General features: G+C 42.0%; 13 protein-coding genes across 17 annotated transcripts in view; 8 read left to right on the top strand and 5 right to left on the bottom strand.

Moving 5' to 3' along the window:
- Positions 1 to 19,693: 19,693 nt before the first annotated feature.
- On the bottom strand, positions 19,694 to 36,238 carry trmt44 (tRNA methyltransferase 44 homolog). Its single transcript, XM_085759979.1, has 11 exons — positions 35,699 to 36,238; positions 35,059 to 35,179; positions 34,123 to 34,342; positions 33,620 to 33,688; positions 33,072 to 33,179; positions 31,917 to 31,988; positions 29,705 to 29,811; positions 29,143 to 29,326; positions 27,121 to 27,463; positions 21,610 to 21,726; positions 19,694 to 20,012 (listed from the first exon to the last, which is right to left on the bottom strand). The coding sequence occupies exons 1-11, from the start codon at positions 36,039 to 36,041 to the stop codon at positions 19,780 to 19,782; spliced, it is 1,917 nt and encodes a 638-aa protein (XP_085616105.1). The 5' UTR covers positions 36,042 to 36,238; the 3' UTR covers positions 19,694 to 19,779.
- Positions 36,239 to 38,859: 2,621 nt separating this feature from the next.
- tnk1 (tyrosine kinase, non-receptor, 1) lies at positions 38,860 to 51,367 on the top strand. 2 transcript variants are annotated; one of them, XM_085759977.1, is made up of 14 exons: positions 38,860 to 39,201; positions 41,650 to 41,828; positions 42,640 to 42,710; positions 42,815 to 43,000; positions 43,948 to 44,100; positions 44,755 to 45,032; positions 45,144 to 45,270; positions 45,450 to 45,596; positions 45,711 to 45,805; positions 46,493 to 46,831; positions 47,142 to 47,206; positions 48,567 to 49,063; positions 49,178 to 49,273; positions 50,786 to 51,367. In XM_085759977.1, exons 2-14 carry the CDS (start codon positions 41,666 to 41,668, stop codon positions 50,960 to 50,962), a joined length of 2,394 nt encoding a protein of 797 aa, XP_085616103.1. In that variant the 5' UTR covers positions 38,860 to 39,201; positions 41,650 to 41,665; the 3' UTR covers positions 50,963 to 51,367. The 2 variants fall into 2 exon arrangements, with proteins under 2 accessions (XP_085616103.1, XP_085616102.1); XM_085759976.1 differs by having other exon boundaries at positions 39,064 to 39,194.
- Positions 51,368 to 52,429: 1,062 nt separating this feature from the next.
- Positions 52,430 to 64,231, bottom strand: LOC146969310 (phospholipid scramblase 2-like). The gene is made up of 8 exons (XM_085759978.1): positions 64,077 to 64,231; positions 63,430 to 63,507; positions 59,732 to 60,012; positions 58,451 to 58,493; positions 58,090 to 58,310; positions 56,273 to 56,434; positions 54,015 to 54,176; positions 52,430 to 53,910 (listed from the first exon to the last, which is right to left on the bottom strand). The coding sequence occupies exons 2-8, from the start codon at positions 63,440 to 63,442 to the stop codon at positions 53,851 to 53,853; spliced, it is 942 nt and encodes a 313-aa protein (XP_085616104.1). The 5' UTR covers positions 63,443 to 63,507; positions 64,077 to 64,231; the 3' UTR covers positions 52,430 to 53,850.
- A 5,512-nt stretch (positions 64,232 to 69,743) lies between these two features.
- Positions 69,744 to 72,393, top strand: LOC146969309 (uncharacterized). Of its 2 annotated transcripts, none has more exons than XM_085806261.1 (5): positions 69,744 to 69,896; positions 69,983 to 70,081; positions 70,197 to 70,405; positions 71,217 to 71,280; positions 71,644 to 72,393. In XM_085806261.1, exons 2-5 carry the CDS (start codon positions 69,983 to 69,985, stop codon positions 71,644 to 71,646), a joined length of 375 nt encoding a protein of 124 aa, XP_085662387.1. In that variant the 5' UTR covers positions 69,744 to 69,896; the 3' UTR covers positions 71,647 to 72,393. The 2 variants fall into 2 exon arrangements, with proteins under 2 accessions (XP_085662387.1, XP_085662386.1); XM_085806260.1 differs by having other exon boundaries at positions 69,749 to 69,896; positions 71,681 to 72,393.
- phf23b (PHD finger protein 23b) lies at positions 71,985 to 76,750 on the bottom strand. Its single transcript, XM_085806258.1, has 5 exons — positions 76,208 to 76,750; positions 74,908 to 74,939; positions 74,696 to 74,788; positions 73,964 to 74,585; positions 71,985 to 73,785 (listed from the first exon to the last, which is right to left on the bottom strand). Exons 1-5 carry the CDS (start codon positions 76,233 to 76,235, stop codon positions 73,592 to 73,594), a joined length of 969 nt encoding a protein of 322 aa, XP_085662384.1. The 5' UTR covers positions 76,236 to 76,750; the 3' UTR covers positions 71,985 to 73,591.
- Positions 76,751 to 76,978: 228 nt separating this feature from the next.
- elp5 (elongator acetyltransferase complex subunit 5) lies at positions 76,979 to 79,325 on the top strand. The gene is made up of 8 exons (XM_085806259.1): positions 76,979 to 77,293; positions 77,385 to 77,445; positions 77,538 to 77,618; positions 77,950 to 78,161; positions 78,296 to 78,471; positions 78,553 to 78,645; positions 78,734 to 78,834; positions 78,963 to 79,325. The coding sequence occupies exons 1-8, from the start codon at positions 77,239 to 77,241 to the stop codon at positions 79,069 to 79,071; spliced, it is 888 nt and encodes a 295-aa protein (XP_085662385.1). The 5' UTR covers positions 76,979 to 77,238; the 3' UTR covers positions 79,072 to 79,325.
- A 1,435-nt stretch (positions 79,326 to 80,760) lies between these two features.
- Positions 80,761 to 90,981, top strand: LOC146969306 (CTD nuclear envelope phosphatase 1A). The gene is made up of 8 exons (XM_085806182.1): positions 80,761 to 81,563; positions 84,535 to 84,601; positions 87,003 to 87,121; positions 87,215 to 87,286; positions 87,569 to 87,685; positions 87,902 to 88,013; positions 88,738 to 88,822; positions 89,684 to 90,981. Exons 1-8 carry the CDS (start codon positions 81,459 to 81,461, stop codon positions 89,742 to 89,744), a joined length of 738 nt encoding a protein of 245 aa, XP_085662308.1. The 5' UTR covers positions 80,761 to 81,458; the 3' UTR covers positions 89,745 to 90,981.
- A 2,925-nt stretch (positions 90,982 to 93,906) lies between these two features.
- On the top strand, positions 93,907 to 96,940 carry gabarapb (GABA(A) receptor-associated protein b). Its single transcript, XM_085760052.1, has 4 exons — positions 93,907 to 94,113; positions 95,463 to 95,541; positions 95,628 to 95,746; positions 95,915 to 96,940. Exons 1-4 carry the CDS (start codon positions 94,024 to 94,026, stop codon positions 95,993 to 95,995), a joined length of 369 nt encoding a protein of 122 aa, XP_085616178.1. The 5' UTR covers positions 93,907 to 94,023; the 3' UTR covers positions 95,996 to 96,940.
- A 799-nt stretch (positions 96,941 to 97,739) lies between these two features.
- Positions 97,740 to 102,481, top strand: gps2 (G protein pathway suppressor 2). Its single transcript, XM_085759453.1, has 11 exons — positions 97,740 to 97,884; positions 98,292 to 98,409; positions 98,789 to 98,898; positions 99,015 to 99,127; positions 99,222 to 99,301; positions 99,397 to 99,476; positions 99,589 to 99,760; positions 99,968 to 100,051; positions 100,844 to 100,920; positions 101,162 to 101,257; positions 101,574 to 102,481. Exons 2-11 carry the CDS (start codon positions 98,316 to 98,318, stop codon positions 101,664 to 101,666), a joined length of 999 nt encoding a protein of 332 aa, XP_085615579.1. The 5' UTR covers positions 97,740 to 97,884; positions 98,292 to 98,315; the 3' UTR covers positions 101,667 to 102,481.
- An 823-nt stretch (positions 102,482 to 103,304) lies between these two features.
- On the bottom strand, positions 103,305 to 112,437 carry LOC146969303 (eukaryotic translation initiation factor 5A-1). Of its 3 annotated transcripts, XM_085759455.1 has the most exons (6): positions 112,017 to 112,437; positions 108,099 to 108,271; positions 107,524 to 107,628; positions 106,038 to 106,169; positions 104,588 to 104,660; positions 103,305 to 103,488 (listed from the first exon to the last, which is right to left on the bottom strand). In XM_085759455.1, the coding sequence occupies exons 2-5, from the start codon at positions 108,264 to 108,266 to the stop codon at positions 104,598 to 104,600; spliced, it is 468 nt and encodes a 155-aa protein (XP_085615581.1). In that variant the 5' UTR covers positions 108,267 to 108,271; positions 112,017 to 112,437; the 3' UTR covers positions 103,305 to 103,488; positions 104,588 to 104,597. The 3 variants fall into 3 exon arrangements, with proteins under 3 accessions (XP_085615581.1, XP_085615582.1, XP_085615580.1); XM_085759456.1 differs by lacking the exon at positions 103,305 to 103,488 and having other exon boundaries at positions 103,660 to 104,660; positions 108,099 to 108,268; XM_085759454.1 differs by lacking the exon at positions 103,305 to 103,488 and having other exon boundaries at positions 103,660 to 104,660; positions 112,017 to 112,436.
- A 2,892-nt stretch (positions 112,438 to 115,329) lies between these two features.
- On the top strand, positions 115,330 to 120,750 carry LOC146969302 (Y-box-binding protein 2-A-like). Its single transcript, XM_085759452.1, has 10 exons — positions 115,330 to 115,477; positions 116,532 to 116,595; positions 116,707 to 116,740; positions 116,817 to 116,906; positions 116,996 to 117,232; positions 118,539 to 118,627; positions 118,722 to 118,956; positions 119,432 to 119,563; positions 119,675 to 119,753; positions 120,117 to 120,750. The coding sequence occupies exons 1-9, from the start codon at positions 115,399 to 115,401 to the stop codon at positions 119,711 to 119,713; spliced, it is 999 nt and encodes a 332-aa protein (XP_085615578.1). The 5' UTR covers positions 115,330 to 115,398; the 3' UTR covers positions 119,714 to 119,753; positions 120,117 to 120,750.
- LOC146969301 (solute carrier family 2, facilitated glucose transporter member 4-like) lies at positions 119,967 to 132,028 on the bottom strand. Its single transcript, XM_085759447.1, has 11 exons — positions 131,761 to 132,028; positions 129,718 to 129,813; positions 127,056 to 127,216; positions 125,158 to 125,282; positions 124,899 to 125,014; positions 124,605 to 124,767; positions 124,149 to 124,336; positions 123,492 to 123,596; positions 122,924 to 123,025; positions 122,626 to 122,829; positions 119,967 to 122,519 (listed from the first exon to the last, which is right to left on the bottom strand). Exons 1-11 carry the CDS (start codon positions 131,791 to 131,793, stop codon positions 122,295 to 122,297), a joined length of 1,518 nt encoding a protein of 505 aa, XP_085615573.1. The 5' UTR covers positions 131,794 to 132,028; the 3' UTR covers positions 119,967 to 122,294.
- Positions 132,029 to 136,599: 4,571 nt separating this feature from the next.
- tp53 (tumor protein p53) overlaps positions 136,600 to 138,590 on the top strand; it is a 5,752-nt gene continuing 3,761 nt past the window's right edge. The window contains exons 1-4 of the mRNA XM_085759448.1: positions 136,600 to 136,744; positions 137,810 to 137,927; positions 138,018 to 138,099; positions 138,247 to 138,429. Coding sequence (XP_085615574.1) covers positions 137,842 to 137,927; positions 138,018 to 138,099; positions 138,247 to 138,429 — 351 coding nt within the window. The 5' untranslated portion in view covers positions 136,600 to 136,744; positions 137,810 to 137,841. The remainder of the gene's footprint in view (positions 136,745 to 137,809; positions 137,928 to 138,017; positions 138,100 to 138,246; positions 138,430 to 138,590) is intronic.

Here is a 138,590-nt window from a genome sequence, read left to right as displayed (position 1 = left end):
GCGAAGCGTTTTCACACTACATTTATGAGCCTCCGCGCGCACCGTAAAATTCTTTTGACCGGCGCAAGACGGACTCATGTTTTCATTCATCAATAATTAAAGTCAGAGGTTCAAAGAGGTTCACATACCGTCGTAGTTCCGACCATAAACGGCGATTCAGCTACGTTATTCTCATGACTCGTTGCGAAACTGAAAGTAAAGAAACGCTGGTCGGCTCGACCAGCATCTCCGCCACCACTAATAGTAACAAAATAACGATAGAGACAGAATGATATATTTATCGAAAATGGGCCCATTAACAAGTGTGGGTAGCGGAGATTCATCCACATTAACGTGAGACTTTTTTATAACCGATTAGAAACTCCTCGTTGTCCCTTTAAACCTTGTACTCTGTGGAATCTGTGATGAATTCTTCAACTACTTTCTATTGAACTTAACTGATTAATTAATTGTGGAAAATACTCAACAGATTAATCACCAGTGAAGTTATCATTATAGTTTCAGCCCCTATGATATAATTATTGATGGCAAAACAGGCTCATTCAGCTCCGATTGTTATGTCTGATACATGTGGGTTTTGCCAAAACCAAATTAAACCATGCGCCGTGTTCAGTGCACAAACAGAGCAACACAAAGAGTGTCATGTTTTTGCAAGGAGAGCAAGACTGGAGCAGAGCACAGCGAGAGTAAAATGGATCTTTGTGGGCACCTCACGACCTCAGCCCTATAACAAAGACCGTTCTGAAAGCTTTCAGCTTCTCTTTCTAACCACTGGTCTTATGTAACAGCATCTGACCTTCATACAAACCAACATCCCCATCACCTTTAGGCAGCGAGAGAAGTGCCTCAGATGTTCATGGGGGGGTCAGGGGGGAAGTGTGATCTCAGAACAGATGTGAAATCCCCCCGTGGCCCCTCCAGGTACCCGGAGTGTGACTCGGAGCTTGTACCTGCGCAGCACCCTTTAAGACTCGCTGCCTCTGCACAGTCCCAGGAGCTCCGATAGTGCCTGAGTCCAGGAAGGAGCTGCAGACGACCTCGGGGTCGCGGTGCGTTAGGTAACGCTGCGGTTGGTATGTCTCATCTCAGAGCAACAGAATACAGTCGTGGGTAACACGATGTGTTTGGACAGCTTCATGCAGAGCACAGATCCTTACTCCACTTCATCATTTGCTTCTCAGCTGCTTTAAAGATTCATGGATTTGACTTGTTGCTTTTCCTGTTTCATCATATTAAAATCCGATCTCTTTACATGTTTTTAAAAAGATGATCATCAAAATCAAAACATTTAAATAATCTATCAGGCTCTTAATAAATGAATCTGTTCCTCTAAATTGAATTTGATGTATTAATGTAATTACAAGGAAAATTATACTTGAGTGCAATAATCAAACCACTCAATTGATAACATTTTACAAAAACAAAGATGCTCTAAGAAAAATGTGGATTTAATGAAGGTCAAATTAATTTAAATATTATTTAATGAATAGATAGAAACATTGATTGAAATAGCACCAGCTTTGTCCTTTCATTCTTGACAGTACAGTTTCCCACAAGTCCTTGAACACATCATTAATAAGGCTTATTTTGCAGTGATTTTCCTGGACGCAGGAATATATCACAATGTCAGGTAACAAATTTTACTGAGTCGATAATAGGAACTGGATCATACATTTCAAAAAGGTTTCTGAGACTAAAACATGCAAAAGCATCAGCATAATGCTCACTCCTGTACTTTGTCAGCCTGTCTCTCTGCTCAGTTGCCTCCAGGGGTGCATTTAAATAGACATTTATATTTCTTGACCTTTGACCTTTTTGTTTTCACACTCTACGTAGTCGTAGCAAAGCAGTGAAAAGCACTCCAAAGACAACTATGTCTGATCACAAACTATATCTAGATCCTCACATGATATCCTCTTCTTTTAAACACTACAATATTTCTCCGTGTTTCAAAAGACACTTTTATCACTTGCATTGTGTCTATATTTGCTGTGATCTCATTCGTACTACTGCTGTTATGATTATAGATCTGTGTATTCGGTGATGGGGTGGTTCTTTCACATTCGTCCATAAGACACTTAACTTCACTCAGGTGGTGTGAGCGAGTGCTCGTTTGAGACCGTGTTCATTTCACAGTGGCCACAGGTCAGCTGCCACCGAGTCAGCATCAGGATGGAGATACGAATAGGGTTAGAAACAAGGTCAGAAGACATTAACCTTTAAAGGCCGCTATGCTCCACTCATACTCCAGTGATCCATCATGTACGGATCAATATTTGATCTTAAGGTTAGTGATTCTGATGAGGAAAAAAGAAAATAACAGTTTCCGTGTGTCGTAGGAAGGAGCCCACATGGAGTGACGTACGATGCCTCACAGATAGGTGTCATAACATGAGCTGACAGACATTTCCTCCGTGCTGTATATGAGCGACAGTTTGGGCTTTTATTTTGATTCTATTACCAATGTATTTCAGCCTCGCCAGTGCTGGGAAGTGGCCAGCGAGGATAAAGAGACGTGTGTGTGTGTGTGTGTGTGTGTGGGCCCTCTTGTGAATGACAGCTTTGGATTCCACTTCCAGGGTTAGTAGTGCTGTGACAGATGGGCCCCCTCCACACGTCTCAGTGTCTGACAACATACCTGAAGAACCACACAGAAACACATCTGAGCTCAAACATCTGCCATGCCTGTGTTTATGGACTGTGAAGCCAGCTGACGCGTGTGTGTGGTATGTATGTTGCACATTTAGAAAAGACTGAGAAATGTGAAAACCTGTTGATCCCATTTAATATAAAAGGTGATAAAAAAAATTATACAGTGTTTTTATAAATCATTAAAATCCATTCTAATATAAAATTATGGTAACACTTTATTTGACGCCTATCTCTATAACGCATTATAACCAGACTTATAATGAGTTATAATGCAGTTATAGCACTGTATAACTATAGTTATAAACACTCATAAATGATCATAATGCTTTATATCAATAATCATAACACACTATAAAACATTTTATCGTGACTTATAAGGTCAGGTATACGTTATAATTGTTAGTAACTAGCTGACACTGCCCACATCGATAATGCATTATAGATATAGTTATAATGTGTTATAACTGGGTTATAAACATGTATAACTATAGTTATAAACACTCATCAATGATCATAAGACTTTATAACAATAAGCATAACACATCATAGAGCATTTTATAATGGCTTATAAGGTCAAGTATTATAATAGAGTTATAATGCTCTATAATGTGTTATGCTTATATATATATCATACATTATGATCATTTATGAGTGTTTATAACTATAGTTATACAGTGTTATAACTGCATTATAACTCATTTTAAGTATGGTTGCGTTATAGAGATAGGCGTCAACTAAAGTGTTACCAAAGTGTTACCAATTTTGCATATTGATTAACTCTAAATCATCTCATTGTGATAACATCATGTTAGTTATGATCATATATTATTATGAGTGATGTAATGCATTAAAGTCCATGGGGGATCATTGACTCACATAGTATTTATAACATCAAAATGTATACATACACTGACAAATGGGCAATATTAGCTCATTAGGATACATACTGTTTATGAACTATATAAATCATAGTGTATTTTTAACTCCAGCCACTTAGCACTGATGCATGCAGTATTTCTTTGTCTGTGTTGTTCTTGGCTCGTGGCCTGATGTGACTGACTGATGTTGGTTCAATCACAGCCTCTCTCTGCTCAGGCTTAAACTCCTGTCCTTAAGTTCACATAAATATACCTCCTGGGAGATTTTAAAGCAAGAAAAAACAGAAAGTAACTCTCAACAAAAGCCGTTTTAGCACCTGTATTACATTGTGTTTTCCCAGACATCTGATATGATATGTTATTGAAAGTTGAGGCTCAGCGCTGCTGGTTGGCAAACAAAAGGAGCATGAAATAGCTTTCATGAGTACTGTGCAGCTGCCACAGGTAAAGCAGGAAGACTTGCGATGAGTCATGTTCCCATAGCAACATCTCAGCCGGAGAAGTTATCGCACCATCTCTGGCAGCACATGCTCTCGATGTGGATGTAAATATCATTTACACGGGGGTTGTTATTGTCTTCCGAGGAGATTATGGAGCCTCTGTTATCAGCTGCTTTTTTCAAAATTACACATTAAAAGAAGTGCCTGAAAATTGCTCCGTATCTATGCAACAAGGTTGGGCATTTCAGCAGCTTTCAACAGGTTGAAACGGCTGGTCATGACACACGCGCGCAATCACTAAGTGGCAGTGAAATTTCTCATGGTCCTTCCTTTCCTCATCTCTCTCATAAGCGTTTTTTTTTTTTATCGAATCTGAGCCAACAGAGTGGTTTGGTCCTCTGCAGGTGTCCAAAGCTCTGTCAAACCCTTTGCTTTGTTCACAATGAGCCCTCTTTTATCTGGAGACCTAAGGGAGTGGATGGAGAGATAGCAGGGGTGAGGAGGAAGAGGCATAAATAGATTGCTTTGACCCAGTGTGGACAGGCCACATAAAGCCACATTTGAAAGGACTCCTTTAGTGTTTTATTAATGACCCAGTGGGCTATACCCTGCCTATTTATTGATTTCTTCATCAATCCTTTCATACAGTCAAAGACTTCTTTATGAAGCTTTGAAATATATTACACAGACTTCCTGGATGGATGCCTTTGCAAAAAAAAGCCACGGGGGGAAGAATAGTGCTGGAGTCCAGCATTGTATCAAACTGCTGACTACAGTGTTTGATTTGGATTTAAAGAGCATTCCTTTGTTCTGGACCACAGGGTCACAAACACGATTGTTATTGCAAAGCGTCCGTGAGTGAGCTCCAACTCAGAGCGTCCGGCGAGCAAAAAAGACTGTCTATCTTGGCAGAGGTTGCTCCTGCAGAGAGTAAGAGCAGGAGCAGACTGTAACCTGAGTCTGAGTGGAACAGATTGACAGTGCGCCACTAAGCACATTGAGCAGACACACTGCATTCATTATCATTAGGCGACAGGAGCGCTTTGAAGCCAGCCGGGGCTCCAGTGGGCAGACAGAGCAGGCCAGCAGGCACGTGATGGAGCATTATAGCTTCTGCTGCAAACTATGAAAAGAGCCTCATAAAACGTGCAGGCAGGCCCACTGATGAAGGAAACACTACTTAACAAGTCTTTTAGAGAGTCGGGGGGGGCTGTAATGAACGGCTCTGCCTTTCAGAGATGATGTTGTGCAGACAGTTCAACTGCTTTGAGATGGATGTCCTGTACCACTAAATATTTAAGGCTCTGGTGGCTGCGAACAATGTCGCAGTACAATACAAGAGTAAAGTACAGTATTTTTATGAGTATAGTGAGTTGTGATTTAAAAAAAAGAAGAAAAAAAAGGCGGCGCAGTATTGTGAAATAGGATAATTTAAAGGGATACTTCAACATTTTGGCAAAGTGGCCCATTGCCATAATCCCTATAGCAGAAGGTTCGTTACCTTTATTTGTGGGTGCAAGCTATTTTTAGAACGGTCGAGCCGAACTGTTGAACTATCCCTTTAAAGTAAGTTGTGTAAACATGGCAGAAATGATAAACAACCATTTTTTCTATTTGGTTGTTTTTTATTTCTGATAAGCTGTGGCTTTCAACGGCATTTCACGGTCTTCATCATCAGTGGTCTCGATAATAGTTACGTTTTTATAATCAAATAATAATCAATAATGACATATGCCACTTGTCTTATTTTTTATAACAGTAACAGATTAATTAAATTCTGGTTGCTACTTTTTGAAATCTGAAAAATAAATGGTTCAAATAAAAGTATAAATAATTTTAATAATCCATTTTAAGGGCTTTAATCTTGACACACACATACAGTACATGGCCTGCGACCTCAAGGAGCCCTTCACAGTGTACAAAATGTACTATAGTGGTTTACAATACAGCTTTGTAAATGATCCATCACTCTGTCCAATAATGAGCCCGTCACTGTCATCCATAACAAAAACCCCACAGTTTAATGACACAATTACACTGCACCATTACACCATTGCACTGTGACACAGATGGATTTCATGGTGTGCGTTCTACTAAATGGATAAATGTTCATTGTTATTCCTTTGCTGCTGTTGGATGAAAACTGCATGTCTCCAAACCAAACAGGCACATTTTGGAGCTAAGACGCCGGCCAAGGTTTCATGGAAAATCTCAGAGAGTACAATGGGTTTTAAAGTTATTGCTCTGAAAACTCACTCAGCACGTAAAAGACAAATAAATCAGAGTCGGATAAATAAAGTGGTGGATGGGAACTGAAGAAGAGTGTGAAAAATAAAATAAAAACAATGCGTTTGGGAGAGATTAATCACCTGTTGTTTTAGCTATAACAATTTTAGCATGTCCAAGTAAAGCCTACTGTTTCCATCTTACTTTTTTCCCTTAACATGATTATAATATCATTGACTGACTGTGCCTACTCTTTTGTTGCAGTGTAACCTATTTTTCTTTATTCTGATGTCTTGTGCAAACTGCTAACTGTTAGCCTTGTTAGTTTTGATTGCTCTGTAGGCATGTGAGCATTAGAAAAGACCTTTCTTAGTTCAGCATCAAACTTTAGTCTCCATGTCATGTGATTCTTGTCTCTGTCACATATTTTCTTCTAGGCTACTGAAATTAGCATTGTATCAAGAAAGTATCTCTTTGCTAACCAGCTAAGCTCAGCCAGTCTAGTCGCTTTCTGATAGTGACTCACAAAAAGCACTAGGCCCTATGCCTCTACAGCTGAGAAAACTAACAAATAGTCCCTTTAATACATTATTGTACGACATTATTATAAGGATTCTCATTTCAAAACAAGCTAGCTTTATTATTAAGTCAGTCAGAGACAATGTTTTAAAGCCAACAAAGCTAATGTCAGCTTAATTAACTTGCTATACTTGACAAAATCCTGTAAGGATAAAAATTTCAGTGGACAAAATCAATGGTTGCTGGACGAAATTGATTGACTGCACCCGTCTGCAGCCAGGCAAGAACCCACTGCTTTGAAAATAGTTGAAAATGTTGTGTTGTGGTAAATCTGCTGCTGTTATTGTTTTACGATTAACCTACCAGGCACACTAATGGGGCCAACGCTCAGTGAAAGGTCATTTGAGACCAAGATTATTGTCCAATAATTCCTGTCCATCAGCTTTCAAACAAGGTATAACAACAATAATACTTATACGAGAGGTTTACAGTTTGTTTAAACGAACAGCTACAGCGTTGCGGGACGCTGTTTTGGCATTTTACACTCAATCCACTGCCAGTGAATATGTTATGAGCTCTATAATTTGACCAGCTGTCTCCATGTGCCCCAGCCCTCAGCCATAGTAAATACAAACAGTCTGAGCCTCGACTCACTTCTCTCTTTTGCTCTACTTAGTTTCTTCCCTCTCCCTGCACACGTAAATAAATACAGATTGAAAGCTAAATCCCCAGTGGTAGCAGTTTGTCCCGTCTGTGCATCTCACAGTACCTCTGCTCTTACTCATCCTCATCTAACCTTTCCGACCCATCAGCCTTAAGGACAAGACCCCCCCACACCCAGAACAGGCTGTATCCAAAAACATCTGCTTCATACAAGCTTCAAGGCATCTTTCAGACTTGGATGCTCTTGAAGGTGTGGACTGCTGTGTAGTGACTCATGCTAAATACGTTGCATGAGTCACGAAGGGCCGAGCAAGACAGCAATTGCTGTAAACTCTGCACTGGGTCAGAGACCCGGACCCTTACGCTCTCTGGGCACCCTTCATTAGATATTTATAAGGATCTAAAGGCTGCGTCGCCGTGGTATCTGAGAGCAGTATGTGTGCACAGGAGGGACCAGACAGTGGAAACAAGAAGACTAGAGAAGTCACTGGCCCGCTCTGCAAAGGAAGAGTAGGCTACCCCCCCCCCCCCCCTTCTCTAAAAGCTGCTGTCACAGTGCCAGTGAGTGAGCTTCACGGCTCAGTTGCCAAAACTGTATTTGTACTCGGCAGCTCCCAAGTGTGTGTGTGTGTGTGTACATGTCTGTAATCTCTCCTCGCTCTGCGACCGCTCCCACCGGCACCATCTATAAGAGTGTGTGTTCAGTCAACAAGGAGGTGCCGGTCATTCTGGGGAGGTAAAATTATTATATATTGATGTAATAATAATAATAATTAGGATTATTATTGTATTATATCATTTCTTACTATAAATCAGTCAAATTAAATTAACAAGGCAGAAGCATTAGAGAGTTTCCTCTCTTCATGCATCTGAAAACAAACGCACAACACAACACAACACAACAATGTTTTTTTGAGTACGGTTTGTAATGAGGAGAAGTTGGAAAATTTCACACGTTTACTGCCTTGTTGCCACAGCAACCAGGGCCCACCCTCATCTACAGTATGTACAAGATGTTTTGTTTGCTTTAGCATGTGATGTTTGTTTGGTTTGGTGGTTGCCATGTTTGTTGTTGTTGATTCAAGTAAAGTCTATATGCATTCTGTGTTAAAACACCTTTATAATGTACAGTAGGTACTTTTCTTCTCATCTTCTTCAGCAGTGAGGAACAGAGACTGCTCAGAAAACTCATTATAAAACAGCACTGAAAGTTAAGAGATCAATCGAGCCAGTAATTTAACTTTCAATACTTTTGAGATTAAGCTTTTCAGATGAAATTGTAAACGGTGAATATAAAAAACTGGCACGTTTAATTACATGGCATCAAATGCTTGAAGAGATTTCAAGTATCACTTTACTTTTTGACTGTGTCTTACTTCAATAAAGTTCAGCTAAGTGAAACAATGATACAGCCATAGCTTTGGTTTATTTTGTAAATTACATGTTTTGTTTGAAATTATTTTTATGTTATTTGGTAAGGATTGAAATAAATCCTATTATTCTGACACCACAGACCAAAACTCTGGGATCATGTTTGACCACGATATCTACATTTTAATTGCTTTACAGAACAATTTCCTATTCCTGTTTGGGGTTATAGAAGAAGTCAGCGGTGGCCTCTGTTGCTTTTATGCAGAGCGAATCTTTTTCTTTTTCTTTTTTTTTTAACATGTGGGGGTTCACTGAGTTCAGCAGCATGTGTGGCATTAGCACGCAGACGAGAAAATCATCTGCCGGCGCTTCAAACAAAGAGGTGACAGATTACGGCCCGGCCCTCGGACCTTTTCACGAAGGGGTTCATTAATAAATCAGATACATTTCATACAAATCAGTATGATATAAGTGATTAAGTGATTAAGCAGCCAATTAATCATCGTGTAGGCAACTCACCGGCTACAGATTTCTGCAGCCCCGGCCATGACAGGATTGATGCAGCCACACTTGGCAGATGTCATTACTTTTTTAGCATGGTCCATGCAGTATTAACAAGTGTTACATAACCCTAATCAGAGAAGTAAAGTGAGGCTTTGAGAAACCTCCACACCAGCAAGCAATTTCTCGTTAATCTTTAATTAAGCATAAGGTGCAGCGTTGATTCATCCTTTCTCAACGAGTTCTATTTTCAGCCGGCGTCGCCCACTCTTCCCCTCTCTGGGGAGGCAGAGGGAGCCTTTAAAAGCAGAGAGGAGGCTACCAAACATTCCTGTCAAAGTGCGATTAGATTGAGGAAAAGCCATTTTAAAAGCGGATGCTTGTTTTGATTCTGAATATGGATGCTGGTTGCACTGATAAAAAAAAAAAAAGACGTTGTGTGCTATATGAGGCTTTTTTTTTTTTGGTGCCTGATACCATGTTAAGATTTAGAGGATCTCTCTGAAGATGAGGCAGGTGGATGTTCAATAGAGCCGGTACGCTTGAATCAAAAACATGAAGCCATGCATTATCCGTGTATTATGGTACTTGATGATTTTAATGCTTGGATGTGCACTAAGAAAAAAATGTTTTAAACACTTGACTACATTCCTACATTTCTAACCTAAATGCAACAGCTGGAAACAATATCATGGCATCAACAATCTGCCTGTAAAAGTGTTTTTTCTCAGGTGTTATATCAGTTAAACGAAGCAAAATGCTCATGTAGCCACCAGGAGGGTATAAGCTACATGTCATGTATATAAAATGTATGTATGTATATAAAATTACCATTCAGAGGATATTTCCACATTTGAAAAAAAATACACTTTCTTGCCAAATACTTATGCAAATGAGAGAACTGGAGCCCCTGGAGCCTGAATAACACTACAACAAACAGCTCCCTTCAAATGTCAAAAAAAATACACCTACCTACACCTTTCAAAGTTGACGGCTAATGCATTAATTATATCTTTTGTTTCCACATTTTATAAAAAGAAATGTTGAAATATCAGCTTTAGTTCTATAAGCAGTGAAGTAACTCAATGAATAGTGACTTTGTTTATATGCACCACATATTCTGAGTAAAGTCCATGTTCTGGTTAAGGCAACAATCCAAATGAGGTGTTATATTGTATGTGCAGCAGCTACAGAAATATTACTGTTCACAAGTTAATCAGTAGATTCTGAATAACACTAGTTTTGATGCCTGATATCATGACATTGGCGCGTTCTTTGGGCAATGTTTCCACCCATCCTAACTATTTTTCTCAAAACATAAAGCACAGCTAACGTTTCTTCCTTTCCTAAAAAAATATACCTCTTATTTAAAGAAGCCATGTTTCTATTAGTTTAGTCACGATGTTGGAAACTGATGAAAAATGCTGCAAAAATCCCAGATAATATTCAGGTGTATAAATGTCTCCATAATGAGACTAAGATCAGAGTACTCCATGTCTTACTTGTAATATGATCTTATTCAGGTGAATATCGGAGGATTGTTGTGCATTTCATCCTCTTCTACAGACCGGATTTTCAGGTGTGATAATTTCATATCACACATGTTCTCCGTGGGCCGGCTTTCATTAGGCAAACAGCACAGCAGCAGTCATGTCTGTGTTTTGACATGCTCTGCCCTCTCCCCTGTGCAGCCACATGTATCTGCTGAACTGTTTAACTTTTTCCTCATTGGCTGCCAGCAGCGCTCCGGCTGACCTCCAAACAAACACACACACACACACACAGCTGATACACAGCACTGTATTTGTGAGTGTTTAACAAAAGGTAAACACAAAAATCTTCATGCACAGCTTAGATCTGTCTGTTACGCACTAATCCAGTGATCCAACAGCAGGCCTCCTCTCTGGCTGATATCAGACCAGGATAAGTGTGGCTGTCAAAGCACAGTGGTCCAACAGCCTCAGCTGCTTTCTATGTCATCTGGGTCACCTCAGCCCGTCGCCCATGGTAACAACACCCCCTCCCAAGTCTGCCTCTATGGAAACCCCCTGATTTCACTTCGCATGAGAGCTGCCGAGCTGCTCGGATGTTGGTCTGACACGTTTGTTTTTTTTTTCTTTTACTCACATTAGCAACTTTGTGAAGACCGGTCGTCAACCCACTTCACATAATGACCGGCTAAAGGTGCAATCTCACCCTCAACAGCAAAAAGAGTTGAGTTTTATGTAGCGTTGCATCATGTTTGCTGGAAAAATAAACCGAAACTGGGTGTAATTTTGTCCCATGAGGACGACAGAGTGAGTGTAAGCTGCTAATGGCAGCCAAAAAACATCCAGAGTCTTCAATGAAATGTGATTCATCGCTGCAGATTAGTGAAGGTGCAAGATGCTGATGAATTGGCTCAGCCTGTTCACGCAGCAGTTTTTTTTTTTTTTTTAAATTATTATTATTAGGCTTGTTTTTCTTTAAGGATATTTGGTGATTTTTTTTAAAGTTTGATGCATGGTCCAATAGTGCAAATGTAGTGATGCAGAGATCACAATCTCAACAGCTCTAACTTTTAATGATTTCCAGTTCTGTTTATTTTTCGGACAATTTGCACAGTGGGGGTTAAGATACTGTTCATGTTCGGCCGTTGACCCCGATCGTGCACAGTTTTGAAATCACAACAAGTCTTATTACTTTCTCATTATCCTGATTAGATTTGAGTTGTTTAGAGAAAGTGTAAATCTGTGATTTTGTTTGTGATAAAAAATCTGGGAAAAGCAGAATCTGTAAGTGTTTGAATGATGATACAATCTGAGTGAGATCAACATTGTGAAGCTTCATCGCTCATTAATTAGCTCTCATGTTGTTGATGTGACAGTGAAATTATATCATCAGGGAGCCCACCACCCTAACACACTGTCCCCAGCTTGTGTGTTGTTGTGTATACAGTATCACTTTCCTGGGTCATAAAGTCTTTGTTTGGTTTACAGACCTTTGGAAACACAAATCATGAGTTTTTAACATAGGAGCAATTTGCTGTGACTAAATGTGAATGAGAAAGTGTATTGTATAAATCACTAAGAGGAAAAACAGAGTTCATACTGAAAAAGCTTTTTGCACATTAGTCATGTAAACACGTAACCTCATCACTCAGCATTTTGATGCTCCGCAGACACCGCTACAGCTGCCGAGATATAAACAGAGTGTAATTTGAATAAAGCCTGAAAAAAGAAAATCTATATTCTGATCTGATTAGCAGACGAGAGGAGGAGGAAGAGGAGGAGGAGGGGGATGAAGAGGAGGAGGAGGGAGGGAGGGAGGGGGGGCCGGGAGAGAGGGAATTCACTCTCTGTGAGGCATCGCATTTTGTGCAGAACACAGTATTAGATTAACATCTCATCAAATATTAATTCAGTGGATTAGCTCCCACGAGGTGATTTCAACAAGTTAAAAAAAACAAAAAACAATATACATATTGATGCTGATCAATCTGAGAGTAAATGTGGTGGTTCGTGATTTGTTTTTCAGGAAAAACTAATCTTTAAATCAAGGTTTAATCTGTGAAATAAATAAGTAAATATGGAGATTTGTGCATAGAATAAGCTATATTCTAATTTTAACTCTATGTAAATATGCGTGAGTTGGGTAGATGCCATGGCACGGCCCGTATGTGTGTTGTGTATTTCCAGCTTCAACGCTTGGAAGCGATTCCACTGGTGACGGCACGACACTAAACTTTTTGAATTTCAAATCAAGTATGTGTTGAAGGGTGAAATGTCAAATGGAAACATTTTCAAACCTCTCTCTGTCTTTCTGTCTCTCAGCTGACACAACGCCAAACTGTGGGAGCACCAGGCCTGACAGCTGGAGAGGCCGTCTCCCTTATCTCTGAGTGTCAAGAGGTCGGCTGGATGAGGAAGGTGGGGACAGCAGGGGGTTTTGGAGGAGGTACAGTGGGCTGAAGAGGGGTCTCCTATACAAGTACAATATGACATTCTGTTAAAGACTTGGACTTTATCTGTTATCTGCTGTGAACATCCGTCGGTCAGCTCTGAGAAATCAATCGAGTGCCAGGATGAGAGTATCATCCTCGACTTATCAAAGCTCAAGTGAGAGAGGATTTGAGATGTGATGTGGGCTTTTCTCTTTCTTTAAGTAAGTTCACGAACAAACTTAGAAAAAGTTCTTTCGATCCATCTTCATGCTTATTTAATATGTTATTTTTCAATCGAGTTCAAAATAGTTGGTTACAGCCGGTTAAACCAAATCACAGTTAGCAACAGTGAAGCATTTTCCTTTGGAGCTGGTGGAGACCAAACCGACATTGATTAGAGTGAATAAAAATGAATATTGGACGTTCATCAGTCAAAGTAATGCCAATGTTTAACTGTGTCACCTACGTGTAACTAACACGTTCACTGACGCGGCTTTAGATGGTGATGATATATAAAAGTTGTTTTACTGCCCTCTGGTGATCCATGAAATAAATCAACCCTGGCGGTCACACAAATCAAGAGAAACATCTCAGATCAGACCATAAAGACATGATTTAGGGGATTTCTAATATACTTTATTGCTATAAAGCCCAAATGAATGATTGTATTTAAGGTAAACACAACAGCGTCCAGGAAAATCTAATCAAAGAGTTGTGGGAGTATTTCTCCTCACCATTTCATCACATTAGTACACATGATGACATCAACACAACAAATCACCCAGTGACTCACTGCTATCTTGTTAATTTATAATAGTAGGTCAGCGTCATCCAGGATGAGTAAGCTCTTCTCCTTTGAGGTGACTTAGTCACACGAGCCATTCAGCGTTTATGGGGTGCAGCTGAATACTAACGAAGCAGATCTTCAAATAATATCAGATGATGGTACAGACATCAGGCTGAAGATGTCTGGTTTTAGGGACAATTTTAAGAAGCCATTTCCAAGAACAGTAGCTCATATATAATTAATTAGCCAACTAGGCACGGAAGTCAAGGTTTGGAGAGCAATTATTGAGCAGAGGCAAACATATTTATCTTCACCATAGAAGCTTTCACTTGTAAGACTAAAAGTGAAACATACTGTTATGAAATATTTCATTAATAATCCAAACAACAGGGTTATTTCTCCATACAGGCAGGACCGTGCTGCTCCTGTTTCCCAATCTGCTACAGAAACTTTTCTGTGTGGATCAAACAGCTTTAGCCTCATGTTTCTTGGTATAAATGTCATGTATGTAGGTGTGTATGGGTATGAAGTGTGTATTAACACTACTATGTTGATCTTGTTTTTTAAACACATCAACTGGAACTGGAATAAAAAGTGAACAGGAGCCAGTTTTAAACAGTTTTAAGCTAATTTATTAAGCTAAAGTCAGCTTAGCTAACCGGCTAAAGCGAATCAAATCTGCTAGCAATAAGCAGCTGTAAATGAAAAGCCAGCTTTGATAATTTTTTATCATTATCGTAATGTTTTTTTATTTCTTTTTTAACTTTATCTTTATGTTATTGTCTATATCTTCTTCCATTTTATCTTCTACATTTGACTACTTATAACTATATCTTTATTCCAGTGCTTTTATTTTAATTAGTATATAGCCTACTTTTTGCTCTCTTTATAATATGCATGTGTTATTTCTACTGGTGTGCATTAGTATCTAAAAAGTAAGTCCATTTTAGTTTTTTCTTCAATCACTTGCATTTTGACTTGGATGAAAGGTGTTATATTAATAAGCTTGATAAACGTTGTCTAACTGATGTGATAGTAGCCTAGTCTTTGAGTAGTGTTACCAAGAATAAAATGAATAGTATCTCACAATCTTGCAGTCCATATATCCATACATAGATAAATACACAAAGATATTGACACACAGCGCTGCCACACCCAACTCCAGAAAACTAACAAACAAACAAAGCCGAAGAGGAAGAAAAAGGTTTTCTAAGGCAGCAACAGTCAAACAAAAGAATTCATTGCAGTGACAGCTGTCAGCGTCGGAGTCCTACACGGCTCGTTTTTCTGAGAGACTTCTGTACATCCAAAATAATGTCTCAGAGACACTGCGTTACACTGAGCCCCATGGTGCCACAATGAATAAGGCATGAGGGAAACACAGGGAAAGTTGTTGGCTTAGACAAACACATGCAGCCACTTCTCCCTGACCTAGATTTCAGGCGTGGAGAGTAATTTTGTCCGTCTGCTAATGTGTTCCCCTCTGTCCATTCTTCTCTGTTCACCAACTCTAATTCTTTCCTGTGAGCTGAATGAGGCAGACATGTCCAATATAAGGATGGATACATCCAAAAAATATACTTATAGGCTATAATCTCTTCAATTACTGCATAGAGAGCATTAACATAAAGCAGCAGCCAAAATGAAGTAGCCACTGTTCAGTATCAGACGTTGTGTAGGACAGATCCTCTAAAGGAAACACTTTGTTTACATATTTCGCATGATTCACATATTTTTCCGCTGGAGCAGCAGCAGCAGGATCCTGTTATCTGGAAGCCAATTAAACTGAACACACAGGAGCTCCTGCTGAGGTCCTCCACATCCACACTCATCTGTGTTACGGCTTCATAATCGTGTCGGCTTGTGACCTTACACTCTATATGCTAAACTCACTTCACTACACTTTTAACACAGAGTGACGTTCACTTCTCTGATTTATTCTCAAGGTCTTTACTATTGATTTGTTTATTTGTTGATCTGTGAGGATCCCCATAGAGCACCACTAGTCGGAGTCCACATTTTAAAATAGACAAGTCAACAAAAACTTACATTAAATCTTTACAAAAGGTATGACTCATCATCCTAAATCAAAGAATATAAGATACTCCAGTGCAGCTCAAGAAAAGAACAAGAAAAACCTACATAAGCCTACATAAAACCCTAGTATGCATGTGTGTATGTGTGTATGTGTGTATGCGTGTGTATGTGCGCATATAGTATTATCTTACAGGTATGAAAGTCCAAGATGTTTGATTAATTGCTTTTTAAATATTGATTTCTATTATTGGCAGTGGAAAAAAGAAAAAAGCTCACGCACATCCAAAATGTAGCCAGGTGCTGAGTCCAGGAAGGTAAAACGACAAACTGTAGGCCTATTCTCCCAAAATGTTCAATAATTTAATAGAGGATTACATAATAAAAGGACAAGGACAATGTTTTGAGCGTTTAGCTCTTTGTCAGTGGTGAAGAATCCCATGCTCTCATAGATCTGTATTCTATTGTAGGCTTAAAAAAGTTGGTGTTTAGTTTAGGAAGTATAAACCAGCCTTGTATTGCCTGTCTGGTGACATAATTATGAATCATAATTGTGATTTAGCTGATTGTCTTGGTATGATGGAGTTTTGGGCTGTAAAAAGGTAAAGGCCTGTTTTCTTGTAAGATTATGTTATACCTTAAGTTATGTTTATAGTTGGAGTGGACTATGAGTTGGGGCTGTTGTGCTGAATGAGTTCAGGTTCTTATAATTTTGTGATGAAATATAACATTAATAATGTATATTTAGACACAGTGAAAGGATGCAGTTCTTACACAGGTCAATAATGAGGTACTGTATCTCATTATAGTGATTTGCTACTCCATTACGAGGAGGACCGTCTTTGTTCCTGTAGAGATGGAGATGAGCTGTGAGAGTCTCCAGTGATGTGTTTATGTGAGGACCGAGGGCAGGGAGAGTGAGAGAGAGACTCACTCAGAGTGGGTGGGGCGGGTGGGAGGGTGGGTGCGGGCAGCCGTAATTGTTCTCGTTCTGGATCTTCTCCTTCTCGTCTCCGGGGGCAGCCGTGCGAGACGAGGACATAAACACAGTCATCACTATGGCTTATTGTACAGCGGTCAGAAATGGCCGGGGTCCAAAGGTCAAGCCAGGAGCTGTCTGCGAGTGTGTGTGAGCTGAGGGTGGGGGGATGGGTGGGTGGGCAGGTGAAACGCCTCCGCTCGGCCACGTCACACTCCTCGGCAGTTAAATGTAGGGCAGCAGGTCGATTGGACCGGATGATCCTTGCAGACCCCTGAGCAGCGGGAGTATTTTCATAAATTGATTCCTTCCAGGAAGCTGAATGACATGGGGGAGGGGTTTTTTAGAGTTGGAGGGGGTAGGAGGGGTGTGAGGAGAGTGGGAGAGAGATGATTTAAACAGGTCATTAAAACCCACACATAGCTGTGCACATTATGACTGAGTGCTGGCTGTCACAACACGACCACACTGGCACTGATTGGCTCTCAGCTCCTCTGTAGTTTACGTCCATCATAGCTGAAGCCGTTAACGTCTGAACGGCCTTTCATCACTGCTGAATTGTCTTCTACTGTAGCTCTCACACACACACACAAAAAAAAACCCTCTTTGGTGCCGTTTCCTTCCTCCTTTGCTGGACCTGTGGTCAGGTGGAGTAAATACATGTTCACCTTCATCAATATTCAATCACAGCCATTGAGCTCCGGGGGATGTGGGGTCATCCAGTCTGCCAACACCTAACGAACCTGAGGATGTCCCTTTCAGCTGCTGTATGGATTTTTACGCTGCAGTGTACAAGACATTCAGACGTCCTCTGGCTCTTGTTCATTTGGTTTTGTGTTGTTGAAATGGATGCAGTTTGGTTTTTAAGCGTCATTCCGTATAAAATTACAAAAAGCACTGTAAAACTTTTCTCCCTTCCAGTGAGTTCACTGTTAAATGTAATGCCAGAAGCATACAAATACTCATTAACCAAATATTTGAGTCACGTTTACTTTCTCAGTTGCAAAAATACTAATACGATACGACACAAATTACTTTATTAATCCCCAAAGGTAATTTTTTTTTGTCTGGCGGTTCATCTACCATTTGCAGAAGATTTAAAAAGCCTGATGGTTGAAGGTACAATAATGACGGCACAAACAATAGAAAGAAATTTCTAAATGGAAACAAGAAGTCACAATTAGATTCTGATTTAATTGACACAGCAAGTCAAGGTATTAGTCAGGATTTAGATTATACAAATCAAAATTATAAGATATCTATACACAACCATACATATAAATGTGCTACAAATTCAAAAATACAACTGAATTTGTTTGAAAAAGTCAAGGTCATATTTTTGATGTGACTAATATTTTTATTTTTTTTTTGTCCTTATATTTCATCTTTATTCCATTTGCTTGGCAAAACTTAGCTTTTTTTTTTTAGATAATGGGTGATCAGACGCGTCAGTGCTGCTTCCTTTGTGGCTTAAATGTCAGAACAAAGATGTTCAATCTTTTTTTTTTTTTTTTCAAGTATATTTTTTTAATTTGATAGCACAGTGAGATGGACAGGAAAGGGGGAGGCAGAGAGAGGGGGAATGACATGCAGGAAATGTCTGCCCGATGCGGGACTCGAACCGGGGACGCCTGCGTTGAGGACTGTAGCCTCCACATGGGGCGGCCGCCTTAACCACTGCGCCACGCACCGCCCCAGATGTTCCATTATTTAACGTCATAAAACTGCACATATGAGCTGAACATGACGCTGCAAACCAAATGTCATTTGTCACATGTGACTGCAGTATTGAATGGGCTTAAACTGTCTGTCCTCATGCATTATTGCATCAATAGTCTGATTGTTGTCTGTCACATAAACAAACCAACCCCCCAGGAGTCTGGTCTCGTCGCCCCGCTGCAGTCCCTGGGTGGGCCTGACTGTCTTTGACATTTGAGCCGCGGGGTGACGGCCAGCTGCGTTAGAGAGCCACGGCAGCCAGCGCCCGCCCAGAGGGGACGCCACGCCGCTCAACCCCTCAACTCCTGCCAACAAATAATTCATACCACTAACATTTACTTTGTTCAAACGCTGTCCGGTCCTCATCCGACGCCCCGTCTGCGAACCTCAAAGTACCTGACTGAGGTGCAGTAAATGTCTGAGCAAAGTGCAGCGGTAAATACTATAAATACACAAAAGCTTTTAAAGTATTGGTGCAGTTGAGGTAAAAGTTGGAAAAATACTTGGCAGACTCTTCACCAAGAAGAAAAACGACTTCAAAAATGATTTATTTTATGATCTTTAAATAAATACAAAGATGTTGCTTTAAATCTCTCTGAAAAGACAGTTAGTGTGGAAATCTGAACTTTACAAAAGCCCAGTTCTTAGAAAAGTTAATAGAAAAGGCAGAGAGATCCTTTGAAATTAAATTCCGGCAGATAACCCAGAGGTGGCAGCGAGCTCCGACAGTGAAACCTTCACGCTGCACCAGGAAGCCTCACAGTCTGGTCCCACACAGAACAGAGAGAGAGAGAGAGAGAGAGGACACTGTGAAATTTCAAGACCTCAATTCCCAGAAATGATGTAACGTCGCATCAATAAAACTCACTCAGCTTGGACCGAAACCTTCCCTCTCGCTTCATGGCAGCAGGAGTGGCCGTGGGGAGTTTTCCCAGCAGGGTCATCATCGTCGACTGATGGACGGAGCGTTTATTGTTGATTACAGATCTAGTTAGGCCCCGGTTTTTAACTCAGACGCTCATTTATCATAAGGAGCGGTTTAAAACGAAATGGATAATAAATTAAGAGTTTGCGGAGGAATGATGGAATCAAAAAGCATCGTTTTTTATCTTCTTCAGAGGTCTGGTTGAGGGTCGGAGGTCATCAGGTCCGTGGGCGAAGGCGCAGTGCTCGTCCTGCAGGGGGCAGGCCTGAGGGTGGTGGCTGTGGAACCAACAGGGACGAGTCTTCAGGGCGCCGGGGGCAACAGGCTTCCTCTTGGCGTCCGCCCTGGACGACTTCCTGTCCCTCCAGTCTCTGATGTGGACCCTCCCTCCTTCCACTGAAACACAGGCAGCGACAAGAAGTTCCTTCAGAATAAAGGGTTGCCCCTTACTAAAACTTTAAAAATAAAATAAATGTGTTCCTACTGAGCAGTGAGTGGTGGGAGAGGTATTCCAGGCATCTGGAGTTGTAGAAGTAAACAACCTGTTTGTTTTGTGCATAATAATAACAAGACAACAGACGACTGACAGTCATATGTTCCTCCAGCGTGGAGGGAGACACTAGTACTATTGTCATTAGTATTAGTATTAGTGGGATTAGTAGTAAGAGTAGTTTTTTAGTAGTGATAGTAGAATTAAGAGTAGAGGTAGTAGTAGAGGATTTAGAATTTGTTTTATTGGTAGTAGTATTAGGATTAGTATTAGTAGTGATACAGTAGTAGTGGACTTAGTATTAGTATTATTGGTGGAAAGTATTCATTAGTTTGTATAACTAGTAGAATAAGTATTAGTATAAGTGGTAGTATAAGTATTAGTATTAATAGTAGTAGTAGTAGTAGTAGTTGTGGTAGTAGTGGACTTAGTATTAGTGTTATTGGTGGAAGTATTAGTAGTAGTATCAGTAGTAGTGGTGGAAAGTATTCATGAGTATAAGTATTAGTATTAGTATAAGTATAAGTATTAGTAGTATTAGTAGTATTAGTAGTAGTATTGATGTCCAGTGGTTTCATGCTTCATCTTGCAGCAGTGATGTACAGCTGTTCTCTGGAGCACCGTGACATCACTGCTGACAGGTCAGGTGTTTCCAGATGTTTCCAGATGTTTACAGGTGTTTACAGGTGCAGTGCTGTGAAAATGCTTTTTAAGAACTTCTAGTTCATTTACTGGATGTTGTGTGCCAGCTGTTTTCTCTGTGATGAGTCTTTTCAAACAGCGATTTCAAAGCTGAAATGCTGAGGAGTTTCAATCTGTTTCACTTTCAGCTGCTGGAGCTTTTGTCTGATTCTGGTGCCGACTTCTCCTCCATGGCAACAGCAACAGAGGCGCGTGGATCATTCACAACAAGACGCTGATCAAAAACTGAAGGGCGTCATAAAAACCTATTGTACTATCATGTTAATACCTGGTTTTTATAATCCCTCTAACGCAGCCGTGGGTTCGACCTTTTGCTACTTTGTCTCTCACTATAAAGGCAAAAAAACAAAAACAAAGTCCCACTTTCTACAACACTTGGTCCAATCAAAGAAAGGAAAAAACATCTTCTTACAAAAGGAGAGACTGAAGTTGCCCTAAAACTAATTGTCTTGGTTTTCCACCGTACACTGGCTGTTTCTCATCTGCTCTCTAGTGTCTACTTCACTCCCGGTGATTTCACGGCGTCAGTGGAAATAAATGAGGGATAATTCCTTCAATGTACTTCTTGAATAAACTAGATTTCCTAAGACGCTCATTCTTGACCTTGGAAATAGAAGCCGTCTCCATGACAACTGAGCTGATGACGATCATGAGATGTGAGGAGGGGGAAAAAGCCGGTAAGTGACCTTGAGTTTAGTTATTTTTGGTTTGGGTTTCTTTTGTAATTAAGCATTTTTAGTGAATTTTAACGACTCTTGGAAAAACCCAGCGTGTGTGTGTGCGTGTGTGAGCAGTCGGTACCTCTGAAGACTTGATGGTTGTTCTTAAGCAGCGTCTGGAGGCCTCCACACTCCTTCTTGAGGCGCTGCAGGGTCTCCTGCTCCAACAGGCCGGCCACCTCGCTCACAGAGAGGCTGCCTGAAGACGAGGGAGGGAGGAGGAGGGAGAGGATGAAAGATAAGCGTGACAAAAGAGCAGAAGGAGGTCTATCGACGTTACCTTCATCAATATATTACCACACTGCTTCAGGCATGCACGGAAATAATTTTTATCCATCATTACGCACTAAAAAAAGAAGCGTCCGATACAGCTGATTGGCTCGGGTCGATGTCAGCGGTTGTTTAGAGAGAGAGAGAGGCAGAGTGACTTCCTTCATGGTGATCATTGCTATATACAGAACATTTGCAGGGGTAAAAAACACAAAAAAAAACACCTCAGTCCCTGTCTGTCAGTGTTAGTCAGGGCTGTGAAGTGTGCTCAATTAAAGCTGCTCCAACAAGCTGTCAGAGCGACCAGCATGCATTTCACCGCTGCATCTCCCACCGGCCGCTCGAGAGCATGAGTCACTGTCGTCACTCCCCCACTGGGACAGCAATTTCACATACCAAAGAGCAAAAAAAAAGAAGAAAAAAAAAAGGAGAAAGGTGGGGGTGATATTATTGAAATACACAAAATCCTAAGCTCCCATAAGCTGATACATGACGTACCCCTTCTGTTCGCAGCACCCCGCCTTTGGACGCAGTTTCAAGCCAAGTTTTTTTTTTGTATATTTCTAGCTCTGCCCTTTTCCCCCCCCGAGAGAATTCAATCAGGGCTGACCTTTGGTTTGTACAAATGACAATCTTCCCCCTCTTTTCTATGACATATTGGAGAGGGACGCTCTCCAGGATTTCTAATGCTCCCTCCTTTGTGCCGTTCCATAGCAATTTGACCCAAATCCGCAGACATCTTAATGCGATCTTCATTGTACTTTTGCGCCAAATCTCTGGCGGCACTCCGCGCAAACCCCTGTCGGCTTAGAGATGAGAGGATATGAGAGAATTTCACGTGTTGTCCGTGCCTCTGATCCCAGATCAGATGGTGCAGAGGTATAAAATCCTTTATTTTTAGGGTTTAGTTCACTCAAACTGAATTACATCTGCTGTTTCTTTTGTTTGTTTTGTTTTTTGAAGTCTGTTTTTCCTGCCACAGAATTTCATCCAAAAAAAAAAAAAGACACAACATATTGTCCACTCTGAATATGTCCCAAATTTAGCCGGACAAATTGCTGAGGTAATCCCTAAAATATGCGACACACTCCCACATTCGCAGACGCTCAGCGAGCCAAACACAGTCCTGTGCTGCAGGGTGTGAAACTGGGCAGACTGCCGTCCCACAGCACAGAGACGCCAGGGAGCTCCAGGCTTTAATATAATATCAATACACCGTTTAAAGCTGCCCTTTACTGCTTACAATGTTAATGGGGATTAATGGGAGGAGGGCAGTATTGACAGAGCAGACTCTGTTTGGACTGAGACCAGGCGTAGACGATTATTAATGGCCCGGCATGGCGTGCAGTTTGACTTGTTTAGGGTTGAATGTGCCTGTGCAGAAGATGGCCAGCGCCTGATTGCTTGTTGTGGAGGACCGTTTCTGCTGCTTAAGCCAATTCAGAATCAGGCTGAGTGGGGAAAAAATAGCTCTGAAAATTGCTGAGTGATGAATAAAACATACGAAAGGATCATTTTCATCAGCCGCCAAGAGCACGAGTCTGACACAGGACATCGCTCATGTTTCCACTTTGTTATCTGCTCAAACCTGGAAATGCTTAAAAGTAGAAAAGAAAACAAAGTATTATCATCTTTACATAAGCTGAAGTCAAAAACATCCCAACAGCTGACCTTTCGCAAAACTTTTTTTTAAGTCTTGTAAAATACCAGAGTATTTCCTCCTTGGGACTCTAGACTCTATGAAAATGAAAACAACCTGTGAAGGGAACAGTGGGCGGCTGGTTTGGTTAAACCTCTCACACCACACAGCCATAAAAAGGTTGGGAATCGGTCCTCCTGACATTAATAATAAGTTTCTCAATGTGGATATTTGATAAAAGAATCAATATCGCTGGGTTTTGTATTGTATCAACTTGGACTCAAAGATGTTGTAATGGACATTTTTCACTATTTTTGGAAGGGTTAGAGTTTCCTCACAATCACAGCACCTCTCTGTGTTGGGGAAATGATACTACTCTGAAATTACATCTGAGAGTCTATGGAAGTGCAACATTGTTTAAAAGGCTATTTTAGTAAAGATATGTGCAATATCACTCGTCCATATACACTTGTGTTGAATCTTGTCGACCCTTTTTCTTCACTGTAGATTTATGTTATGTTGTGGTATGTTGTACATGTTAAAAACACAGAGAAAGAAAAGTGTTATTCAGGCCCAGTGAGATAAGAAACTAAAAAGAAAACAATAAATAACATAAGAAGCAATATTACAAACTAAAAGCCAATATAATAAATGTTATGTTATGCTATGCTATGCTATGCTATGTTGTTATGTTATGTTATGTTATGTTATGCTATGCTATGTTATGTTATGTTGTTATGTTATGCTATGTTTATGTTGTTATGTTATGTTATGTTATGTTATGCTATGCTATGTTATGTTATGCTATGTTGTTATGTTATGTTATGCTATGTTGTTATGCTATGTTTATGTTGTTATGTTTGTTATGCTATGCTATGCTATGCTATGTTATGTTATGTTATGTTATGTTATGTTATGTTATGTTATGTTATGTTATGCTATGCTATGCTATGCTATGCTATGCTATGCTATGCTATGCTATGTTATGTTATGTTATGTTATGTTATGTTATGTTATGCTATGCTATGCTATGCTATGCTATGTTATGTTATGTTGTCTTATGATGTCTTGTCTTGTCCAGAATTGTGGGTACATCTGTAGACTTTGTGTTTACTGTGATTCCAGTATAAGTCAGGGTGTAATCTGATGTACAGTAGAAGTGAGGGGTGGTGCAGGTGTGGACGATGATGATGATGATAATGATAATGATAATGATGATGATGATGATGATGATGATGATGGTGGGAGAGACTCTGGGAAGCACAGCCCACCAATGGGTTTTCTGAAGGCCTTGTATAACAGGAGGCACCCACCCTTTAATAACAGGATCACACCCACTCCCTCCTTTATACCGTGTGTCTCCACCACAGTGAGATCACAGCAGAACAGAGTAAAGAACATTGACATCAGACGCTCTGTGAATTTTAAACCTCGTCGTACCGACTGCCGACAAAACAGGACGTCTAAGACACTTCGCCGATTTCCGAGAGAGGACGTCATGCGTGTTGCAGCTACTTTCGCTCTCAGCGCGATTACATAACTGCAGCGGCCCCAGTCAGCAGTACAGCACGCATGAATTAGTAACCTGACTCACTGCTACAGTCACAAGATTCACACGTTCACACATTAACTACTGAAAACACCCAGTGAGCTATACAACACACACACATCATGCAGCAGCAGGCCTGGTGTTGTTTCTAATTTAAGGTTTTATGGCGTCATTTGTTAAAATATAAACACATTTATTTTCATGCACGATATGACAGACTGATCCATGCATGGTGTAAAATAGAAAGTGTTATATCTATCTATATATAGCTTATATACGATAATAGGATTTCAACAGATCCTGAACCTCTACTGTGAGAGTTACTGTGAGTTTTATTAATTTCTTATTTCCACTAAGAAATGTCCCTATCCAACAATTTATATTTATCTAAATATAATTTAAAAAGGGAAAATCCATAGGGTGACAACTTGTGTCTTGTGTTTTTGTGTTTCAGAGATGAATATTTGGAGCTATATAACCCAAATTCTCCTTGAAAATAATTTGGATATTGTAAATTGAAAGAATATATTATCAATCATCATCATCACACTGTTTGAGGACACACTAAAAATGGAGAGAAAGTGAATCTCAAAGGGATTTATTCAATATACCGTAGGCTGGCTTAGCCTGAACTTACCCTTTGTTCTAACACAGCAGATAACTGGTAGGAATACCTCAATACAAATGCATTGCATACTCATGCATAAATCATAGATAGTGGTGCATTATTCATCCAGTCATCTCTATACAGAGTTACACTCTCCCTGTATTCGTGCTGCCTCATATTTTCTATCGCTAATTTCAGCCCTGACATCCTGACAAGGAATTTTCTGTTTTAATCACAGTGGTGCTCATCTCCTTATCTTATTCATATGGTGTGGGTCTGTGTGTGGCAGCGAGGGTGCACTGGCACCGACAAAGGTGATGCGTCAGTGGTGAAACAGTGTGTGTGTGTGTGTGTGTGTGTGTGATGCGACGTGTGGTGCAGGAAGTGGCTGGCGGAGGGTGAGATACAGAGTTCAAAGTGGCGTCACTCAGGGTCTCAAAGGCCCCACGGACTGATGAAGAGAGGGGACAGGATGGTGCTGGGAGAGGGGGGGGTGGGGGTCAGATAGGGTGATGGAGGAGGGGGGGTCAGCCTTCAGAAGTTGCCAAAACAAAGCAGCTTGAGATACATTTGAAGGTACTGGTGGGAAATATGAGAGGAAGGCTAGTTCATGTGTGTTGTTTTGGAGTTGTTCGGGTGAATCTTTAGTTAAAGTTAAAGACGAAGTTCAACATTTTGAAGAATTTGTTTATTCACTTGAGAGACTGAAGATAAATTCTTCTCAAGGCTACACGTGGCTGCAACTTGGTTAACTTAGCTTAGCATTTAAACAAGAAAGAGGGAAACCAGTTAAACTTGTAAAATCTGTGCGTCAGTACTTCTAGAGCTCACTGTTAAACATGTTGTAACTGGTCGGGCTAATGGTTTCCCTCTTGTTTCCAGTCCAATGTAATTGTATTCATCTTCAAAGCCTGAAAGCAAATTAACCCATTTTCCCAGATGTTACCAGTTAAACTATTTCTTTAAGACCTGGATTTAACCTGTAGATGCTACAGAAAGGAGCTAAAGATTAAGCAAAGAGCTACATCAAGCTAGTTAGCAAGTTGCTAGCCTATTTACTTATTGACTTTTATGACTTGTATTTATAAAATATATATACCCACTCCTAATGTAAATGTACAAGACAGCTAATGAACATATTTTACTGGTAGATGTTGTGTTGGCATTCTTTAGCTTTTAGCATTTTAAGTCAATAATTGTAGGCAAAAACAACTTTAATTGGCCTAAAATAAAAAGGCTGTTAAGTTGTTTGTTAGCCATTTTGAAAACTTTATTTTTTCAGTTTCCCTAATATCAGCCCCTGTAGGGCAGCGCGACAGCCCTGCAACAAATATTACCGGGTAATGAATTCAGAAACCCCCAAAGTGCACAATTAAAAGACTGGATGAGCAGACAAGCTGTATTACTCTGAATTTAATCTGAACCCACTCATCACTCCAGCAGCATCAGCAGCTCGTGTCCAGGGAGACTTTTGTGATCTGTTTGTTTATCTCTGACGCTTGGTGGCTGTTGTCGTGTTGTGGTTTACCTCCTCGGTTCCAGTCCTCGCCGCCGTCGCCCGCAGTCATTCCCAGAAGAGCCTCAGCAACCTGCCGGACGACACCGTCCACAAAGTCCCGGGGGAGCGCGGCGCAGTTTCGGACCACTTCGACCCTGTCTCGTGGCTGGAACCCGGCTCCCCAGCCGCTCCCGGGGGTCCTGTCGCCGTCTGGGTTTCCATGGCAACAGTGTCCGTGATCGCCAACGTCTGGCCGTTGAATTGTCACCCCTGGTGTGGCCGGTTGTCGACTCAGGATGTAATGAGCTCTCCGTCGCTCTGCCTCGGCCTCATCACGGAGCAGGTAGCTCCTGGACTTTCCCACCAAACACACCTGCAGAGAGAGAAGGTGGTTGTCAGGACGACCACCGTGGGCACCAAGGCCTCAAACTGTAAAGCCAGAAAATTGAAATCACAACACATTCACTCTCTGTATATTCTAAAAGATGTATGGCCTTTTAAAAAGTAATAATACAACAATAATTTTGGATTTTTAGGGAAAGAGTAACTCACCAAGAAATTTAGATTGTGGGAAAAACATCTAAATAATTTCATGTAATGATAGATAGATAGATAGATAGATAGATAGATAGATAGATAGATAGATAGATAGATAGATAGATAGATAGATAGATAGATAGATAGATAGATAGATAGATAGATAGATAGATAGATAGATAGATAGATAGATAGATAGATAGATAGGTTTGTCCCAACATGCATTTATGTTGATACTGATCGTGACTGATCTACATCTACATTAAAACCACAACAAATAGCTGTTTGTTAATTTGGCGTCTCCTTGTGTATCACAGCTATTAGTGGCTACCAGCTATGAAACACATGTCCCTTTGGAGACAGCAGAGTCTTGATTTATTTCCTGCCATCTATACTAAATGAGGCTCAGGTGGGGAAAAGGCAGCAGCACAGCTGTGTCTGTTTGAAGAACAGGAAGACATTTTATGATAATTTTGCTGAGATATCTAATAACTTGAAAGGCTCTTTTAATGTAAGATAAAAATAATTCCTGGCAGCTCCACTTTGTTGGAAAGTACCACTGGTAAAAAGACTAAAAGTAATCATAGATGAAGTGAGATGACATCCAACAAGAGTTAAAGAATCAAGCCTGCGACTTCACAGGTACGAGCTACCTGTGAATTAACCTTTCAAAGAAACCAGGCGTTGAGTTTAATCGCCATGTTAAGTATACGTTAGTCTTTATAATGGCTCTTATCAAAGCCTGAAAAAATTACTAAACTTCTCGTCAGTTTTATCTCAGTTCCAGCTTCAGTCTTCAAAGTTCACAACTGAGACAACAGAGATTTACATCATCAATTAATCATTTCAGCTGAATGGTTTGTACCTGTGTTCTTATTAATCATATTGTAGGTGTAATTTGATTTTTAGCTGCTTTCTGATTGGTTAAATTGCAGCTCTCATCTGATTGGTTGATATTAAGCTTCAATCTGATACTGATACAAGTAGTGTTTTTAAGGTCAAAGGTCAGGGTCAAGGTCACAGTGACCTCATATAGAAAAGTTTTGACCTTGTAAAACAAAATATCTCAGGAACTTGATACAAATGTTCACTTGGATTCAAAGATGTTTAGATTTTAGTAGTTAAAAGTTTCAGCTATAACTCAAGAAATCAAAATGTCACATAAATGCCACATATATTTCACATGCTTCTGGATATTTGGCAGATCAATACATTAGGTAATTATTATTTGCCGCCCTGGTAGCAAACTGAGGGTGTGAAGTTTGAATGATGAGGGCGTACTCCAGGAAGTGTAGATGTGACAGAGGTGCATTGTGGGAACTGTAGGATCCACAGCTCAGACTAAAAGTCAGGATATGTTGAGCTCTGCTGCTTTGGAAGTATTTGGTAACGGTATGTAAAAAAGATTAAAAGAAAAAAAGAATAAAAAGATTGAATTTTTTTTTTTTATATTTAAAAAAAAAACATCAAACACAAGAGTTATGTAGGTCAGCAGCTCTGACGGTGTCGTCCTACCCGCTTGGTGGACGGTATTCTCAGGCAGTCCTCCTCTGTGTCGAAGCCACTGACTTGGCTGACCTCACTGATGAAATCAATGTATTCTTTATACTGAGACTTCTTGCACTGACGTCTCTGGTATTTTCCATAGAAGTCGAAGAAGCAGCAGGGGAGGACGAAGTAGCGGCAGGAGTATGCTGACCTGTAACACGAGAGTGAAAGACATTCTCAGACAGTGATGATTATCAGTCTGTCGTGGCGAACGCACCGCGAGAGCCGCTCGTGCGCAATTTAAGTGTTTTCCCAACTGTGTTCATGCTCCTGCAACAGGAAGCAACAATTCTCTGCCACAGATTATCATCAGTGGTCACAATGAATAGAGGGAAAAGCAGATTTTCTCAGTTGAGGCTCAACATCGCCCCCAGATGGTCGACTTCATAAACACATGCACGGATGCAAACACACATAACACGCTCGCACATCCACACATCCTCCCTCTCTGCCCATAATGTTATTCCAAACTGGAGAGATCAGCTGGCACTTGAGCTGCTGAGTGAGATTGTGTCTGCTGATGACTCGCCTGGCTGCGATGACGGGGATCCACGGTGTGAGCTCGTCCGAGTGGTTCCCAATCAGCCAGTCCGCGCCCGGGAATAAGAAGCTCTCACTGGGAGTAATTGCCTTTTCCTGAAATAGCAAAAAGAGCAGGAGAGCGCCTCAGAGCAGGGAAGATCTGCGCCGGCATGATTTGATTCTGAATCATTTAACGGAAATTGTCTAAAAGGAAAAAGAAAAAAAACTTCTTATCTTCTCAAACTTTTAATACATCTCACACACACACACACACAGCTGTGGATGTGAGATTCATAAATACTTGGATTCATTTCAACAGACACTACACATCATCCTGCTTTTACAAATGATGCAAGTTAAAGAGCGCCGAGGCCTGTGGCGTCCAGAGAGCTGCTTCCAAATGAAGCTTTAAAAACTAAGTGTGTCACTTCTGGCGGGTCCGGAGAGATTGGTCAGCCACGACCGCTCTGCTAAAAAAACCTGTCAATAATAGATGACCTGAGATGGAGGCAGTCAGCAGCTTGTTGTCAAACGGGCGACTGAGGCCACGCAGCAGCAGAGAGGAAAGGGGGGAGGGGGGGGGGGTCTGAACTCAACATTAGATATTAGCACACAAATAATGGGATTCTCAAAACACACTGTCGGTCCATGTGTGACCGATGTTGTTCTGGCCCGCCCTGAGTGGGTTTCGAACCCGGGTCTCCCGCACCGTGGGCAACGATGCTAACCGTTTCGCCAAGAGGTCAATGACCACTTGGCAAGTGGATTATAGGGATGGGCGATAATTTACCGTTTGCGATATACCGTCAAAAAATTTCCCCATGATAAGAATTTGTCATATCGTGGTAATAACGATAAATTCCAGTTGATGACGTTTTTTTTTGTTTTTTTTACTTTATTGTATTCAGATTTACTCCCGTTTGATGACGTTGTGTGCAACCACGCACTCGCAGCCCAGCTCACGTGACGGACCTACGTGCAGACCGACCTCTTGGCTCACGTGAAGAACAATAACAAACATTGTGGAAGGCATTTGAATAAATGTTGAATCTGTTCTCACATTTCAAACTTGTTTGATTTGAGTCATTACAGTTTTGCAGTAGGCCCTACAGGTGGATTGATATTTTTTATCGTCACTTTTAATGTTACCGGGATAAATGGCAGAAATTATCGTGATACATTTTTTAGTCCATATCGCCCATCCCTAGTGGATTAGCACATATTTTTATGGGTGAGTGAGTTTAAGTACCGCTAACTGCCACGCACCGTCACTTCTCCTCACTGGTACCTCCTGACTGTGGCTACACCCGCAGACCTCCGTTACACATGTAGCTCAAAACATCACTGCTTTATTACCGTTTGCTTTTTTTTTGCCTTGAGCTTCTACTAGAGCTGCAACTGACGATTACTTATATTTCTGATTAACCCCCTGAATATTTGTCCATTGATCAGTTCATTAGTGAAAAAGTTAAAATCCCAAAATCCCATAAAGCTAAATTTCAAAATGCTTGTCAGGGTTCCAGACTGGCCCTACATGGGAGCATTTTGCCCCTAAAATTCAAGGCAGTGCAAGTAAATTTTTCATCTACTTGTGCATGTACAACAAGTAGATTTGACGTTTTTTTTTTTTAACACTGGTGAAACATTGAAGGGGGCGACTCAAATAATGCGTTATAACAGGTGGCAGGCCAATGTGTGTGAGGATCATAAATGAAAAGGAAACGTGAATATTTGCTTTGCAAGGCTTTTAAATGACCTATGTTGAATGTTTTTGGACGTGTTTGTTGTTTTGGTATGCATGTTTGCTACTTTGCTGTGAAACAAATTGCCCCTAGGGGATAATAAAGACTCTTGAACCTTGAAGTCGATTTAAAGTGTGCACCCCTTAGGTTTGACCTTTGAAACATGAGCTGAAGAAAACAACCTCATCTCAAAGTCCCTTTAATAGCTGGACTGGAGCTTTTGATCATATGAGAGGGGTCTTCATCAGCAGATGGAGGTTCCTCAGTTGTCATGGAAACGTTTGAGACTATCTGTCTAACGCTAAGAGACGAATCAATAGTTCAATCTGTTTAAGAGCACAAAATGTATAAAAAGAAACCCAATTAATCACAGTATAAAGCAGCGAGTGGGCCCTGACGCCTCCGTCACATCGTATGGATTCTCCCGTTTCATGTGAAAAGATAATGACTCTAATTAAAATCTTCTCTCTCTCTCACCTCCAGCACAGTCTGGGGGCCGTACATGTCCCAGATCTTCCTCCTGCGAACGTCCAGACCTTTACCGGGGTGCTGCAACACACAAGACGACACCACAGTCAGTCGGAGCAGCGGGTAATCTCCCTCTGCCACGTTCACGCTCTGTCCATCAGCCTGCTGTGTGTCATTTCAATTACACCTGACCTAGTTTGTAACTGGACCTTAATAAGAAAGGAGTGTGGATTTAATGAACCCCCCCAACCCCCCTCATCTGAGCTTCAACCAGTGCTCTGTGTCATTAAGCTTAGAGAAGGACCTCTGGTATCTCGGGGTTTAACTTCATACATTTGGATTTGAGCACATTTAGCAATTATTTATCATCAGCAGTGATTTAATCCTACACTTGCAGCCTTGTTTACCTGGGCTAGAGCAGATCCAACAGGTGGATCCTCCATGATCCGTCCCAAGATTCATTCACACTGAGCTCAAATAAACAGATAATGTTAAAACTATTGAAATAGAAAAGGGCTTAAAAATCTCATAATGTTTTGGTACTGAAGCCACACGCTGACACACTAATCAGAATCAGCCGACATGACAGGCAACAGGTGGGGTACAGCCTGGATGAAGTCTATAACAACACCGATTTAGAGACAAGCCACGCTCATATTCTCTCATTCACCTGTTTTTCTCTTTTTTTCTTGTATTTTATTCTTGTATTTTTCTTTTCTTTTTCTTTTTTTTAATTATTTTCTCCACATAAGTAAATACCAGGGTGGGGTCACTCCATAAGCCCTCTTCAGGTTTACATCCTCACCCCATATTCCCTTTTTATATACTATATATATATGTGCAAATAAATAAATAAAACTTCTACAGGCAGTTTAGAGTCACCAATCAACCTGGTGAGGAAGCCAGAAAACCTGGAGAGAACAAACACACGTTCTTTCTGTGTGGCCACGGTGCCGCCCAGAATCAGAATCATAACACTTTTTAATCCCTAGGGGGGAATAAGGTTGTGTTACAGCTGAATAGAGATAAGAATAAACATAAATATATAAATATAAAAAAGAAAATGTGTCCTAATGCTATTATCTATCAAAGAAAAAAAAAGAATATGTAAATAAATGTAAGAATAAGGATGAACTGATCGTGTCCATCCACTCTGTGACTCACCCCTTCATTGGTCAGGATGTGAACCAGGAGGCCGTTTCCACAGCCGAGGTCCACGAAGGACTGTCGGTCAGCGAGGCCTCTGTCTGCTCGCTCCTCAGCCCACAGCACCTTCACAGCAGAGACAGAGCATCACCACCAGGGCTCTCCATCACTTTTATTAAAATCCAATTTACAGCAGCCGAGTGTGTGTGTGTGTGTGTGTGTGTGTGTGTGTATGTGACACCTGCTGCTGCTGCCTGACACCTTCACACCTGCAGCCGTCATGTCACACTGATTGATCTACTGGGTCAAAGCCGTTTTTCACACTCAAATTGATTGACCCACCTCTGGCTGCTCCGCCCGGCGACAACGTGTGTCACCAACACACAAACACATCTGGACACATTTTTGCTCATTTACAGTGAAGTGCAAAAAGACGTATGAGCCACCAGGGCTGTGAAGTGAAGGAGCTCTTTTTTTTTCTTTTCTTTTTTTTTTTTTACACTCACATATCAATCTTCAGGACCCACAACAAGCCAATAAATCACTGAAACCCAGTTTGAACCCACCAGGAGATATGTCGCTATGGCAACATCCTCATAGACGAACTTCTCAGGATCCGTCACTTCAGGCCAAACCTGCAGAAAGACACACAGAAACATCAACATCCAGTTCACACACACTGACACATAGGGATGGGAACCTTTCACATTTAAATCGATATGGTACCGATACAACGGTACCTGTTTTTCGGTACTTTTTGTGTGTATGTGTGGTAATTAAAGTTATTTTGTCTATAAAAAAAAATAGTCAAAACTCTGAATTTTTAATATGTATTTCCTTAGCCTTTAAGAGTATTTTATGTTTTAAGTATGGGAAATTATTTTCAAATAATCAAATAGTCATTCAATGAAAAAAAAATGGAATAGTTCATATCTCTCTGTATCCACTCTCACTGATGCGACGTGATGGTGCGTTCAGGTACCGAAATGTGGTACCGTTTGACTTCACATGAATCGATATGATCCCTACTGACACACACACAGTCAATCCTCCTCCTCCTCTTCCTCACCTTCACCATGGCCCTGTACTTCTCCTTCAGCTGCTGGTACATGAGGCCGTACTTCTCCACCGGCAGCAGAGACAAGGTGCTCTTGAACTCGCTGCTCTTGCACTCAGTCGCCCAGCGCACCAGCTTGGGCAGCAGGTCTGAGGTCAGCCAGGGCAGCCTCGGGTACGCCACGCCGTCGGAGACCCAGGCGTCCGGGGTCAAGGCGTGCAGCTCCAAGGACCTGAGGGTGAAATGTTGTTTACTTCTTCAACAGTGTGCTCAGGTTTCAGTGCTTAAAACTAATTATTATAGAGCGTATGTGAGGAAGGAAAGAAATATCTGTTTGATGTGTTTTCTTAAAAACTGAGCAGGATATAAGATCAATACATTTTATCTATTAATAATCTCTCAGCCTTAGTTCAATTGATGACATGAGGCACTTTAATACAAAATGTCACATATGGAAGGATTCAGTAGTTGTATTATTATCATGTTTTTGTGAATACCACTACTTATAATTACATATCTGATTGGCTTTAATCTTGTTTAAATTAATTTAGACTGTTAGATTAACATTTTCCACGGACAGTGATCACAAACAATGATTGTTCTGCACTTTGCACTTTATTCTTATTGCACATATTCTCTGCCTTTGATGTTTCATCTATTTTAATCTAACCTATTATCTATCAATAATATATTCTATGTTTTTCTATCAATTTATCTTCTTATTAGCACGGTCCAAAGGAGTTGGGCCAGTTTTACATTTCACTGCAACAATACAACAATGTGTGTGTGTGAGAAATAAAATTATTGAATGCACTGATTTCCTTCAGTGTTTTATAAAGCAAACTAATAAATTTAATGAATGATGAATATTCAGATAGAAAGAAATGATGATGTCAGTATGTGTGTGTTTTGTTGTGATGCGTTCAGTGACCCAGTAAAGAGTCTCACCATTCCTCACAGTCCTCCTGACTGCAGAGCTGAATCTGATAGATGTTGGTCTTCTTCAGAGACACCTGTCCTCCTGCGTCCTCCTCCACAGGCAGGAAGGACACCCGTTGTCTGGCAAAGTCTGCACAAGACAAAGTGTGTGCGTGTTATTACAGGAGCACAGGGGACACACACTGCAAAAACTCAAAATCTTACCAAGAATATATGTCTTATTTCTAGTCAAAATGTTATTTCTAGTCAAAACAAATCTCATTATACCTAAAAAGAGGCTCATCACATTAAAAAGTAGCTTGTTTTTGACACTTTTTACTTCTTTCAAGCATATTTTCACTTGAAATAATCTGATAGTGGGGCAAGTTTTTCATTCCTATTACAAGCACAAAAAACTTGCTTTCACTGGCAGATTTTTTACTCATTTCATGTGAAAATTTGTTTGAAACAAGTGAAAATTATCTAAAAAACAAGCTGATTTGGGTCATGAGTGTTATTTTAAGTGGAAAGAGATCAGTTTTGACCAGGAATGAGACATTTTGACAAGAAATAAGACAGATATTCTTGGAAAGATTTTGAATTTTTGCAATGCACACACTCTTTCATCCATCCATCCATCCATCCATCCATCCATGAGTCCAGCTCCTACCTCTCAGCACCACCTCTTTGTGAACGCTTGTCCCGTAACTGTTCACTTTGGGGATGAAGGTCCGGACGGTGCAGCACCAGGGTTTGTCCCCGGCGTCGTGTGTCTGTGCAGGGGACAGGAAGGACAGCAGGTCGGGACAGAGTCCGGAGACTGAGTCCGGTGGTTCCTGCAGCAGCAGCCGCAGGTCCTCAGCGTCCACCTCGGTCCTCTGCGCCTCCTTCACCCCGCAGAGCCGCTTGTTGACCACGTGAGGTTTCTGCACCCACACGTCCACGGCGGACCAGAAGCCGTCGGGCAGAGTCTGACACCCTGCTGGGAACTTCACATCAGACAGCTTTGGCATCCTCGAGCTTCACACACGACTCGGAGCCATGTGTTTACAAGCAGAGACCAGAGACAGAGCGGACTTCCGGTTTACTTTGTACGTCGAAGTTATTATTTATGATATATTTTTAAAAAAACAGGCTTGAAAAAAAACTACTTCCAGAATCACATCTCAACATTAAAAACTGATTATTTATAGGTTTTATATTAAAATTTATTTTAAAGAAGAAGAAAAAAACATGTTGACGCAGAGTGATGACGAACCTACGGTCATGCCGTGACGTTACAGCGACGGTAGAGGGCGCTGTGTCACTGGTGTCCTATTATCAATATAGCCTTCTATGTGAAAACTTGAACATTTTTTTGTAAACTTGTCAATTCCCCCTGGCGTATGTGCTTTATAGATTGCATATTATTCTGAAAAACTAAAATGTGAAACAAAGTTTTGAATAATACAAAAAAAAGACACTGATGTCCATAGACTGTATGGTATCATCATGGATGGAAAGTTCCTATAATAATTTTAAAAAACAGATAATTTACCAACTTATCATGACTGTTGTTTGTTTGCTTGATGCTTATTGGTTTTTAAATAATTCATTTGTTTTTATAAATGTCTGTGGTTATAATTATTTATTGTGTTCATTAGGATTATGATTAACAAAATAATATAATAGCCTAGTAATAAAACAATAAAAACAACAACAAAACAACACCCAGTTAACAACAAACACAAAAAAAACTATTCACAATAATTTTGAACATTAATAATCATAAAAACAGCCTACTGTATCATATCATGGGATGTTGTTTTCAAGGTAGAGTTTGAATAGCTACTACTAGTATGATTTTAGCTCTGCATGATTTTCCCTCCTCTCCTAGTAACATGTGATTGTGTGCACTTGTTCTTCCACTTCTGTCATCTTTTCAGTCATTTGACAGGAAGTGCCATAAGATAATGACAGGATCATCTGCAGCCCACCCCTGAGGCAGCTCTGTTACGTGTGTGAGAATAATGCTCAGTCTCACTGAGGCCTCCGCTCTGGTCACACGGTTATTTTGCTTTTTTCCCTGCAGTGATTCATATCCCGTGTATATAGCTTCACCTCCAGTCGGCCCTGTCTCTGAGATGCTCGAAACAAGACAGAGCTTCCCACACTGAAAGCTGACACTCAGAAATTTCAGCCTCAGTATCTGCAGACGTGGGATTGAAGTGTAAACATCCACCCCACTTGTCAGCCCTGGAGACTCATCTGCTCATCAGATCCGGGAAGTGTCAGTTTGAATACCTATCTGATGATATGGAGGTCATGAACGTCAATAGGTTTCAAATTGACACTTAAATGTGTCATGTGTGCATCATTTGTTTTGTGGAAACTTCCATAAAATTGACAGTACGAACTGAAACTAAAAGAGTAAACACGAGCCAGGTGTTTATGCTGTCTTTTATAACTTTGTTCAAAGTGCATGAAAGAGGTGAAAACAGATCTCCACGGCCGCTCCTGTTTGCAGGGTCTGCCTGAACTCTATTGTGTGTGTTGAGTAAATCAGGCAGGGAGGGAGGGAGAAGGAGGAGCAACCAGGGGGGGAGATACTGTACCAGGAAGTGCAAAGTGCACCCAGGGCCTGTGCTGTAACTACTGTGTGGCTTGGTTTGCATTCAAATGAACAGCAAGGTAAGGGGTGGGCAGGCGGGGGGAATCCTGTTCGACTAGTTCTGCAGCAAGGAGGCATGAAGGAGAGGAAGACAGAGACAGAAAACTATGACTTGACTCACAGCGCCTGGAAAGTTTCGTCTGAGGTCAAACGTAGGAGTTAATCACGGTCAATGAAGGAATATCATTGTATTATTTATAGAAAGACATAATAAACACTGACTAATGGGTAGTTTCATTGTGTTGCAACGTGTTTATGTCTGAAAACATCATCATATTACAGTAAGGAGTCGAAAGATAGTGACCTCATTATTGCTTTATTAAGCAGTTAGCAGTTTATTAGGTACACCCAGTCAAGGAAAAATGTATTATTATTATTATTTATTATTTTATTTTAATGGTGTTCATTTAACTTTATTATTATGATGGCTGTTGTTTTACTCTGAGCTGTTTCTAAAATGTATCTGGGATTTATTTTTTCTAATATTTACTACAGTTTATTGTCAATAATTAAAAATAAAATAAAATGTGAGGGCAAATGAATTTGTCAGCTCCATAAACTGCAGCCCTCACAAACATAAAATTGAATTAAAACAAATTTTTTGAATTTTGTGTATTTTGACTACATATTGACGGATATATTTTGAATTGTGTCTATGTTATGCCGGATTTTGTTAATAAAAATTGAGATGAAAAAAAAAAAAAGAAAAATAGGCAGGCTATGATTCTAAGTTTTTATTAAACCGTATGTTCAACAGTCCGTTAGTAAACATGTGAATAATCAATGCCTACATAAATGTCAATGCATTTCCTCTAGTAGCCTATAAGGAAACAACCCAAGGACAAGTGTGTGGAAAAAAGTCATACAGAAGGAGGATTTTCCACAACTTGGCAACCCAGGAGTTGATCGTAATGGATTATAGCCGAAGTGATTTGTAGAGAATAAAACAATTGTGTATTGATCACTGTATATGTAACGTGAGTATGAATAATTACAAAAGCGCAATGTTAATGAGTGTTGACTACACTTAATCCAGTTGGACCACATTACGACGGTAGTTGATGTTACTACCTGTGCAGGTAAAGTCATGTTGTCTGGAGGTGATGAAAGCTCAGGTGAGTCGAGTCAGGTAGAGGTGTGGTCACTTCACCCAGCAGAGAGAGAGAGAGAGAGAGAGAGAGAGAGAGAGAGAGAGAGAGAGAGGCGAAACACCCAGGTAGATCACAAGTGCACTTGTTGTGTACCTGTTGTGTGTCACAGCGACGTGAGAAGACACAAATAAAACACCTCTGCAGCTCCAGCGAGCGACAGCCCGGACTGTGGATTATTGTTGAGCAGAAGCCGAGGATCCAGAGATCAGCTGTGATTGATCTGTTGTTGTGTGTGGGGGAACCGGAGCCCTCCGTCGGGTTTTCTAAACCAACCGACCAACCAACCAACCACCATGGATCACCGGTGTCGGGGCGTCAGTGGTTAACAAACAGCTGCCAAACCACCGGAGGACCGAGTTATTCAGGTAAACGGTGGGTTCCTCGGTTTGGACTGAACCACTCATGTAGAGAGCTTTATGACACAACCAGGTTTCAGATCTGTGTATGAGTACAATTATTCAAGTGCATGTCCTCCATCATAGTTGTAGGTACTTAGCCTATATATCCTATTAACCTAAATCTAGGCTACTACTTTATTGTTTTAAACAACATCTCAAATAACTTGAATTTCTCCCTCTGGGATAAAATACACTACACATTCTGTCTATTTATCCTAAAGGAAAACACTGTTGTTGTGCCTTTACATGGCAGCCATGTTGGTTACTGCTCTGACCCAAGGTTCATATACAAAAACTGTGATCATAAAACACAGATAATGGTTCATTATTTTACATTTAACAAGCTTCTTGTAGCTTCACCTCCACAACATGTAAACACAACAATCCATCAGTAATAGTCAGACAATAATGTTATTATAACTCTAAGAGGGGACATATATACTCCTACTTCACATAGAAATTGAGATTAAATTTTTTTTTTGACACAGTAGCACTGTTAGTTTTTACCAAAATAAAAGCCCTTACTACCTGCTGCTCTTTGCCGCTGGAGCTTTATATAGTGGACACTTGCACAGCATCCTGTGCAGATGCGTGAGAGTCGCACCTTTCACTCCTATGATAACAAGAGAAAACAGCATTTCTCTGCAAATGAAGCATGGCCAGGGATCAACAACAACAACAACGACAGTGTTTCAGCTGTAGCAGCGTGGATTCGTCTTAATTTACTCCTCAGACAGAGGAAACAGGCGTCTCCAGCAGTGTAAACAGCAGCTCTGCAACAGCAGCGCAGCTTCACTTGGGTAAACAGAGCTGCAGGCCAGTTTCAAGTTCCACACATACAGATGTGTGCGATAAAAAAAAAGCCGTGTGAGTTTAATCAGCCACTGTTCAATCACATTAAGCTATTATCTAAATAGTTGGAAACTTGGTCACACATGCCTGTGCACTGAGAGGAGTTGTTTCAGTAGCTGAGCAGGTTAAAGATTCATCAGTGTGTACACAGAGAGAGCTCTTTGTGTTTGTAGCGTGTTTTTCTTTTTTGCTTTTGAACGCAGCCCAGTGCAGGATCGGCCTCCTGCTCTCTCACGTTAGAGGCTAATTCATTGGGGAGTTGTCCCTGGAAATTAATGCAAGTCCAAACTGGCACCGTAGTATACACATGTCTGGTTCTGTTGTAATGGCGTTGATAACTGATCACAATGTAGTTGGGCTAGTTGTTCAGTTGGGATGTTAATTTTTTTCCAGGGGTTGCTGACATGGGAATGTTGAAGGCCTTCCCTGACTCACCTGCTGGGCTGGGTGAGCTGATAAGATGGAGATTTATGGCGGCACAGGCCTCCAGTAAAATAAAGTGCAGAGGCTTGAGATTATAATCCATTAAAAAAAAAGAAAAGAAAAGATGAATTCTGTGCATTTTCAGGTTTTCAGAAGGCAGTTACTCATAGTGAATCATCCTCATCGTTGCACTAATCACCCAGGGCAGGGCGATTGCTCAGGTCACAGCATTAAGGATGTGAAAGAAAAACAAATTGGAAGGAAGATGGTATCCAAAATAGTGTAATGAGTTTATATTGAGTCATGTCATGAACGGTGTGTGAACAGGATCCAGTCCGACTGGTGGTGGTGCCCCTGAAACCAAAAGGAAGCTAACGTGTCAGGATCGTCACATTAGAGGCTGAAAATGAGTCACAACTCTTTTCACTGTGCTCACACTGGACCTGCATGTTTCTTGTTTAGAGGAAAAAACATCTTTTAATTTGTGTTTTCACCTCCTGCGTCACCTGTGTCTCCTCATCCACCTGTTCCCTCTTCTTCTTCCACTGTCTGGCAACGTCTTCCCTCTCGGCCTTTTGGTCTCATTTGGGTAATTAGCTGTCTGTTTGGTAGTGGAAGTTTATGTAAATCACAAATTCCACTTTGCTGTGTTTAAGTTGCTCAATTGTTCCTCTTTGTGTCTGTATAACATTGATATACTGTAGAAAATGGGCTCTGTGATGCAGCTGCCAGGGTGAGATACATAGACACAGAGAGGCCTCCTCATAGGATACCAACAAACAACTTGTTAAAAGCTGGCACACGGCTACACGCTGAACAACAGCCCCCCTCCTCCTTCTCCTCCTCTTCATTCACTGTGGGCTATTTGTTTGGTCTCCATGGTAATTTAACAAGGCCCAAGTGGGAGCAAAGCTGCAGTTTAACAGGCTCTTTAATGAGATGTGGAAGACTGTTTGGTATGTGCATCTCTGGAGTTTTTGTCTTAGATCTCCAGACTGGAACGTGTGGCTATATTCTGAGTTTCCTGCTTTTATTGTGAAATCCTAATGGGAAAAAGAGATTTGATACAAGCATCGCATTTATAGAAAACAAAAAAGGGTCTGCTGCGCACGTCTTGTAAACTTTGATCCCCTCCTCTGCATTAAAGGCAGGTCGGCCAGGTCATGCTGATGGACCAGGACACTCAGTGGCTGTACCAACTCCTGGCCGAGGTCCAGTTGGAGAAGTTCTACGTCCGCGTCAGGGATGGCCTCAACATCACCCGCATCGAGCACTTCGCTTACGTCAAGGAGGCCGACCTGGAGCAGATAGGAATCAGCAAACCCGGTGAGCCTGATCTGATCGCCTCCTTTGATCATCCACGCCGGGTGAAAATCAATACGTACAGTATCTGTCAGAGACGATTTCCTCTTAATAATGGATTGTTTGTTACATCACAAGACACAGAGGAGCTCAAACTGGTTCTGGCATAAAGGGTTTTGTCCTCTGTTTAAACCCAGTGGCGTGCTGGTCTATTGAATTCACCCAATCAACACTTAGATTTACACTGTTGATGGATCCATTTGCATGAAGTCATGTTTGATCATCACAGTTTCCTTAATGCAGTGGTTCCCAACCTATTTTGGCTTGTGACCCCATTTTGACATCACAAATTTCTGGTGATCTTGCGTCCGTCATTCAAGATGTGCCAGCTCAGATATTTTTATATGCTGCATTTGCATTTTGAACTCGATTTATGTTCAAGACAGTGTATAAACAGCCGTTTAAGATAATGTGTGGTGTTTTAATCACAATTTTAAAATAATAATAATTGGTTAAAAAAAAAAATTTATCAGTAATTTTTTTTAATCAATTACTAGACATTTCAGGCGACCCCATTTGAATTTCAGGCGACCCCACGTGGGGTCCCGACCCCAAGGTTGAAAAACACTGCCTTAATGGGTTTCATTACATCAGATAGATTCCCTTAAATCATCACAGTGATGTCATTACACTTAAAATATTAAATGTAATGCACAGAATTAGTTAAATTGATAATTATATTGTAGTTATTTTACTACAGTTAATAAGATAATAAAGTTTGAGATGAAACTGTGAGAAGTCATGTTGAGGATAAACTTTTTTCTTTTTTTTTCAGCACAACGAAGATTATGGGATGCTCTGAAACGCCACAAAGCAGCTTCGCGCTCCCGTCCATGGATCCCTAAGGTCTGTCACGTCAACAGTGTCGTAGAGTTCATGTGGATGGTGTGTGTGTGAACCACATCTGATCAGGCTTGGCCGTTTTTTACTGACTTATTGACGCCCTACAGGTGCTTAGTGGTCGTGGTCCAGATGGAGTGGAGCAGTGCAGCGGCCCGGCTCAGAGCCAGGACGGGGGCAGCCGGACTCTCCCCTGTCTGATCCAGGACAGTGAGCTGGTCCTGGCTGAGAAACTGGGCTCCGGGTCCTTCGGGGTGGTGAAGAGGGCAGAGTGGCACACACCCACCGGGAGAGTGGTAAGGGACAGTTTTATAAAACCAGCAAGATTGTAAAATGAAATAGATGGTGACTCTATTGTCAGTCGCTTCAGGTACAAATCAAATACATTTATCAATAGGGGCAAATTGGTAACTGGTTTTATTTCTCTTGACTGAACATTATGTTATTTTAAGCTCTTCATGAGAAGGTTGTTATAAAGAGCAGCAATAATTAAGGCTCACTGCGATTATTTTATGAATTTCCATCATGATTTTAGTGGGAACAGGAATTTTTATATGTGATTTTCAATTATTTTTTGCTGGAGTCACAAGTGTTTTTCGCCACATCTGGTGAATACTATTTGTAGGCCAGGGCACATCTGTAGCACCACAATACCGTCACCAATCTGGTGAACAGAAGAGTCAGATATTTCCCCTGAGAAGGTGGTGGCGACCAAAATCAGAGCTAAAAGGAGAAGAAATATTGGACTTGAGTTCATCAGGTGGACACTGGTCAATGTTTTAATAGGGATTATTTGTGGTGAATATTGTATAAAGTTTATGTTAGCTAGCTAAGTGAGATAAGTTTCCTCCATCTGATGCTTTGCCTTCTAGGATAATTAAAAAAAAAAAAAAGCCAAGTCACAACAGCTGTAGACTCATCGGAGGGGTTTGTTCAGTAAGATTCAATATTTTGGGGCAATTTCTTTAGACAGAAATTACAGGAAATACAGTAACAGAGACAGAGATATGCAACTGGGACAATACAAGTTTATGAACATGATTACAAAACACACATGCTCGATTTTTACAAAATGCAAATTTACATACAGAGTCCCTAAAAATATTACATTCAGAATGCACTACTACATAAAGGAAACACATGAATACTGAGTAAAATGATCACAGAGATGTTGTGGCTGAAGTCGCTGTTTTGTTTTTTGTTTGACTCTGAGCCTCTGTGTTTGTCTCTTATCTCCCGTCAGCTGCCTGTAGCGGTGAAGTCTCTGAGGAGCAGCATGTCGAGGCAGACGGACACGCTGACCGACTTCCTCCAGGAGGTGACCATCATGCAGTCGTTGGATCACCCCAACATCATACGACTCTACGGTGTGGTGCTCACACAGCCGCTCAAGATGGTGAGATGGTTTGAACTGATAGATGTGACGAGTGAATCTGTTAAAGGGATAGTTCAACATTTTGGCAAACTGGCCCATTGCCATAATCCCTATAGTTTTAGGAGCAGGTTCGATACTTTTAATTGTCGGTGCAAGCTATTTTTAGAACGGCGGAGCAGAGCCGTGAGCTGCTCAGAGCTACGCTACGGAGGCTAATGGGATTTCTTGGTTTCCCTCATCAAACTCATCAAATACACAATCAAAACTCCAAAACGCTCTGGTGGACAAGTTGTGACCTGCACATTCACCATGCTGTGAGATAATGCTATCGGTCTTGTAACATTCCGTTTTTATCTCATAGCGTGGTGAATGTGCAGGTCACAACTTGTCCACCAGAGCATTTTGGAATTAGAGTTGTTGGATTGTGTATTTGATGAGTTTGATGAGGGAAACCAAGAAATCCCATGAGTCTCCGTAGCGTAGCTCTGAGCAGCTCACGGCTCTGCTCCGCTGTTCTAAAAATAGCTTACACCAACAATTAAAGGAACGACCCTGCTCCTAAGACTAAAGGGATTATGGCAATGGGCCAATTTGCCAAAATGTTGAACTATCCCTTTAAAGCCAAGATGAATTCAGGAGCTGGAGTTCACGCTGGCCTGTTTCTCTCTGCTCCAGGTGACAGAGCTGGCCCCCTTGGGTTCACTATACGACACCCTGCGCTCGCGTCAGTACGAGTACCCGCTGGTCCGCCTCTGGCTCTTCGCCACCCAGATCGTGGCGGGGATGGAGTACCTGGAGACCAGGAGGTACATCCACAGGGACCTGGCCGCCAGGAACGTGCTGCTGGCCTCCAGGGAGACGGTGAAGATCGGCGACTTCGGCCTGATGAGAGGCCTGACCCAGGAGGTCGACCACTACGTCATGTCGGCGCACAGACGCATCCCGTTCGCTTGGTGAGTGAGAGACTCTTGGGAGAGATTCAAAGTTGAACGAGGAAATGATTATTACATTTTTTTTTTATCTTTCGCTCACCTTCTGGTCTTTCTGCATTTCTTTTCTTCCAGGTGCGCTCCGGAGAGCCTCCGTGTCGGCTCCTTCTCCCACGCCTCGGACGTGTGGATGTTCGGCGTCACCCTGTGGGAGATGTTCACCTACTGCGAGGAGCCCTGGTTCGGTCTGTCGGGTCGACAGGTACGCACTCGTTGTCAACTCCGTCAGAGCTGTCAGAGTTTTGTACCCGTGCCAGTCAGTCGGCGCATTTGTCTTCGTTTGTTTGGAATGCGTCCACACCCTAAACACTTTCTTTTGACGCACTCTGTGACTCAGTGATTAAAGTATTCCTGACATTCACTCTCTTGCCGCCGTTGCAGATCTTGTGGCGCGTGGAGCGGGAGGGCGAGCGTCTGGAGAAACCTCCGGATTGCCCTCAAGAGCTGTACGGCGTCATGAGGAAGTGCTGGGCCTGCAACGCCGGCGACAGACCCAGCTTCGCCCAGCTCAGCACCATGGTGGCTGAGGTATGAACATTTAAAAGTTTTTTATTTATGTCACAACCTGTGGCCTGAATTAAAAACGCCTCTCAGTTTGTCTTTGTGTTTTCCTTCCTCATTTTCCCTTTCTCCCTTTAACAGGCGAAACCAATGGAGGTGCAAGCGACAAGGGACTTTTCTGAACCGAGGAAACTCACACTGGTGACCAACGACCTTGTGACAGTCATAGACCACGGGTGGGTGAAGGGAAAAAGAGGGTGGGGCCAAGAGCGTAAAAGAGAAGAACTTTGACCGGCACAATGGGCTTTTGTTGGGATGAAACAGGGTTTTTAAATCCTCTTGTTCACTAAAGTGCATTCCAGCCGTGAGCTCATGGAGTCCTTGAACGCACTTTGCCTTGTTTTTGCTTGCACAAGTAGCTCTGAAGTGGACTTCACAGTGTTTTCAGTGGTTTGTTGCACATGAACAAGTGGACTCCAAAAAACAAACAAACATGTAAAACCAATAAAAAACTGTAACTCTCTTATTTTGCAGGCCGTTAATTACGTGATAATGACAAGAAATTACAAGACATTGCATCATAATGTCTAGAAAAGGCCTGGAAATAACAGCCAATTTCATAGTAATGTCGAGAAACAGCCAAGAAATAACGATTGTTTGCTTATATAGCCCAGAAATAACAGTCAATTGCAAGGGGGGTTAGGAAAATTCTGGCCTTTCCCAAAAAAAAGCATGAAAAGCATGTGTAATCTTTTGCCTTTATGAAAAACATGACACTGCTATGAAATTGACCATTATTTCTTGGCTATTTCTTGACATTATCACGTAATTAGCGGCCTGTAAATTAAAGAGTTACCAAAACTTTCAATATTTTGATCTTAATTGGGTTTCTAATTAAATGTTTTGTCTCTTTCTCTGTTCAGTCTGGAGCTGAGTGAGTGGAGAGGTCAGAATCACAGGACGCTGGCGGTCGGTTGGTTTCCCGCGAGCCTCACGGCGCCGATGCCCCCCCCTGGGGTAGCTGTTCCTCCCGCACCCTCCGGGAAAATGCCCCCCCCTGGGGTAGCTGCTCCTCCTGCACCCTCCGGGAAAATGCCCCCTCCTGGGGTAGCTGCTCTTCCCGCACCCTCCGGGAACCCCGGGGGCAACCCAGCCTCCAGCTCTGGCCTCATCTCAGCCCCTCTGAAGGGCAGTTTGCAGCACACCGGGCACGGAGACATCAAGCCTGACCGCTGCTGGGGGACGCCAGAAAACCTGGACGAGTCAGTGACAGTTTAACGTTGGCTTTTATTCTGAAGGGCAGCTTAGTGGCCAGAATGATCTTTTTTATAGTTTACTCAGTGTGATAAAACAGTCAGATTGTGTTTGGCTCATTTTTTTATTCACATAAAAACAAGTGATGACTTAAATCAACTGCAGCAGTTAAAGAATAAGATCTTATAAACAGCTGCCTCAGGTCACTGAGTCTGAGTTTTTTATTGCAGAATAACTTGGATGCAGCACTGAACTGCTCACCTGTTGTCACACAAAACAGCTGTCAAACTAATGTGTTTACTTTTCTGACCTGTGCAGCAGCGGCAGCTGGAGGCCGAGTCCTGCCAGAGAGAAGGAGGGATCCAACTTGCAGAAAATGGCAGGTATGAGCTAAAAATACACCTGTTAGACAAACTGTCAGTGTATGTCAAATGTCATGGCTTAACCCAGCATCACCTGGGTGGTGTTGGGTGTTATAATCATGCACTTTACACAACTTAAACATTGTCTGGTCTGATCTAAATGGACAGTTAAAGCCTCAGTCTGTTTTCCATCACATCCTCATTGCCTACTATTAACCTTTACCCTTAATGTGGATCCCCATTAGCTCCTGTGATCCACTCAATAAATAAACCCCATTGTCCTCCATGAAAACATTAGTAAATCATTTAAATTTCACACTAAAAAATCAACTCTTTTGTTTTGAACTTTCTTTTTATTGAGGGCAGTGTAGTACAGACAGAGATATGGAAACAGTATGATTTGATTTTTTGCTTTATCAATAGGTACACAGACTTATAAATACAAGTAAAAGTAGGATAGATAAATAAATAATAACAAATAAAATTCATTGTGTTTCATCCCTTCAAATCAGGCAGTTTTGAATATTATTACCGCCAGGGAGGGTTTTTTAGTTAGTCGATGAGACTTGATTCCAGGTGGATTAGAAACGGCCTTTGAAACCCTCGAGTGTGTGTTTGATCTTTTCTAGACTTAAATGGAGAATAAGGCTCTAGAGACTTCCACTGTAGAAAAATACTACTTTTACTTTTTGATTTTAGACCACAGGGAAAAATTATGAATGACTTTCAGTGGCTACTATTCTCTGTACCCCCTCTGCTCATGTTTACACTGTCACTGTGCCAGTGTGTTTCAGTGTTATTGATTCATATATTCATGAATTCTGTTTTTAAATATTCTGCTGTTTATTATATTTTTTATGTTATCTAATTATTTTTGTCCAGTCTGCCCCCTACTGGTGTTTGTAGGCATCATAACACTGCTACCTGTCTATATTATATTATACACTCCAAAAACTCAAAATCTTACGAAGAATATTGGTCTTATTTCTAGTCAAAACAAATCTCATTATACTTAAAAGACACAGACCACATAAAATGTAGCTTGTTTTTAGACTCTTTCAAGCATATGTTCACTTGAAATAAGTAGAAAAATCTGATAGTGGAGCAAGTTTTTCTTTCTTATTACAAGCACAAAAAACTTGCTTTCACTGGCAGATTTTTCTACTTATTTCAAGTGACAATATGTTTGAAACAAGTGAAAATTATCTAAAAACAAGTTCATTTTTAGGTGATGAGTCTTATTTTAAGTGGAAATAGATTCGTTTTGACTAGAAATTAGACATTTTGACAAGAAATAAGACAAATATTCTTGGAAAGATTTGAGTTTTTGCAGTGTAGACTGGTTATATTTAACTCTGACTGATGCTCCCTGTGTCTTCAGGTATGTCTCGGAGTCTGGAGTCGGTGTTGAGTGAACAGCGGCCTCGAGCCCACACGGTGGGAGTGGTCAGAGTGGACCAGCACGGCAAACTCATGCCCCCCGTCATGGCGGCTCAAAGCGTGGTGATGCAGCAGGACCCCCGGCGCTTCAGCGAGGCCAGCATCGTGCCCCCTCCTCGCCCGCCGCCCCCCAACCTGAAACGCTTGAACGTCCGGTCCCAGAGGAGACCCCCAGGAAACCAAGGCCCAGTCGCCCTCTGGCCCGCACAGGTGGTCCCGCCCCCTCCGACGCAGCCACAACCTCAACAACCTCAACCTCAGCCCCAGCACCTGCCTCCGCCGGGCGTCGGAGGCTCCAACCTGACCAAGATGGCCCCCATGGCGCGCTCCACCCCGATGCTGGATGACCACACAGACGGCAGAGAGAGGTATCGGGAGAGGGACAGGAGAGAGAAGTTGCCTCACGTGCAGAACACAAGAGACGGTCTGGTCGCGCAGGTGAGAAGAAGAAGTTCTCCTCCTGTTTTAGAAGCACAGAAGTTTTTTTCCTTTTTGGTTCAAGGGATTCAAATACATGTATAAGTTTTTATCTCTCTGCTCTGCTGTGGTCAGGTGATGGAGGCAGTACACGGAGTGACCACTGACGAGGTTCGTATCGCACTTCAGCGCAGCGACTGGAACCCGGTGCGAGCCGAGCAACAACTCAAGGTCAGAACATGAGATAATGTCGATACCACTGTATGAAATATAACATAAACATAGATCCATCTGCATCCAGGGCCGTTGCTAGGAATTCTGGGGCCCCTGAAAGAATACTAAAATGGGCCCCTACCCCCCAGGGGCGGACTGGCCATCTGGATGTTCTGGAGAATACCAGAACGGCCGGTGCGGCAGGACAGCCGCCGGCCGCTGCGCAGCCGTCACAGTTTTTTTTTTCTCTTGCTTATCATCTACTGTTGTTCCATGTCCAGACCAATAGGTGGCAACAACGCGCCTGCAGGCACATAGATGTGCAAGCTCACTTGTCACTTAGCCGTTGACAGTGAGTAGTGAGTGTAATGTGTAGCTCACCTGGTAGAGCACCTACCCTTAAGTTCAAAACTCTTGCTGATGTGTTGGATTGAATGCCTCCATAACCCTCTGAGTTTGGATAATGCATTTTCTTTACCCATCATTATGATCACTCTGTCAAAGTTAACGCGTTAACGCAAAATGCTTTTAACGCTTTTACCGCTTCGACTAGCAATTGTTTTTGTTTGTTTTTTTCCCCATTTCGCCTGTTCATTCAGCCTGGGGAGGGAGATGAGAGGGGGAGGGGGGGTGGGGTGGCGCAGTCTTACAATGTTACAGAAAACCTGCATGTTTTTTCTCCTCATGTTCCTAAAGAGCCTGTTTTTCACCAAACAGGGCTGCTCTCCCTCTGTCAGCTGATTTTTAAATACCATGAATGGAAAGCATAAGAAACATCCAGATCTGGATGTTTCTTATGGTTTCCATTCATATTGCTGTTATTTCAAGCTATATATATATATATATAGCCTATATATATATATAATGTGTGTCCTCTCTCTGTCAAAAATGCCAGGGCCTATTTTCTGTCCCAGTCCGCCACTGCTACCCCCTGACTTTTCCACTTTTTTTTCTTAGACTACGTATGTATTATCATTTTTTATTTAGCCTACTTTATTTTGATGCTAATGCAGCATTACTATGAGTATTAGTCAGGGTCTTATGCAGAATAAATCAGTCATACAAAGATTAGACTTCTGGGTTTTTTTGTGGGCCCCACTGGGCACTGGGCCCCTAGAATTATCATCACCTTTCTCCCCTATACAACGGCCCTGTGTGCATCTGCTGCTAATACACAGCAATGTATGATAGACAGTATGCTATTGTTGTCATATATTTTTCAAAATAAAGCCAAATTTAGAAATAGGAGTACAGGTTGGTCAGGTTGTAATTTTCTGATGCATCTCCTGCAAAAACTTCTTACAAAAACAGACACCTTACGCTACAGGCCACACCCACCTAGTGATGTCACATCATGTGTTTTCCAGGTGTTTCATATTTGAATGTTGATGCAAAACACCTATTTTCAGAAAGCAAATACTCATCAGTTGCCTGACCTCAAGTTTTGTTTATTCATCATCATTGAGTATCGATAGCCGCCTCTGAGCCCTGTCCTCTCTGTCTCTGTCCTCTCGTCTCTGTCCCGTTCAGCTGGAGCAGCTGTACTCGCTCAGCCTCTGCTCCAAAGACGACTGCGTCAGGATCCTGTCCAGGTACCAGTGGAACCTGCAGCTGGCCAGTCGCTACCTCCTGCGATGGTCCCAGGACAACAGGCCCGGCCCGGCAGAGAGGGAGCGGCCTGCGATCAGCGCAGAGAGACGAGTGTGAAGCGCCCACCCTCCCCTCTCTGGCTGATTTGACCTTTCATTAATATGCGGATGGATGAGTTTTACAGCAACATCCAGTTTTACAGTGACAATCCTTTGGACCCTTTGGAGATTGACGGTACAGCAGAGAAACACCACGTAGATATGGACACAGGCGTGGGATGGGATGTCGGTCCAGTGGAGATTACAACAGAACAATGAAGTTGGATGATTGTACAAAGCAAGACGTTCTGTTTCTGACAACTATTTTTTATTAGTTTTGGTTTTTTTTGTATTTTTTCAATGAGACATTTTCCTGCACAGTCCAAATGTCATTTGCAAATAGTTTTTCTATCTTAATGAATTTCAATACAGTTTTAGAAATTGTTGTTTTGTTTAATAAAATTGATCATCTGGTCTGATCTGATTTTACACATCAAAGTATCAAACATTGGCCAAGTCTTGAAGACAGATTGTGTTCATGTTTTGGCATATAGAGGCATGTAGATATATAAATACAGTGTTATTTTAATATTTTCTTAATGAAGGATGATTAAAACAACCTCATATGCTTCCATTGAAATAACTTAACCATCTTTTTTAGTATTCCCTGGACTCAGCATTGGACATGTGCAGACATGCTCCTTAGTCCAGTGCTTGTATTTCTCACTTGCCTCCAGGAGGTGGAGCAGTCAGGCCCTCGCTGTGTCTCCTGTTGTTGTATTTAAAGTAGGGCATGGGTATAATCTTTCTGTTAACATGAATGCGAACAGATAAGACTGTAAGGAAGCACAGACTGACACCAATAAAGTGTGTTGAAAAAGGTTGCCAGAGAGTTTTAGTGGAACAGGTCTCATGCGCCAGAAAATTAGAGACTAGATTTCCCTCACAAGTCATTTTTTCCAAGCACAACCAGATGTGGGCTTTCCCCAGAATTTCCTGGACAACGCAGCGGAGCAACACAACACTGACGAAGGTTTGATATGACATTCGTTTTATTTTTCAGACTACAAGGTATATGTTGTTTTTTTTCTGTAAAAAAAATTATTTAACAAACACAAGACACCGGAAGTTGTATGAAAATGATATAAAATGGTTTTGATAGAAACACAAGAAACAGATGTGCTGCCAGCTTTAAAAAGTTAGTAATTAAATGTATTTTACGTCCTATGGCCTCTTTCTTTTTTCTTTATGAGAGGTCAGACTGCACACATGCAGAGAGAATAACACATTCAGTTACAGGCAGCGTCAACAGAGAGTGGATATGAGAGCACTAGTGGCAACGAAGCCTCATTGGAGGCACACCCATGTTGTTTCCCAAGCATGATAAAAAAAAAGATATTCAAGAAGCTGCATCAAACAGCTACGTACATCTGCAAACATGGACCTGCAAAATGAGCTAAAAACGGTTCAGGACTTCACATTCACATGCCCCGGACACGCCACCGGTTTGGTTTTCCAGAGCAGATCAACACTCACTGACCTCAACTTTTCCTTTTTTTTGTTTTGTTTTTAATTTCCACTGTTTCCTCAAAATGTCATTCAACTTAACCCTTAACCCACATTGTCTCTCTCTCTCTCTCTCCTTCCTGTCTTAACACTGGCTCTGGTCCAACACAGTGGTGTCTGGAGAAACTGGAGGGCGAGGTTGGACCATGGCATCAGTCCCCATGGCTACAACTAAAAACACAAGAGAGGTTTTACCCTGCAGACCTTACTACAGATTTGTTAGCATATGTACAAAAGGGTTGAAGACACACAGGGTGCTTCTGGGGAGAGAAAGGCAGTACAGAGGTAGAGAAAGAGCACTTTGGTACATACTGTTAGCACCTATGATTAACAGGCTTCAATAACTCTCCCATTAATTATCACAATAGCTGGTTAAATGTGGCTAATAATTAGGTTTCCTAGTGTTTTTTATATCCTTATTTTAGTTTGAATTACATGTGTTCCTATATTATGTTAATGAGAACATTAAAACTACAGTATGTGGTTGAACAGAGCTTTAAGCTAAATGTGTTAACATCCTAAAATGCTCACAGGAACAATGCTAATATGCTGTATGTTAACCAGGTGTAATATTTAAAACGTTAACCCTGTTTATTTAGCTTGCTTACATGCTAACATATCGCTTCACAAGAAGATACAGCTGAGGATAATGAGGTTTGTAATAAGGTTTGCATGCATTTGGTCACAAACGCAGGAAGAGAGCAAATTAAACTAAGGATGGTGCTAAATAAAAAGTGAAAGGATGAATGAATTCATTAGGAGTGGTGGTTTTAAAGGGAACAGGACTGGATGGCACAACATTTCATAGACGGGGAGGGAAACCAACAGACACACACGGCTGGCCGCTAGCTTGGCTATATGTACAGCACTACGCGTCAGCAGTCTTACACTTATATATATACACTTCATATACCATATTAATAATTGTTAAAATACAACATTGATATGAAATGTTAATGCCAGTGTAGTATAAAGCATATTCAAACAAGTGATATGGTGAAGTCCATCCATTCATTTCTGTGTAGGCACTGAAACAGACTAGTAGATTGAGGGTGTAAGGTTGATTTTCTTTGGCAGAGGTCAACTTTCAGCCGGGAGTGCACATTTTAAAATAGACGACATGTCTACGGATTGGATGGAGTGTGAAGAGACCTGGCAACATGGCTGCCACTGTCAGGCACTGAGTTTAGATGTTTGTTTGTTTTAAAACTCCTTGACAGTCGTCTGGTTTCAAGAGTTCATTAGTGCAATATTGTTTTGGGGGCATATATAAAATGATCCTGGATTTGGCACCATATTGGCTGATTTCTGGTGATGGAGGGATTGTTTAAAGAAAAAAGAAAAGAAATGGAAAGTTCTTGCTCTCATGCTGTTGTTTTCCCATCGTTTTTTTTTTTCCTGTTATGAAAACACAGTGCTGCGCTGGTTGGCCTCCCCGACCTTCTCGAAGAACATGAAATCCTGTAATATGAGGACAAACAAGGAAAAGGGTCGTCATTCAACAGGGTCCCACACATTAAAATCAGCTATTTTAATTACTTCTTATTATAAGATGAAGAACTCACAATGAGGAAGCAGGCTCCCATGAGCACAGCTTTCATCTTCACGTCCATGTCCAACGGGAACTGGATGCCAAAGTTGTCCGTATCAGTGAAGACCTCTTTCAGGAGGCCGCTCCACTGCTTGCTGATGCGACCGATGGACTGACCACCATCTTTCCCCTTCAGCTGCGGGGAGAAAACCAGTGCATGTTGTTGATACACTTGTCATGTCAAGTTAGCACAACATTGGTTTTCTACAGGAAAAAGCTGGAGACCCAGAATGAAGCGTTCCCAAAATATGCCAAACTTAGATTCATTTGGAAGTTGGATCTTTCATTTATAGAGTTTGATATTGTAATACAATATAGTGAGGCGATAAGACTGAGAGTGACCCCCCTCCCATACCAATAGGATAATGAAGCTACAGATAGCAGGCAACTAGCTCAGCATTAAGATTAGATACCTGGCTCTGTGTTAAGGTCATGAATTCCACCTAAACACACCCATAAAGTTAACCTCCTAACATGTCGAGTCATGTTTATGTAATCCGGTGGCGGTACACTGAGGCTGTCAGACAACTAGAGAATTAACCCTCCACATGAGCTCTCCACAAACTGTTGTTCTTACACTTTTCATTTTGCATAGATTAAAGGGATAGTTCAACATTTTGGCAAATTGGCCCATGGCCATAATCCCTATAGTTTTAAGAGTAGGTTCGTTACCTTTATTTGTCGGTGCAAGCTTTTTTTAGAACGGCGGAGCAGAGCTGCTCAGAGCTACGCTACGGAGGCTCATGGGATTTCTTGGTTTTCCTCATCAAACTCATCAAATACACAATCCAACAACTCCAAAACGCTCTCGTGCACAAGTTATGACCTGCACATTCACCACGCTATGAGATAATAACGGAACAAGACAGAGTTGTTTTAGAGGTAAATTCATGCAAAACAGCTGATGCGCATTCCCGTCGGGAGCAGTTTTCCGGCAAGCAGTCTCTGCATTTACCTCTAAAACAACTCTGTCTTGTAACGTTCCGTTATTATCTCATAGCGTGGTGAATGTGTGTAGCCGATGTCATATCTGGCCCTCTGCGTTGTGTTTCTCACGGCCTGCCCTAGGTGGGGTTTGATCCCACGACCTCCCGCACTGGAAGCGACGATGCTAACCTCTTCGCCAAGAGGTTGACAACCACTTGGCGGGTTGGTTAGCACGTCTTTTATGGGTGGAGTGAGTGCACATCCGTTACATGTGCAGGTCACAACTTGTCCACCAGAGCATTTTGGAGTTGTTGGATTGTGTATTTGATGAGTTTGATGGGGGAAACCAAGAAATCCCATTAGCCTCCGTAGCGTAGCTCTGAGCAGCTCGCGACTCTGCTCCGCCGTTCTAAAAATAGCTTGCACCGACAATTAAAGGTAACGAACCTACTCCTAAAACCATAGGGATTATGGCAATGGACCAATTTACCAAAATGTTGAACTATCCCTTTAATTTTAACCATGAAACAGATACAACAACCCATAAAAACATACACAAAGCAAAATACACATATCACATGTCTCAACCACGTGGATATATCAAGCTCTTACCTTACAATCAGATAAAATAAATTAACTAGAAACAGAAATGAGCTCTTAGCTCATCGCTGTTACACAGAAAGGGGAAGCCATGATCTGTGTCATGGTATTTCTTGGTTTCCCTCATCAAAAACACAATCCAACAACTCCAAAACGCTCTCGTGGACAAGTTGTGACCTGCACATTCACCACGCTATGAGATAATAGCAGAACGTTACAAGACGGAGTCGTTCTCGAGGCAAATTCATGCAAAACCGCTGATGCACGTTCCCGTCGGGCACAGTTTTTTGACAAGCAGTCTCTGCATTTGCCGTTCTAAAAATAGCTTGCACTGACAAATAAGGATAAAGAACTTACTGCTATGACTATAGGGATTATGGCAATGGGCCAATTTGACAAAATGTTGAATTATCCCTTTAAGCAAAGAGGATGTGAGGTGTTAATTTATGAGCTAATGAGATACTGCAGACATGCACTCCACAAATGTAACACTGGTGTTTCAATCTGATGCAAGTTAAGTGTACCTTCCTGAATATCAAATCATTCCCTTGTGCCGGTTAAGATAATGCGTCCAATAATTGCTTCCATTCATGGTGAAAGAGCTGCAGTTTTTAGTGGATAATCTTTGTAACAGGACATTCTGAGACCAAAACCACGTGGCGGTTACCAAACCAAAGCTCAATTTCAAGCTGTCCCGGCTCCCACCTCAAAGTTGACGTCGCCACAGCAGTTGCAGGCGAAGCAGGGACCTTCCAGCTTCATCACCGTTTCCTTGTTCGCTCCCTGGATGGAAAAGCGCGGCACGAAAGGATGCCAGTCCTGTTTGATGTAGCCTACGGTGGTGCCGGGCGGTGCCTGGACCTCCATCTGTGGGTCACACAAACACACGGTTAGATAAACAAGCTGACAGGACGCAAAATTAGAAAGCGATTCCACACAGTTTTGAAAATCTGGCCTTCCTCTTGACCATGACAGTTCTAAATAAAACATCACAGGGCGACACGCGTGACAGCAAGAATGATAACTGGCACCACATAACAAAAGTAATACATATCACATGGCTCCTGTCTGGTCGGCAAACAGAGCGCCGCAGTATGTCTGAATAGGAGCTTGGATCCCGGCCAATGGGAACGCTACATGGCCGGCCGGTCGATGCCAATGATGTGATTAGAGAGGGAGAGAGCGAGGTCTCAGAGGTGCACGAATGGAGGGAGTCAAGGAGATAGTTTGAACAAAGGGCCATTCATCGCCATAACAAACCCCCGGCCTGAGCAGACTGGTGCACAAAGACAGTGATAGGCCATTCAGCAACTGACAGCAACACAAGGAAAAACAGGAGAGACAGACGACTCCAAACCTGAGCCGGTGAGAGCCGTGAGGCTGGACTGGTTTTAATACTAAGAGCCAATATTTCTCATTTCTAATAGTCTAAACGAAAGTGGGGTAATTCAACATACAAGACCTAATAATATCACTTCCTTTTAGTGGTACCTAGTGAAAACCAACCAATTAACTAGGTCATTGTTTCTGGTAACATGATACAGAGGTAGTATTTGTAAGTACAATCAATTAACTGTAGTATTTTATGACGATTAAACAAATGTAGAACATCGCCAAACATATCACCTCCATCAAGTATATTATGCAAAAAGTTCAAACCGATTTGCATCAAACTTGATGGATGGGCGAGACACAGGCAGCCCAGGATTTTTTTTATTTTTTTAACTCCTAACCCTTATTTTCACCTTTTTTTCTAACCTATTTAATCATTTCCGTCCATTTTGAGGGAGATAATACTAAGGATTAAGATAAAATGTAAAGAAATAATATGGATCTTGATGTAAAAAATGTTTTAAATGGTGCAGTTCCAGGAAATAACCCAGATGTGGCGATAGAAAATGCTGAACTCCCTTTCCACAGAGTTATTAGCCGTATTAGTAACAGTGCATATGACATCAGCAGCTTCTAATAATGCTTACATGAGCGCTGCCATCAATATGAAACTAATACAGTTACACAGCAGCAACAGGCGTTGCAACACTGCAACGAGAACTGTGTGAACCATTGAATACAAAGGCTGTTAACACCCGTATATTGTTGCAAAAGACAGTCAACTTCCATCTTAGACCACAAGACATGTTGAGTTGTTTGTTTGACCTTAGTGGAGTTCAGAGCTATTACTACTTCTTTAATCTGCTTTTATTGAGTTTTTACTATCAACTTTTTTCATATAAGCTGAATTTCCTTTTACAATCAAAGCTAAACTTTGAATGCACCACTTCAACAAGTTGAATGGTTTGTTCTCCTCAGACAATCGATTTGGTTAAATATTAACATCAATAATGCTAATATTTACCTTGACACACATTAAGCAAATGTTACAGCTCTGATATGAGTGAGTAATCTGAATCGACTGTTGAACTGTTCACATACAGTGCAGTAAATCAATGTGAAATGAGTCTTAACAGCTTAGTCTAACCCCTAACGCAGTGACACACCCACACCCACGGAAGCCGACCCACCTCTTGCAGGCAACAGGGACACCAGCAGGACACACAGCGGAAAGGCCGTACGAGTCGGATGACCTCTCTGTCCATGTTGTCCTTGATCTTCATGTCGAAGCTGCGCAGCGAGCCGCAGCAGTTCCTGGTGCAGCAGTCGTTCTTCTCTTTGGCTTTGTAGATCTTTTGGCCCAGGCTGTTCTTTATCTCGTACTGGTTGTTGGTCTCGAACCCGATGAACGCTGGAGAGACAAGAGGGCAAAGGTCGGAAACGGTGCAACAGGACAGAGCTCATTTCATCGATATGAGCCGGTGGGTGCATCACCTGTTTATCACTGAGTGGCAACAGTAAATGTGACAGTGTGAATATTTCTGGCCTCACCTTCTAGGAGCTCCACTTTCTGGTGAATCAGGATCTGGTCGATCTGAAACACACACACACAGCGGGAGGCAAAATGAAGAGGGGCAATGGAAAATAACATCATGTTGGAGCAGGGCCGTTGCTAGGAATTCTGGGGCCCCTTAAAGAATACTAACTTTTCCAGTTTTTTTATCTTAGACTACGTATGTATTATCATTTTTTATTTAGCCTACTTTGTTTTGATGCTAATGCAGCATTACTATGAGTATTAGTCAGGGTCTTATGCAGAATAAATCAGTCATACAAAGATTAGACTACTGGGGTTTTTTGTGGGCCCTACTGGATGCTGGGCCCCTAGAATTATCATCACCTTTCTCTCCTATACAACGGCCCTGTGTTAGAGGAAATTCACTGTTCCTCTAAAAACAAGAGAAAAGCTGCAAACATGTAGGGAAAGCCCCCTCGCCTGCGATGCAAAGTATCTGAATTTTCATAACAAAAACTAAATAACCCGACGATGTAGTTTCTGTGAAAAGTCAACAAATGAAAGTTGAGAGACCTGTTTACTACAGAGTTTCCTTTTATGCCTTTTATGCCTCTCTTTACTTTCTGCTGTAAGTTGACCCTTTCGATATTTGCACAGAGCTGAACACACCGACTGTGCACATCACTCCAGGTTATTTTACTGTACAACAGCTCACAACATGTTACACCACCTGAAGACAGTTGTACTTCGTAATGAATTTGACTTTATCTGTGCTGAAGTGCATTAAACACATTATGTAACCCAATTAAATAAAACATAGTTATAAATGCAATAAATTGAGAAAAAACTCACTGTCTGTCCTTTTTTATTTATTAAAATCTCTGCTACACCTCAAGAGTGCCTCGGGAGCTCTTTTTTGACTGCACCACCATCCTTCCACAGACAGTCAGTTTTTTCTCAATTTATTTCTATTATTTTCCCTTGAAGAGCACCTTGAGCCACTCCACATTTTTTTTTTTTACTCTTTTTTCACTCACCCTCCCCTCTATTTTTTCTACAGTTATAAATGCACTTTTACAATCTCACTTCAAACAAACAAAGTTTCATGTGACACTGAGTCAATTGTGCTTTTGGCTTTTACACACCACTCCCTCTACTGTGGCTGAATCTCTGTCAAAGACCGATGGTTTGGCTCATTATCACTGAGATGAATGGTCAGAAACAGAGTGGGGCTCAGATAATCCGCCTTTAGCGTGACATCACTCATCTTGAGGCGTTTCTCAAACAAAGCTTGTTTTTATTTCCGCGGCCCGTACCTGTGTGAGGTACTCCAGCCCTGGCGGCACCCCGACAGCAACGCCGGCTGGAGCCCCGACCGGAGCCGGGGAGATCCCCCCCGGTGGGCCGCCGTACTCGGGCCCCGGCGCCGGGCCTGGCTGATACATGACCGGCGGAGGCTGGCTGTGGTCGTAGCCCATGTTGAAGCCCGCTGGAGGAGCGTTGGGGTCTCCATAGCCACCTTGGGGGACGGGATAAGGGGCCACAGATTGACCGCCGTACTGAGGCATGGGGTAGGGAGCCTTGTTGTCTGGGTAACCTAGGAAACAAAGAGTTAGTCAGTACAAACATCCTCAACAGGTGAATTCAGTCAACTTTTATCCAACACTGTTTGAATTATTTGAAAAAGTCTTTGTCTACTATTTGAGTCTCAAACTCAATGCACAACATCTTAAAGGGATAGTTCAACATTTTGGCAAATTGGCCCATTGTCATAATCCCTATAATTTTAGCAGTAGGTTTGTTACCTTTAATTGTCAGTGCAAGCTATTTTTAGAACGGTGGAGCTGCTCAGAGCTACGCTACGGAGGCTCATGGGATTTCTTGGTTTCCCTCATCAAACTCATCAAATACACAATCCAACAACTCCAAAATGCTCTGGTGGACAAGTTGTGACCTGCACATTCACCACACTATGAGATAATAACGGAACAAGACAGAGTTGTTTTAGAGGTAAATTCATGCAAAACAGCTGATGCGCGTTTTGATGAGGGAAACAAAGAAATCCCATTAGCCTCCATAGCGTAGCTCTGAGCAGCTCGCGGCTCTGCTCCGCCGTTCTAAAAATAGCTTGCACCGACAATTAAAGGTAACGAACCTACTCCTAAAACCATAGGGATTATGGCAATGGACCAATTTACCAAAATGTTGAACTATCCCTTTAATTTTAACCATGAAACAGATACAACAACCCATAAAAACATACACAAAGCAAAATACACATATCACATGTCTCAACCATGTGGATATATCAAGCTCTTACCTTACAATCAGATAAAATAAATTAACTAGAAACAGAAATGAGCTCTCAGCTCATCGCTGTTACACAGAAAGGGGAAGCCATGATCTGTGCATGTTCCCATGATCTGCTCTGACTGTGCTCGTGATACATGTGTGTTTACTGTGGATGATCTGTATTTTGTCCCCGCTGGGACAGTAAAGCCAATTAGCTGCTTATCAGCAGAGCTGCAGTGGAGGCTGAACACACAGAGGAGAAGCAAGTAAACAGCTAATACTGGAAATACTGGACTGTGCCACTGAAGTAACTCTGCTACAGGGTCTCGGTGGGGGGCGGAGCCAATCTCAGCTAACACATGAGGCTACACTAAGGACACAACACCGGTCTACCACAAGCTCACACACTCAACACCTATGCACACACATCAGAGTTGCCAATTAAGTTAATGCCAGTGGGGGGGGGGGGGGGGCACTGGCACAGGGAGAACATGCAGACTCCACCCAGACACTGTTATCTGTGTGAGACAAACTACAGCAGCCATTAAAGTTTTTAAGTGACAGTTTACAGCAGAGCTACTGATTAGGATTAATTAAAGACTTCAGTTTCAGTGGAAGCACCGTCTCATTAAAAAAATAAACTGATAAACATCCTTGAAAAAAGGCCACATTCTATCCAGATAATAAATAAATATATTATGAGAAAACACTCAAGTAACCACTGAGTGTTCACATTATACTGGTAATGTAGAAAAGATCTCAGATGTCAGGCTCCAGGAAGTGGCTGTGATGGAGAGGTGCATGTATGACGACGTCTGGGTTTAACGAGGAGGAATGCTGAATGTCATGTGGTCACTCGCTAACGGATGATGCAGAGTCACCACCACACATTTCTCTTAAAGAGGGCGTTGAGGACGTTTCCTGGAGTTTCATACCAACGATCAGTCCTCTCTCTCTCTCTCTCTCTCTCTCTCTCTCTCCTGCATACAGCTGGTTTCCTGGCTTTCCTATCATTCAATACTTCCCCGCTTTTAGCTGAGTGCAACAAAACACCTACAATTCTTTTGTTTCACAAAAACCTTATCCAGAGACAAGGAAGCTCAATATTTCATTTTCAAAAACAAACACATTTCATTGCCGTTTGCAGAGACATAACTACTGCAGAATGATCCTATATAAGGACACTTGTCACAAATCTAATCCTGCTTTATAATTAATGTTGTACAGAAACAATTGGTTGATTGACAGGTAAATAAGGGACAGAAAACAATACATTATTTGTCAATCAAATTCAAATATTCTCTGGTCTAGCCTTTCAAATGTGAACATATGATTGTAAATCTAATATTGAAGGGGTTTATGAACTAAAATCAAACAATTTCAAGATATTAATCGGTCTCGGAGAAATTCATTCTACACATCAGCTCATCAAACCAACAGGCAACAGGCAATTTCACTTTTTACACAGATTACTTCACTTTTCACCACAGCTTTATCTCAACAACCTGTAACTCCATTATCATATCACTGGTTCCCAATAAAACTGTACTTTTGTCTTTAAAGCGCGTGATGTGACCCTGTAACAACCTCATGTGTCGATTTGGTAACTGTGCTGATAATAAGATCCAGATCAGTGGAGCATGCTGGGATCAGATCTCTCACAGCTGAGTCATCTTTTTATACGTGCAGCTGTACGCCTGTGGTTGTCTTTAGGGTGGATGTAGGTTCTTTCTGTGGGTGGTGGTGCTCATGTCATGGCTGGCGTCCTTCCATTTAACATCACTTGTTGCACATGTATACCAGTAAGTTCACCGTGTCCTTTATTCCTACAGTGTATTAGTGCTGAGTCACACCTTACAGAACTGGTTTTGGATCAGTTTGGCAGGACAGTCCAACAACAGGACAAAACACATCACATGACACGTTAAAGGTCATTCAACTACCGGTATTTCATAGCGAAGAGAGGCTTCCTGATTTAAATTCAGAGCAGGCCTTCAGTTTCAAGGCCGAGTTAATGTAGTAAAGTCGCAGAGATTATGGTTCGAAAGCAGCCAAACCCAGCTGCCACTTCTGCTTTTCATATGCGTTTAAAAAGGAAAAAAAAAAAAGGAGCAACACCAGTTTGCAGCTTGTCGTTGCTCCACCTCTTCACTGCATTCCTTTCTCTGACTTGTCAGGAAACAGAACAGAAACACAGACATCAACTCGCGTGTTTGCAGGCAGACCACCGTCATGTGCAAACACTGTCGTGCGCACAAACACAACGACACCTTTCACCCCCTAAACCTGTTCCTTTCCATGCCGAGAGAGGAGGGAGGAGAAGGAGGAGGAGGTCAGCGTGAGCTTGATCAGAGTCAGAGACAGGGTTTTTTTGGAGCAAAATATTCCAGTAATTCCTTTCATTTCACCACCTCAGGGAGGATAAAATTTCAGGCCAGTGCAGGAATGTGGGGGCAGGACAAGGAGGTCATTCATTTACACAGTGACGTTAAGTGGACAATTTGTGATAGGAAAATCTGATGGGAAGTTTAGATGCAAGAGCCTGATCTTTTTTTTTTTTTTTTTTTTTTTTTACAAAAGCTGGAAGAGCTCAGTTTTAGATCTGACATATGAAACCACAGCTGCTAATTATTGTCACTTTTCTGTGTAAATAATAATAATAACAAAAAAAAAAGCATGAGTTTTTCAAAGCTTCTCAGTTGTGGAAAGGTTCGGTACTTACCGGGAGCTGACATGGTGAGGAGCTGGCCCGGAGTCTCTGAGTAAAACACAAACACACTTCCTGGTCCACTCCCAGGGTCTCCATGGGAAACAGGAGGAATAAAAGGGGAGAGGGTGGGGGAGAGGGTGGGAGGGAGGAGGAGGAGGAGGCAGAAAGTGGCATTAACAAAGAGTCAAAGAGCAACAAACGCTTAACCTCATTCAGTCACACAATCATAGCTGACTGATCTCTGTCACCCTATAAACATGTAATGTTTGACCGGCTCTGAACAACGAGAGAAGACTAAATATGGCTGTGGGAACAACATGTCTCTGCAGGGGTGGGATGTGTGTAGCCTATGTGTGTGTGTGTGGAGTTGGTCATTAATTTTTCCACTGGCTCCCCCCACCCTCAGTGCCTCCTTGTGCTGGTCTCCACATTTACTTTCACTATACAGTTAGTAGAGAACTCTTGATTTCCGGCTTGGACCATATAAATGTATCCAAATCCACCTATAAAATAATCATATGTGGAACATTTAGACCCAGACTATAGCCCCCCCCCCGTCCAGCTTTATCTCCGCCACTGCGTCTGCTCAAACCCTGATAAAACACACACGCTCCTCTGATCGTCTGAGAAACAGTGTGAAAGTGTGTCAGAGATCTCACCTCCTCAGAAGCTGCTGTCCTCTCTGTCCCGACCAGAAAGTGAAAGTATTAAAAGAAAAAAGAAAAACCCACAGTGGAAGGAAACTGAGACCACACGAGAGCCAAGGAGACGCTTTTCACTCGTCGTCCTCCCTTAACCTGTTCCTCCCCTCTCTTTCTGTGCTGTTGCTGCTGCTGCCACTCCTCCCTCCCATCAGTTTCACTCTCTCCACCCCCTCTCCTCTCCACGCGCCACGCTCCTGTGACCGTGACCACATCTGAACATCAGGACAATATCACCGTGTATCTGACGGACACAGGGAAATATTTTTGTTAAGGTTCATTGTTGCATGATGACAGCAGCTGCACACAGGAGGACTGACGATATGTAAATTATCATCGGTGCATGTGTCAGATTAGCACAAGTCTGATAAATCCAATATTCAAAAGAACCACTAGAGGGCGCCAGTATCTCAGTAACAGACACATTATATTATATTATATTATATTATATTATATTATATTATATTATATTATATTATAAGGTCGGTGATCAATATTTACATAATAAATAATAGACACTTAATAATAGACAAGCAATGAGTAAAAGTAGCTTGGAATCACATTATGGTGATTGGTGATGGTCATTTTTTTGTTCAATAAAAGTAAAACTCAATATTAGAATGTCTCTCTTAAAAAAAAAAAAAGAAAAAAGAAAAAGAATAAGAAAAAAAGAAGTGAGTTGGTGATGAGTCTTTTGTGATCAAATCAAATAAATCTTTATTTATAAAGCACTTTTCATACAAATTTGCAGCACAAAGTGCTATGACCTATGGCTGAGCATGGAGGAACCAGGTGAGGAGACACTATCACCCCAGGAGTTGGTCCCAGCCCATGGCCACCAGGACGCTGCCATGGAGTCCATCCAGGCAGTTAGACTGAGGCCATTAGGTCAGGGTGCAGACCCCCCACCCAACCCAGCTGAAGCAACCCAGGAGGCAGTGCCAGTGTAGCCAGGGCCAATCACAGCCCCCAGTGCAGAAGGCCCCCACTGAGGAGATCTAAGAATGGCATTAAAACATTATTATTATGGCATTAGGACCTAAGTAAAAGACTTACATAATGATAAAACATAAGTAGTCGAAGAAATGTTAGTTAAAACCTCGAACATATTCTCCACATTGATTAAATCTTCCTATTCCAGTTTGATATCAATATCAAACTGGAATGTCTTTATAACTCAGCATGTGACTTTGTCTGATAATGAAATTGCATGTCATAAAAAAAAGAGTAGATTTTTTTTACACACACACACACACACACACACACACACACACACACACACACACACACACACACACACACACACACACACACTCCATTGTATTTTCTGTATACCAGTAACTTTGAACATCTCATTCACTGAGCACCAGTGGTAACGCAACTCTGTATGCTAGAAAAGCAATAAATCAACATGTTATATTATGTTATGCTGATAGATTACTGATTAGACTCAATATCAGTTATGTTGACATATAAACAGGGTTCCTATTTGAAATTCCATACTTTCAAATAAAATATTCAAATAATTTGTGGCATTTGAGTATTTAGATGTTTATCATGTAAATAAATTATGCAATTAATTGTTTGTTTTCATTATTCTGAATTTGTGTGACATTATGTAACCAAATATTTTCCAGGAGATTGTAGCTATAGGTACAATAGCGCATATAAAATAATTAACCCAAATAACTTCAGATAAGACCAAACCCAGATAAGTATTAAGATAAATATATTTCCATACAATAGTTTCAATTTTCCTTACTTTTCCAGACCTGGAAATGTGTAAAGTCCATGCTCCATTCCATACTCCATCAATTCCACACTTTCCATACTTGCGTAGGAACCCTGTATAAAGAGTCAAACATATTTTTATATATAAAATATGCTTCATATGTCACTACTACTATGATCTGCTAGTAAGAAAAAATCTGATGCTGTAAATGTTACAAATAAAAAACAATCCAAGAGACTCATGGTTGAGACATTATGTTTTTAAATCTACTGACCATAAAGCAGGCAGCTGGGTCTGAGTTTCACAGGATCTCAGATTAAAACTGAGGTGTGCACGGAGGAATATTACATATCTGGCTGATAATGAGGAGATCATCACCAGAACAACATTACCCCTGTTATATGAAACACAACAGTCACCATTAATGTCATTAGTGACAACTGGTTTTCCTGTGATAACAAAAAAAAAGTCAAAAGTCTACTACTGCTTTTTATCAACACTGACAATGTTCCCCTTTGTTCTAACAAAAGTGCAAATGGATCACTTCAATCTGACAAATATTTTCCTTGTTTATTGTTTATGTGTATTTTTTCCTGTTAATGTTTTCTGAGTGTGTTTGCAGGGAGCAGCTCTTCTGAGTCCAGGCTATATTTGGCACCTGATACTTATAGGGGACTGGACTGGGGCGGGGTATGGGGGAAGTCACTCAGCACACACACACACACACACACACACATGCACGACACATTACCCAAAACAAACATTCACCTTAATTATAAGGCTAGTTACCATCATGTTTGCAAATGCATGTTTAATCTTTTTTTGTAATAATGAGGCTTTAAAGTGTATTGCAAATAAAATGTATTATTAATTTAAAACTTCTTTTAAGTGTCCTGTTTTTTAACCTGCTAATATTATAATAACGTAATCCAATCTTGTACTCTTTTATGGGAAATTTACCACATATTTCCGTGCAACTTCACTTTTAGTAAAAAAAACAACAACTTCACTTTTCAAAAAATAAAGATTTATATGGTTGAAATACCTGTTTACTGTTGCCCATAAAGTTTGAAAAATTTTGTTTTCAGGCACATTTCTCTTTTTATTCCTATATTATAAAGGTTAATTGTGGTTTAATTTTTACAGTGATTTGTTTGGGAGAGCTTGATCAATAAGGTTTTGAGAAGATATGCACTTTATCTGTCAAGAATAAATCACATTCACAATCATTTCATTAAAGGAGGTAAAAAAAAAAAGAAGTGTAGGCTATTCCAACTTTATTCGACATGGAATTCGACATGTGTAGCCTATGTGAATATGAAAAACTTGATACATTTGATTCTGTAATTATTTAATGGTGGTGAAAAAAAGTGTGGTCAAGTGCAGAAGGAGAAACACTTTGATCAATAGCCTACAGTTTGCTTTTGAGACAGAGATAGCAGTTGGTTAGCTTTACTTAGCACAAAGAAAACAAGTGTATTTAGCCAAAACAATTGTCCAGCACTTAATCTCACATAAACTCACAACTGTGTTCTTTGGGATTAAACAAACTATGAAAATGTTAATTGATGAGCTTTAGAGGTGGGCGTTGTCAGTAACCTTTGTAGAGAGCTAAGATAGCTGTGTTGCTTTAAGATAGCTGGTGAATGGCTGTGGCAAGCTGCATGTCATTTTTGATATAATAATTATATAATTTTCTCATTTAACTTGCAAAAGAAAGAAAAAAAGGCTTATTTCCTATTGTACATATATTTTTTAATGTATCACTATATTTTTAATGACACCTGAAAATGTGATATCAGTACGCTTTAAAGTAGCTATACAGTGCCATTGAATTGACTTGCTGATGCTGATAATAACCCTAAACAAAAGCCCAAACCATAAACTAACCTGAACTAAACTAACTGATTTTGTCCAGTTTACGTCTTCAGGAGGACATTAGGTCCTGTATTGCCATAAGGGACAGAGCCACACACCCAGGCCGAGGCCCCTAATGATGCCTGTCCCTGATAAAGGAGGTAATCAGCGCAGCCTATCTGGCCTCTGCCCCTGCTGACATGCTGCCAGCCTTGCCTCGGTTTATTTATACATGCCTGATCTATCAGCGCTGGCTCTATGTTTGGTAGGCCTCAGTGTCCCAAAATAGAAATAATTAGGACAGGGCGGGAAAAGAGGAAAAGTGAAAACGTGTCTGAACGAGCATATGCTGAGTGGACCACCCCCAGCCCCCGGCCCCATCCTCTGCCACAATCTCTCCATCCATCCCTGCTACGCTGTCTCCTCTCTGTTTTGTTTTCTGAGGGGTGGAGAGAGTTGTGTGTGTGTGGTCTGAATTGGGTGGCTATCCGCCGGTGAAGTCAGGCGAAGCAAAGTGATCAAGTCCTCCAGTTTGCTGCACACACTGGGGACCTGATACTATCTCTGATCTCTGTGTGCTTTCCTTTGTGTCTTTTAAACCCAAACACACTGAAACAGCAGCACACATGAATACGTGAGTCATTGATTAATTGATCGTTTCTGGTTGTCAATTACATAACACACATACATGTGTTTATTAGATTACTAGTTTGGACGTTGTAACAGGACTTTAAGTTGATTTCTAATATGTTTGCCCCTCAAGTCTTATTTCAAAACACATCTGCACATCTGATCCAACATTATTATCATTACTATTAGTATTATTTATGATACAAATATGACTTGTTGTGATTGATATTGCTCTGCTGTATATTATGTTTTTCATGTTTTAATGTTGTTGATATTTAATTATTTATTGACCCTTGGTGCACCTTCTGTTTTTAACTTTTTTAATTGTTTTGCTGTTACAGGAGACTGCCAAATGAGATTCTGATGTATATGCTCTTATGCAATGACCATAAACAAATTAAACTAAAACTAAACTAAACTAGAAAATATGTGTATTGTGTAGCTGTACTATATTATGTATAAACTTTCAATGTGTGTTTCAACAATTTTGTAGAAATGTCAGTATCTTATTTGGAGACAAAGTATCTCACTGCACAGAATAATGACAAATAACACGAGAAGCTGAATCATCAAACGGCATTTTCACTCATCAATACTCAATAGACAACATTTTCTAAATATTATGACAATTTGTTGTTGAGTTACGACATGTGACTAAAGTAAAAGAAATGTAAAAGAAAGTGAATGAAAACAAACAAAATGCATCACTAAGGTTTTGATTCTTGTGCATTCTCAAAATTTTATGCAATGTTATGTAATGTGTAACCGTGAAAGTGAACAAAACAAAAAACCTGATCATTATAGTGTTGTTGAAGCAATTCTGCATTTTGATATATACAAAAAATCCCTGTCAACATTACAGAGTCTTGTTTATAATACATGTGTGAGATTTGAGATTCAGTTTTTATGCAAAAGATGAACCAAATTCTTTAAAATTAAAGTAGATTATGCATTTTATATGTAATTTTGCTGACGCTTACGCCTTTACATTTATCAGCATTAGTATCATTGTCATCATAATGTTGATTTCTGTCCTATCACTCACAGACCAGCTTCAATAACTCCTACGTGGGGACATAAAAGACATGTTTATGGTTATGTACTCTAGCTGCAGTCAGCCTGGGGGTGTAATGTGTTGCCCCGGGGCAAGTCAACATCCTCGACAAAGGCCTTATCCTGCTCCAATCTCTCCTCGTTGGACTGCGAGGAAAGTGGAGGAGGGCGTTGTTGTTGGGACGGTGTGTATGTGCATATGTATGTTCGTGTGTCAAGGCATGTTGTCAGCACTCCAGATCTCCTCAGAGCCGCTTCAGAGGTTGGAAAGTCATGATGACAGCGAGGCGGCAGATGTAATTGGCATTGCTGAACTCACACAAACACAAAAACACACACACACTTAGCCTAAACAGCCCCCCCTTGGTGCCAGTCCCATGATATAAACCCACCCTAGATGCATGGCTACAAATACCCTGCAGACTGGCCGAGCAGCTCAGAAGACGCAGCGCTGAAACTGAGAGCCCTGAGGTCCAGAACTGCACCGAGGAACCAGAAGATTCAAGGTGAGCAGACGGTCGCTGTTTTTGTGTTTGTGTTGTTTCTTCATTGTGAGTCAGAGATGTGACTTTGTCTGTTTTATCCTGCTCAGATGCTTTGCTCCAGATGTTTGCTACCCATCTTGGCTCTGTACCTGCTGCTGGAGGAGCTATCTGCTGCTGTGCTGCCAAGCAGGTTCAGAAACAAAAGAGTGAGCTTTTGTCTGATTTTTGATTAATTCTCATCAACTTACTTCATCAAATAATCCTGTGTAGTGGAGTTTATTTCTCTCTTAATGATGATGATGATGATTTATCGTCCTGCAGGAACTCAGCTGGTTGGACCAGGAGCTGTTCTCCCGTCTGCCTGATCGCTCAGAGCGAGGGGACCTGTCCGTGGGCGATGCAGGAGACGTGGACGGTCGTCCTCCTCACTCTGAGACGTTCTTCACTCCAACTGACCAACACCTGTCTCTGCAGCGCCAGCGCCAGAACCAGAACCAGTACCAGTACCAACGCAAGGCCAATGAGAAGAGGTGAGGACAACTGACAATCTCACTTTGGGAGGGGGTTTTGTAGTCACATTTCATGAAATTAACACAGAAATAAAGCTTCTCTTAATTAAATACAACTTTTAAATACTTTGTAATTGCTTTAAATAAACCATCATTGAAATAAATGTGAATTAAAACTCTATAGTGACAAATCCTGTAATGCAAATATAAATTTTTATTTTATTTTGCTGATAGTTACACCTGTGATGATATATTAAGATGCTTGTTGTTACACTGCAAAAACTCAAAATCTTACCAAGAATATTTTTCTTATTTCTAGTCAAAACAAATCTCAATATACTTAAAATAAGACTCACCACATAAAAAAGTAGCTTGTTTTTAAGACACTTTTTTACTTCTTTCAAGCATATTTTCACTTGGAATAAGTAGAAAAATCTGATAGTCGATCAAGTTTTTCTTTCTTATTACAAGCACAAAAAACTTGCTTTCACTGGCAGGTTTTTCTACTTATTTCAAGTGAAAATACGTTTGAAACAAATGAAAATTATCTAAAAACAAGCTAATTTTTAGGTGATGAGTCTTATTTTAAGTGAAAAGAGTTTAGTTTTGACTAGAAATTAGACATTTTGACAAGAAATACGACAAATATTCTTGGAAAGATTTGGGGTTTTTGCAGTGTAATTGGTATATTTTTCTTATTTTAAATGTTCATGTAGTTAAAAGTGTGTATCTGGAATATGTGGCCAATGTATTTTCAGAATTCAGAATTAAGAAATTAATTCAAAGTTTTGGACTGAGCCGACTGACTGTTTTCTCTTTGTCGTGTCTACAGGAGGAAGGTCGCTCCCCTCGACCCCATCGGCGGCTTTCAAATGTCAAGTTTCCGAACCCGAAAGGTGAGTATCAAGAGAAAAAAAAAAGAAGCCTCTACACATTGAGACAAATTGTAGCCCATACATGTCATTTAACAGTCATACTCTGTACCTTACTATTGGAACAATTGACACTTATGTCACTTGTTTCCTAAACAAATCAGCCGTGTAAATGCCACAATCTGTACCCAACCCACGCTCATTCTATTTCCCTCTTTCAATTCTTAGATGACATCCAATTTCACATCATTTGCATAAACAATTTCCAACTTGCGCAGCTTGTCCAGGTTTCCCATGACACTTGGAGCCATTTCTAGAGTCACTCATATAAACTACAACAATGGTTTATCATTAATTATTCACAGAGACCTTGTTCTTGTGTAATAGTGAATGAAGAGCTGATGGTGTTGATGTTCTGTTACAGGACGAGCCCGACATCGACTGGGAAGGATTCAGAAACTGAGGAGAAACTCCCAGCAGCTGAGCTCGTTCTCACATTTTCTCAAAAGCCAACTCATGTGTGATCTTTGTTATTTGTGCCGTATTTATTCGTTAATTAACTCCTATTTAACTTGCTGCCATACTAACAAGTGAGATGCCTGTTGACCATCTCCCTCTACTGGTAGAAGACACAAACATGACAAACACTTTGCTGTGTGCTCATACCTTAATAAAATGTGATGAAATAACAGTTCTCAATAAAAAAATATATTTTAAGAAAATATCACTTGTATGTTCCCAAAGACTTTTATTTTTCAAGCTACAATTAAAGAAAACAATATCAGACTGCAGAAAATATAGATTTTGCTTGGGTATTTTCTCTCTTCACTTTCACATATGTACAGTTGTCAAAGAACAGGATATGTACACAGAATAGATGTTGTAGAGAGAGTGCAACTGCTACTGGAGACTTACCAAGACTCTCCCACCAACGAAAGAAAAGCACATGGTAAAACCAAACAACATAAACAAATGCCACAAACCTACGCGGCGTCAACTTATTTTCTGTACAACTACAACTTTGTTCTCGATGTGAGACAATCTTATGTCCATTCTCTGACGCGGGTGCATCTCTAAACCCGCTTCTCAGAAAGCTAAGAAATAAACAATTATGTGAAATAGAAAAAAAAAAACAAATATTTTACAACCATTCATAAACAAGCCTCGGAGCCACTTTTTGACGTCGTGAAGCGCTGGCTGCCAAACCATTCCGTCGTACAGCAACGTAACCCCGCCCCCTCCCCGGCCCTCAGACGATGAGTTTTTTTTCCATTAAAACAAGAGAAAAACAATAACCACACATGAAACAAAAACATCAAAATTGAACAGCTTTCAATGTAAATGTTGTTCATGGTACATGGCTATCAATGATTGATTAACAGCCAGACAGGGAGAAACATTAAGCGCTCGGTCATGAATGTACACAGCTACATGCCAACTACAGATTTATTCAGCTGTAGCTCATCATGTTCCCACAGTATCATCTACATACGTAGTGGAAATGATAGTGGGGTTTATATTTTTTAAAAAGTGCACTGCTGAAAGAATTGTCTGTGTGCAATTTGAAATTTAGCAATTTAGACACAATTGCAGTTGCTAAATAATACGTTTGGCTGATTCTATAAATTCAAAGATCACTTATTCTAAAAAGGAGTGAGATTTCTACAATTTGTCGTTCAGTGGTCGCCACTGAAGAAAAGAAGAAAAAAAAAAAGCAAACTGAAGAGTAAACTGCCAAAATACGATGGAAAATAAAATGAGCTGCCCACCTAGCATTGACATACTTCCAAACGAATATTAGGAGTGACATTTTCCATTTCTTAAGGTATACATTTTTGTCAATGTGTAAAACTTTCATTGATTTAGAGCCAAGATTAAAAAAAGGCTTTCCCAACTGAAAATGATACTCCTTGAGACACAAAAAGGAAATTCACTGATTTGTCGGTATCCTCAAGAAATAACTTACAAGTCAAAAATGCACCTTCAGTGAATATTCGAACAAATGTAAAAATGTGCAGATCGCCAGCACAGTGTATAAGAATAAAGCCAATTAATGAAGGAATTAATTAGTAACAAAGAAATGATTCTCCGCTGTCCTTTTGTCCAGTTCTTCACAATAGCCAAAGGGAAGGAAAAAAAAAAAAAAAAAGAAAAATGGTGAGGGATAAATAAGAATGGTTGTGATTGTCAAAAGAAATCCTACAAACTGACAATACAGTTGCCATCCAGGTGATAATTTAGGCTGTTTTGGCTGTAGGCATCAAAGAAAAGAAGTGTCAGAGAGGACAGCAAACAGAGGGAGGGTGCTCCTCGTCCCCCTCCGCCCTCGTCGTGTCTAGGGGTCTTTTTTGTGTCCCGACCGCCGCAAGTCCCTGCACTTGTGGCAGTAAAAGATGTCGGGAACGTTGGACTTCTTGATCTTCGCACACGACAAGTGCACCCATATGCCGCACTGGTTGCACTCGATCATCGGCCGTCCCGCGAATGGCTTCCCACAGTAACAGGTGATCAAGTCCCATGAATCGTCCCCTGTGATGATGAAACACGGAGAACTCAGTTAATAAGCCATAGCTGGGGTGGGGATGATACACACAAACACGATTGATTCACAAGAGATTGTGTTAAAGGGGTTTGGGATTATGTTTCATTATCATAATTAATACTATTAAAAATGAAAGGTATTTCATAATAAGTCACAGTTACATACCTGACTCGACCATGATGTCTTCATCTGCGATCCAGGTCTCACCCTCACTGGAGCTCATCTCTGCTTCCCTGAGGGACTCGTCCGGCTGCATCTTCCCCAGGCCCTGCAGGCTCGTGTTGGAGCTCCCGTGCACCGTCAGCTCCTCTCTGACCGGTCGTACCTCTGGATGTGTGTGCCGCGCCTCTGAGTCTGTCTCGCTTTGAGCGGTCGAACTCTTGAGCTTCTTCGCTTTCGGCTGTTTGGTGGAGTTTTTGCTGCGCTTGATACGGGCTCTTTTCTCGCCCTCGCTGCTGCCGCTGTCCGCTGCCGTCATGGCAGAGCCCAGCGATAGCTTTTTCAGTTTTTTGTCCTTTTTGCGCTCTGCCTTAGTGCTGGCCTGGCTCTCGTACAGGGAGTCTTTAAGGCGCATCTTGTCCAGCAGAGTGCTATCAGAGTGCATGCGGCGAATATTTTTGCCCTTATTTGCCCGAGCTTTGCGGACAAACGTGTGGATGGTGTGGATGTCGGAGCTCCCGTCCGCCCATGTGTTGCCCATGGAGCTGCTGCTGCCTCCACCACCTCCGTCTGCTGACAACCCTGAACTGTGTGCAGAGCTGGATGATGTTGGGGACCATGAGCTCTCCTACAAGACAAAGGAAAACATCCTTTAAGTATTTTCTCAAAACTTTAGCATCATAGGAAGAAAAAAACAACTGCCTTTTCACTTCCACAGTGGTTTTCAAATCTGCTTACCTCTTTTGAGCTTGGGATGTAACCAGCATACGCCAGGACAAAACTGCAGAACTTGTTGAAGTCCTCAACAGTCCTCTTTTTCCTCTCTGGGGGCTGCAGATAACAGACTATTGTTAAAAAGGCGAATCTAATCTTGACAAAGCACCAATAATAGCAGAAAGCTACTGATGTAACTCCTCACAGTGTTTTAAAGAAACATGACTGTAACTCACCAGAGGTTCCGTTTTGCACGTCAACAGCGAATCTGATGAAGGGAAAGAAAAAAAAAAGTTGCTGTAAGTTACAACGTGAATCCGTCTTCATTCAACAGCGAAAACACACAGGAGGCACCTATAGAGTATATACAGTATACAGGACACACAGAGCATAGAGGTACCATTACACACGAGTGGGCTAATGTTAGCATTAGGGTGCTAACAGGACCGAGTAACCAAACAAAGATAGTTGGTGACACAATGTTGGGCTCATTTAAAACCAGTGTTTGTTTAGATAACCATCAGACTTTACCAGTATCAGTTTGGAGGGGAAACTAGAAAAGCTGTCATCTGGTGTTTCTGCCAATAAAACCGCAACCGGTGTCATTCGATCACTGTGTGAACTTTACACACATAAAGTCTGAATATTTCGGCATCGAGCCATAAATAATTGTTAACCGATTCCATGCGAGGCTTGTTTTTAAAAAGAAGAAAGAAAAAAAACAATTGATTCACTAAAATAGATCCTGAAGTGGTCAGATAATGTCGGCTGCCAAGCTTTTTTAACTTGAGATGTAGTTAGAGCTGCTGGCTGGATGCTACATGCTAACGTTAGCTGACAACACGTTATCCCATCGCAGCGACGGTGGCAAATACGGTTTGAGCTGGTTTTAACGATTGTAATGTCCAAGAAACCAGTGAAATAACAACTGTACACTGCATACATGTGCCTATTTCCAATTATTGTGAGAGTTAAACGATGCTAGCGGTGCTGGCTTTTCTTGAAACTGAAGTGGGAGGCTCGGTGGCTATGCTAGTTTGTTAGCAAGTGTGTAACGTTCAATCGGCCGTGTTTAAGGTTCAACTACTGTTCAAAATGTTTATTTTCTTGCCTGACAAAAGCACTGTTTGAAGTTTAAACGGTGTTTCAGCGAAGTGGTTTGGTAAAATTAGCAATTCAGCTATTAGCGTTGAGCTAGGTGGATCGGCGCCTTAACTAACTAAACCATCAGGCTAATTTCTTAACTGTGCAGTCCAGATTAACAACTACCACCGACCTAAACGTGACAATAAAGAATCAATATTGACTTTAACGTAACTTCCATGACATTATAACGACAAAACACAAGTTTGTCAAGAGCAAAAGCGTGTTATTAATACAGCATACGCAACCAGACGTAACGTTAACGTTAGCCATAACTTGCATTAGGTAATCAGATTTAATGTCAGTAAAAAAAAATGCGACAACCCGATTTTAACAGTGAAACAAACCACAACACCACAGGGAGACGTTTAACGTTTAACTGCTGAAACATACCTTGGTGCTCAGACATTATGTCAAGCATTGTCGCCTCACCGACAAGGCCTCGATCCAGCACACTGGAGCAGCAGCAGGCGAGCTAGCCGGAGAAGAGCGGCCGTCGCGCTGTGCTTTCCCCCCCGGCGTGGCTGCACCTTACCGCCGGCCAACTTTAGCAGCGGTAACCCAAGGGCGCGCAACACTGAAGAAGACCTCCTTAGCAAAAAAAAAAAGAAAAAAGCCCGTCCTCGGTGGGGTCCAAGTTGTGGTATCCCCCCTTTGCTTTGCTGGGGGGGTCCGCTAACGTTAACGCACCAGAAGCAGACCGCCTCCGGCCACACTAACGTTATTAGCCCGACAAAATACTAATACCTCTGTCGTTTAACGCGCTGCACTTAAAGCTCCGTTTTCTTCGCCACTGCATTTATATAACAATCGGTATTGAAAAATGGCAGAACTGTGAGGTTTCCCTGGAGAAAAAAAAAACATGGGTGGTAGTTAATGTAGGTCCATAGTGGGAAGTTTTCCGTTTCTTCGCTGTCCGCCGCATACAAAACGACTGGAGTTTTGACTTTATTCCGCACGGTCTTCTTCTCCTCCGTGCGCGGCAGAAGAAGCCTCTTGGTGCTGGCAGCGCAGCGGTTCTCCCGGGGCATGCTGGGTAACGTAGTTTATCGTTCGAGCCGTTCGCCTCGACGCAAGCACGGAATCTCCCAACGGCCGCACTGCATTTCCCACATCTCACACGTCACAACGTCCGCGGGAATTCTGGGATATGAAGTTTTTAGACGTTTCTACTGGAAACATGCTACCCAGCTAAAAAAAAAAAAATGCCGGACTCGTGAAAGCTTTTTTCCCTCTTAAATACAACTTGCCGCGACTTTTAGCGTTTGTCATCCAATATTATAAGATATGACGTTTTTCTGACGTTTGACCAAACAGTTTTCTGATTTTTCCTCATGTCTTTCGCGTTTCAATAGGCGGCGAATCAACAGCATGCTAACTAGCTAAAGCTACCTGTACTTCATATAGTATATTTATATAGTGCCATGTTGCCTGAATTACTGCAGGGCTCTGATGGTGGAGGGGTTCTCATAATACAAGGTAAGTGCCTTTGTATGCCTTATATTATCGTGAACATTAACTGAGTCGAAGGAATAACAGCATAAAGTCCTGTCATTTATATCTATGATAGATTCTGCGAGTTGTTCTGGTCGAGACCTCCTGAAGAGCTTCATTAATGCTGCACTGCTCAGGTATTTACAAGTGGTTATGCTGACAGATCAGTTATGTCTGCACTGCTGTCAGTGTGACATAGTAAACTAATGGAGTTGATCTGTGTATTCAGGGAGGAATCTGTCCATGTCCTCGGCTTTGAGGTCAGTGAGGAGGAGCTGAGAGATGGACTGAAAGGATCCACCACTCAGAGGTAACTCAGATCACCAATTGATCATTTGCCACCTACTCTGATATTGGTGAATTGGTGCAAAATACAAAGGATTCACAGGCTCAACTTTCCCAATGTGTTCTTCTGTTTTATACTGTGTCTTTGAGAGCTAACTTGCTTTGGATTTTCGACTGTTCTTCAATCCAAACAAGCAAGATTTTCAAACGCAACATGTTGAATTGTTTAAATATGTGTGACATTTTGCTTATTCCATTGATCAGTAATAATAGTTTGCATCACCCCCTTTTTATAGCACGGTCTATTTAACCTATAACCAAACTGACAATTGATCAACCATATCTGTTTCTTTCAGGCTACACTTTCATGATGCCTTCACTGACCCTCTCGGCTGGACCGATCACCCAGCTTTCACAGTTCACCAGTTCAAATTTGAGGAACTTGCACATCTGGTCAAGCAAACGTCGCAGCCCAAACCAGCTACTCTGATCATTGACTCCCTCTCCTGGATTTTGAGACATGTCAGTCCTGCTGCTGTTTGTAAAACTCTTCAGCAACTTAAAAAAGGTGATACATTATCTAACTGCAACACATCTTATTGTTGAATTATCATAGTTGATTGATTTTTTTGAATTAAGTGAAACTGTAAGATTACGAGGTAACTGCACTGTTGAAGTTTTTATTTCCTGTGTTTTCATTAGGGGGAGCTGTGAGAGCTATTATTGGTCTGCTCCATGCAGATATGCACCAGAGAGGTACTGTGGGAAGTGTTTGTCATTTGGCTTCTTCAGTCATCACTGTGGCACCTGGATTGAAGGGGGATGAAGCAGTGGCAAAAATAACCAAGCGCTCAAAATCTGGGAAAGTCACCCAAGATGTAAGTTATGTTTCCCTTGTGATGACTATTTTATTCCTACAGTGCTAAAAATGATTGATAGCTTTATTTGTTTGTGCTTAGGAGGAGATTTTTAACATCAAAGAGGATTTCACAGTCATAATACAAAGTAAGACCGGCTATGGCGGCCCCAAACAGTCGGACTCAGAACAGGAGGTGAAATATAGCACATTTCTTGTTTCCAATCAAAAGAATATTGAAAGAGCGCAGACTAAATTTTTTTTTGATTTGTATGTTTCTGTAGATGGATCCAACAGCTAACTTGACCTTCAACCTGCGCTTGTCCAACACGGAGCGTGAAGCCAAGGAGAAACTTGCACTTCCCTTTGTCTTCAGCAAAGAGAAGTGAGAAACTTTTCCACAGTTGTTATATATTGTTTTATATATATATACGTATATAAAAATACACATACATTTTTCACATTTTCTTTTTCCAAATAATTAAAAAAATACTGTCGTCTTTACATCTGCAGGAAAACGGCTCTGCTCCACTCAGGCCCAGGTTCCGGACGGATTTTGTACGAGCCCGATGCCAACGATGACTACGACCAGGAGGATCCAGATGACGATCTGGACGTGTAGGGTGAGGGGATGAAACCCAGCCACGGCCTCGAAGATCCACATTTCATGTCCTCGTTGTTACTGAGGGCGCTTGTTTTCTGCAGTGCAGCTTCACAGCCTTACGACCACCTCCTCAAACTCTGAAGATATAATATAATACTTAAGATTTCTGTGTGAAATCTGTATTATGTTTATTAAAAAAAGCTTTTTTTCCCCTATTCTTATTGATCATGTTTAATTTCAAATGTTTTTTTTATTATATGAATAAAATTATATTATTGAAATATAAGTTTGCGTTAGTTGTGCTTTTTATAAAAATGATTGCTGTGCATGTAATGGATAATTTGTGAGTGAGTGACTTAACACAATCTTGTTTATTGCAGGAGATGCCAGTTTGTGGGTTGTGAGGGGCTACAACATGGTTAAGGGGAAAAGAAAGAAAAACATACATCTCATTACACAAATCATGTGTGTTTCATACTCATCTGTGGAGCTCTTTCTCCTTTTTCAGAGCCTCTAATAATTTTACAGTACAAGCGACACATTCTGAGATGGAAGAAATATGGCTCACAGCTGTTCATACCAAGGCCATAAAATGGCCATGAGGGTCACAAGTAGCTTGACTCTTTGCCAAACATTATCACTACAGTAAATTCAGACCTCTTTTCACTTGTGTTATTAATATAAATTCAGTTTTTTAATTTTGTTTAACATTTATGTTTCCTTTAAGGTTGTTTTAACAGAGCCTGATTAACGCCCCAGGTCTATTTGTACCAGCTTGTTCGTGTTATTTGCATGTGAGTGTCAGAGGAGATTGTTCATTAGTTTGAAGTTATTATTTAGGTGTGGTAAACTTTTCCTGTGACCGGGACTGCTGGCAAGTCCATGAGTCTACTGACAGTAAAACACTGTCCCTGCCAAATTGTGTAATACACAATGTGAAATGTGTTTACCCACGCCTAGTGATTTTTTCCCCCATGTTTTATTGTTTTACAAGTTTCAATCTGAGGGATAATGAGGTTTATTGACTCCAATTAAGCCACTGTGAAATGAGAGCAAAACCTCATGTACACACATAAATGTCATATTAGAAATAAAGAGAGTGGCTCCTGTGCAGTTCAAAAAAGTTTAATTTTTTTTAAAATTTAATATATTTGTCGCCTCCCCCCCTTATTCAACACAGATCAATACATGAATAATGACATACTCAATTATATCCATTACCTTACCGTACCTTACTTTGAAAGTCACACCTTTGTCAACTCAAGTAGGCTACCAGAAGATTATTTTGATGGATTATAAAACACATATCAGTCATATAAGAGCTATTATGATAAAACAAGAACAAATACATAATTAAATAAATCAAATCAAATAAATACAATCGGTTTAGGATCGGTTAAAAGTTGCGACAAATTCGTGGAGTTTATTTGCATGGGGATTATTTATTTGTTTCAGACATTGTTGTAACAAGGAGAGTTCATTTTTAAGAGAGAGGGGGGGGGTTATTGACATTGTAGATGTACTATTTCATAATTATGATGAGATTATTTACTAAAAAAAATTCAAAAAATTGTAAAATAGCTGTTTATTGGTGCAGACTGCCACCTTCGCGCGTCCACGTCTGTTTGTTTTCTTTCCACGTGGGCGTGCATGCGCGCCACCTTCAGGGGTTTCTCTCCTCTTCTCTCTCCCGGAAGTGACGGCAGGGCGGCGATGGCGGCTCGCAGTTTCATTCCGGATTTCCACTGGACTACAAACTGATTTTTAACCGGTCCGCTCGCGTTAGACTTTGGAGAACTTTTAACGAGGCCGTCTCCCATCGGACGCCACACGGTCGAGAAGCAGCGAGGAAGCGGTGCTCGACAGCGGGGCGGCCCCACAGCTTTTTCGGGGGGTAATTTTTAGTCCAAAGGTTCAAGGTGGTTTTACCCTGTCGAGCTAGCGGCAGCTCGGCGGCTAACACGGCTAGCTCGTCAACTAGCTGCGTGCTAAAGGTCCACACAGCAGCAGCAGCAGCAGCAGCAGCTTCTTCTCTTTTTGACCACGTCCACGTTTTTTTTCTCTCTCTCTCTGTGTGTGTGTGTCTTTCACAGTGACGATGCCAGTGCAGCCTATTTAATGCTAATTGAGCCACAAGTGTGCAGAGCGAGGTACTCACACACGTTTGCTTTTGGCCTCTCGTTCGTTTCATTTGAATCGCTAGTTGTGTGTGTTTGGCTGCTAAAAGACGGATTTTGACCCACTAGCAAGAAGAAGCAGGTTGTGTCAGTAAGTAGTCACCCCCCCCCCTACAAACAACCACAACAAGTCGGGGATAGAGAGAGAGAGAGAGAGAGAAAGAGTGGGGGAAAAAAGGTTGAAGTTGAGTTGCTGCTGTGTGTGTGGGTCTTTGCGTGCTCGTCAACATGCTGAAGACCCGGCAGTGTTTACTTGGCATCCGCACTTTTCTCGGCGTGACGTCCAGAATATGGGGCTTCATCATGTACATCCTCAGGAAGCACCTACGGACGGTGAGAAGGGTTTTTTTTTTTTTTGTTAAAGGTGTTTGGGAGTTTGTTGTGTGAGCAAAGTCACGGTTTTTGTTGCCTTTCCCTTCCTTACAGGTACATTATCCATGGGGATGCTCAGCTGCAGCTCCAGGTTTCCTGTCTTAATTTTGTTGCAACCCATCATGAGGATTTTTTATTTTGCCAAATAATCCGTGGATTACGTGCCTGTCTGAGTGGTTCAAACCTCTCCCTTTAGCTCAACAACACCAGTGTTAAATTTATGGCTGTAACTTCTGTCAAAAAATATGACCAGAGGCAAAATCATATTGAGCAAGTCACACACACACCCTGCTTGTACAGAAAGTACAACTGCAATCTAATGATAGCTTTATTTTTTTATTATGTGTTGAGTTCTTTCTTTTTATTTAGTAAACCAACATCTATTCCAGAAAATGGGTCAGTCACAGTTTTCTTTGAGATCAATGAGCAATCTTTAAATCGTACATTTTCTCATAACAACAACCCAAACTAATATATATTCAGTTCAGCAAACCTCCATTTTTCTAACCTGTGTCACACTGAATAACTTCAAAGTTGTTGCAGATCAATTTCTAGGTGAAGTTATCAATCAGATTTGTTTTTTTCTTCAGTTTTTAAATAATGCATGTGTCTCTTGTCATGTGATGAGGCGGCGTGAACTGAACGCTTCAATGCAAAGTGAGAAAACCTCCTCCATCCAGCTGCTAAATTCGAGGATCGAGCCTGCAGGTCACCTTCAATAGCTCACAAATGCCTCCACAATAAACATGGCATTTAAGGTGACAGAAGTCGCCTTGTCTGTAACTTAGACACACACACAGGTGTCGTCGAGTTGTTAATAGACGACGTGCGCGCGTGTGTGTGGTGTAACATGAGTGGACTTCGACTCCCAGGTCCGTATCAAGCCTACCAAGCTTGGAGGAGTGCCTCTTGTGTTGTAATCATCATCTCTCTGTTTTCGAGGTTCGTCTGCAGTTTATTGTGCGGCGGTGCAACACTTGCGGTGTTGTCAACAGGCCCTGAGAGAGAGTGAGTCGTCCAGTCCATGTTATGGCTGAAGGGAGAGGGATTATGTCGGCACAGGGAGCGCACTGTTCCCTTTCTCTCCCTCTGTTTCTCCCATTCTCACTCACAGTTTAGCTCTGTTGTTTACAGTCTGTGATGCACTGGAACAATGTCACGATCCAGGGAAGCGCTTATGTAGCCAGCATTGTAATGTAGGTGACCCTATAGATGGAAAAATTAAGTAAACCACAGCAGGTCGGTGGTTGAGGACCACATTTATTGACCCGGCCATTTCAATACCTCTTAAACAAAGTTATTAATACCGATTTTAAGTGCCCACCTCAGTTATTTCTGTTCTCACGTAGGGCGCAACATGTTTTCTCTGTGAGCTGACCACACTGTGGAAAGTGGCTCGATCCAAAAATTTGGATCAATAAAAGCTCTATTGGATTATGAATATTAGGCCCAGGTCATAATCCTCAGCACGCCGCCACTATGTGTAAACGGATGACGAGAAGGTTTATTAATCTAACCAACAACAATGTTGCGTAACGGTTCTGGCTATTATCTACCGCACGATACTGTAACAACGTGTGGTGCAAGGCCTCCACCAATCAGCAAGACACAAAACCCCCAAACTTAAGTAATTGATAAGTAGAACTGAAATGAGAAGTTGGTGATTTCAGCTTTCAACTTCAACTTTCATAGTCAGCCTTTAAAGTCTGTTAGAGCTGCTGGTTTCCTTCACACTCTGTTGCAGTGAAACGAATATATTTGTGTTCTGCTCTTTTGGTTTGCCAAAATAATCCATACGTCATTTCATAACAAAGAAAAATCTAGTTTCAGCCATAGTTCGTAGTTAATTTGGAGTCAAGTATTAAGTGTAAGTGCCAATATCCTGGTTTCAGCTCTGCAAATGAAAGGGCTAAATGTTCTAGCTGCTTTTCTCTGCTGCCTTATTATAGATCGAAGTTTTTTTTTTGGCTCTTGGTCAAGAGAGCAAAAATAATTGAAGCACGAGTTTTGTTTAGTTGTCCAGGGGCGAAGCGCACAGTCTGAGTCTAGCAGGCCCGGGGGTCCAGATGGACGCTCTTGGAGGTGCGAGGACCTGTGCGTCGTGGCCGCCGTCCCCCCGTGGTGCCCGGCAGCTGCCGCCACCGACAGGCTTCCCCTCCGGCCGGCTCTGCCAGGGCAGCAGTGGGAGGGAGCACAGAGGGAGGCCCTGTCCCAGGCTTAGGTACCAAGCAGTCAAAGTCACCCTGCAAGTCTTCCTCTCTATGTCTGCCCCCATGCTCCGATGACACCCACCGACAGCTGGGGGTGGGTGGGGGGGATAAAAATAGCCCTGTGAAGAAAAGTGCAGAGCCCCTGGGCTAGAGTGGCACTGGAAAGGATCCTCTCTGTCGTCAGATCTGACCAGTGCACAGCAAAGAAGTCACAGAGGAGGAGCTGCAGGGTGGACACACAGGCAGGCTGCGTTCAGCACGCCGCCGGCCTCTGCTTCAACCCTGGTGGCAAGAAAAAAGAAGAAAACTGGTGCCCCAAGAATGTAATTGTCTCAAAATGAAGACTTCACTGTTTAAAGAGCTTCATGGAGACATTAGCCTTTCATCTGGTCCAAATCAAGCAAAGCACAACTGTGTTTCTTTTTTTAAAGCCCCTTTCTTCAATGCCTTTAAGGATTCCCAAAACACTAATACTGGCCCGTCTGTGTGAAATCGCAAAGAGGCCGTTGCCTTAGAAATGAAGACAAACAGTTTGACAAACAGTAGCGAATAAGGTTTGGAGGTTTCATCGCATTTAGTTCACACTTGTCACCTTAAAGACCAAACAGTATGTTCTGTGTGGTTTTGCTTCACCGTGTTGGAAACTGTTTGTTGTTTTAACAGTGTGACGCTATTAAGCATTGTCTGATTGTCTGTGCCTCGTTTGCTTTGTTCATTTGCAGATAATCCAGTATCAGACGGTGCGATACGACACTTTGCCTCTGTCACCCATCTCCAGAAACAGACTCAGTGAGTACACAATTGTTTTCATGAGACAACTGCTCTGCTTAATTGTCGGGGCCTACGTGAACGAGATGCAAACGTAGTTGGAAGAGGATGGTAGATGCTGCTCTTCCTTAATGCAATGCTTTCACCTCAGCACATGTTGGTTATCTATTAGACGTGCGTGAAGGGGAGACAATATCCCAACACGTTAGGAATGTGGAAATTTAAGTAGAAGATGAACCGGTTTGTCGAGGAAGACACATATACATGCAAAAAAAGATCATTATCATGGTAAAAAGACACACTTTGAGCAGGGTGACCCCTTTTCTCAGGACCGTCCTTTCCTCAAATAGAAAAAAATCACAAGTTCCCACAGACTCCATATAAGGGAAACCTGACAAGCAGTTGACAGTGTGTCATGTCTGTGGGTTATCCTCCGCTAATATGTTTGTTCAAGTGGATCTCATGGCAAGATGCCAACCATGAAGTTGGCCTGTATTTTCTTTCTCAATTGTTTCAGTGAACCTGTTGTTCTGCATTGGGCAACTATTGTGTGTGTTCTTGTGACTTTAGAAGAGCATACAAACAGCAAAAGGTGGTTTTGCATTCAAGGCTTTTAGGTGAAGTTTGTAAGCACAGCAGCACAGTGAGATAACGTTCTTGCACCATCAAAACTGAAAACCACAAGAAGCCGTATACCTGAATTTCACTCAGACAGCAAATGCATTATGAATGAAATATCAGTGCCTCCTAAACCACCACAAATTAATAACAATGCTTCATATTTAACAAGGTAGAACAAAACAATGAGGTTGCAGTGTAAGCATTTTATAATTTAATGTAAGTTATTATTAAATAGATCGTTTACCAAACCTTTTACGCAAAGAAGCAACATCAAGCATAGTGTTTCTTAAGATAAGTAACTAAAATCAAGAAGCTGCCTAATCTGTCAGTTTACTATGGAAACAACAAAAGGACTGTGGTACATTGACTAAACAGACTTGATGCTAACAATGACGAGACATGGAAGTGGAGAGGAAATGCAAATGTTAAAGGTAGCACTTAACGCTGGTGTGTGTGCACTCTGAATAGGCTTCCTTATGTCTGTGGAGACACAAGGAAGAGTGTAGAGTGCTCATTCAAAGGCACACTCTTGGCTTTAGAGGGAGGATTGTTTTTCCACTTGTGCCTCTTTAAAACTCACCCCAGAGACCTCTTCTGGACACTCAGGTCCAGTCGGCACCGAATGAGTGATTCCTTTGTGTTCATTCATTTGTACATAGCCAGGATAGATGACATTGTTAGCAGCACCAGAGCACATCAGAGGAGAGCTTTTTATAGCCAGAATAAAGAAAGGTCATCACACACTGGGATGTATTTTATTTTAATAATTGGAAGTAAAGGGATACTTCACCCAAAATCGATAATTCACCAATTTTCTACTCTCCGTCATGCCAAGGAAGGGTTCGGAGAACTTTCGGAGTCATCAAAACGCTTTTGGAGTTCCAGGGGGGGTCCGGCTGGCAACGGGTTTTCATATAATGGCAGCGGATTGTGCTCACTTTTGAATCGTCCAAAACACACACTATGAAACAAAACATCCAAATACCTCCATACTGCTCGTCCGTACTGACCCAAGTGTCTTGAAGCCGTGACATGAAAAAGTTGTTGGGAAAAATGTATTTGATCTCTGTTTTTAGCCTTGTTGTAGCAGTAGCTCCCAGTGGCTCTGTTGATATTTGTGCGCATGCGCGAGATTTGCTGCGAGATGTTCTTCCGTGTTTACATCATACATCCAATGGTTTACAAAGACGAACGAACATCTCGGCTTCAGGACACTTGGGTCAGTACAGACGAGCAGTATGGAGGTATTTGGATGTTTCATAGTGTGTGTTTTGGACGATTCAAAAGTGAGCTCTATCCGCCGCCATTATATGAAAATCTGTTGCCAGCCGGACCCCCCCTGGAACTCCAAAAGCGTTTTGATAATCTGAAAGTTCTCCAAACCCTTCCTTGGCATGACGATGAGTAGAAAAATGGTGAATTATCGATTTTGGGTGAAGTATCCCTTTAAGTGAAACTAACATTAGGTTGTCTCTTAATACGAAGAAGTTGGTTAAACACCTTAAATAGTTGGCTGTTTGTGGATTCCTGACACATAGAAGCTGAAAGGAGAAAAATAACTTTCACTACAAAGCATTTCCTCTAAATGCTTTGGAAAACTTACATCAAAGAGTGAGGTAAGAGGGACATCCAGTTACTGACCTGCTCTGTGTATGTGTGTGTGCAGTTTTATGACAGTTGATGTAAGCGAGTCGTGTGATTTCCTGCGTCGCCTCAGCGTTGTCATTAACCTGGTTTCTTGTGTGAATGGAAGTGCTCTGAATACAGACGTACACTGTGACTGTTGTGTCCGATAACACAGATGCAGTAAAGAGGAAGATTCTGGTTCTGGACCTGGACGAGACGCTGATCCACTCGCATCATGACGGGGTCCTTAGACCCACAGTGCGACCTGGCACGCCGCCAGACTTTATCCTCAAAGTACGGCCTTCAACACACACACACGCACATGTTTTAACCATCCAGGTGTAAACTCGGGCTGTGTCTAAGTGAAGCGTTTCCTCTCCCCTGCAGGTCGTCATCGATAGGCACCCAGTCAGATTCTTCGTACATAAAAGGCCACACGTCGACTTCTTTTTGGAAGTGGTGAGTCTCGGTGGTTGTCGGTGTCACTGTCCACGTTTGAATCCCAGATTATCTTGTTAAAGTAAACCACACTGAAGCATCGCAGCTCTGGTTTTTCTCAGGTTTACCTTTTATCCAGTCTGTCATCTTTTCCCAGCATCCTCCATTGTGCTGCACTCTGTCACCACCTGACGTCATCTACCTATATTTGTTTTGGATTATGATCCTTCGTGACTTACGAAGCGTGACTACATAACTTGTACTTACACAATTGTGTGCATTATACTCTGTGTGTGTACACAGGTGAGCCAGTGGTACGAGCTGGTGGTTTTCACAGCCAGTATGGAGATCTACGGCTCAGCGGTGGCAGACAAGCTGGACAACAACAGGAACATCCTGAAACGCAGATACTACAGACAGGTACCACTCCAAACTACATTTACATAGCATATACTATAGCTGGTACATACCTCGCCCATGTGTTTGTATGTATGTACTGCTGCTGTAACCCTGTGAATTTCCCCATCGTGGGATAAATAAAGGCATACTTTACTTTTACGTTAAGCCTTTTGAAATGTTTTCAAGTGGTTCTCCCTTTTTCATGACATATTGACTCTGTCTTGTGTCTTTTTCCAGCATTGTACATTGGATCTAGGTAGTTATATTAAAGACCTGTCTGTAGTACACGATGACCTGTCCAGTATTGTCATCCTGGACAACTCGCCTGGTGCTTATCGTAGCCATCCAGGTAAGACTTGAAGCCTCATGCAGTCACCCACACCCCCTGTAGATGATAAATAAAGTTTGGGAATTATCAGTCACATAGAGTTTAACAGTGTGAGTTAATTGAGTTCTGCATTTATATCTTTTATTTTCAAATAAGCAAAAAGAACAGTCATGCTTCATTTATCAATAGCGTTTATTAAAGCGAGTAACCTCACTACGTGGCTAACCCTAACCAATTTTTGGGGTGGTATCGAAATGTTTGTGGTGAAAGTGGCATTTACACAGTGGTAATAAAAGTTAAAAGTGGCACACATACAGAAAAGTCAGTAAAGTTAGATACAAAGAAATATCTATCTTCAGTTTGGTTGCGTCAGTTATAATTGTAGGTCATAGCAGACCAAGTAAGACTGCAGACTGCATCTGAAGCTGACTCGTGTTACATCTGTCAGAAGCTCCACGGTCTGTTGCAGTGTATATTCAGCTCTGGATGTTCTGCGTACATTCATCTTCGACAAAATTAAAAACGAGGCGTCGTCCTACACACGTCGACCTTGTGATGAGCCGGGAACAGGACAAATAACTGAGCCATTTTTTCCTCACTACAAGGCTTGTATTGTAGATGCTGTAACAGTGCATTAAAGCTGCCACCCCTCTAACACTCAGTGACCTCTTTTAACAGAGCAGCATAAAATCACACCCATGTCTTTTTCTCTGACACGACTGACTGGCTGTCTTCTACCCTCCAGACAATGCAATACCCATCAAGTCCTGGTTCAGCGACCCTAGTGACACAGCACTTCTTAACTTGCTGCCTATGCTGGATGCACTAAGGTAAAATGCATAATAAAGTTGGCATGAAAGCAAATAGACAGGGCAAACACTCAGAGTCATGTCTTACTTCACGTCCACCAGCAGCTCTCTGTGATAATTACAGAGGTGCACAGTCATGGCTGCAGCTAAGTGACACATTACTTTACTTTAATTGGTTTAAACACATTAACGGCTGTCAAAATATAGGTTGGTAACAGTAACACTGAATGCATGCAACATCACATTGACGTTAGTCTCACTTTGGCTTTCACCAAACTTAAAAAACAGCTTCTAACCAACGCTCTTACTCTATACTAACACACTGTATTTAATGTATTTCATGCACACACTAAAATGTTTAAACTGTTAGGTGGTGTAACTAGAGCTGCAGTAACTGAACCCTGAGTCTCTTCAGTGTTGGTCAGTTTGTTCAAAACCAAAACTCGTTGACCCCGTCTGGCACACTGCGACTTTGTGCAGCTAGACTGATTAGCTGTTGTTTGTTGTGAAATCACAGCAGTTTATTTTCTCTAAAAGCATAGTGTTTAATAATTTGATTGAACAATGGTCAAAGGAGATGCAGTGTGTTCATTAGAGAGCTTTAGAGGTATTAACAGGCATCATTTATCACTTCAGAGGGTCAGACTAGCTCATTTAGCCTTTTCCCAGTCCTAATGCTAAGCTCAGCCCGACACCTCTGACTCTACTGCTGCACTCAAAGCACAGAGGTGAAACTGAGTCTCAATTTTCTCATCTCACTGTCAGTGAAAATAAATTAGCATATCACCTGAAATTTCAACCTGTTTCTTTAACGGTTGAGCTCACAGCCGACAGTTTCAGATTGCTGACTCGTGCACCTCTCTCTCTCTGTGTCTCTCTCAGGTTCACTGCTGATGTCCGCTCCGTCCTCAGTCGAAACCTCCACCAGCACCGGCTCTGGTGATTGGCTGAAATGAGAGGGGCGGGACTTGTCGACCAGCCTCTTCCTCTCCGCCGGCTTCCTTCCTGCCCTCCGTTCCCAAACAGACGACCCACCAGCCCTCTCTGAGCCTCTCAGACGTGTCCTGAGGAGACGAGGGTTGGGGCGACCGCCTATCACGGGATGAACAGTATGGGATCACTAGAGCCCACAAACTACTGGGGAGGGAGGGGGAGTCAGCTTGTTTCTTTTTTTTTTTTTTCTTCTTCTTCTTCTTCTTGATTCTTTATTTGTATTTTTTTTTTTTTTCCAAAACAAAACGGAGCCTCTCTGCCTTATCGCTCCTGATACTGACTGTGTACGTATGGAGGTGAGCTTGTGTACGTGAGTCGGAGTATGCTTGCTGAGTTCGTTAGTCCTTTTTAAACTTTTTTGAAGATTGGGAGGGGGGGAAAGAGAGGGATCAGCAAAGCAACAAAGACAATTCTACATTATTAATTCTTCTTCCTCCCCCATCACCACCACCAGACGTTGCACTTGAGCAAACAACTCATCCATCTACTGTCTTAACCTCTCGGATCATCTGAGAGCAGGAAAATAGAAAACCGCCCCTTTTTGCATCGACCTCATGCCCAAACGGTGATTCATTGATTCCTTCCCCCCAACAAGAACGGATCAACTTACATGATGTAATTGATGAACTTTTGCTTGGAAACATACCATCCACAGGCATTTTTTTCTGGACAAATAGCCGAGCAGTCTGAGATTTTTATTTTTCATTTTTCAGCCATAACCATCACTGTCTCCACAAAGCTCCTCGTGGGACTTGGGATTAAGACGTGACTGAAAAGTTGTGAGAAAAAAAGATGGCTTGTAACGATATGTGGACTGCCGTGCCGCCTTTCCATATCTGATTGTTTCTCTGTGACCATACTATATGATAATATGACTTCTGCATACCATGACATTTCGCTCTTCCCCTTTACCATTTGATGCCATCCTGATTTCATCTAATAGGAATTGCACTTAATTTTTTTCCCCCTTCTGTTTTTGTTGCAGTTGGTTTTGTATTTGATTCAAATTTGCAGCCTTTCCCCTTTTCTGTTTTTACCCGCTCCCCTAATGTATGGGTTCAACTATTAGACCCTCCGTCTTTAAATGCCTTCTGAACAATGTCAGTCTTGTTAAGGCTCACAGCGGCTTCTTATTGGCTCTGTCTCCAGGTCTGTGTTACTAATAAAACACTTGTCAGTATCGGCCAGTCACTATCCAGCTCGTTTTTTTTTTTTAACGTAACATTTTGCAGCTTGTCTGCTGACTAATGTCACTGGGGAGAGACATCAGGAGCCAAAATCAGTCTCTTTGCTTTTGCTGATAATCTGCTGCCATCATGTGGTGTAATAGGGAACTGCACTGGTCCACTCAGGATTACTATGCTGCTCAAGAGACGATATATTCAGGGTTTTCCTAAGGAGAATACCCTTCAACACCAAAGTTAGAGATTAAGGTTTATTACCTTCTTCCTCTCTCCATCTCAGTCACAACACACAAGTAACACCTGATCAGAGTTTGGTACTTGACATTGGTGGTTTTCACCTGCTGATCAGTCACAGCTCTGACAAACATAAACACGTATTTGTAAAAATATTCTCATTTTAGAGGTGTTAGTTTACATCATACTAGTGCAGGCACTCTTGTTGTCTATTGGCACACTGGTATGTGTTGTCTGTTGTTTCCCCACACCTCTACTTCCTCCTCGTGATGTTGTGTAGTAAATCTTCAAGCGTGAAACAGTGGAAAATTCATCTGTCACTGTTTACAGTAACGCAACTGCACAAATATCATAACCCATGTTGTTCCTGGTACAGATTTTTTTTTCCTTCTTTCACATCCAGTTGCAGCTGAAGTTCATCACTCTGAGATTTAACATGTAGAGCTTCCTGATGGAAACTTGCACCTACGTAGGTAAAAAATATATCCCTTCTTTCACAAAGACATCATTTTAGGTTTGGGGGAATGAGAGAGAGAGCAGCTGAGTCTTCCTCAGTTGTGGGAAGAGGCAGGTTGTCCTTTCCTGGACTGAACCGCAGCTGCGCACTAGCGGTTTGTGGTGGATGAGGTAGATGCTACTTCTGTGGAAGAAATAATTTGACAGGGAGGAAGAATGGCTCAGTCCAGGCACAACATATTGACCAGGTCTGGGTGGAGGTGGCAGCAGAACATGGACACAGCAAAAAAAACAACAACTGCAATCCAATTTTTAATGCTCCGTCATCAAATATTGACATTGGCAGTCATACCAAGTGACTCAGCACATTGCATCCTGTTTTAAAGCAGAGTATAACTTACTATCTTAAAGTAGAGGTGATCTGAAGGGTTCAAATTGATCAAATCAACGATGGGCTGGACCCAGTACATTTAAAAAAACAAACGGTGTCTGGTTTCACATTTGAAGCTTCGTGCTTTGTCTAAAGAGGAATGTGAAGACAGGAGGGACTTTTTCAGATTCATCTCCATGATGTAACTCAACACAGAACAGCCCATCATGAGACTGTGAAGCGCATAGGGAGAGATGTCACATGGATAAAAGCAGAGTGAGTCACAGCGGTGGATCAGTTGCGCAACAATGCACAGGTTACCAACCTGTTATATGAAATAGATAATAAAGGACTATTTCATTTCACACATGGTATAGTATATTTGACTAAATCATTTAAACCACTGCTCATCTACCCTCTCAGGACAAACAAGCACTTTTGAGTTAAAATTAGGTACATGATATTTGGTCAGGCAGTAGCTATAAACCAGCATGGTAGTCACTTTTAAAAACCAGTGTAGTTAGATAGATACCACTGAGGCTGTATTTAAAATGCTTCTGTAAGTTATTATTATTTGAGGTTTTCTGCTTCTTTAAAAGAGAGGGAGTTCACACAGAGCTGTAGATCAAAATTGTTTTGATTTAAAGAGAATATTGTAAGTACACGATTGTATTACTGCCCATTGATACTTGAGGGTATTTTCTTTATTATTATTATTATCAATTGTGTACTTAAAGCAGATATCAGTGGAATGTTTTTGTTAATATAAGTCCTAAATAGTCCTATTTTCCGTCAGCAATCACTTACATGAAGTATTTCAGCCTAAACACGAGTCTCTCCGTCACTCTGCTCTGCTGTAACCCGAGGAGAAAATTTTCCTTGTGGGATACAAGTGTTATCCAATGAGGGGAGAGAACGGCATGAAGGGCTGTGTGTGCAGCCAAGGGATGCGCGTGAATGTGGTGACGTAGCACGAGGACCAATTGATGCCTGACAAGGGCGGGGGCTGCTAACTCATGGTGCGTTCAAGGAAACTCGTACTTTGTGTTTTTCCTTCCTGTGAAGTCATACCAGTTCGATCTGGTACGAGTTCACGGGTCGGAAGTTACGAGTGGCCGTTATAGGGAACTTTCACAGACAACAGGACGGTAAAAACACGAGCTACGGGTTACCTGGAACGCTACCAAGTCGTAGTTGTGACTTGAAGCTGTAACTTACGGTTTCAAAAGCCTGCCTTGAACACAGCATTAGCCGAAACGGCCGTGCCGATGATATCTGCTTTAAATTGGGTGAAGGGGTGGAGGTAGGATCATTAACCAAGCAGGAAGTTGCGAAAACTCCGAGGCAAATTAGTCATCATTACAGTGTGCTCCGGATAATTAGTGAATAGACAGTAACTTGAACTGTCCCGTTTTATTTTTTATGTTTTTAATAACCTGCTTAATGTCCGTGGACTCAGATTATTACCAGCACTCGACTGCAAAGCCACGACAACAGCTACTACCGCATGTTTTTCCAGCCCTCCTCTCTGGCTGCTAACTGCTGGGCCTCGGTCATATGACAAGGACAGATGCCTCATCACTGCCCTGCCTTACGTATCTGCGCGCAGCGGTTGATCAAAATAAAGTAGTCCCACTGAAGAAAAAAACGCTACATGGATTTTGAACCTCTTGAAAATGTGTACATTTGTAGAAATAGTTTTTACATGTATAAATGCAGATTATCACCACAGAATCATTGTTAATATGATCCAGGGTGGCGATCTATGCGCCCCGCGAACTGGCCTCCCCCCTACGTCATGTTGTTATTGTAACCTTCCGCCGCAGTCGCACTAGGAAAACAGCTGTGGCGAGCTAACGTTAGTTAGCAGCATCGTTTGTTTTTGTCGTGTGTGTGTGTCAGCGATTTGGGCCGCTCCTTGCGCAAAACCAGCTATCGTTTCAACCCCAGAGTGACCGACTTGTCGTCTGTCATCTCTCTCAACGATGAAGTTCCAGTACAAAGAAGAGCACCCCTTTGAGAAAAGGCGGTCTGAAGGCGAGAAAATAAGGAAGAAGTATCCGGACAGGGTCCCAGTGAGTAGCTAACGTTAGCATGTTAGCTCTGTTGCTAAGATTAAGCTTTCGCAACCCTGGCTTTTTTTCAAAGATACATTCATTGTAATAATGTTCACACTTAAAATATAACCGTATTTATGTAGGTCTGTTTTCAGTTTCACGTAGTTTTCTTCCTCCGTAGTAGATAGCTTGCCACGTTAGAAACGGTAAAGGTTACTCAACAACAGTGTCGGCCGCAGTGAACAGGCCAGCAGGTGAAAGCTCCGGGTAATCCTTCCGTATGTTTTAAATTTAGACTTAATACTACGAAACCACAAACAGGTCACGTTAGTAACAACACAATACAGGTCTTCTCCTGTTATTAAGACTGTGACAGAAAGTGAAAGTGTTTTTGGGAGTGATTCTTGTTTGATCTGGAGGCTCCTGGGTGTAGTTGAGGTGTTGGGATGTATGCTGAGACGATAAGAGCAGTGCACCTTAAAATAGTTGGTGTCAACAAACAGGACACTTGTTTACGTCGCGCTGGGTCTTGTAGATGGATTGTAAACTCCACAACCTTTAACCCCTTTTTGTTCGCCTAAACTGACCCAACCAGACTGTCCGGGTCCAAACTGTCAGCAAATAAATAAATATGCTTTGTGCTGCCTGTAATGACACTACAATGGCAGTGTAGTTTTACTGCCTCCAAGCTGTCATCGCTAATGGATTGAGGGGAAAAAGTCATGTATGACTTGAACCAACGATTTCTCTATTGATTGATCTGCCATTTATTAATCAAGTCGTTTGGTCCATCTAATGACGTGGTATAGGGGAAAAACAAAACAGTGCAGTTTGGCTGGACCAGTGTTGACTTCCTCAAATGCAATTTTACAGGTGATAAATTATTTAGAGGAACACAATCAGAAAACATTCAAATTTGAGAAGCTGAAACCAATGGTAGAATAAAATGTATTTTTAATTAATATCATCTTCACTGGTTAATTATTTAAGCTCCAAAATTACGTGTTACTGCTAGATGTGTGGGGGTAGTAAGTATTAAACAAGTGCAGTGAAGAGGGGAGCCTAAAAGAGTAAAAATATTCAACATGTAAATGTGTGTCTATATTTATTGGTTTATTTCTGAGTAACTATAGATTAGTGAAGGGGTGTTTTTCATGATAGTACATGTTATATATGGGTTAAATATAATTCAGTGCTCACTTCAGTGATCCTTTCTCAGATCCTCTTTCTGAGAAAGGTGAAACATATCATTTAAAGTAGTTCTGACAAACACTCTTTTGTCAGGGGAAAATGCACTACGCTCATATGCTGAGGACATTTTGTGCAGTAGTTTTTTTTTTTTTATATTGACTCGTTCCTTTTTTTAGGTAATCGTGGAGAAAGCCCCAAAAGCCAGAATAGGAGACCTGGACAAGAAGAAATACCTTGTCCCCTCCGACCTGACAGGTAAACACAGAAAAATTGGACAAAGATGCATTAATATCTTATAGTTGCATTTTAAAACACATTCTTGTCTCTCTCTTTTTTTTTAGTGGGCCAGTTTTACTTCCTCATCCGGAAAAGAATCCACTTGCGAGCTGAGGATGCTCTCTTCTTCTTTGTAAACAACGTCATTCCACCCACCTCAGCTACCATGGGACTGTTGTACCAGGTGAGAGTCTTACTCACTTCCCACCTCACTGACCAGCTTTTTAGACCGTGTCTTTTATCAGTGTCGCATTCCCGTTTGCTTCTAGCTTTAGAGTCGGCTTCCCTTTACATTTTTAATATCATACTAATGTCTTTACCCCCCCCCCCCCTTCCCTCTCCTCTTTCTCAGGAGCATCATGAAGAGGACTTTTTCCTCTACATTGCCTACAGTGATGAGAGTGTGTATGGGAACAGCCAAAGGGAAATCTGATCCCACTACCATCCCCCCTCCAACCACTACCCACCTTTCTGAGACCTCCACCATTCATTCATTTGAATATTAAATCCAGCTCAGCAGCCTAGAGTTCCCAGAGTAAATATGTCAAACGCACTTTCACTACCCATTCATTACCCTTCTCCCACCCATTTATGTCTTTATTATTCTGCAGTCTGAATTGTATTTGCCTCCACTTTTTTTTCAATAACAACTTGGGTTACGTGGTCTCATGGCCAGTTATTTTTCTAGTCTCATAATTGATCATCTTTAACTGAAAAAACTGAGAAAGAATAATCAAATAACATTAGAGCTAGGCCGTTACTATAGTTATTCTTGGGTTAAGGGAAGAAAGGCCAAGTATGAGTTCAAATCGGCTCTTATGGGCTAAGAAGATAGTTGTAGGTTGTAGGTTATAGGTCTCCTTTTGCTGACTTGCAGGAGGACAAAGTGTGTTTTGAGTTTAAGGTAGTGTCGTGAAGTTATAGCATCCATCGGCTAAGGACAGATTATGTCTGGCAGAGTAAAGGATAACTGTTTTGCAGCAGTTCTTCTCCTTTAAAAAAAACAAAAAAAACTCGAGTGGCTAGGTTAATTTTTAAAAACCCACCAGTCACTGAAGTCTTTGAATGACAGTGTGCTGCCCTGCATCCGACCCCAGCAAGAGGTTTAATAGAATTCAGACTAAACAATCATCCTCTGCTTTCAGTGGTAAGACTATTCTGTTGACTGCTACTATGATTATTGTTGTTATTATTGTTAATTTTAGATGGCTTAATTTCTAAAGGTATTGTAAAGCTGAGTGCAATTTTCTCTTTTTTTTAAGTTTGTCTTCTTTTTTTTAAGAAAAAAAAAATTAAGATTTGAACTCTGTATACAGCTGCATTACTGGCTCTTTCTCTCCACTCATGACCATACATGATAAAATGTGATGAAAAGCTATCCACGTTTCTTGTCTTTATTGAACATCTTCCCTACAGCATTGCAAATGTCTTTTTGTTGTTGCTTGTGGGAGGCTCATCTTTAATGAAATGTTGTGGTATTAACTGTAAACTGAGGATACTCCCATTTATTACAAAAGTGAGTGCAAAGTTCATCATCTTGTATCATCCTGACGGCTGTGACACATCACCACGAGGCCAGGACCGGCCCTTTTCCTGTATTTGCATGAGTTTTCTTATCATATCAGCTACTGTGGCTGCTCAGATCGCGTGTGGCTTTCCATGGTGTGTTTCTTGTGGGAGCTGGTTTGACATAACAAGAGGATCCATTTTTTATGTCGTCCTATTTTAAGAATTTGATAAACGGGAAAAGGGAGTCCAACAATAAAGGTGGAGGATTCAGGCCTGAGAAATAACACTATCAACATCAGTACATTGGAGTCATTTATGATGTATTTTTAGATTTAACCAATAGAGTTATAAGATCCAACATGCGACTATCTAGATTTAATTTATTTTTTAAAGCTTTTTCTGTGTAAGAAAATGGTGGCACATCTTTGGCATAACATCAGCTTTCACGTGCTGTCTCTGGTCTGAATGGGCTCTTTCAACGTGCTGCACTTACTATAAGCGTGTGGTAGTAAAAGGGGAAATTGGAGGTCTGTGTTTTCTTATTAAGACAGGCGGGGCTGACCCTTTTCTGCCCAAATAAGGAATAAACTGCAATTCCCAGAATGCAATTTTTTGACGCAAGTTGGACGACGACGTCGCCGTCCTTGGCACCGGAAGTGAAACCGTCGATCACCCGGGCTGAGAATCTCCCTCTCTGTTTATATTTTGTTGAGAAGTTTTGGTTTTATGTTGCTTGGCACACCGCCCCGTGGCCTCTTTATATAAACCGCGAGACGGTTCTGTTCTTATTAAACGACCCACAAAACGACAAAAGTAAGATTTTATGCTCTTCCTCAGTCTGACACGTTAAAAAACAACGTTACAGTCAGATGCTGTAAAATGCGCAGCGCTACCGCTAGCAGTGACTGGCTAGCTAACGTTTAGGTTTGCTCTCTGGCGCGTTGAAAAATAAAATTGTTGCGGCTAATGTTTAATGTCGAAGCTTTGCATGACTTTATTTTAAACTTATACTATTTTCATTGGTGAACCTGTGGTATAATAAACTGTCAGTTCACAGGAGCCGAAGCTAACAGTGCTAACTTAGCAGGCAGCAGCAGCGAGGCCCGCAGCATGTTAACACCTGGGCTGTGTTTAGTGTTTATGATGGGATGTAGGCAATGTCTTTAAATGCAGTGTCTGCATTTTTTTTTTTTTAACTGTAATTTACTGTCGGTCACCAGCTGGCCCCTCCACTGCCTGTCACCATGCCCGCCCTGTTGGAGAGACCCAAGCTGTCCAATGCGATGGCCAGAGCCCTCCACAAACACATCATGAGGGAGCGGGAGAGAAAGAGACAAGGTGTGTGAATGTGTGAGAGAGGGACACACACCCACAGACAGAGAGAGACTGTCTTTAACTACCTGCAAATAGGTTACCTTGTAAAATGTGAAGAATAACACTAAACCAGATATAATAATGAGCAGATATTGTGTAATATGTAATGTTGTTGTTATCTGTTAGTGTGCAACACAACACTAAAAAGTTCACAGAGCATCATATTTCATATAGTGGATACATTGTTTGACGGTGTAACAGTTTTTCACATTGACAAATATCTAATTTTGTAAAAATGGAGTGAATAAAAACCAAACTCAAGCTTCATAAACACAGCCTGTATTCAGTAGGGGATTTGTAAACTTTTTCCCGCCACTGACACAAATGCATGTTGATTGTTCAGAGGAGGAAGAGGTGGACAAAATGATGGAGCAGAAGATGAAGGAGGAGGAAGAGAGGAAGAGGACAAAAGAAATAGAGGAGAGGATGTCCTTGGAGGAAACCAAAGAACAGGTTGGAAAAGTGACTTCCTTGCAGTCTGTGCTTCTATTTCTCCTCCATTTTACCTTGGATTCGACATAATATATGGTCTAATATCTGGCAACCCCATCCCCCAATCTAATCCTCAGGTAATGAAGATGGGAGAGAAACTTCAAGGACTCCAAGAAGAGAAACACCAGCTCTTTCTACAGCTCAAGAAAGTACTTCACGAAGAGGAAAAGAGACGGAGAAAGGAGCAAAGGTACATTTCATTTAAAATACAACCACTAAGCCCAGGACTTTATGGAAGTGTTCCTTGTATTTAATCTCATTTGTGTTCCCTTTGTCTTGTCTAGTGATATCACAACACTGACGTCAGCCAGCTACCAGCCCAGTCTGCCCATGCACGCAGGGCAGCACCTCCTCAGCATTCAAGGTGAGAAACTGTTATGGATCTATACGCTGCCTGACCATGTCATCGTCTTTCTGTGTCAGTATCAGTCAGCTGATCCGTCACTTTCCCTCTCTCAGGCAGTCCTGTCAGTCACAATCGACCCGGTGCGCTGCTCGGTGAGCGGAGCAAACAGCTGTTCCCTGCTACCGTGATTCCAGTAAGTTACCTCGTATGTAAACGTCTCAATTCAGGAACACGTGAGAACGACAAAAAAGAAAAATGTAGACACCAGAAAGTCTCATCTCCTCCTCGTCCTCCTCCTCTTTCAGGCTCGTCACTATCAGACGCCAGGCTTCAGCTCGGGCTCAGCGGAGCACGGGCAGTTCAGCGGGGGCCAGGGGGTCCATGAGCCCTACGGGGTGGCTCAGGCCCAGCACCCCTCCACCTACGCCCCTGGACCGTCTGTGCCTGTCAGCTTTGCGAGCAGCTCTCAGATCAGAGGTACACAAGGAGAAAACATGTTCAATGAAATAAACAAACTCCACCAGTTAAACACATAAAATCCTGATGAAATGATGTGATTTAACACACAGTATTTTAATTTCGATGCAAGATCCTAATACTGTATTAGTCAGGCTCGTATCATCTGTTGTTTGCTGTGATAACACTCTGAGACAGAGATAAAGAGTTACTTTTCTTCTCCTCCAGGTGCGTCTGCGTTTCAGGCCATGCAGTATCTCCCCCACCAACAGCCCGGTTACCCCGTCCACAGTCACTTCACCTCCCAGCCCGGTCAGTTCCTGTCATGTCCTGCCATTCGTTCTATGCATTTTCAGGGTTCCCACTCGTCCTGGAAAACCGTTGACCAATTTTCAAGTCATGGAAAATATCTGTCAAATGTCAAATGTCCTGAAAAAGATTGAGTTGTCCTGTAAATGTATTTATCTCACTGTGACATCAGCTACCAGAGCTCGATTTGACCTTTCCAGATCTCATCCCACCAGGGATTTCTTTTCCAAAAAGTGTGAGAAAACTAAAGACTTTGAGTTGATAAGTGTTTCCAGTATTGGACCGCATGTTTGCGGCGTTCTATGAAATTTGTCATAATTTGTCATTATTTCTAAGAATGTAGAGATTAAGATGTAAGAGATTACATTTTACAATTATTTCATAAATTAGAGCCATAGACTGTACACCTTTTAAATAAAAAATAATGGGGTTGAGAGCGGAATAAACATAAAAAACTGGTTAAATGTACAAAATAGAGTTCAACTGTCGAAAAAATGACTTCTCCAAAGCATGAACGGGACGGGGGATGTATTAGTGTATGGTGTGATAACATGTCTGTCAGACTCCACTGTTTGGGACAAATAAAGACACTTTGACTTTGACTTTGACTGTAGCAGCTGAAAATGTCCTGGAAAATGATTTCAAGAAAGAGTGGGAACCCTGATTTCACCGTTTTGTTACAGACTTCTCCTAACTAGTAGTTGTAGTCAACTGCAGATACAATAAATACCGTGGAGTAACTTGTGAGTGACGTGTGTATGTGTGTGTGTGTGTGTGTGTGTGTGTCTCCTGCAGGATACATGCCTGGAGCAGGAATACCCCTTCAGAAGCAGCTGGAACATGCCAACCAACAGTCAGGCTTTACTGACGCTGTAAGACCATTTCACATGTAGAAACTTTCGCTGAAGGACAATAAACATGAATTTAAACTGAATACAGAGTTTCCTGATGGAGGGAGTTTTGATTGTCGACACCAAATGAGAGTTTATCTGTTGAAAAGCTGTTGATTGCATTCTGAAATAAAACAATAAAACTGCGTGAACCCAGTGGTACTGTCATGGTAATTGAAACAGTGTCTGATAATGAGAGTCTCTGTCTTTGTGTTGCATGCAGGGTGCTTTGAGGCCTATGCATCCACCAACCATGCACCCCTCCGCTCCTGGACTGCTGCCCACCCCCTCCATGGCGGTCCAGATTCCCACTGCAAAGGTGAACACCCAAGATGCACTCTGTTCTTTACACAAACCCCTTTTTTTCGGCTGATCCGCATCACTTCCCCTTTAATTCTCAGCATTTAACCTTTGGTATTTAATCAGTGTCCATCCCAGAAGTTTGTTTTGCGCTTATTATGTTAGAAATCCTTCATTACCTGAATAATTTACCATGTTAAAAGTCCAGAGAACCAATTTGCTTTTCACAAAACACTGTCTACGTTACCACCATGTGTTTCTCATCACCATGCACACTGCCTCCGCTACATTTTCTCTGTTTTTTTCATCATGTTTCTCCATGTTTCCATCTCCAGGCCCCGTTCCAGAGCTCTCCCCAGGGCGCTCCTCGCCACAGCTTCCTCCCCCACAGCCAGAGCGGCCAGAGGTTCTACCACCACGGCAAGTAACTCACAGTCCCAGTCGCCTTCCCTCTCGACTCTGGAGAGCCTGTCGGACGAGTAATGGATCGGCCCCTTCAACAAATGCTATTATGGTTTGATTATGCCATATGATTTTTTTTTTTTTTTTGTACAGTATCTGATTTTTAAGTTGTGTTTTGACTTTGTTAATGAGCGATCAACAGTCGTCATGTTCATGTGCTTCTGAAAACATGCATCTTTGATTTTTACGCAACTTCAAAATATGTTTTGTTATAAAACAGCAAATTATTTTACATACACTGTAAAACCATTCTGGAGGTGCTTTAGAGTACTAAAATGTTAATATCTTGTAAAAAAACAAACAAAAAAAAAAAACATAAAAAAACAGACCGCATGAATCAGAGCTTGTTCTTTGTATACTAACATCTCATGGTGACAACACATCGAGTGTCTCTGCAAAGACTTTGCTCACAAAAAGTAGCAAAAAAAACAGACTAGAAGAAAATTAACAACACTTAGAGTAAAAGATTAAGATTGAATCAACGTGTTTCTGCGAAGGTCACAGAAACACTGATGAACACTACTGTAACAGAGACACGTTGGTTCGACTGAGGCTCTACTGCAGCGTGTTGCTGACTTCTGGTTGATCACATTAAACCCATCAGGGTTGGTTACCAAAAAAAAAATCAAGAAATCAAGATGGCCACGGTCTTGAAACGATTATGGAGGATTACACCAGTGTTTCCGGCGTCGTCCTCCGAAGCATAAATCAAGTTCAAGTCAGTTCTGTTTTCAAGCTTTTATGTTGCAAAAATAAAACGATAAGCCAACGCCACGTCCAACAGTTTGTGTCATCTTTATTTTTTTAGTTTTTTTCCTTTTTTTTTTTTTTTTTGCTTGGCCATGGAGAGACATTCTGCACAGTTTGGACTTGCCGTTATGAACACAAAGTAAGGATACCAAACTGCCACAACTTGCCCGCCTCCTGAACCATCACTCAAAAAGTTTGACAGCGTGTCAAATACAGTAGTACTCTGGCCCATTAGTCTGCGTGAAGGCCTGGTCTGAGGGTCTCTGCAAAGAGGGGGGTGTAGTGGTGGTGGTGGGGGAGTTAATAAGAAGCAAATGAAGTGAAGAAATCGAGATTTTGTATGTTCTGGGTGGGAGCAGGGTTTTGTTTCTCTTTGACACTTTCCAAACCAAAAAGAAACTGAACCGGGGATGTGCCATGTTGGTAACCTTTTGTTGAACAGACAAAGTTTGAGGTGATAAAATAAACATCAGAAGGACGGGCTCGTTCAGATCGACCGCTGAAAAGACACGTGCCGCACGGAGAAGACCGAACCTGCTCGTGTGCTTGGTCCTGTACGACACAAACACACATATACTGAACAAGCCTGAACAGAACAATGCAGATCTAGAGTTGAAGCCCTTGTTATAACAGGGAAACATGAATATACATATATTTATATATTATATAAAAAAAACAGCTGTGACAACATCACCACCTTTCTCTTTTCTGACTGTAGGTAGCTACTGAATGTTTGTGTGTCGACCTACTCAGTTCTAAGTGAGAGACCTTGCTCTTTTTTACATCTCTTTGTCTGGCCTTAGATTTATCACCTGTGAACGTACATGGGGGATTTATTTTTTAAACATCTGAGGTTCCAATTATTTATTAAAGTCCATCTCTAATTGAACCCAAAGGAAGGTCAGAAAACAAGAGAGAGGGAGAGAGAGAGAGAGTATGAAAAACAAAGACAAAAAAAGAAAGAAAAAAAGAGGGAGAATAGCATTGACGAGGCAATATCCCCTCCTTTTCCCCAGGTCCAGTGCATCTCGTTTGCCCCTGAAACAGAATTACAAAAGAGGGGGAAAGGAATGAGAAGAAAAGAGGAAAGAAAAGTCAGGAACAAGAAGAGACAGAGGATACTTGAGAAAAAAACGAAAGACAATATTTTAATGAGGCGATGAATACTTTAAGTGGCCTCTGCGGAGGAAGCATTGCACAAACACCAGCTTTAAACGTATATTTTGTCGTGGACACTTTATTCTACAGCCCGCGGTCTGCAGGTTGAGGGAGTGCAGGTAAAGAGATTGCATATAACAGGTTGACCCAACAGTTACAACACTACAAAGCTGTGTCTTATTAGAAGGATGTACAGGAAGCAACTGGCTATATCAGGCTGTAAAATGAAGTGCAACCCACAGGTGGAGGGAAAACAAACAAAAAAAAAATACAACAGAGCCCCCAAAATACAATATGAACTTTTAAGCTTTAGTTTATATCTGAAAGTGCTACGGAAAATGATACACATGCTCGTAATAGTGTTAACATGAAAGAAAGAGAACATTACGGGGCAGTGGGACACCGCTCGGTAACCGTCGCTCCATAACATGCCTCAAATTTTCATTCAATTAGTGACATTTCCTCAATAATTAATCTTTAAACTTCAGCTAATCACCAATATCTCCAGTTTAAACAAATATATACAGGTAAAACAGAATTAAGAGCAATGCAGGAGTATTGGAAAAAACATGGTGCAGCTCATACGCTTAATTGTAACATTTTAAAACGGAGTGTCCTCTCTCTCTCTCTTCGTCTATAATACCAAAGGTAAAATCTAAACATCCCGACTCTTGGAGTTGCCCCCCCCCCTCCGCCCCCCTTTCTGCTCCACTGATGAACAATAAACTGTACATGATGTCACACGCACACTCGCACTGGCATGGCACATGCTGGTGGCTCGTGGTGTAACATCCAAACACACACATACACACTCACACACACACTCACGTATATAATTTTACATCGGACACACACGCAGGCACACACACACACTCGCACGCCCACACACACTCCTCTTCAGGCAGGCTTGGGTCAGGCTGTAGATGGGGGAGGGTGAGAGGACAGCTACATGACCAAGCAGCTGTGGCTCTGTATTTACCTGCAGTGGCTTATTTACCGCAGGCTTTGATGCCAATCGCAGCTTCTTCCTCCATCGCATTTAGAACGGTGATCTGTAAGAGCAGAGAGGAGTCGGGACAAAGTCGCTCAGTTAACGTTAATTTGTTTTATAGAGACTGTTTCATTTTCTGGCTTTGACAATACAAGATGAAGACAGTGTTTTTCAACCTTGGGGTCGGGACCCCATGTGGGGTCGCCTGGAATTCAAATGGGGTCGCCTGAAATGTCGAGTAATTGTTAAAAAAAAAAATTACTGATACAAACATTTTTTAAATTATGAATTGTTATGATTAAAAACACCACACACAATCTTAGAAAATTGTATTCTATACTTTAAAAATTGAGTTCAAATAAAATACAGCATATAGAAATATCTGAGCTGGCGCGTCTTGATTGATGGCCGCAGTCACGTGATTGCGGGGTCGCCAGAAATTTGTGATGTCAAAATGGGGTCACAAGCTAAAAAGTCACTGATGTAAGACCTCATCTGTGCAGCGACGACTTCAGAGGAGTCTGCAGTGACTCGCTATCGGAAAATGACAAGGGGACGCGGCGGTGCTAGCTTGTTAGCATCAGTGTTGGGCATGTTACTTAATAGTAATTAGTTATAGTTACTTTCCCCCAACTGAATTACTACATTATAAAAGTAAGTAATTACCAGGAAAAGTAACTATTGAGTTAACAGCGAGTAACGGCGCATTTTATTGTCAGTAACGGTAACGGCGTTAACTTTTTTGATTACTCGTTACTGAAAAAAGTAGCACCGTGTGAACGAGACAATTGGCATTTGTCTTGGCAACTGAAGGAAGTAAATATGACAGGCTGGTAAGTAAACAACTATGTAGCCATGGTCATGCCTGACTGCACCTGAACAGTTGTCTGACTCACTCTGACATACCTGACATCAAAATACCTTGTCCCAAATCGAAGAGATGTGCGAGACAGACTTTTAGAGAAAAGGTGAATGGATTATTGGTTTTCGTGGTGTTAAATATGACTGTTTATTGTTTCATCTTAATCATATTAGGGACGCACAATAATAATAATACACAGATAAGTCAGATAATTACATTTCTTGCCGATTACTAGAGCCAGTTGTAATTAGCCAACATTGCCTTGATTTCACTCATTATCAGTTTGCCCCCTGAGTTGATTTTAAACAATAAATGTTGATTTTTGAAGAGTCATAACTGTTCTTGTTTTTGTTATGATTACAGTAGTGATGTCGGTCATATTATTTTGTTAAGTTAGAGGCAGAGCTATAATGTTAAATTCATTTTTACTCACTACATCTTCCTTCCTTAACCTCAGGTGTGGATAGAAACTTTTTTAAAGGTTTGACAATTTCGGACAATTTCAATCAATAAGAGATAAAATAATTGTTAGCAGGTAGAAAATGGATGTTATTAGAGTGAGGTGAGGGTACTGACCAGGATCTCCTCTCCGGCGTCGTGCTTGCTCTCTATCTCTCTGCCCAGGTCGCCCTCGGGAATCTTCAGGTCCTCTCTCACCTCCCCGCTGTCCTGGAGCAGGGACAGGTAGCCATCTTGGATCCCGATGAGCTGGGAGGACACAAGGGACAGGAGCATGAGACAGGGAAACTCAGGAGGAGTCACAACAACACAAACATTTCAGATGAATGATATCTATGACGTTTACTGTGCTGCTGTGACTGTGACACTTCCTAATCTACAGGACTGCGGACACGAACTTCCGGTCATGAAGGTGTGGAGGCACCGGCGACTGAGCGGTTTCGCCTCCGCGGGCTGTGACCGATCCACAGCACACAGCGTGTTTTAATCAGCTGTCGCCACCTGTTGTTGAATATCAGGTGATCTACACAAGGAGTGTGATGAAGATGAACTGGACGGTGCTTACACCTATTTCTAAAAATATTTGTATCATTTTCAAGAGATTTTAATAGATGAAATGACAAAATACACTTCTCTTTGTTATAATGTGTGACTTATGTGCTTTAAAACAAACAACGTCGGTGAATCACTGATTTTTAACATCCGTATTTAATGGTTTTAATCTCACGGTCCATTAGTCGAGGACAAAAGGACAGTTTTTGTCATGATATGTCAAACTGCTTCTTCTTCCTCTGTCTTTTTTACTAGTAACAATCACCTGCTCTGTTTCCTTTGGAGATGAGGATCATTTAGCTCCTGAACCACTGACGCTCAGGGAATCCAAACCGGGAGAAGCTCACTCACGGTAATGGTGATGAAGACAACAACTCCCATGATCCCCTGCTGCTTCACAACATCACCTGACCCTGTCTTTTGTTACAGTTCTGATTGAGAAAGACTGCATAGCTGCAATTAAGACACCGACAGAGCTTCGACCTGTGAGTGAACACGATGCTAACACACCAACACCTCCTAACTCGAGACGCTGTAAAAAAAAACTAACAAAAAAATAACACTTTACACATAGTCATTTGTGGTCGTTTGATAGCACCAGTCGCCAGTTGCGTCTTTGTGTGTTGACGTCCACAAAGCTCGTCTCTCTGTCAGGCCAAAACCACAGGGCTTTTTTCCAAATAAGCATCCGACTGCAACGTCTCATTAAGGAGGCAAATCTTATTTGCTAACATTACAGCGATATCAAAACTGTCACTATCATTTCCCCCTAATCACAAATAATGGAGTCCTCATAATAAACTCAATGGTCACTCCTTCACAGAGGAGGCAGCCCCAGTTTTCTGTCATACGAACACTCCCAAAGCATGAAAAACCTGTTACAGTGTCACTCATCTGCTGTTTTTTTTTTATATATGCGTTGATCTGGAGTAAAGCCTTGAGAAAATAAACTTCACATAACCAGACTATATGGAAAAAATGTTCCCAGTCACCAACGCTTTGTTTCAACTAGACGTTAAGTAACTAGTCAACAAATCCTCTGTCCTCTCACCTGGTAGTCCATTCTCTTGATGTTGGGGACGTCCATGTTGTGGGTGGAGGGACAAATATCTTCATACTTCTTACCAGAGAAGATGTCAATACCAACCAAGTGCACCTGCATGAGTAAAAGAAAAAAACACGACGAGGTGGGAAAAAAAGTATATATTTCAGAAAAGGAAAAAGAAATGCTACCAACCAGTATCACTGAAACAGTCGCTGTGTAAAGGGTAGTTTTTGAACTTTATATCTTTTTTTTTTTTTTCAAATAGTAAAAATCTTGCTGTTGTTATTGCACAGACAAATGTCCATTAATGTGCATTAATATTAATGAGTGAGATAAGTGGAAAGATGCTGCTGCCTCACAGGTGAATCTGTGGGGAATAGTCCTTCAAAACAACATTACCTCTTCAGTTTACAATGACGCCATGATGGGGGAAAAAAACACTGCAGTTTACACTTCAGTTATTTGTCTGTTGAGCAATAAAACACAGGAGAAACTGTCTATTAAGTTTCTTCACTGCAGTTTGGACATCGTCGTACGCCGTGTCCCTGGCTGCACTCTTTATTTATTTATTAGCTCATCACCTTAGCGTGTCCGTGCTTGCCGGTCTTGGAGGTGGACATCTCGACGATCTTGCAGGGTCGACCTTTCAGCACAACAAAGCCGTTTTTGCGCAGGGCAGAGCACTGCATGGGGTAGGTGGCGGATGCCCCAGCATCTCCGGTCTGGAAATCCAGGTCTGCATCTGCCATACCTGCTGCGGAGGCCGGCACACAGGACACAGCACATGTTCATAATACTGGACGCAGTTCACAGTTTTTATAGTATAAAGGCTTAGATAGAAGCCAGAGGTTTTGTAATCTTTGTGATGATAACTGTCTTCCACATTTTGTTTGAGTGTAAGAGTACAAGTATTACTTTCAGATAAAAGTATCTGCCAAAGTTTTATGTAAATCGCCCAACTATGTTTAAACTAATTTTATTACTACAATCTGATAAACTAAAAGTTATTATAAGTTAGGAGCCTTTTTGAACAGCATCCTTCCTTTGTTTAAGTGATATTTTTGTTTTTCCCAATTGTTAGAGTTATTATTTGGTCGTGAGTTAAATAAAAGTGAAGTGAAGTTATTGTTAGAGATTAAAGCTTTATCGACCGAGCAGGATGACAGAGGGCCAGATATGGTCAAGGATTTAGATCATGAGTTAAATTATTTCTGATTAGGACTGGGTGTTTCTGTGCTAGTGTCAATATAATTTCTTTGTTTCTCTGATAATACTTTTTTTTAAATAATAATAACCTAAGTAGTGCAGATTTCCTTCAAAACCTTCTTATCATTCAACAAAAAAGCCAGTGTTGCAAAACTGTTAAAGTGGTCTTTGCACATTAATAAAAAATACAGCATAAAACAATAAATACGTATATGATTAAAGAACAAACTGGGACTACAAATCTGGCTGTGTGTTTATAAAGATTTACGTGACAGTTTTCATTTTGTGCTACAGTGCCAATTTCTAGATATGGGATTTCTCACTCTACTGCAGTGGTTCCCAACCTTTTTTGGCTCGTGACCCCATTTTGACATCACAAATTTCTGGCGACCCCGTGATCACGTGCAGTCACGTGATTGTGGCCGTCAATCAAGACGTCCCAGCAAGATATTTTTATATGCTGCATTTTATTTGAACTCGAAGTGAAAGTATTGTGTGTGGTGTTTTTAAAAGAATAATTAGTTAGACGATATATAATAATATAATATAATATTTTTATCAGTAATTACTAGACATTTCAGGTGACCCCATTTGAATTCCAGGCGACCCCACGTGGGGTCCCGACCCCAAGGTTGAAAAACACTGCTCTACTGTATCCCTTGTGATAAGTTGTCTTCTTAGATGGCAACTTATCAAACCAGAGATTTACATTAAATATTGACTGAACAGTCACAGTGAATATTGTCAAGTTGTTATCACTATCAGGTGACCAGTGTTGACCAGCGCTGATATAACTCAACTCTGAGGTCAGACCCAAACACACTACTACAGTGGCAACACACTGGATGTGTGTAATGGGATTTATAGATCACAGAGTAAGAAGTATTTAGTTAGAATCCACAGTGAGACACAAAGCAGCCTGTGCTGCCTGGTGGATATCTGTCAAGTGTGTCAGCAAAGGAAATATGGAAATGTGACAGTTGGCTGTGGATGGGGATTGAACTTTTTTGGAGAGGGTGCAGAGGAAATGACACTTTGGTTCATTCAATGCAGTCGAGCAGGGGTCAGCAGAGATACTGACCACAGACAGAGCTAAATAAAGCAGCTGAAACATGGCATCTGTCGGCTCCACAACAATCAGACTGGGAAAGATAAACATAACAATAATCATAGCTGCAGACGAGCTGTGTCGCTGCGGTTTTGAAGTGTCTGCACCGGAGCCAAACTGTGCTTCACTAAACTTTTGTCCCGGTGCTGCAGCCCGGCCACCTGCCACGAGTACAAAGAGACTGACAGAGGAGTTTTACGACTAATCCTCAATATTCAAAAAGACATTAAACGCAAAGCACAGATGCATAACAACTTTATGGGAGTTGCTGCTCAGTCTGGGCGGGTGGTCACCGGGCAAAACGTTAAACCAAGGGGCCGCTAATCCGCCCTCAGGACCCATAAATCAAATATTCAAGCCGGGCCTGACTTATCTAACAGCCTCCGGTGTCCTCATTTAGCCCGGACCAGAGGGGTTAAACAAACATGGGGAGCCAGGCGCTTCCAGTCCAGGTCACACCCCGCGGGGGCCGGTGAGTTGGACGGTGTATGTCCGCAGTGGTGGTGGAAAGCAGCACACGGACCTGACTGCGGCCTAGTGCGTAGCCTGCACGGCGTGCCACGGCCCCGTCGTCGGTAACGTGTACGGTCGGTGTCCCCGCATCCATGCGCACTGACTTGACTTGACTGCGCTCAGGCCGAGGCCCCGCTGCTCCTAAAGAGCTCCCGTAGACCCACTTCCACCCTCCGTAGTGTCACCGAGCACCTCTGCATGAACGACCCCGGCTGCTGTAACCCCCTGCCCCGGCCTCCGGTGATATAACAGGCGGGCATGTATTGAATTTTCTCGGCCCGCTGGAGTTAGTGTTGTGTCGTTCGCGAGTGATTCGTTCGAAGGAACAAATTATTTAAGTGAATGTACTGACTAGAATCACTTCCTGACCTGATTCGTTCCTTTCTCAGTTCAGTAGTTGAGCTCAGCAGCGAGCGTGCAGGCCGACAGTGGAACTGCTGTGTGGTTTGTGAATCACTGAATCACCTGCGAATCTGGTGGCGGAGACTCTCGTTGCGAGGGAACGGTGCATGTTCAGTGATGCGTTCACTGACAGTCGGGGCTGAGGGCTCCAGTTCACTCTCTGTGCGCGTCGTTCACTGCATGTACTGGGCGCTGAGGCCGCCCATTCACTCCGTGTCGTTCGCGAACGTACTGTCACGGTGATTCACGTCCGCGCTGCCACTCACTCACTCATTACCTGCGAACCTACTGCGCACACAGAGAACTGCTGCTGAGGACGTGATTCACGTTCGCGCTGCCACTCACTCACGAACCTACTGCGCACACAGAGAACTGCAGCTGAGGACGTGATTCAGGTTTGCGCTGCCACTCACTCACTCATGATTCGCAAACCTACTGCACACACAGAGAACTGCCGCTGGGGAAGCTGTTACTCACTCACTCACTGGTGATTCGCGAACCTGCACCAGAGAACTGCTGCTGCAGAAGTGATTCAGGTTCACGTACTGTGCTGACTGTGGCGCTGTGTCACTCACTGCCTGGTGTACTGCATGCACAGAGCTGTGTAGCGTCATGTTAAGTGAATGTACTGTGCACACAGGACTGCTTCTCCCACGCATGTCTGTACTGTACTGTACTGTACTATGTATCCACCCCCCCCCCCCTTTTTTTTTTTTTTTTGCACCGGCGAAGACGACCTTAACGTCTGACGGGGGGGGGTGTGATTCGGTTTTTTGAACGACTCATTTTAAGGAACTGATTCTAGTGATTCAGTACAGTCAAAAGAACTGCCGATCCCATCACTAGCTGGAGTACAGTAATGACTAAGCTAATACTCGTCATGGCTACGACGCGCACTCAGCGCATTGATGAAACAATATCGGTGATGAGGTTAGAGCCAGGGGCGTGCACGTGAAAACACTAAAAAAAACCTCAACTGCAGCCACTTTATGTAGATTTTTTTTTTTCAAACCTAGGGTATACAGTCAGCTGTTTTTTTTTTGTTTGTTTTTTTTCGTTTAAGCTAAACCAAGTGGGACCGGAGTTCCCGGTTAGGATGTGATAAGTTAGCCGGTGGTCCTCCAGCCAAACACACCGCTGGTACTTCATGGGGGGCGTTTAAAGGGGGGATATATCATAATAGAGCTTCAGACAGACATGTGCATAGGATAACTCGTCTGCTCAGGCGCAAACACGCCCCGTCTATTGGATGTTTTGATAAGGAACTTACCCTGGTGATAATAGCGCTCCTGTCTGTGTTACTTATCAGCCTTTCTCCCTGTTGTTCCACCTCCTCCTCTGTATCCGTGCTGTATAGTCCGGGCTCTGTTTCCTCCTCTGCAGCTCGTTTGTGATGTCGCTCTCCCTTTTTTTTTTCTTTTTTCTTTTTTATATATTAGCTGCCAGCTATCTCTTTATTCCTCCTTCGTTCCGGGCGTTTCCACTCTGCTCCCTTCGCCCTCCCCTGGTTTGTTGTTATCCGGATCACTGCTGACCTCGTCCAGAGGTTCGCGGCCGCTGAAGTCACCCGCCCGGGCCGAGGAGAATCAGAGCCCTGGTCCCCGCTGTGTGTGCGTACTGTCGGTCGCCTGCTCTCCACCTTCTCGGTCGCTCCCTCATCCAGCTCCTCACCACTGTCACAACATTGAAAATTACCTACACGTGGGACTTCCTGTTAGAACTTTCACAATAATTCCAAACTTAATTGAAGGCGTTAGTACAATTTTGTCATGACAGCCTTTTAGGCGTTTGGTCGGATGTCATCGTTATTAGTCAAACAATATAGTTTGGCGAAGTCAATAAATCAGTCAAGGTCCACTTATCAGTGTTCAAACAGCATCTAATGATTTCAATTAGTGGAAAATCCCCTCTTACAGTTGTCATGTGACTATCTTACAGTCAATTACACACACTCCAGGTAAATGTAGAAATTAAACTGTTTTCCAGGATGAATGATGTATATTGTGTAATGTGTCACGACAGACATAGGCTACAATGTGTTCTAGAATGTAGCTGTTACATTGTATTTGATAATATTCGACACAATGTAACTGCATTGTTTCACAACTGTTGCATTCCAGAATGCATCATACAATGTAACTATTTAGCAGTGTGTTCTAGAATACTGACTTTTTTGTGTTAGTTTTTTTTAAGGTTATTGAGGAAAATATGTGTCGTTTTGACACACAGTATAAATAAAACTATTGTCAGTCATATCTGAACATGTACCAATTCTGTTTCTCACTAATTGAAGGCATATTTTGCCTGCTGGGTGTGCTTCGAAGTAGGTAGGTAAGTAGTGCCATTGAGTCCATCATTGGTGCCAATACATTTTTGTCTGAAGAACTAAAGCAAAACATTGTCTGATGTTTCACAAGAGACCTTACATTTTTTCTGAGAAGAGTGCTGTTTATGGACCATGGCTATATTGACATTTTAATTTAGACAGCTCTTCATTTTTGTTCAAGTGGAGGGGGAATAAAAGATGTCAAAACAGGATAGAATGTGTAGGCCTACTTTTTATAATATAAACATCTATTATAGCCTACTAAAATATATAAAATACTTGGGGTAGTTTCTTTTCTTTCTTTCTTTTTCAGTAACACTTTTACACTGAAAATGAGACTGCAACCTTTCCGGTCTACGCGTGGCTAATTTAAACGAGCTTGATGCGTCTCTCATCCAAATGCCAATGAAACAAACCGCGGCAAATTGGTACGTTCTGCGCATGCGCAGCAGTTTCATTCTTGTGCAGCGTTCAACTCTCAGTCCTTTCTGTAGATTTATGTAGATTTATTTACTTATTGTATAGAAACGCCACTGCACGTGCGTGTTAGTCACCACCATATCTTTACAGATATTTTCAAAGGTTTCTAATATGATATAGACAGACATTGCTTAAAACTGTGGTAATTCTTAGTAAAAAAAAAAAAAAAAAAAGTCTTAATACATAATACATAGGCTACATTTGTCACCATAATCCATAATCAATTTACTGTAATTTAAAGGGAGACATAGCAATTTTTAAACACTCTAACATGTTCATATTGTATATAGACACCTTAGTTTGAAGAATAAAAAAGTGGTAAAACAAAATTTTCAGCATAGCCTATACCTAAACTAATGTGTGCCATGTGTAGCTAAACCTTGTGTGGTACATGCAGATCCCAGTGGCTTCACTTGTATATTGTACAACATTTCTTATCCAGGTGCAGCATGCTGAAGATAACTTTGTGTTTACTGAACCTTAACCTAACTAAAACCTAACTATTTCCTTTTATAATTTACCCAGCATCTTTGAAAACGTTCTTAACCCACCATGTCGTTTCTGTCATCCTGTAAGTGTGCTCCTCTGGTAGCTGTAATTCCCTCAGTTGCTGATCATTTCTTACTTCTAATTAGTCTTTTTTTTTCCGTCCAGAGACCTATGGCTGCTCAGCAAATGGTTTGATTGAACTTGGCAGTTCTTAGAGCTGCTAGGTTAAATTTAGTGCTGTGAAACTGGAGTCCTGTGACCTATGTGCTGAGGGCTGCAGTTAAAGGCATAGTTAACCCCAAAATGAAAATTCAGTCATAGCTTTCTTAATCCCATGCCACCTTAAACATTCAATGAAGTTCATGTATTAATGACCTTCAAACCCACTGTGAGCTCGTCCCCAGAGCACAGTCATGGACTTCAACAGCTATTTATTTACAGATACATATTTTTAAAAAATATCATAATAAACTGTCCTCAGACAGCAACCCATCAAATTTGGATGTTAGTTCTAGCATGAACTATTTCTTCATTGCACAGCAGCAGAAAAGTAGAGCTGGACTGAGGAGTGGACATAAGTTTCTGATCAATACTGTCTGTAATTTTACAGGACAATTCCACAGTAGCTACTGCATTTAGTTGATCTTCAGAGTGTACAGAGGTGAGATAGAAGCTGGGCCTAAATGTGATGTCTGTGTTTTACAATGTTGTTAACCATAGTAGTGCTGTATTGTGGCGAAAACGTGGGGAACACGCCTTAGAATAGGCACTATATAATGTAATAGTCAGGTTTTATTTATTTAGATAGATAGATAGATAGATAGATAGATAGATAGATAGATAGATAGATAGATAGATAGATAGATAGATAGATAGATAGATAGATAGATAATGCTAATTAGGACACTGAAAGTCATAAACATCAAATTTACTTCTATATTTTAAATATAGCTACATTTAACCATTGTCAAGGTAGGCTATACATTGGATTTTTATGGCTGGTTATAGGGTGAAGTTAAAGCTTGAGAGGCAGTAATCCTGCTGCCAATAGCATATTTACACTCATAAAATGATCCATGAACTATGAGCAATATAAAGAAAACACTTGTCATCATAAAATCAGGCTCCTCTCACTTACCTGTTGTCCACCTGTCAATTTTTCCCTCCCAATTTCCGACCGCGCCCAGCCAATCACGCTGCAGCTAGGGTGTCTCATGCAAACCAATGAGGGCGCGGCTTCTGTCCGGCAGGCCGAGGGGATGTCGGGATAAAAACTTAGCCGTGAGGCGTAGAGAGGTTTGGGAAGAGCAGGAGGGAGGGGACAGAGGAGTGAAAGTGTAGTAACCCGACAGCGAGCATGACCGACGCCGAGGCGCAGAGCGCTCCACCATCGGCACCGGTGGAAGACAAACCACAGCCGGAGAGGAAAGTCATAGGTGGGTAGCCTAACGTACTACTACACGAGCTGCTCCTGGTCCGTACTTGAATGTTTAGTCGTCAGTGGAAGTTTTTCTTTAAAAAAAACAAACAAAAAAACCCCACTATCTTTAGTCTGAGTTCATGTGCGCCTATGATATGAGTGGGATGAAGTGATTATGTTGTTGTCGCTTCAAGTTTGTTGCCATTTTTGTTTCACTAACGTAAAAATCAGCAGTTTTATGTGTCAAACTAGTTAAGTTATCTAATGTGTCAACAACAGTAACGGCATGGCAGCCTTAAAGCTATGTCGACAAATAACTGTCAATATCACCTCTTCCTTTGACACCGTGTTGTGTTACGTTTCTGGATGAACACGTGTTCTCAGCTTTACACACGGGGTTTGTGTGGTGCAACTGTTTCTGTCGGTGAGATGAAACTAGTGCTGTGGCGATTTATTTGCGAGATTTGTTTAATTTGCAGCGTAACTCATGAGCGCGTCACCAGGACATGGCAACTTTTTAAACGTTTTCTTTACGTGTTTTCGTGCATTGACGTCAAATGGCTTCTTTTACTTGATCGTACTTTCTTCTGTAAGTCAGAAGAAACGGAGTAAAGGTGTATCCCCCTGTTTTTGAACTGTCTGTTAACGGTGGGCAACACTTGACCTAAATTTCCTCTTTATCAGCTGTCGCGCGCTCCAAGTAGGACGCGCGCGCGCCCCCTCACAGGTGCAAATCATTGTAGTGAAAACAAACGAGCCAATTAAATGCCTTCAAGTGGATTTTCAGAGAGAGCCGCTTGTCCACGAGAGGAAGAGGCACCTCTGTTGAATTTGGTGACGAGCTTTTGACGATTTTTGAAAACGGTGACTAGAAAACCGTCTAACTTTGTTTAGTAGCCCTCCCTCGTGACCTAGTGCAGACCAAGTTTCAAAGTTTTTTTTCGCCGTTAATGATTGACCCTCATTGCTCTCATTTCTTCTTAGCAAGGTTGCCATTGATAACGGTATAGTCTTTGACTGGCTGTATATGTGAGATATTATATCTAATCCTGTGCTGTCTGCTGTTGCAGCCACCTTGGTCCAGGGCACAGTGAAATGGTTCAATGTGCGTAATGGATATGGCTTCATAAACAGGTACTGTTTCCTTTCACTTAGTTTAGGTCATCTGTATAACTTAAGTGTTCTAGTCGCCAAATTAAATACTTTAAAGAGCCAGGTTTACTGATAGTAGTTTCTTTTTCTCAGGAATGATACCAAAGAAGACGTTTTTGTTCATCAGGTAAGATCAAAGAATTGTAGATAATTATATTATATAGATGTATGACATCTTTTTCACGCTTATTCTATCTCCTAAGACTGCCATCAAGAAAAACAACCCGAGGAAATTCCTCCGCAGCGTGGGAGACGGTGAAGTTGTAGAGTTTGATGTGATTGAAGCCACTAAGGTAAGAAATGTGGAGGCCATTTTGAAGTTGTGTAAATATCGGCCGGACCTCCTCCATATTCACCCTACCTTGGTTTTGGTGTCCCTCAGGGCTCAGAGGCAGCCAACGTGACCGGCCCAGGTGGCGTGCCGGTCAAAGGGAGCCGCTACGCACCCAACAAACGCCGCTTCCGTCGACGGTTATACCCCCGCAGCCCTCGGCCTGGTGACCAGGGCAGACCAGCAGATGGCCAAGCCGTGGAGGGCGAGGGATCAGGGGAGAGTGACGGAACAAGACCCCAGCAGCGCCGTCGCAGGCCCCCCAGACCACGGCCAGAGGCACAAGATGTAAGCCGAGGGATGACTGCAGGACGAGGCTGCGGAGTTGACATTATTTTTAAGTTGTTTTTCTTTTTTTAAAGTATATTTTTTGGGCATTTATGCCTTTATAGATAGTACAGTTGAGACAGACAGGAAACGGGGAGGCAGAGAGAGGGGGGATGACATGCAGCAAATGGCGCCCGACGCGGGACTCGAACCGGGGCCGACCGCAGCGAGGACTGTGCCTCTATACATGGGGCGCCCACTCTAACCACTACGCCACGCGACGCCCCTTTAAGTTGTTTTTCAACCTTGAAGGGATAGTTCAACATTTTGGCAAATTGGCCCATTGCCATAATCCCTATAGTCACAGCAGTAGGTTTGTTACCTTTAATTGTCGGTGCAAGCTATTTTTAGAACGGCGGAGCAGAGCCGCGAGCTGCTCAGAGCTACGCTACGGAGGCTAATGGGATTTCTTGGTTTCCCTCATCAAACTCATCAAATACACAATCCAACAACTCCAAAACGCTCCAAAAGTTGTGACCTGCACATTCACCACGCTATGAGATGATAACGGAACGTTACGAGACGGCGTTGGTTTCGAGGCAAATGCAGAGACTGCTTGCTGAAAAACTGCTCCCAACGGGAACGCGCATCAGCGGTTTTGCATGAATTTACTTCTAAAACAACTCTGTCTTGTAATGTTCTGTTATTATCTCATAGTGTGGTGAATGTGCAGGTCACAACTTGTCCACGAGAGCGTTATGGAGTTGTTGGATTGTGTATTTGATGAGGGAAACCAAGAAATCCCATTAGCCTCCGTAGCGTAGCTCTGAGCAGCTTGCGGCTCTGCTCCGCCGTTCTAAAAATAGCTTGCACTGACAATGGGCTCTTTGCACAGCTCCACTACTTCCTGAACTTAATGCTGCTCCTTCATTTCCTGTCTTACATTATTGGACAACCTGATTAATCCAGGTGTGTCTGACCATTGTGACTCCTCAGACACACCTGGATTAATCAGTTTGTCCAATAATGTAAGACAGGAAATGAAGGAGCAGCATTAAGTTCAGGAAGTAGTGGAGCTGTGCAAAGAGCCCATTAAAGGGAACAAACCTACTGCTAAGACTGTAGGGATTATGGCAATGGGCCAATTTGCCAAAATGTTGAACTATCCTTTTTAAAGAAGTTGATGGCGCAGTGGGGACGGGATATAAATACAAGCTTTAAATATTGCTATGAGAAAACGTTTCATTAATCGCTCAAAGAAGGTTACAGACAGAGGAGCTGTTCCTTGGCAGACCAGTCTGAGGTTTTGTTACTTGATCTGTGTCAGGGTGAGCCTGGAGAGCAGAAGAATGGCGTAGCAGAGGGCGACCAAACGCAGCGACCGCAACGGCGCAGGTTCTGGCGTCCATACCGCAGGTGACGAGACTTGATCTGTTTAAATAACTTCCACTTCTGGTGTCTAGGATTATCTAAACCGATTCATTAATCCCTCTGTCTTGGGGATTCATAGACCGTTCCGGCCTCGCCCACATCCTGATCAGGCTGCGGACGACCAGCAGGCAGCCACTGCAGGAGACGGCCAGGAGCAGGAGCAGGAGAGGGCGGGAGAGGAGGGTGAGACGAAGCAGACGGAGGCCTCAGAGGGCCCACAGACCAACGGAGAAGCGGCCGAGGGCCAAGGCCAGAAACAACGGCGCCAGTCTAGACGCCGAAGACAAAGGACCTCGGAGTCGTCTGCCTCAAAAGTGAGTTTGATTTGTTAATGGTTGGTACACTACGTCCAGTGCTCTGTGAGAGGCAGATAAAAATTGAGGCCGTTTCCCAAAAGACTAAAAGAATCCATGGTTTTGGAGCCGTTGGTGTTGTCTTGTAATTTTCCTGCACTTAACCATGAAACGGGATGTGACATCAGGAAACACCAAGGTATTTGTGGATGAAAACAGTCTGTAAGAGTAGTGTATCATGCACTTTGTTTGTTCAATATTCATGGGCCACCACTAGAGGCAGTGACAGTACAAGGTACAACCATGTATTTGCAGTGTCATTGTTTTGAGTGTTGAACTTTTGTTCAACATATCCACTTTTTTTCTGAAATATCAAAAGAAAAATCTGCCTGGACCGTCAAAGGAATCCTTACATTCATGAATTGGACAGTTAAACAGGAATATTATTTTAACCGTTCTACGCCTGACATGATTGATCTGCTTGTGTTCGTTGCAGAATGATACAGAGAAATCTGCATCAGAGCCTGGTACCCCACCTCACAATTCAAAACCAGCTGACCAGAAATCTGCGTCAAAATCACCTAAGGTTTCCCCTAAAGCTACTGCAAAGGCACCCAAATCACCAGAGGTAAGGTGTTAACACTAATATTTCCCTGTGTGTTTTCCTTTTCGTCTGTTGCTCTGGTATCACTCGTGTGTTTTGATGACGCAAATATCCGAAACCGTCTGTCCCCCGCAGCCGGCAGCTGCCACGACAGTCCCAGCCCCAACAGAGTGACGTCAAGAGGAGAGGACAGTCACGTGACCCTTGGCAAGAGGTGGGAGCCACATTAATGTGGTGCAACCCTGGGTCAGGCGGGGTGGGAGACATGAGGGTGTAGGGTTGCACTTGTTGCGCACCACGTCCCACATTGGCTGTCTCACAGAGGGCAGGATGACGGACATTAACGGGCTGTTGAGTGAAGATGAGGCTTTAAAGCGGAAGGATTTTATGTGGATGCAGGGAATGTTTGTTTGGGTTTTTGCTCAAACTCTGGGAACCTCAATTTCAGATTAATATAATCCTAGTTTCAGAGTCAGGTGTCTCTTTGTGTTTGATGTCTTACCTTTTTACTGTCTTTCTTTCAATCCTTGTGTCTCCCGTGTGTTTTTTGTTTTCATTTTCTGTTTTTTCCTCGTAGGTCCTAGGGTTGGAGGACTGGACCTATTTCAGAACACATGCACTGCTCTCCCCTCCCTGCACTCCCCCATCCTCCAACCCACCTTGTCTCGCTGTCATCCCCTCAGGCCCCTCCCCCCCATCTTGTCTTGTGTTGTGCTGTCTAGACACTGACGTGTGGAGAGGGACAGGGTAGGGGAGAAATGGGATAGATGTGGGTGGTGGGTGCATGTTTAGAAATTAAAAATACATCTTGAAAGGGAAAAAAATGGGTAAGAATGGACAATCTGCTTGGTAGCCCAGTTATTCCAACCCCCCTTTAAAAACAAAATTTTCTTTAATTGACCTGATGGGACACATCAAGTAGTTTCGAGGAACCAGCCTTGATTTTTATTTTAACTTCTTAATTTGGTTGAAGAGGGGATAACCAAGCAGGTGTGAGGTTGGTGGTGCAATATGGGAGTCAGTTTAGTTCTGTTACCACCTCAATCGATTCTTAAAACATACTACTCCCTTTATCGTCCTCAGTTGAGGAAAGATTGAAAAGAAACTTTATTTCTTTTGTTTTACTTATTTGTGCATGCTTTTCTTTGAGGGGATTATGTGCAATGTCAATACTTTGAATGCTAATGAATAAATCATGTTTGCAAATCTCAGGATCCAGTCCTTATTTGTTGTCTAGGTTGCAGGTGACCGGATCGGAAACTAACTTTGTTGCATCCATTCATAAATGTAGTAACATTAACAGTACTTGCATCCTTTAGTCACAACATGACCATGGCATCAATATTGTCTGTACAAATTACAGGCCCTCTCTGAAAAATCCATTACTCATTTTCTTCAGAAGGTACTGATTACACATCATGAAAAGAAGAGCAAACGGCACACATGACAGATGCAGGAAAAATACACAAACATGATGCTTGTGAGATACAAAATTGATCAAGAAGATCTCTTTACAGGCAGCCCTTTTTAAATTGCACATCTTGCTCTAGTCTAAATCAGGCATCTGTTTATAAAACCAACACAAACACCAACTGGAGTGCATAAAGAATCAAAACTTTTAGACCCTCACACCCGTAAAACTGTATCAACAACCAAACAACACACTATATGTACACATTAAGTACTAAAATATATTGATCTTTTAAAAGTAGCATTTCAACAGGTTGTGCAATGAGTTGCTCATGATCAGAAATATACAAAGTGTTGGCTCTTTTGCCTTTACTTAAGCTGGGAATGCACCTCACCATTGAAACCCCAGTTTGGCACTGAAGACCATTTCTTTCTCCAAAATATTGTCTGGGTTCATTAGTGGGTCACTGTGTACAGTTGGCATGCTATCATTAGAGCTAGGGCTGGGTAGCATTTGAAGTTTGTCTATAATTCTCTTTGTCTTATAAGTACTATAATTTTATTTTTTTTAGATACTTTGAAGAATATAAAAATGCTTTTCTACAAACCCTTTTTTCATTTATAAAAGAAGCCAAACATCTCAACACAACACATGAACATCTAAAGATAATGGACTAGAAAAATCCTGCATAGGATTTAAACGTTGTTCCTTTCATTTCAGTTTCCAACCATTTAGACCTACTAATCATTTTGTTACTTAAAAATCAGGACATGATCCTGATGTATTTTGCTAATGATTGAAATCTGAGCCCAGTGTCTTATGCATACTCCAATGCCGCGTTCCCAGCCTTAGTACCACATATGCAGGCATACTCAAACTGTGGCTGTATACCCAGGTTGTTTTTTGTTGTTCTTAACCTAACTCTAAAAACGTTGGCTATCTTTGTAGATAAAGTGCAGGAAATCCTCCTCTTTCTCCACCTCTGAGAATATTGCAACTGAGTGCATTAGCATTGCATAAAATCCTACCACACTGGTAGTCAATGCTCCAACAGTCCAGACACCTTCTCCTCATGTGCATCGTCGTATTCCTTGAAACCACAACTGTCAGCTCTTAATCTATACGTTTGTAGCCTGTGTCAAGGCAGAACTCTTAACTACTAACCTTGTATTGCTGTGGTGCCAGCAAAGGACAATTCAACAAACACCCAAAACACTGCTTCGGCACCACAGTTGGTATGAATATAGATAGACCTCAATATACATGTCAATAATATTTGGCGTCAGGCCCATGTACACAGTTCAGCCCAGGCTGTGCTCAGTTCTCTCAACAAGCGGGGTCTCTTCAGTTCATACTTTCTTCCCCCAAGTAGTCCAGCTCAGTGCTTGGCTTATCCAAGTCCATGTCCATGTCCATATCCATCATTCCTCCCGGCGAATGTTGGAGGAAGTTTGCTGAAATCTGGTCGAAGGTCTTGCCCCGTGTCTCTGGCACTCGGAAGAATGTATAGATGAGGAAGAAGAGGAGAAGTACTGCGAAGATCAGGAAGACGTATGGCCCAGCGAGTTCCTGGAGAAGGACGGAAAGGAAATCCAGATGAAGTAACATCATTAGTGGGGTCGTTTGACCATTGTTATGGAAATCTATATCATCTGTTCAAGGTGAAAATACTCACAGCGACATATTGGAAACCCATGCCGATGATGAAGTTGGCGGTCCAGTTGGAGCAGCCGGCTACGGCCATAGCAGCCGGCCTTGGACCCTGAGAGAACAGCTCAGCTACGAAGAACCAGGGGATTGGTCCTGGACCCACCTCGAAGAAGGCGACAAACCCGAAGATTGACAGCATGCTGATGTAGCTCATCCAAGGGACGCTGTCCTGTGAGCGGAAGAGGTCGAAGGTTTAGAGGTCTGTGGAGACTGGGGATGATGGGGTGAAAGAAGCTGCAACACAACATTATTTAAATACTGACCAGTAAGGCAAGAGCAATGGTCATGATGACGGCACAGATGCACATTCCTCCCAGTCCGAGCATGTGGAGTGTCCGGCGACCCATCCTCTCCACTAGGAAGAGCTGTTGAGAAGAGGAAACGGAGGAAGAGGGCCACCCAACAATGGATGAACAATCAGAGCATCATCAAAGTTATTACAGCAGATTAAAGTTGAGGACACGAGTGTTTCATAACAAGCTGTTGCAACCTTGGACCAAAGACATGTGGATGGTGGTGGGGCTAAAAAATCACATTCCTTGACCCATTTAATGACTTTGAAACATCTTGACTTGCCAAACCAAACTTCTGGCGTCAGGAATGTTTGGGAGGTGGGTGCAGGAAAAAACAGTGGCCTGCCTCTGTTATCTTATTTACCCTTTGATAACCATGTTAAACAGTAATAGACCCACTTCGGTACATGGCGGCATTGTGATGTTGGTGGTACTAAATTCAAAACAGACTTAACACTTTAAGGTAAATTCTTGTGTAAGAAAGAGGCAGCACATCAAAAAAGGAAAGGGGTAAAGGCACATTGGTGTGATTACTAACCGAGACCACAGTGAAGGCACAGTTTACCACTCCAGCTCCTATGGTGGCATAAACCGGACTCTGGACTCCTGCCTTCATGAAGATACTGGTGGAGTAGTAGAAAATCTGGCAGAGGGGCAAACAGGGTTGGGTTAAGTCAATATTATTCTACACTGATTCCTGTTTTTTTCAAAGATTTTTTCTTTTAGGGACCTTAAAGAGGAACTCTGCAAGAATTTTAGCTCAACTCTTGTTACATTTTTACCTTAATTAAACAGCTTTGGAGTAATTGTGATGGTTAAATCAATGACTTGTAACTTGTTCCAGGGAGAATGGAGGCTCTCTGCCTTCCACCTAGCATCTTTTGGCTGAAAACCAACCTTGTAAGAGCTCTGGTCTTGGCGGCACCTTAACACAAACGCACCCCATAACCCGTAATCTCTTGTTTATGACGGATAAGACTACACAAATATACACATGGAACATCGTATATGATAAATAACGTTATCCACCGCTCTATCGATTGACTTCTCGCCGGCTTTGTTGTAAACAAATGCACATGACCGAGAGGAGGGTTAGCAGAGGAAAAGTGACTGGACTTGCATAGTTCCCCTTTAAATGGCAGAAAATAAAGTAACTTTCTGGTTGTGGATCAGTCGTTCAAGTAACCCGACTCACTGCGTTGACGCCAGAGAGCTGCTGGGAGAGCTGCAGCAGGATGGAGATAGTGATGGGCTGACGGTACAGTGGAGAACGAAAGAGCTCCAGGATGGACACCTTCCTCTCCATGTCCATCCTCCTCTTCTCCTCCTTCATCTCTGCCAGCATGTCGCCCACCTCATGCCGGCCCGTTAACCTCCTCAGGCCTGCACAAAGGAGACATGCAAGGGGTCAGAACTGAAAACTCTTTTGAGTTTTAGACCTTCTGTACGAGGACTTGGAGGTCCAACTTAAGTTCCTACATACAGACAGCCAGTTGTTCTGTTGTATTTTGACCCCAAAGTGTTACATAAGGTGATCCAACAGTACTTATGTAAGCTGATAAGGTAAGTGATGAGCTAGAGTAGTCAAGTCCAACCATTGTTGTAAACATAAAGCTTACTGTATTTCAAGATATGACCAAGTCCTGCTCACCGCTCTTGGCGTGGTGCTCCTGGCAGCGGACGATGTAGAGGAATCTGGGGCTCTCGGGGCAAAAGGGAAGAAGTGCCATCTGAAGTACAGTTGGCACGACGGTTAAACCCAACAGGACAGGCCACAGCTCCTCACTGCCCAGTAATGACTCCAAACCGAGAACCTGGACATGGAAGAGGAACGAGATGGGAGGGCTTCGGAAGAGTTTCAAGACTAGATTTGAATGTAAACTCAGATTTCACTGTCACTGTATTACAACGTCTGTACCACCAACATCATGGTGTGCCATTGTACCTGTGCAATGAGGATGCCAGTGACTATGGCCAGTTGGTGCAGTGTGCCCAGAGCCCCTCTCAGACTCGTAGGAGCAATTTCACCCACATACATTGGTGTCAAGCCTGATGCCAAACCTGTAGGGACAGAGAAGGTGGATGGCAGGGATGACAGACTTGTTTAATAAACTCGTGACTGCTCTCTAATTTACTAAAAGCTTCTTTCGATTAATAAATTCATCAGATAAAAACGTGAAGTTTAGAAGCAGCAGACTGCTCACCACAGAAGGCACCAATGACGAAACGTCCGAAGATCATCATTTCAAAGGAGCGACACAGCTTGGCCAAGCCCATCATACTTCCACCAATGAAGGCGAGCATGTTGTTTATGAGCATGGCTTTCCTCCTGGGAAGAACACAGTCATGTAGTATATATGCTGATGTTAATATATCCTAACTTTGAATTTGACCCATGTCCGTTATCAAGATACCAATCCGACTTCATTCAGTACTATGAAATGTCCATAAGTCAGAGTGAGTGTTACATGTTTTTTTTTTGTTTATGTTGTTTCAAAGATATTTAATAGTAAATTGCATCTACAGATTGTTTTTTTTCTGATCAAAGTTGCAATGTTTGCTCAGGAAATGTCTTATACAACAATTAAAAGACACTTCAGCACTATGATGATGAACATTATGACTGTACTGGCTATAATCTGATTGATTGATTGATTGATTGATTGATTGATTGATTGATTGATTGATTGATTGATTGATTGATTGATTGATTGATTGATTGATTGATCGACAGGAGGAATAAAGGTAAAGGTAAAGGTACTTTATTTGTCACATATACAGCTAGTACAGTGAAATTCTTTCTCTGCATTTAACCCATCCCTGAGGAGCAGGGAATACAGTTAGTTTACCACTTTGAGAGACTTCACTGGACATCTTTGTCCTTGAATTGTTGTCTGTCATGGAGACATGTTAGCCTCTAGAGGGCAGTGTTGCACTAAACACTGTAGGCTGCAGTTGGTCACTTGAAGCCTGACTGGAATTACTTAATAGTTATTCTGTTTCTTACATAAGCTGGATCATGCAGAAGGGGCAGGTGGCATTGGTGTAAGAGACGTCAGTCAGTCTGAACATGACTGTGAAACAGCACTTTCAGTTTGGCATCAATCCACTTTTGGAAGATATTTTTAGATCCTGATCATTTCAAGTCATGAGAGTTGTGCAGAACAATGGCAGGAGCAGCAGTGACAGAGAGACCTTTAAACAACCGCCCCCGCTCCTCATCCCAGACATGTTTGAAGGCTCAGAGTCTATAATGTTTAAGTGCTTGCTGTCTTCATTCTCAGTGTATGTGAACTGGAGGCGTCAAGTTTCCACATATCACATGTGTAAGTTACGACCTGGACCACGGTCGTGATCTATACGGTAAAACACGATGTACTCTTTCAGAAGACCGACGTGTTCACCGGAGATTGAGTTTCATCTAAAGCACTTTGACCTGTTTGAGGTCAAAGCAGCTTCCACCGTCTTCACTATTCCCTGCTTCTTCTCTTTCTTCTTTTTTTTTTAAGAAGACCTTGTCCTGAGTGTACCCAGGCCGTGTGCCATCACCACACCCCTCCTGACCCAGCGCTGCCAGCTCTGTGTTAAGATCTCCTTTCAGTCAGTGGAAGATGTGGGCTCCCGTCCAGTTTGCATCCCAGCTCCTGTTACAGCGGGAAACTGGGTCGAGGAGGAACATCCTGGGCAGAGTTCCCCCTTTGAATGACTGAAACTGGATGTTAAGATCCATTTTGGATCCATGCAGAGGTTGGAAATAGATACTCACACAGATAGCTGCTGAATTATCTCACTTTGCTTTACTGGCCAAGATAAACCAGACTCAGGATGAAGTCTGTAAATTGGCTTGTGCGTATATGACACAGTGCCAGTGGCAATTTAGATTTTGTTTTAGCTCATGGTGCAAGGTTGAATGAAGTTGGAAGTGTTTCTGATTATGAATGTCTTAAAGAGTATGCATATTTTTGATGATTCCCTGTGTCATTCAACATGGTGGACTTTTTCATCAGCTTGAGTTCATGTAACAGGATGCAGGAAAAACATCATCTTATACAAGACAGACCGAAGTCAGAGAGTTAGAGAGTGTGACCTCCAGTTTCCTCACCTGCCCAACCACTCAGAGACGAAACCCACGCAGAAGGAGGAGAGCATGCCCCCGATGGAGAAGATGGCAACCGACAGCGACCAGAGGGAGGTGAGTGTCCCTGAGGGGATGGGCACCCCATACCGGTGCACCCATGTAGCGTTGTAGTCCGCCTCGATGATCTGTTAGGTGGAGCACAAAGGTGGCAAAATAAATATGTAATTGAATACTGAGAAATTTCCAGGAACAGGAAGGGATTGTACATGAATTTGCATAAAAACAAAGTAAATGAAGGTTTGACATTTGGAGCATGAAGGTAACTTGTGTGTGGGGGCGCCTTGCAGGGTTTGTTACAGTCCTTTAATCTTTCTGCTGTGTCCAGCTCTGTTTTATTTTCTAAACACAACCACACTCCTTTTTGTTAATGCTTAAAGAGATAGTTCAACATTTTGGCAAATTGGCCCATTGCCATAATCCCTATAGTCATAGCAGTAGGTTCGGTGCAAGCTATTTTTAGAACGGCGGAGCAGAGCCGCGAGCTGCTCAGAGCTACGCTACGGAGGCTAATGGGATTTCTTGGTTTCCCTCATCAAACTCATCAAATACACAATCCAACAACTCCAAAACGCTCTGGTGGACAAGTTGTGACCTGCACATTCACCACGCTATGAGATAATGGGAAACCAAGAAATCCCACTAGCCTCTGTAGCATAGCTCTGAGCTCCACTGTTCTAAAAATAGCTTGCACCGACAATTAAAGGTAACGAACCAACTCCTAAAACTATAGGGATTATGGCAATGGGCCAATTTGCCAAAATGTTGAACTATCCCTTTAATGTAATATACCTACATAAAGTTTTTTAAATCATAGCCTTTAAATGTGCAGTGTTAATGTGGGTGATGAACTGCTGCAAACATAGAGATAAAGTTGTTCCTGAATTTAGCAAAATAAACATATAATGTAAAATACCTTCAAGGAGCCAAAATAATTAATTAACTGCTAATTAAACTTTTTTGTAATCAGAGAAAGATCACCTGCTGCCCACACACATAGAAACACATGAGCAGGAGCAAGACGCACAATTCATAATCTGCTGGTAACAGGCAGTAAATCATGGGTTTATACCCAGATTGAATTTCCTGTACAGTAAAGCAATTTATTCTGTATATTAAAAGCAACCAATAAAAACCTGTGTTGAAATGCAGCACACACACACATACACACACACACATTAAGACATGGCTGCCCTCACTTCTATTCTCGTTTTGGTGTCTCCGTGAACTCGTCAGCTGACTCGAGTCTGTAGTTGGAGGGAGGAGGGGTGGGTGTGGGGGGAGGGGTCAAGGTAAAACAGATTCATCTGCAGATGCCTGAATACCAGCAGCCGTGTCAGAACCAGTTCACCTGACTTGGCCCGAGTACACTCATCTCTCTGGAGCGAGACCCTCATAGATCAAATACACAGACGGTGACAAGTGTATTTGAAGGCACCATTTGTAGAAAAGGCGCCCAGTGGCAGAAAGATAATCATTTAAAGGGACACACCAACTTTTTTTTTTCGTGTCTTGCCTCACTCCCGAGTCCATGACAAGCAGATAGACACCATCTTTTCGACTGTGCGTGCAGTGACAAGGGAGATACGGGCAGAGCTGGTGCACCGCTAATTAGCTTAGCTCAAACGCTGGAAGTGCATGTGTAGTGTTAGCCTGCCTCCACCTAAAGTCATAAGAGAAACTCTTCAGCAACTTTAAATGGAAACCGGCGGGCCGATCTTCGTCTCAGAGCTGACAAAACTCTCCAGTAAGGCATCTTGAGCGGTCAGATGCCGGTAACGGGACGAGATCGGTCAAAACGGAGGGTTCAAGCAAAGACGGTTTATTTTGGTTCAAGCTAGCTACATCGAGGGTAGGTTAGCTTCCTATTTCAAAGTAAAAGCACAAATTCTATCGTCATGGTTTTCTGTATGTAAAGGGCAACAGCTGTTTTATTTTGTGAGAGTAACCGGAAGTGTGCTGGTCACAACGGCTAGCTTGAGTAGCGCCGAATTTGTCCGAACAAAATTGTAAACAGCTGGTATTTAGACAAATTAACGACACACTGCTGATCTAAACGGCTACTTTCTCGCCAAAAAATGTTTGAAATGTCGATAAAGTGATATATTTACAGAGTTTATAGCTAAAATGAAATCAGCTTCTGACTGCTGATTTCGGCTCGGGTAGGCGGCAGGCTAACACTACCTATGCACTTCCAGCGTTTGAGCTAAGCTAATTAGCGGTGCGCCAGCTCTGCCCGTATCTCCCTTGTTACTGCACGCACAGTCGAAAGGATGGTGTCTATCTGGTGGTCATGGACTCGGGAGTGAGGCAAGACATGAAAAAAAAAATGTTGGCGTATCCCTTTAAGACCCCTTTCTCTTTGTCATGGTTGTGTTGACACAGCGAGGATGCACCCCACAGCTCTCACAGTCGTCCTGCATTTATCTCCTCCACAGTGTCACATGCCTCAGGGCAGCATGGAGGGATGTTGTGGCGTCACACGCACCCACACTTGTAAAATCCGGGAATAATATTGACACCTGGTGAAATGTCACCATATGTTGCTCACTTCTGTCAACACTGTTTCTCTCCTCAATCTGTAACGACACTTGGCTCTTGGCTCTGGAATGATCTGGAGTGTTTTTACCTTCTGAGGTGCATTGATGACACCGATGTTGTATCCAAACTCCAGCGATCCCAGTACCGCGGTGAAGACCGAGAGAGCAAGGGTTCCAGTCACTGTCTGGAATAGAAACACACACAAATGAACACATTTAAAGACGTAAGTATAAGTAAGACGTAAGTATTTAATTTACCAGTCTTATTTTCAGAATGGTGAGTAACACTGAGAGCAAAAGATAATAATGTAAAATAATAAGGGAGCTTAAGTGGACAACTGGGGTTGGTTTCCATGCACACATGCACACATGCACACACATGCACACACACACACACACACACACACACACACACACACACACACACACACACACACACACACACACACACACACACACACACACACACACTGCCCTGCTCCACTAACATCTACTATATATAACTGTGATGCTGATGAGAGACAATCTCTTTGCTGCTGTCCATGACTTCACAGGCTACTTTACTGTTGATGCCTGAACTTTAGCTCCCCCCACCTCTAGTTTCCCATCAGGCCACAGGCACCTGTCTCCACGGTGACAGATGAGACGACCTTGGGGATAGGAAGTCTGATTAAATCTCAAAGAGCAATTTCATAATCGGGCAGATTAGTTACCCATCAGTTAGACACGAAAGACTTTTGTTGGTCAAACAAAGAGAAATACACTCTAATCACCGTGACAGCAGCTTTCTGAAAGGCTAATATTTTAATGATGAGAGTTACCTGACAACAACAGTGTGACGTGACTCAAAAGAAAAAAAAATTAAAGTTTGGTGCTAGTTTAAAGTGAGTTAACTTCACTGTCCCATCACTTTGCACTCTATTCTGCTTTCCCCTGGTGGATCATTTAACAAAGCTGCTGCGGGTAAGTGTGCGTCTGTTACACTGTGTCTTGACCTTGCTGTGTTGAGTCTGTAGATAAGTGCTGTTTAGTATTCATGAACCAAAACAAAAGGGTATGTGTTTCCCTGTGTACACGTGTCCTTGCAGAAAAGGTAAAAAGAAAGACATTAGAAGAAGTCAGTTATACTCTAGTGTTTCATTAAAACTCCCTCACAGCTAAATGTGCAGTTTACTCATTTACTTTTCACATATCAGGGCATGAATCTATGTGTCTGCCTTTACTGTGGCTCTAATGGAGGTTTACATGTAACATGTTATCATACAAACTTCAAGGTTGGACTTTCCGGGATCAAGTGTTTTGTTTAACATTAAATCTTCTGAGCTCAAGCCCAGTTCCACTGGTGCATCAGCCTGCATAGACACAGTGTTAACTCAGTCTGTGTTACCATTCATCTGCCATGAATAATAGACTCCAAAATAACTGTTCAAAGGAGAGAAGAAGCCGCTCCGAATCAGAAGAATAACATTTAATAAGCCAAGCGCATCCATCTGACCTAGTAATAACTTGTCAGAGACTTGGAGAGGGAACATAACACAACACAGGCTTTGTTTATGAGGGTGTTAAGGTGGAACCAGTCAAACTAGATGCCCTTTAAAAAAGAAAACACACAATACTGAGCTCTGACCTGTAAACTGAGATATTTGACTGGTCAAGGTCATTCCCAGAACTAAATAAGGGCCAGAGCCTTGTCAGGGTTGATGTTAGTTTTTCTTCCTGCTGAAAATGACTCGTGCTTTTTTGGCCTACATATTAGTTGTTGCAATAATCATATTTAATAGACTCATAGATGCACCATTATGTACAAAATCGGGCATTGGTAACGTATAACCTGTTTCACAATTTTCACAACATTTTAAAGCGCGTCAGTTGATTTTACATTTGGGCATTTTATTAAGTTTTTTTGACCGGCCAGCCAACAAGGTTTTGTGAATGTATTGCATCGTGCGAGATAAATTGCAATTTGGCGCAGCAAGGCCAGTCAGATCACGCACAGTTTTTATGCACAGCGTTGATAAACCCGTGCGTAAAACCTCCCCAAAAGAAATTACGCACGGGGGTATGATAACTGTTTTTCGTGCAGTGCACATCACTTACGTATAAACTGTGGAAAGCGCACTGGTGAAACTTACATTCCCTCCGAGTTGCTGAAACCCGGCCGGCATGGCTTCAGCTGCTCCAGACACCCGGCGGCAGTTAGAGACAGATGCGCTGGTGCCAAAATGGAGACACGTGAAACTCCTCCAGCAGGACAACAAGCCCCGACTGAAAGCTCGAGCCCCACAACGCCAGAAAAAAAACGGCAGGAAAAAGTAAAATCCTCAAAAAAAAAAGAAAAAAAAGTAGAAGCTCACAATCAACCTGCTGCGTCCTGTCCGGCGGGGTGTCCTCTCTTCTTGTGTTGTGTCCGTCCAGCTGGGATAGAGTGACACCCGCGCACCCACGTGCACGCCTCTCTCCGTATCCAGAGGGGAGGGTGGAGACAGGAGGTGAAGAGAAGGAGGGGGTAGGGCCTGGGGGGGTTGCTGCTTAAGAGAGGGCCCCTGTGGACCCGTGAGGGACAGAGGACGCTCTCCTGACCTTAACTACCATTGGCTGAAGATGCAGAGCATGTGTGCGCTACAGGAAGAAGACCAGCGGCAGCCTGGTGGGGTCTTACAGACAAGGTGGTCTGGTTTTTATTATGGTGCTCAGGACATGAGATGTGATTACATTTGAAGATTCCTGTTTGAGTCAACAATCATTTATCAATATCTGGATGGATCTCAGGGGCTTTGTTGAGGGCCAAATTTGGTCTGAGGGCCCAGTTTTATGATCCATGTTACATAATGTGGACTTGCCTTTTAAAGAATTACAAACTCCATGAGGACGATTTGATTTGCAAACCTGAAGTCAGATACAACTTCATGCACCTAGATGTGATGCACCGATTCTAGTTTTTCTCCATCTTAAAGGGATAGTTCAACATTTTGGCAAATTGACCCATTGCCATAATCCCTATAGTCATAGCAGTAGGTTCGTTACCTTTAATTGTCGGTGCAAGCTATTTTTAGAACGGCGGAACAGAGCCGCAAGCTGCTCAGAGCTACGCTACGGAGGCTCATGGGATTTCTTGGTTTGCCCCATCAAACTCATCAAATACACAATAACTTCAAAACACTCACTAAAAAGCACTCACACACTCTGCTATGAGATAATAATAGAACATTACGAGTTGTTTTCGATGTAAATTCATGCAAAACCACGGATGCGCGTTCTCGTCTGGGGCAGTCTCTGCATTTGCCATGAAAACAATAGTGTTTTGGAGTTGTTTGATTGTGTATTTGATGAGTTTGATGAGGGAAACCAAGAAATCCCATTAGCCTCTGTAGCGTAGCTCTGAGCAGCTCGCGGCTCTGCTCTGCCGTTCTAAAAATAGCTTGCACTGACAATTAAAGGTAATGAACCTACTGCTATGACTATAGGGATTATGGTAATGGAGCATATGCCAAAATATTGAAGTATCCCTTTAATGTGCAGGATCTGCAATTAGAGTCTATATGTTCACACAGGTGCTGGACCTCAGACGAACCCAAGCCAGAGTCCAGGCAGCCATGACTCAACATTTCTCCAGAGGGGCTCGTCTTTTGCCACCCTGATTACCATTGTCTCTGTTCCTATAACCATAAATCCCTTTCTATTTCAGATCACATGCCAAAGAGGTCACACACCACAGCTCACCCCCCTTTCCACACACACACACACAGACACACACCCTCCCCCCTCTGTTGCACACAACAAAGCTTAATCCTGTTCCAGCAGGGAACAGGTGGTGGACCCTAAATTTGGGCCGTGCCACCTGAGTTACTAGCGTAGGTGTGGTTTGGGAGAGTTTAGGGGTGGGGGGCCAGGAGTGACGGTGTGTGTCCGAGGCGGGGATTAGGGGGTGTGTTGTGGGAGGGTAGCGCAGTGGGCGGGAGGAAGATTACATATCTGCCAAAGAGCTCAGTGGAAAAATATCTGCTCTGCATCTCTCAATAAAAAAGATCCAAGCCCGGCCCTTGCAGACACACACCCCCACCCACACCCACAACCACCCACCTCACGCCACTCTCTCCTCGCCACCTTCGCCTGTTCCCTTTTCCTTTTGCTGCCCTCATACGCACGTTGAGAAAGAGTAAGGGAGGGAGGGGGGTGAACCTGACACCCCTCGTCCAAAGCCAGGGCCCCCCGAGCACAGTCATGTGTGCGTGTGTGACTCTGACTAAATGCAGAGAAACATTACACCATCAGAACAGTGGTGTAGGTGTAGAGCCCCGACCTGCATAGTTTAAGGGTTCATGTACGCAAAGAGGAACAGACGGAGATAATATCACATTTCCATAAAGGTTTCACATTGATTCATATAGAGAGAGCCAAGAGCAATGATATAATTACAAACACAGAGATAGGATGAAAACACACATACATATATACAACCATGTTGAGTTGTTTCACAGCACGAAATGTCACCTGTGTTGTCCCCAAACTGGAACCTACTGCATATTTTACTGTTATCTTAAACAAGAAGTCACACACAAACACCATGCACTTCAAAAACTCAAAATCTTTCCAAGAATATTTGTCTTATTTCTTGTCAAAATGTCTCATTTCTAGTCAAAACTAATCTCTTTCCACTTAAAATAAGACTCATTGCTTAAAAATGTACTTGTTTTTAGATATTTTCACTTGTTTCAAACAAAATTTCACTTTAAATAAGTAGAATAATCTGCCAGTGATTTTTTGTGCTTGTAATTAGAAAGAAAAACTTGCTCCACTATCAAAATTTTCTATATTTCAAGTGAAAATATGCTTGAAAGAAATAAAAAGTGTCTAAAAACAAGCTACTTTTTATGTGATGAGTCTTATTTTAAGCATAATGAGATTTGTTTTGACTAGAAATAAGAAATATATTCTTAGTAAGATTTAGAGTTTTTGCAGTGTGCGACTGCCCTTTATTGCTCACCCAAGTGATGTAGCAGCATGTGTAAATACTATTCCTCCTTGTCATGACCTATATGTGTGTGTTTGTGTTTGTGTCCGTGCGTGTGTGTGTGGCCGGAGAGGTCAGCTGGTTCACGATCACGCCACAGTAAATGGAGTCGCGTGATGGACGCCAGGTGTTGCACTGAGTGAGGCAGGCAGCAGCAGCATCGCCGAGGGTTATGAGTGCTGTGTGCATATAATCTGTCACATCACATGCTGTGTTTGGAAAAAGTTTCTAATTTCAAAAAGAGATGGATTAAATTTGACTGGATAGGATGAGATCAACTACAGACGACCGACTTTGACAGTTCAAAAAGTGTGTGGGATATATAACCAAATAATATGTCTTTATTAAAATAAATATAAAAAAATATAATATGCAGAAAAAAAAATAAAAGATTAAATCAATAATCTGTGCTGGCCTTAAACAATGGAAAGGGCAGCTATACCGGTCTGTGCACTGGCTTCTAAATATAACCACCAGCCAACAAATCACATATACATCTGCCACATACATACAGTCGACTGAAGTGTGTCCAAAAGACACACACATGCAGCCTCTTGCACACTACAGGAAAATATTAGATTTCACACAGCATCAGATTCACTGAACCATCTGCACCAACATTTGAATTATGCGAGTGCTCTTTTCTCTGTCTGGTTGGTCCCGTCCTGGTTTATCACTATTGTATCTATATGCAGTGCGTGCCACTCAGGATCAAGTTCACAGTGGACCCGTTGGCACCACACATGTACGTTCGCTCAAAGGTCAAACGACCACGAAGCCCCCAGAGTGGCACCAGTAACCGCCGTGCGCCCTGAGAGGAGGATGAGAGGCAACATTCAGCACGTAGTCTTCAGATGTGACTTCAGATCCCGGTGCAGGATGAGACGGTGTGGCACGAGTCCGAGTCTTGTCAGTGAAGTGCACTCCTCTGAGTTTCTCTGCAGCTCTCAACCCAGTGGCACAGAAGTGTATCTTATCACCAGAGGGGCGTTTGAAGGGTGTGAGTTGACGTCATCCGGCCTGGAGCAGATTATGAAATCATGTTGCAGAGTTAAAAGTGGGAAATCAGCAGGTTTGAACTCAAAACTGTGGTTTTAAAACAGAATTCTGTGCATAATGTAAATAAAGGGAGGCGTCCAGACCCACGCAGGAGGAAACACATCTCTCAGGACTCTCGAGTGAGACACTGACCCTGGCTGACTGAGGGTTGAGGCCTCGGGGTCGACCTTTGACTTTACTGGAAGGAGACAGAAGCAGAGGCAAAAAGTATGTCAGCAGTCAAAGAATAAATGTTACATCACAATGTTACACATCAGTATTGTCAGACAAAAAAACTCTTAGAGGGACAAACTGAAATTGCCAAGTGTTGCATGTGATATTCTCCAGTTTCCCACAAGTTTTCATCCATTTCTCAACCCTCTCCTGTAATTCACATGTCGTCATGTTGCCTTCAAGTCCTGATCGAAAGAATGTATCCCAATGCATATGGGTATAAAATATAGGCTCCATATAATCGTATATTTGAAAAACTGTAACAAATCAAAATTGGAAATAAGCTTAAATAACTTAAAAGTTGTTTTAACGTAAATTTTAGCATCTAACTGCAGCCGTTAGAAAAGTTCATGCACACTCAGTAAAACAATAAACTATGTATAAATAATCATTTTTTATAGGCAGTAAATTGTAAAGAAGCATAATGGTATCCATTAAAATGAAGCATACGATGCCAAAGTTTGTGTTGTCATATGGACACTTTCCAAAATTGTTTATTACGTTATTAATAAAAATGTTGACCTACATTAGTACCTAAAGTTGTGACATTTCCGATGATTTGAACGCAGCACAAGATTTCGAAGTGTTGCGTCTGCGCGCGTCGTGTCTGTGATTGGACGTCGTGCGGTGTTTTAAAGCTCTGCCCCGCCCCTCTCCCGCCCCCCAGCCATCTCTTCTCAGTGGGATTCCCCAGCGAAGTCAAGTCGAGAACAACGTGGTCCGCTTCAATAATATTTTGGCTTTTTCGACAGTTTCATTTCGCGTCCTCGCCTCAACCCCCCCTTCCTCCTCCGTCCGGCGATTCACCGGTGTCGGGCAGCGGGAATAACCAGGTAGGTACGCCGAGTGTCCGAGCGCCTCGCACGGTTAACGGCGGTTAACAGCGCTGTCCGTTGGGTAAAGTTCGGCAGCAGTTAGCAAACATTCCAAAACGTTGTGCTAACGTAATTAGCCAGGGAAGCTAACGCAAAGCTAGCTAAGCCCAAAACAAAAAGAGACTATTATGTGCTGCACCCGCTTCACACAACCGGGTGGTAATTGTAAAATTAGCACAAAAATTATGAGTTAAGTTGGAAATGAAGTTATTTAAATACAGTAATAGTGGAAAAACGCCGACTCGGTGGCCTAGTTTTTGGTCGAACCTGCTGCTCGACAAAATGGACGAAAGGCTAAACGCTAACAGATTGAATGGGGGTTAGTGTTGTTTACTTTCTGGTCAACTTTGTTGTTTACGCCTCAAATTTTAAACTTTTAAGAATTATAACTAGATATTAACATAATATGAGATGTATAAGGTTTTAGTTTTAAAGTTAATTTGCAGCTCTTGGAGCCGAGGGCCTACCTTTATTTTCATTCGAGGCAACTTGCATTTCCTGTGTAGCAGCAACTGGGGTTTAACATTTTACCACTTCTTCGTCTGTAAATTATTAAAATATCCACTAAACACAACTCAGTCCTAATTGTTTGTGTATGATTTCACTTTGGTAGACCTGCCAAGAATAAAAGTTATTTTGTAAGTTTTCAACCCGCCAAGATACAGAGTTGGAAAACACAGTATATTTTGATAATTGAGTATCTGTGAGAATAAAATCAATTTCTCAGGTTTTATTCTTTTAATATGGGGATTTGCTGCTTTTCCTGGGAGCTCATTTTCTATCCAGTAGGCCAACAATTAGAAAAAAAAAATTGAAATACTTAACTTTGGGCTCTTGAAAATGTTTACTTACTGGTTCATGTCATGTTGCAGCCTTAATAAGTATTCAATTAACTCAATAAACGTCTGACAAAATACTTAAACGGGTGCAACTTGTTAAATGAGGTGATAGATATAAATCTAGTTTCTACATACCCATGCCAAGATCTTACTTCCTGTTTATCTCCACATTTCCTCGGTGTAGCTCTTCCTCATTGCTCCTGGCCTGGAAGAGCTATGGAAGAGCAAAGCTTTGACGGCCTCCACCTGAGCCAAGGCCTCCCGCTGAGCCAGGATTCATTCAGGGAGCTCTGGGAGAGTGTGTAAGTTATGCTTAAACACTGGACAAACTTTTTTAAAAATGATCAGTTTTCTCATGAAAAGTTGACTAAATTGCTTGTTTGTGTCGACAGGGTCACCCCATCAATATCCTCCATCCCAGCGGCAGCAGATGGGATTCAGGAGTGGAGGCCGGATGGGCCAATAAACATGCTGGTAAACTCACATACCCGTGCCTTTGTTCTGTAACAATAAACTGAGGAAAGCTTTTTTTCTAGCTAATATTCAGATGATGGTAACTTAGTCTGTAAATATCTGAGTCTGGAGAGAGACTGGCACTCACTCATTTTTGTCCTTTTGCAGCTTCTCCCTGAGCAGGTTTTATCCGAGGGTTTTGATGAAAACCTCTTCGAGTTACCCTTGGAGACGAAAGATAGTGTGACTCCCCCGGCATCCACCGTCCCAGTTACCACTGACTACCCGGGAGAATACGGCTTTGAGCTGCGCTTCCAGAAATCTGGAACAGCCAAATCTGTCACGTCAACCGTAAGTAATAGTTAAAGTTTAGAAACTCTACTAACCCATAGGTTTTTTTCATTTTTATTTAAAACCCAACTATTCAATGTGCTGCACAGTTTTTGAAATGATACATGTGCCAGATACAGGCTTGTATCTGTTAGTTATCAGATTTACACGGAATCCAAATA

Source organism: Trachurus japonicus, chromosome 18 (assembly GCF_045865225.1).
Source record: "Trachurus japonicus isolate A0001 chromosome 18, Traja_1.0".
NCBI lineage: Eukaryota > Metazoa > Chordata > Actinopteri > Carangiformes > Carangidae > Trachurus > Trachurus japonicus.
Note: the sequence above shows the minus strand (reverse complement) of the source record. Positions and strands in the feature narration are given on the sequence as shown.

What these genes read in the sequence shown, in the direction of transcription:
- gps2 (XM_085759453.1), top strand. Translation starts at nt 98,316, where the DNA reads ATGCCCGCCCTGTTGGAGAGACCCAAGCTGTCCAATGCGATGGCCAGA. An exon ending in GCACCTCCTCAGCATTCAAG is followed by an intron (nt 99,302 to 99,396) that starts GTGAGAAACTGT and finishes TCCCTCTCTCAG; the next exon opens with GCAGTCCTGTCAGTCACAAT. An exon ending in GAGCAGCTCTCAGATCAGAG is followed by an intron (nt 99,761 to 99,967) that starts GTACACAAGGAG and finishes CTTCTCCTCCAG; the next exon opens with GTGCGTCTGCGTTTCAGGCC.
- LOC146969303 (XM_085759455.1), bottom strand. Translation starts at nt 108,266, where the DNA reads ATGGCAGATGCAGACCTGGATTTCCAGACCGGAGATGCTGGGGCATCC. An exon ending in GCAAGCACGGACACGCTAAG is followed by an intron (nt 107,629 to 108,098) that starts GTGATGAGCTAA and finishes TTACTCATGCAG; the next exon opens with GTGCACTTGGTTGGTATTGA. An exon ending in ACGCCGGAGAGGAGATCCTG is followed by an intron (nt 104,661 to 106,037) that starts GTCAGTACCCTC and finishes CTGCTCTTACAG; the next exon opens with ATCACCGTTCTAAATGCGAT.
- LOC146969309 (XM_085806260.1), top strand. Translation starts at nt 69,983, where the DNA reads ATGCTTTGCTCCAGATGTTTGCTACCCATCTTGGCTCTGTACCTGCTG. An exon ending in GCAGGTTCAGAAACAAAAGA is followed by an intron (nt 70,082 to 70,196) that starts GTGAGCTTTTGT and finishes ATCGTCCTGCAG; the next exon opens with GAACTCAGCTGGTTGGACCA. An exon ending in CGCAAGGCCAATGAGAAGAG is followed by an intron (nt 70,406 to 71,216) that starts GTGAGGACAACT and finishes TCGTGTCTACAG; the next exon opens with GAGGAAGGTCGCTCCCCTCG.
- phf23b (XM_085806258.1), bottom strand. Translation starts at nt 76,235, where the DNA reads ATGCTTGACATAATGTCTGAGCACCAAG. An exon ending in CATAATGTCTGAGCACCAAG is followed by an intron (nt 74,940 to 76,207) that starts GTATGTTTCAGC and finishes TCCCTTCATCAG; the next exon opens with ATTCGCTGTTGACGTGCAAA. An exon ending in AGACATCATGGTCGAGTCAG is followed by an intron (nt 73,786 to 73,963) that starts GTATGTAACTGT and finishes TCATCATCACAG; the next exon opens with GGGACGATTCATGGGACTTG.
- gabarapb (XM_085760052.1), top strand. Translation starts at nt 94,024, where the DNA reads ATGAAGTTCCAGTACAAAGAAGAGCACCCCTTTGAGAAAAGGCGGTCT. An exon ending in TGTCCCCTCCGACCTGACAG is followed by an intron (nt 95,542 to 95,627) that starts GTAAACACAGAA and finishes CTTTTTTTTTAG; the next exon opens with TGGGCCAGTTTTACTTCCTC. An exon ending in CCATGGGACTGTTGTACCAG is followed by an intron (nt 95,747 to 95,914) that starts GTGAGAGTCTTA and finishes CCTCTTTCTCAG; the next exon opens with GAGCATCATGAAGAGGACTT.
- LOC146969301 (XM_085759447.1), bottom strand. Translation starts at nt 131,793, where the DNA reads ATGCCGGCCGGGTTTCAGCAACTCGGAGGGAAT. An exon ending in TCATCAATGCACCTCAGAAG is followed by an intron (nt 127,217 to 129,717) that starts GTAAAAACACTC and finishes TCCACCTAACAG; the next exon opens with ATCATCGAGGCGGACTACAA. An exon ending in GGAGCACCACGCCAAGAGCG is followed by an intron (nt 124,337 to 124,604) that starts GTGAGCAGGACT and finishes TCCTTTGTGCAG; the next exon opens with GCCTGAGGAGGTTAACGGGC.
- LOC146969302 (XM_085759452.1), top strand. Translation starts at nt 115,399, where the DNA reads ATGACCGACGCCGAGGCGCAGAGCGCTCCACCATCGGCACCGGTGGAA. An exon ending in GGATATGGCTTCATAAACAG is followed by an intron (nt 116,596 to 116,706) that starts GTACTGTTTCCT and finishes TCTTTTTCTCAG; the next exon opens with GAATGATACCAAAGAAGACG. An exon ending in CGGAGTCGTCTGCCTCAAAA is followed by an intron (nt 118,957 to 119,431) that starts GTGAGTTTGATT and finishes TGTTCGTTGCAG; the next exon opens with AATGATACAGAGAAATCTGC.
- trmt44 (XM_085759979.1), bottom strand. Translation starts at nt 36,041, where the DNA reads ATGCCAAAGCTGTCTGATGTGAAGTTCCCAGCAGGGTGTCAGACTCTG. An exon ending in CAAAGAGGTGGTGCTGAGAG is followed by an intron (nt 35,180 to 35,698) that starts GTAGGAGCTGGA and finishes TGTCTTGTGCAG; the next exon opens with ACTTTGCCAGACAACGGGTG. An exon ending in GCCCCCAGACTGTGCTGGAG is followed by an intron (nt 29,812 to 31,916) that starts GTGAGAGAGAGA and finishes TTGCTATTTCAG; the next exon opens with GAAAAGGCAATTACTCCCAG.
- LOC146969310 (XM_085759978.1), bottom strand. An exon ending in GTCCCTGTTGCCTGCAAGAG is followed by an intron (nt 56,435 to 58,089) that starts GTGGGTCGGCTT and finishes TGTGACCCACAG; the next exon opens with ATGGAGGTCCAGGCACCGCC. An exon ending in TGGGAGCCTGCTTCCTCATT is followed by an intron (nt 53,911 to 54,014) that starts GTGAGTTCTTCA and finishes CTCATATTACAG; the next exon opens with GATTTCATGTTCTTCGAGAA.
- elp5 (XM_085806259.1), top strand. Translation starts at nt 77,239, where the DNA reads ATGTTGCCTGAATTACTGCAGGGCTCTGATGGTGGAGGGGTTCTCATA. An exon ending in AGGGGTTCTCATAATACAAG is followed by an intron (nt 77,294 to 77,384) that starts GTAAGTGCCTTT and finishes TATCTATGATAG; the next exon opens with ATTCTGCGAGTTGTTCTGGT. An exon ending in ATTAATGCTGCACTGCTCAG is followed by an intron (nt 77,446 to 77,537) that starts GTATTTACAAGT and finishes CTGTGTATTCAG; the next exon opens with GGAGGAATCTGTCCATGTCC.
- LOC146969306 (XM_085806182.1), top strand. Translation starts at nt 81,459, where the DNA reads ATGCTGAAGACCCGGCAGTGTTTACTTGGCATCCGCACTTTTCTCGGC. An exon ending in TCAGGAAGCACCTACGGACG is followed by an intron (nt 81,564 to 84,534) that starts GTGAGAAGGGTT and finishes GTTCATTTGCAG; the next exon opens with ATAATCCAGTATCAGACGGT. An exon ending in CCTATGCTGGATGCACTAAG is followed by an intron (nt 88,823 to 89,683) that starts GTAAAATGCATA and finishes TGTCTCTCTCAG; the next exon opens with GTTCACTGCTGATGTCCGCT.
- tnk1 (XM_085759977.1), top strand. Translation starts at nt 41,666, where the DNA reads ATGCTGATGGACCAGGACACTCAGTGGCTGTACCAACTCCTGGCCGAG. An exon ending in CAACTTGCAGAAAATGGCAG is followed by an intron (nt 47,207 to 48,566) that starts GTATGAGCTAAA and finishes CTGTGTCTTCAG; the next exon opens with GTATGTCTCGGAGTCTGGAG. An exon ending in GAGCCGAGCAACAACTCAAG is followed by an intron (nt 49,274 to 50,785) that starts GTCAGAACATGA and finishes TGTCCCGTTCAG; the next exon opens with CTGGAGCAGCTGTACTCGCT.